Genomic DNA, 144,179 nt, shown 5'->3' with positions numbered 1-144,179 from the left:
CTCATGCAACTCACCTGTGGAAAGTAACAGGTGTGGGCAATATGAAAATCACACCTGATACCAGATAAAAAAGGGAGTTGACCTAATCTTTGAATTATGTGTCTGTGTGTGCCACACTAAGCATGAAGAACAGAAAGAAGAGAAGAGAACTGTCTGAAGACTTGAGAACCAAAATTGTAAAAAAAAAATATCAACAATCTCAGGGTTGCAAGTTTATCTCCAGAGACCTTAATGTTCCCTTGTCCACGGTGCACAACATAATCAAGAAGTTTACAACCCAGGGCACTGTAGCTTGCACGTAGTTGGCAGAAAAAAAATTGATGAAATATTGCAATGCGGAATAGTCCGGATCGTGGATAAGCAGCCCCAATTAAATTACAAAGAAACTCAAGCTGTCCTGCAGGCTCAGAGTAAATCGTGAACTATCCACCGACATTTTAATGAAATGAAACGCTATGGTGTGAAGAATGGGGGAATTTAATGGCAGCTTACAATTCTCCTTCAGCATGTGTAGCTGTAACAGGACACCTGGCTCTGCAGGTGGTTCAGCTACACCAGCTCATATCCAAGCTCACACAAGATTACCTCCTGTGGAGCACAAGCTGTGTAACTGCTTTGTCTAGTCAGAGGGGAATTTCATGAAGAGATTGAAGATGAATATGGTGTCATCGTACATCATAGCCACACACCAGCTAAATTTTTGAGATATCTGGAATGAGTTGAACGCTTTCCAGGGTCTTGATCCATTCTAGCACCCCAGAACTGGGTGCCGAACAATGTCAGGTAGAGAGCCTGTTTTTGGTTTCCAAGTGTAACGGGGGCCCAGCCAGATCCGATAGCGCTAGAACTGTCAGCGACTGACCTTCTGTTGGAAAGTTATATCCTTTATATACAAGTTGACCTGTTGTGGATTCTGTTTTTGGGCTCCCTCTGGTGGTTACAGCTGGTACTGGGTGACTTTGGTGGGTTGCGGTCTCTGGTTTCCACCTGTCCATCAGAGGCTGGGTGTTTCCTATTTAACCTGGCTTTCCTGTCATTCCCTTGCCGGCTATCAATGTATCAGTGTGTCTCTGTTACCTTTGCTACCTGCTCCTAGGCCTTCAAGACAAGCTAAGTCTGGATTTCCCTGTTTCATGTTTGCTTTCATGTTTTTAGTCCAGCTTGCAGATATGTAATTCTCTGCTGCTGGTTGCTCTAGTGGGCTGAAATTACCACTCATGTACCATGAGTTGGCACATGAGTTCAAGTAATTTCAGGATGGTATTTTGAAGGGTTTTAAGCTGACCGCGCAGTTCACCTTTTGTATCCTCTGCTATCTAGCTTAAGCGGGCCTCATTTTGCTGAATCTGTTTTCATAACTACGTTTGTGCCTTCCTCTCATTTCACCGTCATTATATGTGGGGGGCTGCTATTTCTGTGGGAATATTTCTCTGGAGGCAAGATAGGTCTGTGATTCTTCTGATAGGGGTAGCTAGATCTCCGGCTGGCGCGAGACGTCTAGAGTCCCCCCAGGAACGTTCCCCGGCTGCTGTTAGTTGAGTGTTGAGGTTCAGGATCGCGGTCAGCTCAGGTTCCATCACCCTAGAGCTCATCCTGTTTTTGCCCGTGTTATGTGTTTAATTCCCTGCCATTGGGAACATGTCAGTATAGCCGGCCCACAAAGTGTTAATTGTTTGGGCTGAAGCAGGAGAAAAAGAAGTGTTGAAGGGAATTTTTTTTTTTTTTTTTTTTCCCTCAGAGTTTTGCTGCCTAGCCCTTAATTGCTGTCTAGCTGCTTCTTACCTCCTCTTAACCCTTGAATGGCTCTGACCTTAGCTGTTTAACATGGATGTCCAGAGTTTGGCTTCCAGCCTGAATAATCTTGCTGCAAAAGTTCAAAACATACAGGATTTTGTTGTTCACACTCCTATGTCTGAACCTAGAATTCCTATTCCAGAGTTTTTTTCTGGAGATAGATCTACCTTCCTGAATTTCAGGAACAATTGCAAATTGTTTCTTTCTTTGAAATCTCGCTCCTCTGGAGACCCTGCTCAGCAGGTCAAGATTGTAATATCTTTCCTGCGGGGCGACCCTCAGAATTGGGCATTTGCATTGGCACCAGGGGATCCTGCATTGCTCAGTGTGGATGCGTTTTTTCTGGCACTGGGATTGCTCTATGAGGAACCTAACCTGGAGATTCAGGCTGAAAAGGCTTTATTAGCCCTCTCTCAGGGGCATGATGAAGCAGAAGTATATTGTCAAAAATTTCGGAAATGGTTGGTGCTTACACAGTGGAATGAGTGCGCCCTGGCTGCAAACTTCAGAGATGGTCTTTCTGAGGCCATTAAGGATATTATGGTGGGGTTCCCTGCGCCTACAGGTCTGAATGAGTCTATGGCTATGGCCATTCAGATTGATCGGCGTTTACGGGAGCGCAAACCTGTGCACCAGTTGGCGGTGTCTTCTGAACAGGCACCTGAGACTATGCAATGTGATAGAATTCAGTCCAGAAGTGAACGGCAAAATTATAGGCGGAAAAATGGATTGTGTTTTTATGGTGGTGATTCAGCTCATGTTATATCAGCATGCTCTAAACGCACAAAAAAGGTTGATAAATCTTTTGCCATTAGTACTCTGCAGTCTAAGTTCATTTTGTCTGTAACTCTGATTTGTTCACTGTCATCCATTTCCGTCGATGCCTATGTGGATTCGGGCGCTGCCCTGAGTCTTATGGATTGGTCATTTGCCAAACGCTGCGGTTTTAGTCTGGAGCCTCTGGAAGTTCTTATTCCTTTGAAGAGAATTGACTCTACACCATTGGCTATGAATAAACCGCAGTACTGGACACAAGTGACCATGTGCATGACTCCCGTTCATCAGGAGGTGATTCGCTTCCTTGTACTGTATAATTTACATGATGTACTAGTGCTTGGTCTGCCATGGTTACAAACTCATAATCCAGTCCTGGATTGGAAAACAATGTCTGTGTTAAGCTGGGGATGTCAGGGGGTTCATGATGATGCACCTCTGATTTCAATCGCTTCATCTACTCCTTCTGAGGTCCCTGCGTTTTTGTCTGACTATCGGGATGTTTTTGAGGAGCCTAAGCTCAATTCGCTCCCTCCTCATAGGGATTGTGACTGTGCTATAGAATTAATTCCTGGCAGTAAGTTCCCTAAGGGTCGTTTATTTAATCTGTCAGTGCCAGAGCATACTGCTATGCGGAATTATATTAAGGAGTCCTTGGAAAAGGGACATATTCGTCCATCTTCGTCCCCTCTGGGAGCAGGTTTTTTTTTCGTGGCAAAACAAGATGGTTCCCTGAGGCCTTGTATAGATTATCGCCTTCTGAATAAGATTACAGTCAAATATCAGTATCCATTGCCATTATTGACTGATTTGTTTGCTCGCATTAAGGGGGCTAGGTGGTTCACTAAGATAGATCTTCGCGGTGCGTATAATCTTGTGCGGATAAAGCAGGGTGATGAGTGGAAAACCGCATTTAATACGCCTGAGGGCCATTTTGAGTATTTGGTAATGCCTTTTGGACTTTCTAATGCTCCTTCAGTCTTTCAGTCCTTTATGCACAATATTTTCCGTGAATATCTGGATAAGTTTATGATTGTGTATTTGGATGATATTTTGGTGTTTTCTGATGACTGGGAGTCTCATGTTCTACAGGTCAGGAAGGTGTTTCAAGTCCTGCGGGCCAATTCTCTGTTTGTGAAGGGCTCAAAATGTCTCTTCGGAGTCCAGAAGATTTCTTTTTTGGGGTACATTTTTTCTCCTTCTACTATTGAGATGGATCCCGTTAAGGTTCAGGCGATTTGTGACTGGACACAACCTACATCTGTTAAGAGTCTTCAGAAGTTCTTGGGTTTTGCTAATTTTTATCGTCGGTTCATTACTAATTTTTCCAGTGTTGTTAAACCTTTGACTGATTTGACTAAAAAGGGTGCTGATGTTGCTAATTGGTCTCCTACGGCTGTGGAGGCCTTTCAGGAACTTAAGCGCCGGTTTTCTTCTGCTCCTGTGTTATGTCAACCAGATGTTTCACTTCCTTTTCAGGTTGAGGTTGATGCTTCCGAGATTGGAGTGGGGGCGGTTTTGTCACAGAGAAGTTCCGATGGCTCGGTGATGAAGCCATGTGCGTTCTTTTCTAGAAAATTCTCGCCCGCCGAGCGCAATTATGATGTGGGTAATCGGGAGCTTTTGGCCATGAAGTGGGCATTTGAGGAGTGGCGTCATTGGCTTGAGGGTGCTAGACATCGTGTGGTGGTCTTGACTGATCACAAAAATCTGATTTACCTTGAGTCTGCCAGGCGTCTGAATCCTAGACAGGCTCATTGGTCGTTGTTTTTTTCTCGTTTCAATTTTGTGGTTTCATACCTGCCAGGTTCAAAGAATGTGAAGGCAGATGCTCTTTCCAGGAGTTTTGTGCCTGACTCTCCTGGAGACTCTGGGCCTACTGGTATCCTTAGGGATGGGGTAATATTGTCCGCCGTCTCCCCAGACTTGCGACGTGCATTGCAGGAGTTTCAGGCGGATAAACCTGATCGTTGTCCACCAGAAAGACTGTTTGTTCCGGATGATTGGACCAGTAGAGTCATCTCCGAGGTCCATTCTTCTGTGTTGGCTGGTCATCCTGGAATATTTGGTACTAGAGACTTGGTGGCCAGGTCTTTTTGGTGGCCTTCCTTGTCAAGGGATGTGCGCACCTTTGTGCAGTCTTGTGAAGTGTGTGCTCGGGCTAAGCCTTGCTGTTCTCGGGCCAGTGGGTTGTTGTTATCCTTGCCTATCCCGAAGAGGCCTTGGACGCACATTTCCATGGATTTTATTTCAGATCTCCCTGTCTCACAGAAAATGTCCGTTATCTGGGTTGTGTGTGACCGCTTTTCTAAGATGGTTCATTTGGTACCCTTGCCTAAGTTGCCTTCCTCCTCTGAGTTGGTCCCTTTATTTTTTCAGAACGTGGTTTGTTTGCATAGGATTCCGGAGAATATCGTTTCTGACAGGGGATCCCAGTTTGTGTCTAGATTTTGGCGGACGTTTTGTGCTAAGATGGGCATTGATTTGTCTTTCTCGTCTGCATTCCATCCTCAGACGAATGGCCAGACGGAGCGAACTAATCAGACCTTGGAAACTTATTTAAGGTGTTTTGTTTCTGCTGATCAAGATGACTGGGTTGCCTTTTTGCCACTGGCCGAATTTGCCCTTAATAATCGGGCTAGTTCTGCTACTTTGGTTTCTCCTTTCTTTTGTAATTCGGGGTTTCATCCTCGTTTTTCCTCTGGTCAGGTGGAGCCTTCGGATTGTCCTGGAGTGGACGTGGTGGTGGACAGGCTACATCAGATTTGGAATCAGGTGGTGGACAATTTGAAGTTGTCTCAGGAGAAGACTCAGCAGTTTGCTAATCGCCGTCGCCGCGTGGGTCCCCGACTTCTTGTTGGGGATTTGGTGTGGTTGTCTTCTCGTTTTGTCCCTATGAAGGTCTCTTCTCCTAAGTTCAAGCCTCGGTTCATCGGTCCTTATAAGATCTTGGAGATTCTTAACCCTGTATTTTTTCGTTTGGATCTCCCAGCATCGTTTGCTATTCATAATGTGTTCCATCGGTCGTTATTGCGGAGGTATGAGGTGCCCGTTGTTCCTTCGGTTGAGCCTCCTGCTCCGGTGCTGGTGGAGGGAGAATTGGAGTATGTTGTTGAGAAGATCTTGGATTCTCGTGTTTCCAGACGTAAACTCCAGTATTTGGTTAAGTGGAAGGGTTATGGTCAGGAGGATAATTCCTGGGTGGTCGCCTCTGATGTTCATGCTACTGATTTGGTCCGCGCCTTCCATAGAGCTCATCCTGATCGCCCTGGGGGTTCTCGTGAGGGTTCGGTGACCCCTCCTCAAGGGGGGGGTACTGTTCTGGATTCTGTTTTTGGGCTCCCTCTGGTGGTTACAGCTGGTACTGGGTGACTTTGGTGGGTTGCGGTCTCTGGTTTCCACCTGTCCATCAGAGGCTGGGTGTTTCCTATTTAACCTGGCTTTCCTGTCATTCCCTTGCCGGCTATCAATGTATCAGTGTGTCTCTGTTACCTTTGCTACCTGCTCCTAGGCCTTCAAGACAAGCTAAGTCTGGATTTCCCTGTTTCATGTTTGCTTTCATGTTTTTAGTCCAGCTTGCAGATATGTAATTCTCTGCTGCTGGTTGCTCTAGTGGGCTGAAATTACCACTCATGTACCATGAGTTGGCACATGAGTTCAAGTAATTTCAGGATGGTATTTTGAAGGGTTTTAAGCTGACCGCGCAGTTCACCTTTTGTATCCTCTGCTATCTAGCTTAAGCGGGCCTCATTTTGCTGAATCTGTTTTCATAACTACGTTTGTGCCTTCCTCTCATTTCACCGTCATTATATGTGGGGGGCTGCTATTTCTGTGGGAATATTTCTCTGGAGGCAAGATAGGTCTGTGATTCTTCTGATAGGGGTAGCTAGATCTCCGGCTGGCGCGAGACGTCTAGAGTCCCCCCAGGAACGTTCCCCGGCTGCTGTTAGTTGAGTGTTGAGGTTCAGGATCGCGGTCAGCTCAGGTTCCATCACCCTAGAGCTCGTCCTGTTTTTACCCGTGTTATGTGTTTAATTCCCTGCCATTGGGAACATGACATTGACCATGCTGTGTAACTGCTTTGTCCTGTCAGAGGGGAACTTCATAAAGAGATTGAAGATGAATATGGAGTTATCGAACATCTTAGCTACATTCCGACAACATTCTTGAGATCTCTGGAACAAGCCCAATGCCTTTCAAGATCTCAATCCATTCTAGAAGCCCAGGGTGGAGGGATTTGCAGAATGGCAAGTAGAAGCCAGGTAATGAAGCAGTGTTTGGTTTCCAAGTGTAACGGGGGCCTGGCCGGATCGATGGTGCCAGAACTGCTGTTGACTGACCTTCCGTTGGGAAGTTATGATCCTTCATTGGTTTTGGGAGTTTAGCTTCAAACACCCAGGGGAGGGAGATGAGACCCCTCCCTCCCGGGAATGAAAAGGGTGTGACCAACCAAGGGGTTAAATGTTTGTGCAAGGTCATGTGCTCTCTCTCTTTGTCATGCTTGCTGTTCACTTCTAAAGGGGGGACTACTTCATATAACTTGCTGGATGAAAACGGTATCAGCTTGATGCCCTATGCCCCGATGTGGCCCAGCACACATGGTCGAACATCAAACCTGTAATTGACATGATTCATCTGCTTATAACTTTTAAACTATCATCTGTATTTGTATATCTGACCACTGCACTATATACACAATAGTTATACATATACATTGTCTAGTGTGCCTTAAAGGAGATTAAATATATAATTTAATCTTGGGCTGCTCCTTTATCTAGATCAACCAATCCACACGTCCGTGTTCTTGATTCTAATTTTCCATGCTACCCGGGCTGGTTTCTGGTCCTATATAATCCTGTTAACGGACCGGCTCATATCTAACGAGGAACTAGCGGCAGTGCTACTGAGCTGATAAGGTTCTGCTTCACTGGTGCTATCGAAAGGAGCCTCTTAGCCTGTTAGGGTTGTGAGCTAGTGTGGTGCCACATCAGTGACTGCGTGGGCCATATCCTCTCACGCCCCGTGCCTCCCTGACCCCATGATGAAAAACAGTGCCAAGCTGACTTTACAAGTCCCCATGGAGTGCAGAAAGTCGTATTGGTGCAAGTGAGGAGACCGTACAACATGATACCTCTGACTTAATATTGATGTCAGGAGGGGTGGCAAGGTGTGGGTTCGTCACATGCGGTGGGATCTGTATGATCTCTCCAGTGTCATCCTTTACATGTGGTGGCAGCGCAGTAGGATCAAGATAATCATGTGCGAGTGTGGGGCCCATACTCTCAGACACTAAGAAAAAAAAACACAAAAATTGAGCTTGGTTTAAGTTAGTAGACATGCATACTCCCAGAAACTAAAGACTACTAACAGTAGCTTTTTGCCCCTGGAGTTTTAAGATCAGCTCAGCACTAGACAATCCGAATGCAAATACTGTAAAGGTACCTTCACACTAAGCGACTTTGCAGCGAGAACGACGACGATCCGTGACGTTGAAGCGTCCTGGATAGTGATCTCGTTGTGTTTGACACGCAGCAGCGATCTGGATCCCGCTGTGATATCGCTGGTCGGAGCTAGAAGTCCAGAACTTTATTTCGTCGCTGATCACCCGCTGTCCATCGTTGGATCGGCGTGTGTGACGCCGATCCAACGATGTGTTCACTTGTAACCAGGGTAAACATCGGGTTACTAAGCGCAGGGCCGCGCTTAGTAACCCGATATTTACCCTAGTTACCATTGTAAAAGTTAAAAAAAAACAGTACATACTCACATTCTGATGTCTGTCACGTCCCCCGGCGTCCACAGGGTTACGCGCTGCTGCAGAGAGCTTCCTGCACTGACTGTCAGCGCCGGCAGAGCACAGCGGTGACGTCACCGCTGTGCTCTGCTTTAGTACCGGCGCTGACACATTCAGTGCAGGAAGCTCTGAGCAGCAGCGTGTAACCCTGTGGACGCCGGGGGACGTGACAGACATCAGAATGTGAGTATGTACTGTTTTTTTTTTTTTTACTTTTACAATAGTAACCAGGGTAAATATCGGGTTACTAAGCGCGGCCCTGCACTTAGTAACCCAATGTTTACACTGGTTACCCGGGTGCTGCAGGGGGACTTCGGCATTGTTGAAGACAGTTTCAACGATGCCGAAGTCGTTCCCCTGATCGTTGGTCGCTGGAGACAGCTGTCTGTGTGACAGCTCCCCAGCGACCTAAACAGCGACGCTGCAGCGATCGGCTCGTTGTCTATATCGCTGCAGCGTCGCTGAGTGTGACGGTACCTTAAGATGTGTGGGTACATCAGGTTGCAGCTCTGTATCAGTAAAAAAAAGATGGCAAAGATGGCACCAAAGGCAGGGCCAGGGAGATGGCCAATGCTACGGATGGCGGAGAGGAGTTTGAAGATGAGGTTATTCAAACAAAGGGAATGTCTAGCCCAGGCTCGCTAAGGAGCCAGTCGCCGGTGGTCAGTCCTGCAGCTCACCACCTGCCTGTCATCCCAGCCAGGAAGGATTGGATACCCTATTGCAAGCTGCCCTGGTCAGACTCGAGGCTGGAGACAAGGCCACCTATGAGGCCATCATGGCAGCAGCAGAATACCAAGAGGCAGCAGGAGAACATTGCAAGAAAGCTGCAGAACATCAGTGTGAGCGCAAGCACCAGCAACAATTGCTTCAGCTTTAACTTCAGCCGCAGACCCCAGACAGTCACGAGTCCCCTGAGATCCGGGTCCTGAAGCTACAGGCGTAGGACTTCTCCCTGATGGACAAAGGAGGGTCTTTGGACACTTTCTTGTTGGCACTTGAAAAGACTTGCCATCAATACCATATGCCTGAGGACCAGTGGGGTCCTGCAGACAACTGGGCAGATCACAAGCGGGCCCTACTGAGAGCAGTTGACCAATGGACCACGGGATTTGAGCTGATCACCCTCCAGCAGCTGAAGGAGCTCTTTTCAACTGAGCAGTTTTTGTGGACCTGCTCAGAGCAGTATCTCCGTGACCAAAAGCCAAAGTGGGCCTCTGCAGCAGCGACTCTTGCAGACGAGTGCGCCAACAACAGGAATCCAGAGGCCAAGAAACCTGGAGAGGGAATAAGAGGAATTGGGTGCCTGCTGTCCATGCCCCCAAGCCAAAGGAGGCATCTGCCTATGGTTCCATCTCCACGTCAGAGGGTGGGGGAACTCTGTCATCTCTGCAAACAGCCAGGACACTTCAAAGCCATGGGTCCCCAGTGCTTGAAGGGCCAGTCCCTATAACAGAAACCGCCCACTGTTTTGTTTGTGAGAGGGGGTGATGGGAGGTCCCTTGACATCTTTCAGCCCATCACAATATGCCATGCCATGGGACCCTGTAACATCGGCACTGAGATGACTCCAGTGTGGCCTGAGCTAGTGTCCCCACAGTCAGGAGACAGGGCCCGAGGAACTGACAGAAGACATGGCAGTCTCGTCTATTCGGGCCAAGTCCAGTCAGGGGTTTCAGGCGGCATTGGAAACTGACAACAGCCTGATACCTCTCAAGGAGCAGGCGCCACAGCCTCCTCAGACTCAGACCTCGAGCGGATGGTCTGGGACCAAGGATGACAGTCCAGCAGGGTTCACTGCAGGTGTGGCCTAGGGACTGACAGTTAATGGTACCAAATCCATTCAGGGTGGAGTTGTTGCAGATTGCACACTAGATTCTGATGGCTGGACATCTAGACAAAGGCCAGGATAGCCCAGCATTTCTACTGGCCAAGGATGTGGGCCGATGTGGCCAATTACTGCCATTTGTGCAATACTTGTCAGATGGTGGGGAAGGCGTAGTGGCGCCCCAAAGATCCACTGATTACTATGCCCATTATTCAAGAGCCTTTCAGTAGGCTGGCTGTGGAAATGGTTGGTTTGATGGCCACTACCAGCAGCTACGGGACACGCTTCTTACTGACAGCAGTCGACTATGCCACCCAGTACCCAAAACAGTAGCCTTGTCGTCCACCATTCGGGCTGACGAGGTGGCTACTGCCTTACTGGAGAATTTCTCATGAGAGGGTTTTCCCCAAGAAATGCTCACAGACCAGGTACCCAGTTCATGTTGCAGCTGATGGAGTCCCTCTGTAAGCAGATACAGGTGCAATGTCATGGTGACCAGCTCATACTACCCACAGACTAAAGGCCTGTGCAAACGGTTCAATAGCACACTGAAGCAGATGCTTAAGATATTGGTCGACTCCCATGGGTGTGACTGGGAGCCGTATCTCCCACACCTCCTATTTACCTACCGGAAGATTCCACAGGACTCAACGGTATTCTCCCCCTTTGAGCTCCTGTACAGCGATGTGTGCAGGGCCCATAGCTCTGGTGAAAAGGTCTGGGAAGGAGACTTAGCCAAACCTCAAGAGTCGGTCATTGAGTATGTCATGCATTTCCGTGACAAGATTCAGGCCTTGGCGCAGCTGGTGCATGATAATATGACGTCAGTTCAGGCCATCCTGAGGCAATACGACAATGCTTGTGAGAGGACCTACCAGGTGGGTCAAAAGGTGTGTGTTCTGGTCCACATACGCCAAGACAAGATTCAGGTGGCCTGGCAAGGCCTGTACCTTGTGCACCAGCAGCTCAATGCCACAGCACATCTGGTCAACCTGGATCACGTCCAGGGAAGGGAGAAGGCAGAAGGCTATCTATGTGAACATGAAGAATACACATCATGAATGGGAGACCTGCACCCTCCCTGTATGCAACAATCCAGAAGAGGGAGAGGCGAATACCCTCCTGGATATGTTCACCCAGACTAGGGACCATCGAGAATGTGGAGATTTAGAACTAGCTCTTGTCGGACCAACGATCCCAGCTGTGGGCAACACTTCACCCATTCTGGGATTTGTTCAGCAACAAGCCCAAAAGAACAGAGTTGGTCCTCCATCATGTAGACATCGGGGATCACCCCTCAATCCGGCATTCAGCATATCGGGTCTCCCTAGAGGTGCAGCAGCACATGAGCCAAGACATTGATGAGATACTGAAATTGGGGGTCATCTAAACCTCCAGCAGCACTTGGGCCTTGTCGGTACTCCTTGTCCCAGAAAAGGACCGGACAACCCCTTTCTGTGTGGACTACCAGGGGATCAATGCTGTCACGGTCACTGATGCATCCCCCTTACAATGCATCCATGAGTTGCTCAATCAGTTGGCCGGGGCCCAGTACCTGACCATCATGGATCTGAGCTAGGGATATTGGCAGATTCCCCTGACCAGTGAGGCGCAGGAATGCTCTGCCTTTATCACCTCATTCGGACTGTACAAGTTCACATTGATGCCATTCGGTATGAAGAATGCCCCTGTCACTTTTCAGCGGATGGTCAACGCGCAGCTCAACAGACTTGAAGGGTATGCGGCTGCGTACCTGGATGACATTGCCATTTTCAGTCCCACCTGAGAGGATCAGGTAGAGCATCTGGCACAGGTGCTCGGGGAGATCCGCCAGGCAGACTTGACCATTAAGATGGAAAAGTGCCACCAGAGCATGAGTGAGGTCCACTACCTGGGACACCGAGTAGGCGAAGGGGCTCTCAAGCCATAGCCCGGTAATGTGAATGCCATCACATCCTGGCCCACCCCAAGGTCCAAGAAAGAGGTGATGTCCTTCTTGGGAACCTCTGGGTTCTATAGGAAGTTTGTCCCCCACTATAGTAACCTCGTGAAGCCCCTGATAGACCTCACCAAGAAGAAGCTGCCTTCTGCAGTCAATTGGACAAGCGACTGTAAGACAACCTTTGGGCACTGAAGACCGCACTGTCCAGCTTCTACTGCAAGCAGCCGACTTCACACCTCCGTTTGTACTACAGACTGGCGCTAGTGACTTTGGCCTTGGTGCTGTGCTCAGCCAGGTCGACTCTACAGGCCAAAAACACCCCATTTTGTACCTGATCTGGAAGCTAATGCTGAGGGAGGTGGCCTACTCGATAATGGAAAAGGAATGCCTGGCTATTGTGTTGGCCCTGCAGTCTGCAGCCCTACTTGCATGGATGACAATACTCCATGTAAATGGACCACAACCTCCTTAGCTGGTTACATCCAGAATAAATGAGAGGTTGCTATGCTGGAGCCTCGCACTTTGGAGCCACTACTTTGCTTTAGCAAAGCATGGATGGGAGTGTGGGGGAACACTGGAAAGTGGGATGGGGGAATTTAATGGCAGCTTACAATTCTCCTTCAGCTTGTGTAGCTGTAGCAGGACACCTGGCTCAGCAGGTGGTCCAGCTACACCACCTAGTACTCAAGCTCATACAAGATGACCATGCCGCGTAACTGCTTTGTCCTGTCAGAGGGGAATTTCATATAGAGATTTAAGATGAATATGGAGTTATCGAACATCTTAGCTACATTCCAACAACATTCTTGAGATCTCTGGAACAAGCCGAATGCCTTTCAAGATCTCAATCCCTTCTAGAAGCCCAAGGTGGAGAGATTTGCAGAATGGCAAGTAGAAGCCAGGTAATGAAGTTGTATTTGTTTTCCAAGTGTAACAGAGGCCTGGCCGGATCGATGGCGCCAGAACTGCTGTTGACTGACCTTCCGTTGGGAAGTTATGATCCTTCATTGGTTTTGGGAGTTTAACTTCAAACACCCAAGGGAGAGAGATAAGGCCTCTCCCAGGGGCAAAATGGGTGTGACCAACCAAGGGGATAAATGCTTGTGCAATAACATGTGCTCTCTCTTTGTCATGCGTGCTGTTCACTTCTAAAGGAGGGCTACGTTGTGTAAAGTGCTGAAAGGAACTGAATCAGCTGGCAGCCCCATGCGGCCCAGCACACATGGTTGAACATCAAACCGTTAATTGACATGATTCATCTTCATATACCTTTTGTACTATCGCCTGTATTTACATATCTGATCATTGTATATGTATACCCATTGTGTATATAGTGTACTGTCTAGTGTGCTCTTAAGGCAATTAAATATATAATTTAACCTTAGGCTGCTCTTTTATCTCGATCCACGAATCCACACGTCTGTGTTCTCGGTTCTAACTTTCAATGCATGCTACAGTTTCTGGCCCTATATAATTTCCTTAATAGAACGGGCTTATATCTGACAAGGAACTAGTGGCAGTCCTATTGGGCTGATAAGGTTGTGTTTCATTGGTGGTCTGGTGATCCTCTCATTCCCCTTGTCTCCTTGGGCCAGTTTGGACAGGGGGGTGTCTGTAGAAAACTGTGCCGAGCTGACCTTACGCATCCTCAGGGGTTGCAAAACACCGTTTGGTGAAAGTGTGGAAAGCATACCACGTGAGCCCTCTGACTTAATAGTGAACCTGTGAGGTGCAGGTTTATCACATGTAGTGGCAGTGGTGGGATTGTGTTTATCTCTCCGGCATCACCTGCTTTTTGGTAAATCATATCATTCAGCTGTTTACTGAAAACAGACAGAGGCCTACAAAGAAAAGAACAAAGTACCTAAAATTAAATATGGTGGAGGTTCAAATATGTTTTGGGGTTGTTTTGCTGCCTCTGGTGGTGGCTTCTTTGACTGTGTACAAGGCATCGTGAAATCTGAACATTATCAAAGGATTTTGGGTCGCAATGTAGTGCACAGTGTCAGTAAGCTGGGTTTACATCCTAGGTCATAGTCTTCCAGCAGGACAATGACCCCAAACATACTTCAGGAAGCACCCAGAAATGAATGGAAACAAAGCGCTGAAGAGTCCTGAAGTGGCCAGCAATGAGTACAGATCTGAATTCCAATGAACACCTGTGTAGAGATCTTCAAACTGCTGTTGAGAGAAGGCACTCTCAAATATGAGAAACCTGGAGCAGTTTGCAAAAGAAGAGTGGTCCAAAATTCTAGTTGAGTGTTGTAAGAAGCTTTTTGATGGCTATAGGAAAAAAGTTGATTGCAGTTATTTATTCCAAAGGGAGTGTAACAAAATACTAAGTTCAGGGTGCCAACTATTTTGCCCTTTGTTGGGGTTCTGGATGAAATTATGCCCAATTTGCCCCTTTTCTCTGTTTTTTTGTGTTGTTCCAATACACACAAAGGAAAAAAACACGTGTTTAACAAAATGTGTAATTTCAGTAATTTTTCTGGGAGAAATACTTAATTTTCTGGAACAGTTTCAAGGGTGCTAAGGCTTTCTGGCATGACCGTATATATATATATATATATATATATATATATATATATATATATATACAGTGTATATATATATATATATATATATATATATATATATATACAGTATATATATATATATATATATATATATATATATATATATATATAGTAAGAAGTCACTGGTAAAGTGCTGGAGGTGGGATATGTTTCACTATGCCTGATGACGTCAGTGATATAAAACCCAGAGTTTTTGCTCCAGCACACTAAGTGTTGTGAGGGGCTAAGCTATTTTGCATAATGGGCTGGCTTTTATGTGGTCATCCACAGAGCGGGTGGGAGGATGTCCACCTTATCTACACCCCAGGGTGTGGTCTGAGGCTTAGGTAGCTGGCCTCCAAGGGCAGCAATGTTCAGTGTCTGGAGAAGAACACTCCAGAGAAGTTGTTGTGCTGGAACCAACCTGAACTGTGTGTGTTCTGCTAGCAGTGAGCAGGAACCACGCTTTCAGAAGTACCTTGCTTTCTGCTATCATTTGCTTTGTTTACCTGTTTTGTCCAGAGGGCTGTATTTGTTTTACTGTACCTTTATGATGTCCATAATAAACCAAAGGAAGGTCTTAAAGCCGCAGTGTTCCCGTGTCTACCTTCGTCTACAGCGAGTGAGCCATTCTACCAAAATATATACATACGGTATATGTATAGATATACATAATATACTGTATATGTGGAAACGTTTTAACATTTGCATATCGGTAACTGACTATTAATTCTGTGATTTCCATAATTCCATGGCCTTTCCTTCTTGATGTTGCAATTACAACAATGTGTTGAGAAGTGTATTTATATTGTACAAAATTTTTACATGCTCAAATGGGAGTCTGGCCTTAAAAAGATATTCTCATGCTATTAAATTGCTATAGTTAGCTAGACAGCATGAGAATAAGCAACTTTACGAATGACTTGCTTTTTCTATCTGCTTTCATTCTATTGCTGTGAGACCTTTTATCTTACATAGTGTACAGCTTGTCGGTAAGTACAGTATATTGATCATCAAAGCCTGGCTGAGTGTGTGCAGGAGTTACATTTCAGGACTTATCTCCTGAGATCCCAGTCAACTCTCGGCAGCCCAATGATTTCTATACAACAGTTAGCTGCTTACCTCCTTCACCTGCCTTAACGCTCACTGTCAGCTTTTGACCTGTATCAGTTCATATGCTTGTTCAAAGTACTGGTTACTCTATATGCAAATATAGTGATAACTATGTACACTTCAGAACAAGCACAGACCTGAGTGTTTTTCAATAGCAGAATAAGCTGTGCATTAAGATGAAGCTACTGGACCAGAACTCTGACTCAAGGAGGATTGCCTGCCCTCATCCAGAAATAAGAAAGCGAAAGACTATGTAGCCATGTGAAGCAGAACACACAAGTTAAAAATAACCTTTCAATGAATACTCTACTTGGGAGCTTAGAAATACCATAATGATACATTTGCACATGTTGTTGCCCTTCTAGATCTAGGAAAGGTTTTTTTGGTGAGTTTTCCTGGGATTTGGATTGGATAGCCTATCCTTAGGCCATGTGCAGAACAGATATGTAGTCTCACAGCTTAGCCCTCATGCCTAAAAAGTGCAAAGGTACACTAGTAAGATGAGTCTTAGTTGTTCTCAGTATTTTACAGCTTTGACAACAAAATATTCTTAGTTGCAAGCCAACTATTAAATTTTTGCTTTATATTACTGATAATAAGAAAGGAGCTATGTAATAGTCGATCACCAATAAAATGGAGTATGATGCAATACCAGGCACTGCCACACATTCCTTGATGATACTGAGTCAGGGATGAGAGTAAAGTAGCCTTTATGCTTCATTATGCCTCCTCAACCTCAGTTATCCTTCGTAAATTGCAAGAAGAAGCTATTGTCATCTCAGGGAAATCCTTCATAGCTTGGAAAGACTTCTCAATTGGAGACATGTTCAAGGAGACAAGTGGATTTTACACTGCAGTCATTACTCAAGCTTCCTGTCTGTCCAGGCAAAGAGAAAGTGAAAAGAAAAAAGAGAAAAGGCGCTCCAATTGTGTTACCCCCAATATAAGGCACAGCAAGCAAGGGATTGTATATGGTCACCTGCTTCGACTGTGACCCGGCAAAACTCCATACATGTAAGAATGAAAGGGCTGCTTCTCTGACCTCTGACCCACACACGTGGGAAGAAATGTATAGCAATGATTTCGAAATCGGGTCGACTCAGATATTGAAATCTTACACCTGTGGGGAATCAGAGTACATTTTTGGCATCACTTTTTAAGAATTCACCAGGCAGGCATCATTGCACCCTATCCTGACTTCTTTGCTGAATCTGGCCAAAGAATGATGGTAAAAAAGTTAGTGACTTTTTGGACTATTATACGCTTTGTTCTTGGAGTGATTTTTGTTTGCTGGCCACTGCTAGGGAAGGTAATATTAGTCTTGAATTTCCTCAAAATGTACACAATCTGTCTGATTGTGGAGTCCAAACATTTTAGAGGTTTTGTAACCTTTTCTAACAAGATAGGTATCTGTTATGGTTTGGTGACCTTGGAGCCGCATGAAAACTTTCTCTGGAGTCGGTGGAACCTGTACTGACCGCAAATCCTGAACTAACACCGCAACTAGAAGTAGCCGTGGGGCGTGCCTAACAAACCCTAGACACCTCGACACAGCCGGAGGACTAAATACCCCTATAGATGGAAATAGGAATGCTATCTTGCCTCAGAGCAGACCCCCAAAGGATAGGCAGCCCCTCACGAATAATGACTGTGAGTAGGAGAAGAATAGACACACGCAGGTAGAAAACAGGATTTAGCAAAAGAGGCCACTCTAGCTAAATAGGAAAGGATAGGACAGAATACTAAGCGGTCAGTATTAAAACCCTTCCAAAAATATCCACAACAGATAATACAAAAAGTTCCACAATCTAACTAAAGACATGGAATGTATATCTGCCACTCCAGAGAATCCAACAAGACTGAGAAAATACTGACACAATCTAAGCTGGACAAGAAAACACAAAGAATAGCACTGAATTGTGAAGCACACAGAATGTGTGCCACAGGAAAAAAAACCCAGACACTTATCTTTGCTGATTTGGCAGAAAGGCAGGAGGAACCAGGCAGAGGTCCTACACCTCCCCACAACAATTGACAACTGGCAAGGACTAATTAATCCTGCACACCTAAATACCCCAGTCAGAACTGCAATCAGCAGACACACCTGACCAGGACTGCAACCCAGGGACAACTGCATTACCACCTACTACCACCGGAGGGAACCCAAAAGCAGAATTCACAACAGGTATCAACAACTCTTCTGAGAAATCTCAGAACTCTCCTTTATTTGTGCCCTGGTACACTTCCACAAAAAAATGTGTTTTGAAGATCAGACTTTGATAGTTCCCTGTTCTTTACATAAAACAGGTCATCCACACACATCTAGCTGATTGTCATCTTATTTATTGAAAATACCGGGTTCTAAACTTCACTTACAAATTATGTGCTAATCCAAAAGTTTCACATACTTTTGTCAAAGAGGTGTGATATTGGATCATTTTCGAAAATGACAAAGTCTAATGTTTTTGACTGATATGTTTTATTTGGTTCTCTTGTCAGAAACTGTGGAAGAGAACCGAAAAACGAATACTATAACAAAATCAAATTTTAAAAAATGTGAAAAAATATCCACTTTCTAGGCAAGTATAACTTTTTAGCACTACATGAACCCTTTCCTTGTTTGCAGTTATTTTTTATTTCTGAATATTGTCCCCTACATAAATAGATGTTTTTCTATGGACCCATCATCTACAGCTCATGCTGATCACATCCATGTGGGTAATTGCATTTTTATACTGTCAGAACCAACAGGATCAAATAGGACTGGCAGCAGGAAATAAAAGACAATTTGGTGAAAGCGATATATTACAAAATGTCTTTGTTTTCTAGGAGAAATACTAGCTTAAATTGAATGATCGCTTTAAATGTTACTACTATCTTGTTTGCAAGTAGCCTCTCTACGTGCTTGCAGACTAGAATTGTGAAACACCCAATAAAATACAATCTGTTGACTTGTGTAATATGGTAATTACATTGTTAGCATTCTATTTGTTTTTCTTTTAACAAAATTTGAATAATTATGGAGTAAAATGACAACGATTGGACTACAGCAAAGCATACACAATACCTGGTAATGTTAAAAAGGCTGTATCATAAGTAATGGCATTGTAAGTGAGCTATATGGAGAGTACAATGACAATCTGCCATATCTTTTCTTAAGAATGCTGCACTTACACTATCATATTCTATAACTATTTTATCTCAATTCTATGAAAAGTGAAAAAGAAAAAAAAAATCAATTTTCTGGACTAAGGAATATATTACGATCACTTGCAGCACATGAAAAAAATATTCTCATTTTCTTTAGTCAGATGTAGCTGTAATGCCAAACAACAAAGATAGTCTATTACTTCCACATGCAAAGCAGAAATGTTTCAAATTGGTGTATTGACAGTTATGGCTGGTGATGGGCTTACAGGAAAAAAAAGGAAGAAAAGCACTTTATATACATTCAGTGTTGAATTTCTACATTTTGCAATGTGCGCTTGTCATGCAGGATGAGTAAAAACAACACACACATTGAAAATGTCAGTGCCATTCTCGATCTAGTAGCGGCACTTATACATTTTACACATACATTACACTACAGTGAAATGAGACTAAAGGGTTATTCTGAAAATCACAATATTGTCTTATATGAATGTACACATATACAGCTCTGGCAAAAATTATGAGACCACCACATCAAAACCCTGTCATGGGCAGCCCAATCTCCAGACCTGAACCCCATTGAAAACCTCTGGAATGTAATCAAGAGGATGATGGATAGTCACAAGCCATCAAACAAAGAAGAACTGCTTGAATTTGTGTCCCAGGAGCAGTGTGAAGGACTGGTGGAAAGCATGTCAAGACGCATGAAAGCTGTGATTAAAAATCATGGTTATTCCACAAAATATTGAGATAAAACATTAGTATTGTTGATTCTAAATCATCATGAACTTGTTTTCTTTGCATTATTTGAGGTCTGAAAGCACTGATGTTGTTTTTTTCATTTTGACCATTTCTCCTTTTCAGAAAAAAAATACAAAATTTATTGCTTGGAAATTCGGAGACATGTTACCAGAAGTTTATAGAATAAAAGAACAATTTACATTTTACTCAAAAATATACCTATAAAGAGAAAAATCAGACAAACTGAAAATTTTGCAGTGGTCTCTTAATTTTTGCTCGAGCTGTATTTGTTCATTTGTACCAAGTGGACTCACTTTTAAGTCTGCTTGGTTTTGAACCTATTACCCCCCCCCCCCCCGTGTATGACTCTCCAGGCTCCATTTACCCTCCAGTTGCCATTAGAAGTGTCTTGTATCAGTTCTAGTCTTCATAGTCAATGATGTGCAGTACAGTGTTTCTCATGTTGCTTCCTGCCAGCATAGCTGTGGTCTGAGATGTGTCTAGAGCACGCAATGATTAAGGACATAGCTCTGAAACGCGTTTCCGACTTTTAATTTTTGTATGATTTATTCCATGTTGTTTTGATAATTTACAGAAAAAATGCATTTTAACAAGTATTGACTACTTCTGCTGGATCTTATCACTTAGAACAGAACTTTTCCTGTGAAGGATGAGGTCCTGGAGAGAGGCGGATAACCCACATTGCATTGCAGAGCTCATACCAGGAAGCAGCGGTGTGCCTGTAACTAAAAGGAGTTCTGCAAGATGGGGCTGTATCCAGGGGGCAGAAAGAAATGATATACTGCAAGATGGGGCTCTGTACAAAAGGACTGAAAAGAGATATACTACAGGATGAGTCTCTGTGTAGAAGAACTGAAAGGAGAGATACATTGTAGGATGGGGCACTGTATGGAAACACTAAAATGAGAGATATACTGCAGTATAAAGGGACTTAGATTAGTTGAGCTGTGTTTGTTGTCTGCTACTAAAAATCCAGTGATGCAGCAAATGCAGCTCTATTTATGCATACAACATAGGATTTTCTTCTATTAAATGCATCAATAGAGCTGCGTTTTCAGTTTCACAAAACTGATCTGTCAGGAGCAGCCAACAAATGAAGCTCTGCACTGCCGTTGTGGAATAGGGTTGAAGAATTGAGCTTTGCTAGGACCAGCTAATGATGCAAAACCTCACTGACAGCCATACTGATGTAGATGGCAGAAGACAAAAATGGTCAGCATGGTACTGTACAGCAGTAGACAGTGCACAGAAGCATGGCGTACGTTCTACATTTAGATTAGCTTAAACTCAGAGAAGTGAGGCTTATTAGGAGTGAACCAGAGAGGACGGGAGGTGTCCTTATTGCTGAGATGTAAGGTGCTGCTGGGAAATGTAATTTTAGGATATCAGAATAGGACCAGCAATTTATCTATAGGTACAATTTATGCAAATGTATATTAACAATAAATATGCATTTACTGTGCTCTGTAAAAAGTAATGACATTTTGGGAATGACCCTTTAAAGAATTTTCTCATTTTAGAATGTATTGGTGTATTGTTGGGATATGCCATTACTTTGTGATTAGTGAAGATTCTACTTTTTGGATCCTCGTGGATCATAAGACTGTATTATTTTGTCACATATACAGCTTTTACAAACTATAAAACAGTGGTGGTAGTTGGTCAGTTCTTCTGCACCCTTTGTAGGTGTCCAGTCAGCATATTCTTCCCACTCATATTGGGAAGATAAGTCAATTTTTGAATGATAGTTATTTCACTATTTCTTTTATATGTCCTTATTTCCACTGCTTATTAATATTGCATTCTTTTTAGGAGAATTCTTGGATGGCTGGTGGACATCACAAAAATAAACCACAGCCATCTGTCACCTATATTTAGTACTAACTGAAGAGTCCGGCATTGCCCGGGCATAGTAATTAACTGTGGTTAGTTATAACAAATTATGATTATCCTCCATCCCATAGTCCTGTGCCCATATACCCATCATACATAACCTCCATCCCATAGTCCCATGCCCATGTAACCATCATACACATCCTCCATCCCATAGTCCCGTGCCCATATACCATCACACATATCCTCCATCCCATAGTCTCGTGCCCATATACCATCACACATCCTCCATCCCATAGTCCCGTGTCCATATTACCATCATACATATCCTCCATCCCATAGTCCCATGCCCATATTCCCATCATACATATCCTCCATCCCATAGTCCCGTGCCCATATACCCATCACACATCCTCCATCCCATAGTTCCGTGCCCATATACCCATTATGACATCATCTTCGCAATGGCAACCATTTTGACATCATTGTCGCCATGGCAACCTATTATGATATCATTGTCACCATGGCAACCTTTATAACATAACCGCCAGATTGCAACCTATTATTACATCATCGTTGCTATGGCAACCATTATGACATAACCGTCACCATTGCAACCTATTATGACATCATCATCGCCATGGCACCCATTATGACATCATCTTCCCCATGGCAACCTTTATGACATCATCTTCGCCATGGCAGCCATTATGACATCATCATCGATACACACATACATAGACACATACACTAATTTTTAGATATATAGATGTAATTGTCTGACCCAGATTTGGCAAAACTATCTTACCGTACAACTACCCTTTTGCCCATACCAATTGAGTACACTTTGTTGCAGTGGCATAGCTTTTACTCTTTTTTTATCAAAATAGTACCCTGTTATTTACATATACTATTACCATTTATTTACGTATTACAAAATATATGCTCATTTTGTTTTTATCTTAGGTTTAAACATCAGAGACAGTCTTACCGTAAGTTTCCATAAATCTGCCATATCTCTAACATACGTTGACACCAAAAAGGAAATAGCGCATCATACAGAATTTTTTTTCTATGTGTGAGTTACTAGTATTCTACAGTGTGTAGTTTGCATAGTAACCTCCTCAAAGCGAATCTGTCAGCAGATTTTCACCCCCAAACTATTTATATGTGCATGTAGAACTTTCAAAGACACCTCCACCAATACCATTACATGGTCAAGCTGTCCATCAGTTAATGAGAAATCACTATTTGAGTTCATATGTAAATTAGGATTTAGATCTGAAGCCTCTGTCACTCCAGCTCTAATCCCTGCACAGCACTGCCTCCTCCTACTTGGCAGACAACCTATGCTGTGCCAATTCAGATAAAAAAGTGGTCAATCAAGCAGGAAGAGGCAGTGCTAAGTGATGAATAGAGCTGGAGTGACAGAGGGTTCAGATGTACAAATATCTCCATAATGGAGGAATGGACTGGCTATGTAAAGGTATTGTATTCAAACGTGCAACCCCTTGTCTTTTTATCTGTTTTGTTACATTACAACCTGTGTTAAAATAGATTTGCTATCCAACTTGTGTGTGAGGTATCAGCACTAAATAGTCTAAGTTGCTGAAGTGAAGTGAAAAAAATAAATACGAAAATTAAATGTAGGGATCAAATAACTAAAAATTCACATGTGCATATGTATTCACCCCTTTTGCTGTGAAGCCCCTAAAAAATTATTGTGCAAGCAGTTACCTTCATAGGTTACCTGCTTAGTGAAAGGAAGTCCAACTGTGTGCAATCTAAGGCTGGGTTCACACTGCGTTAGTGTGACCCGTTTAACGGACTACGTTACACTGCGGCATAACGCGGTGTAACGTAGTCCATTAACGCCACCATTGAATGCAATGGTGGATGCATCGCTAGCGCACGCCCACAATGGGTGTGCGCTAGCGATGTGCCGTCATTGAGTGACGGACCCTGAGATGCGGGCTGCAGCGTTTCCGGGTCCATCACTGCTAGCGCAGATAGAGCTAGCAGAGCTCTATCTGCGCTAGCGGGATGCAAACGCTGGCACTTGCGCTAGCAGCAGCCCGTTAGCGTATGTGCTGAACGGTCTGCTGCTAACGCAGTGTGAACTTAGCCTAAGTGTTACATGGTCTGTCAGTATATCTCACCTTTTCTGAAAGGCCACAGAGGCTGCAACACCATTAAGCAAGAAGCACCACTAACCAAACAACATCATGGAAACCAAGAAGATGTCCAATGTAGTCAGGGACAAAGTTGTTGAGAAGTACAATTCAGGGTCGGGTTATGAAAAAATATCCAAATCTCTGATGATCCCTCGGAGCACCAGCAAATCCATTATCATCAAATAGAAAGAACATGGTACCACAACAAGCCTGCCAAGAGATGGCTGCCCACCAAAACTCTCAGCCCAGGCAAAGAGGGCATTAAACAGTGAGGCAGCACAGAGATCAAATGTAACCCTGAAAGAGCTGCAGAGTTCTCAAGCAGAGAATGGAGTATCTGTCCATACGACTACAATAAGCTATATATTTAATAAAGGTGGCCTTTATGGAGGAGTGGGCAGAAAAAAATACTTTACCAACACATAAAAATGATAAGGCTCGTTTGAATTTGACAAATAGACATGTGGGAGACTCCCCAAATGTATGGAGGAAGGTGCTGTGGTCAGATGAGATCAAAAGTTAACTTTTTGGCCATCAAGGTAAACACTATGTCTGGCTTCAAATCAGAACAGCTCATCACCACAAGGACACCAAAAGCACAGTGAAACATGGTGGTGGCAGCATCATGCTAAGGGGATATTTTTCGGCAGCAGGGACTGGAAAAAGGTCCAAATTGAGGTGAAGTTGGATGCCGCAAAATACAGGGATATTCTTGAACAAAACCTGTTTCCGTCTATCTGTGATTTGAGACGGACGGAGGTTCACCTTCAAACAAGACAATAACCCAAAACATCCTGCTAAAGCAATACTCTAGTGTGGGAAAAGTGTAAATGTTTTGGAGTGACCTGGTCAAAGCCCAGACCTTAATCCATTTCAGAATCTGTGGTCAGACTTGAAGATTTCTGTTCATCAGAGGAAACCATCTAACTTGAAGGATCTGGAGCAGATTTGCCTTGAGGAATGTGCAAAAATCCCAGTGGCAAGATGTGGACACTCATAGTGACATATCCAAAGTGACTTGCAGTTGTAATTGCTGCAAAAGTAGGCTCTACAAAGTACTGACTTTTTGGAGATGAATAGTTATGCACACTCAAGACTTCAGTTATTTTGTCATATTTGTTGCTTGCTTCACAATAAAACGAATACCAAAATGTTCACATTTTTTAGGCATGTTCTTTACATGAACTGATGCAAACCCTCAAAAAAACAGTGAAATTCCAGGTTGTGAGTTAGCAAAACACAAAAAATGGCATGTGGGTGAATACTTTTGCAAGTCACTGTACACATATGAATAGTTTGGGGAGTGAAATTCTCTGACAGATTCCGTTTAAGGATTTTCTCCAATCAACAGAATAGGAGCTGATCGTTAGTACCATGCAATGACCTTTACACATTGAAAGGAGCTGCGTAGTGTATCTATACCTTTAGTATGTTCCAGAGCGCTGTATGTGACAAGTGCAGCTCTCCTCCTCCTCTCCTGGCGCTCTTATGACCCTAAGTGACAAGAGTGAGGAGCTTCCAGCATGATAAAGTGAGACAAGTCTAAACAGATCATGAGGAGACCCTGTTCCGACATTTTCTGGGGGCGTTTTCTTTTTTCCTCTAAGATACTACCTCCTTATGACGGAGCAATGCCATGCAGAGAATAAATGTCCCCATAGAAGAATCTCTGCTAAAGCTCTTTGGTTAAAGGAGAATTTATTTGATCAACTTCAATGGCCCAAATCTCCGCAATACTATGAAGAAACCAATGTTTAAATCAATTTGTCTACCTTTTTTGCTGATAAATACAGTTTAAAATAAAAAAATATTTTGAAAGGTCTTCTTTGAAGCAGTCAAACATTGTGCTAATACCAAAATGTAATTTTACTCAAAAATAACAAAAAATATTTGCATTGCCCGATTTATGGAATGTTGATAGTCCTTACTAGAGATCGCAGGCTGGATTTTTAAATATCATACGACAGAGGAGTATTGTTAGGATACGTCTGTCTGTGTTTTGTGTACACACTTATAAACATCCAGGGGATAATATTTACTTCTGTAGACCGCCTGTACAATTTTACTGTCACTTTAGTCGAAACATAGGAACATAAGTTGAGTAAATTATTTATTTAAAAGTGAAGATTTTTCTATGGAGTAACTAGAAGAAAATACAACTTTTTTATGATTCCCATATTTATTTGCCTTTATCATTACAACATAGATTGAAAAGAGAAAGACCTTCGTGAAAAACAAACTATTGAAAGAACTGATCACGAAATGTTTGTGCTGACTTATCCTCCACACTTTCAGAAATTCTGTACAGGCCTCTGTTTATAGGAGACAGTCCAGTGACATTGGGAATACTTCTCATACCCTTAATACTTTCCGAATTAGATTTCACAATGCTGACTCGAGGTGACGCATGCACAAAGCTGTAGTTGCAGTCTCTTATGCTTTAGATGTATCTAAAGACCAGTTTTCTTTCTTCTGACTGCTGGGATCCAGTTCTGATTTCTTTCAAAATCAATTCAGATGGAAATATGGAGCATGAATGCAGCCATAAACATGATCCCAATAACACAGGATCTGCATGCACTGGTGATCAGAAGCACACTCCCATGGAATTTAGAGTGGTACTTCTATGTTGTAGCAGACATTCCGCGATGCACTATAACAGATCAGTTGGAAGGGTAATGTCAAGGCCACCCATTTTTATCTTGTTTTGCTCATTCTTATGGTGATTTATGTGCAGTGCCAGCTGTTGGCCAGACATATGTAAGGCACTGCAATTACCACAGTCTCAATTACATATATGCAGGCTTGGACTGGCCCATTGCGTAACAGGGCAATCCCCCGGTGGGCCCCAACCCAGTGTATGGGCAGTGCTTGGCATAATTCACTTGATTCACTCTGTACAAAAAATGTAGCATCTCATCATTCATTAACCAAACTACCCAATGTATTATTGTATAGAGATATAGGTAAATTTGTGAACAAGGGTAGTGTAATATTTGTATGCAGATGAGAAGTGAGCCCCCCAAAGTCAATGTTACTTTTGGGCCCTTGGCACCCCAGTCCGACACTGGGGAAAACTAAGATTGTATAGTAAAAATATGAAATCTATATCGTGACATCATTACTGCTAAAGATAACATAGAAAATGTATCCTATATATCCTAATATAGCCAAAGAAAACGTATGTTATATACAGTAAGCTAGTATTTCCTGAAGATTGTTCACATGTCCATTTGGAAGTTCCAGTTCTCTGTTCAATTTTAGGAAAAGACAAGCAAAAGTTATTCCCCAAATGTATCCTTTTTCTTACCCGTGTAAACAAAACCAGAGGGACAATGTCAAATATTAAGGTCTTATCTGATTTCTGTTTGATGTCAGATTTTAAAATGGAAGGAAAAACACAGTGAATTTTTCTTCTGTTAAAAAAAAAAAATGATATCACAAAATAAACAGATAGATTCCAAAATAATTAAGGGGGCCATTTTGCTTCCATTTGCATCCGTTACCAAACAAGTCCAATTTGGACAATTTCATATGTATGTTCCAAGAACCGGATAGTATAAAATAGACACATGAACAAAGCCTGAAAGGTTTTCAAACAACAGGAAAAGCATAAAAAACATTATTTAGAAGACTAGCTTTCTATTCAAATAAATTGAAACTAAATTATCAATAGCATATATATGCTTGTAGCATATACTGTGTATGGTGTATTTTGCCTCCTATGGAAAATAAACCTTTTAATAGGTGTATATATATTTTATATAACCATATATCTTATTGTACAGTTTGGGAATCACATTAATGGTACAATAGAATCTGTATTTATAATATTTAAATCTATACCAAATAGCATATAACTTCAACTCTATTAAAAAACTAACAAGTCCTATTAGTCCCTGTAATACAAATACGAATACACCTATACAATAATATGTATATAATTATATATCATTTGGACCTAATAATAATACAATTCCTACCATTTTTAGTAACCTTGGCTGTTGGTTTGGCGGAAAAGCTATGTGCAATACAAATTTTATTTGGCATGCAACGACAACATATCGGTCAGGTTTCACTCACTATTGCTGGGCTTATAATGAAGCAAATAATATATCTCTACTATGGTTGCTATCTGCAGATGTATGACTGTCATGAGCTCAGCTTTGAGCACTCTGCACAGCTCAGGACAATGCAGCTTCCCCTTTAATTAGATTCCAAGCTCGGTGCGGAGGAGTCAAGCTCCCCATCGCTGTACTCATTAGGGGCAGTAAGCTCTCACGGTAAGAAGCTCCTCTGTCGGATGGGACCGCGTGTGGCTCCTCACTATGATTTACAGACCCAAACATAATGTAACCAACTACTGTATTTCGGCTATCTCTTACAATTATAAGTTGGTATACTGGGGTCTATGAATTTGCTCATTATCTTGTCTGGTTTATCAATTGGGCTGTGAAGAAGCAGAATCACATTCCTGTGTGCCTCGGTAAAACCACCGGGTTTCCACATATAGTATAGATAAGGCTGGCTATATATGAGAACTGCTTTGATTCTTTTTTCTACGCACCACTTCTTGACTCTTGTGGGGCAATTGCTGTTTTACTCACAAGCATGTATTTTAACAGAAAACCTTTACAGCAGTATCAGTACCCTAATGATGACTTTGTCTTCTATATTTTGCTATTTATAGGATGCGACCTAAGAGAAAGGGGAAATACGGGGGCGCTATCTAACACAGTATTAAAAGCCAAAGATCAGAACGAGTTGACACCATTTTTGCTCACCTTATAGAGTTGTACAGAGAGGCACAACTTTGGAAAAAGCGAATTGCTAGTATGGTTCCTCAATGGTGGCTTGCTGACGGCGTGCTTGCCGTGGACAATCCCGGGGACGGTTCCAGAGAGTAGAGTAGAAGAGGAAGTGAACCAAATCAAGGGTGCTTCCACTTGATGAGAACGAGGATCCACAAGCAAAAAACTGATTATTTTATTGTAAAGAGTCTGACATAGAATATGTCACATTTGACACGTAAAAAATATGTAAAAGTTCTACAAGAAACACAACAAATTTTGGCTATATAGCCTTCATCAGGTGTTTACTCGTGGATCCTTGTTCTCATCAAGTGGAAGCGTCCTTGGCTTGATTCACTTCCTCCTCTTCTATATTTTGTTATTTGGCAAAAAATGGGGGTTAAATCCCACCTGATCAAACATTACTTGCCTATCCTAAGGATATGAGATTTACGTTTGACTTCCAAATACTTTTAAAGGGTATCTAATCTCCTCGCAAGTGATGTTCATCAATTCTTAGGATAGGTCGCCAATATTACATTGGTGTGGGTTTGACACCCAGCACCCCATCGAACAGCTGCTATTAGCTCCAACGGCAAGATTTGTAAATGAAACAGAGCTGCACTAAGAAGCTCAACGTCATGTGTAGGGGCCACTGCCGGATACTGCATGTCAGTTCCTATTTGCTTGAAAAGGAGTTGATCTGCAGGACCACTGCCCACTGAACACAGCTGCACAGTGCTGCTCCATTTCACCTTTACATGCAACCACCACCGGAGCTAACAACTGTTCAGTGGGGGCGCCACCATTGCAGCCGCTAGCAGCTGTTCATGATATGAAGGGTGTTGGACTCCCATTGTCTAATATTGATGACCTAGACTATGGATGTCATCAATGTCATATGACCAGACAACCCTTTCAATAAGGTACATCTGTACAATTGTAGGGACTGGAATAGCTCATTTACATTCGCCATAATAGTTGAACATCAAAAATACCGTTAAGATGGTCTTTTGGTTTTTCACTGGATAGGTGATGGTTGATAGACCAGTGTGTGTCCTGATGCTGGGACCCTCACTAATCCCTAGAACTGGTGAATTCTATTCTATCCTCCGTTCACTTCTAGTCATATGACTGCGGCTATGAAAATCTGAATGGAGAAGATTGTTGTGCAAACACCATGCTGCTCCATTCATTGGGTATAGGATCTAACAATTTTGACCCATCCACCGGATAGGTGATAATTCCTGGGGACTGGATTACTCTTTTCATTTCATATTATTTTATCACAAGCGGATAGATTGAATGCTCAATGTATCTGGCCTGTATTCCTACCTGGATAGCCTAAATTCAGCCGACAGGAATAAAACCAGCAGCAACAGGTAAAACATTTAAGAGCAATTATGATATTTACAGAAAATCACCTTACTAATAATAATAATAATAATAATAATATAATCTTTATTTTTTATATAGCGCTAACATATTCCGCAGCGCTTTACAGACATTACCTTCAGCATGTTTAAAAAGAAATGTACAGTGTGGATTTTGGGAGCGAGAACCACGGCAGTGTCACCGAAGGCCGTAAGAAATCCATCCCGAGTGCAGTGTCTGATTGAAATGTCTTCAGTGTGATAAAAAGGAACGTTCCCCATTAAATGCAGATTGGCAACTATGAACACTGACGTTTATAGACTGGGTTATGATGTCCAGCTAAGAACAAATTGCCCACTGTTTAGAATTTCATATTCTGCTCGGGAAAATGTGAATGTAGGTTCAGTATATTTTCTATATGTCTAATACTCGTTTAAGATTATTGTACTTGTTTTTATTATGTATACCCCTCCTCACATGTAAAGCGCCATGGAATAAATGGCGCTATAACAATAAATAATAATAATAATAATAATAATACTCAGCATTAGCAGCCACATATTTAGCTTATAGTTTCCCTGGCTCATATATAACACTCAGATTCTAAACTAGAAGGCCTAGGAGTCCCCGTTGTTACTTCCAGTTTATTCCACCTTCTTCTTCATGTGATCTTTCTTTTATCACTGCAGAAGGACTACAGCTGGTGGTGCGGCTGGAAGCATTTATGGCACCTTCTGACCCCTCGTCTATTAATCTCTTTGTGGTCCTCCCGTACTTTGGATTCATTAGATTCAAAGCAATCTTCAGTTTTTTCTTTAACTATCACAATTGTATAACTGGATGTGTAATTAAAGGCCACATATTCTCTTAGAACTCTAGATGCTTCACTAATACAAGGTATGTAGTCATAAAATGCTCAGCTACATGTAATATATAAATGTATTTTCTTCTTGTGTATCTCCCCCTAATTTATGCATGTAATACGGTACATGAGCATATTTTAGTACACTAATACTAACAAATATACATGTCAACTGTATTCAGACCAAGAAAATAGGGCAAAATATACAAAAATCTGGTAATTACAAATATTATATACACAACTCCTGAGCTTTGGTGCAGATAAACCAAAGTCAGGAGTGGATGCAGAAAAAAATACTAATTCTGATTTCAGCCTCTAATGACGAATTTTCCCACTGCAGATTTGTTGCAAACATTTTCTAAGACTGAATCAGTGTTACTCATCTAAATGAAGCATCTTGGGCATGTGCATGGATTTCTGCAAGCATTACTCAGAATAACAGGACTGATGCAAAAATGCCTGCAACATATCTGCCATGGAGTGACGTAACCAGCAAAGGCAGGGACTAGGATCTTTAATAATCCGCCCAACCCCCTGTCCCTTTCATCACTACCAGGTTCCCTGGATTTCCACCCACTCTTGTAGCACATACATACACAGAGGATGCAGTGTGGGAAGGTCTGGGGTGACGAGTGGGGGGTGTCACAGAGGATTGCCTTGCCATGATAAGCGGGAGGCTGTCGCAGTGTGTGGCACTGCATGATTACCCAGTGAGTGATTAGCTGCAATTGTTGGCTCCATGTCAGCCTCTAGACCAATAGATCCGCCCCTGCTGTCGCACGTAGACATGCCCTAAGGCTACGATCACATGATCCTACATCTAGATAGTGTGCTGTGTGCCCAGTAGACTGTACACTGACCAGTGGAGGTAATGAGCTAGTACACAAGCGATTTTCAACAGTGTGGGAGGAAAAAATGATAAATTGCACTAGTCTCCGCTATTTTAACTAAATACCACTATTTTTAATTGTTCATATCCCTTGCACCTGTCTCTGATGTGGAAGAGCTGTAGCTTGCGGACGTGACAGGTCCGAAAAACTGGGCCTAACTAAGGCCATGTTCGTATGTTCAGTATTTGTAAGCCAAAACCAGGAGTGGTGACGTGTTTCTGTTATACTTTTCCGCTGATTGTTCCACTCCTGGCTTTGGCTTACAAATATTGAGTGTGTGAACGTGGCCTTAAAACGGTTGTATCATCAGGACTAGCCCTTCTGTAAACGGTAGCCCAGAAACCCAATACGATTAGCATATCAGGGAAAGTTTCATCTAGCAATAAATCTCCTTTGTAGCAGCTGCTGCACAGAAAATGTATCACATGGTACCAGAATGTGAGTCCCACTTACTAAGCCCGTTATCTTCTTGGGCTTACAGGAGATGAGTTCCGAACAGTAGGACAGCCATATGCACTAATAAGATATTCAATGTAGTTGCTGTTTGGATAAGATAAAACGCTTTTTCCTAGACTAGTTGTATTCATTTATTCCTCCAGATAGTAGTCAGGTGATATAAAGGGGTAACCATTAGAGAGGAGCGAATTTGCTTGGGTTCCCTCTCATTCAGCCAGCTATAGAACTTGCCGAATAAGCTGCAGAGGGAACCCGGCTTCCTGGATCGCGCGGCCGATCAGCGACGCAGCTGCATGTGTCCCGGCTGTGTTACCGTCATGACACATGCATGGAGAGCCTGTTTGTTGGGCACCCCATGCATGTGTTGTGACTCTCACACAGCCGGGACACATGCAGCGCCGATCAACTGATCGGCCTGCGCGATCCAGGGAGCCGGGTTCCCTCTGCAGCTTATTTGGCAAGCTCTATAAGAGGGAACCCGAACATATTCACTCAACTTTAGTAACCATTAGTGATGAGTGACAGTACTCGTCGCTCGGGTGACCTCTGAGTATTTGCTAGTGCTCGGAGATTTAATTTTCATTGCAGCAGCTGAATGATTTACATCTATTACCCAGCCTTAGTACTTGTGGGGATTCCCTAGCAACCAGGCAACCCCCACATGTACTCAGGCTGGCTAATAGCTGTAAATCATTCAGCTTCTGCAATGAAAACTACATCTCCGAACACTAACAAATACTCGGAGACCACCCGAGCGTGCTCTGGAAAACCCAAGAAACGAGTATACTCGCTCATCACTAGTAACCATATTATTTCCTTGTTTTGGGTTACATCATTTGCCAATATGAATGATATTGTTTTCCTGTGAAACTATTTTGCAGCATTTTTAATTAGATCACCTCCAAACAGGGGGCAGAAAGGAATTCTGGGAAATCCTGACATGACATTCTAGCTCTAGTGTGTGTAAGATCAGTGCGGTATAGATGCAGTCTCAAACACAGCTTACACAGACGCGGTGCACAAACCATGACTGGGAGGACTTCTAGGAAAATCAAGAGCATCGCATTTCAGCTGTAGACATCAAGGTCAGCTCTGGATGACGATCAGTTTCTTTAGCTTTGCAAAGGGGTGAAAGGGTAGAGGCAAAAGCTGGATGGTGTAATCCTTGTAAGGCACTCCATGTGTTCATACAGAGGGATACAATGTCACATAGCCTTACCTTCCGAACCTATACCCAACACCTTGGCTTGGCACTTGTCTGTATTCCTAGACGTCATACACCAGAGTGGCAGGAGCTTACCATCGATCATTTAATTTGTACGCTTACTACATCTCTATCAGACCCATAATGAACAGTAATGGTATTAGATATAAATGGGCCCTATGGGGTGCTAAATCCCATCAAAAACAAAAAAAAATAATAATCTGTTAATATTAACAATTAAAAAAAAGGCAAGAAAGGAAATTATGTTCTCCAATAATTTGTTTTACCATAAACTCTAATTTTCCTGGAGAAACAAAGAGGTTATCAGTCTGCATACAGTATTCCTCGAAATTTCCTAGACAGAACAAGCTGTGACACTTACTCATTACTTGAAAGAATGGCCTGCCAAGATTTTATTTCCCTACTTGCGCTGTACGTGTTCAGAATAGAAGTCGTGGTGTTACATTTTGGATTTTTTTTTTTATCCTAAGCGCCAGGACCAATGCAGTTGAATTTCAGTCCCTGGCGCCTCCCCTGCAACAGTCCCAGCTCTGGGAAGACTGAGCATCCTCCACATAGGAACACACAATAAAGGCAAAACCAATCAGATTTAAGGGTTCAGTTCCAGCTGATTTTATTTCCTTTAAAAAAAGTTATTTACAGAAGAATATCAACAATCTGACAGGCAGTGAAATAACCATGGTTAGCTGGCATCAAGGTATGCCCCAAATCTTTGTATTGTGGATTGATGGTTAGACAAAAGTATTTTACACGGCATATTGCACAGGATGAATTACAAAAAAAAATGTAAAAAAATCAGGTTAAAAACAGAGCTGCCTGCTCCGGCAGAAGTCCTAGTGCCTGTCATGTATTACATACATAAAACACACAATCTTTTTTTTTGTCTTTTTTTTTGCTTATTATAATAGACTTAAAGTACAAAGATGTTTTCACTTTCTTGTTTTTTTTTTGTCTTTTTTTCATCTTAAAACACAATAGCTAGAAACCTGAATACATATGCTATCATCATGCCCAAAAGAGACTAAAACAATCATAGTTTAGCGACAAGTAGAAAGGATTAAATAGTCAAATACGAGAATGAAAATGCAGTACATAGTGTCGCGAACTCAAATCGGCATTTAGATAGGTCCAGTGGTTTAAACGGCACGGTTTTATTTATTTCTTGTATTATAAAAAAAGTGCAAATATGTGGTCTAGAAGTTAAAGCTACAGGATCCCTTTTTTTATTTTTTTGCTTAGAATGTGCACTGGTTGCTTTAAAGCATTGACTACAGACTTGGCTCGCCTCTAAGGGTAAGAAGAAAAAAAAAGCCTCTGATAATAAGAACAAGTTCTAAGAAAAAAAGAAAAACAAATGTGTGGCTCAATGTTCTACCCCTGCGTTTACCAACTGGAAACAGGCAACTAACATTATTCCTCTCCTCCTTGAAGCATTAACAGTGCCAAACCCAACGTGCTGCCAACTATTCCGCAGAGGAGATGGCGGCACAATAAGAAAAAAAACCCCTCTGAAGTGGAGTTAGAAAGCTATATAAATACTACACAAGATTATTAATACAAAGTTTTTTTTTTTTTTTTTTTTAGTTTTTAACCGATATACAGTGTATGAGGAATACTCTGGAGGTGTGACCCAGTGCACTAGGCTGGAAGGGATGCTGTGACTTTAAGAAGCCTGCAGACTGAAGTGTGTAAACATGGAGTAAGTACAAGGCTGGTGGTAGTTTCTATTATTACTGTTTGGTGGAGATCTCAACCAGCCTCCCTGTTGGTAGCATCGACAGGTCATTCAAAACTGCAATCGAAACCGGTTAAAACACCCCCTTTATAGATTTTTTACAAAAATACACTGAGAAAATAATCAAATGTTTGTTGTCTTTTTTTTTTTCATCTCTTCTGTTTTGTTTTTTTTGTTTTCTTTAAAAGTGTCAAAAGTCTACATTTAAATATAAAAAATTAAAAGTTAAAACTCTAGCCCTTCAGTGAAGGATACATAAAAAATGGTGTAGGGAAGGAAAACAAAAAAAGGAAACAGATAAAAAGGAGAGGTTTGGCCAGTATAAATAGGTCCACATAGAAAATGGGAGCTGAAGTACAGCTACAAGAAAGGGGGCAACACTATGGATCACCAATGAGAAAGGGAACCCAAAAACGAACAGTCTGCCCATGTACAGCTACTGAGAACACACACATACTCTGAGGAGAAGTCATTTGGTCCTGAATCATTAGAGAAGAAGTCCAGCACAGATTTGAGTTGCGTTTGAATCCTTAAAAAAGAGTTAATGAGAAAAAAGCTGGTGATTTTCTTAGGAATCAAACATAGCGCCACCTATCGGCTGTAGATTATCCTAACACTAAAACTGTTCAACAGTCTTACAGAAACCGTAAAGATAGACAGGAGAACATGCTATATTATTAACCCACCAGTGAAATAGCCGACACCATCACGATTCTGAGAAACACACTGTAAAAGAGCCCCCCAGGTACCACATCAATATGTAACAACGTCGCTCCTCCTTGCCAGAGTGTCCTTGTGTCAATGTCCATCTCTCCATGGATGGGGCAGGCACAGCTGGCAGTCCCACAGGTGCCCTCCTTCCTGCGTCCTGAGCTCTCTCCTTGTGCTCCCGTGCCAGGACCGGGCGGCTCACTGCTGCCGCTGCCGCCCCCTAAGTGCCATGCTCCGGCCGGCGCCGGCGGTGCTCCTCTGCGGCCGCGCTCAGTACGTGAACACCAGGTTGGAGATGCTGGACTCCAGCCAGTCCCCGGAGATCATCTCGCTCACCTCCGGCGTGCAGTAGTCCGGGAACTCGAAGTGCGAGCCGGAGCCCGCCTCCAGGTGGAAGTCCAGGTCCCGGTCCAGGGCGGACGAGCTGAGGCTGCTGCCCAGGGACATGCTGGAGAAGCCCGGGCTGGGGTGCAGCTCCAGCAGCTCGTCCTCCAGCTCCTCGTCCGAGGAGGAGGAAGAAGAGGAGGAGGAGGATGCGGAGGAGGAGGGGGAGGACGCCGCCGAAGAGGAGGAGGAGTGAGAGGAGGACGGGGCCGGGGAGGACGCCCTCGGGTAGCCGTCGTGCTCGGCTGGGGAGTCCGGGGAGCTGTGCAGGGAGCCGGCCCCGTCATCGTACAGGCTGAGCGGGTCGCTGGCCTCGCCGGAGCTGCAGCTGAGCGTGGGGCTGGCGGGCACGGCCATGGGGGACGAGCCGGGGGCGCCGAAGATGTAGAGCCGGGGCTTGGGCTTCTTGGGCTCGGGCGGCCGGCTGCCGGCGCTCCGGGACTTGTACAGGGAGTGGTGGGCCAGGATGCCCGGCTGCTCGGAGAAGCCGCGGCCGCCCAGGAGCAGCTTGGAGTGCGGCTTGCTGCACAGCTTGGCGCCGCTGCTGCTGCTCTTCTTCACCGCGGGCTTGGCGGAGCTGCAGCTGCCCGGGGTCCCGCTCCCCGCGCCGGGGCTGCCGCAGCTCTTCTCGCCGGGCTTGGCCGCCCCGGACTTCACCTTCTTCCGGGGCCGGTACTTGTAGTCCGGGTAGTCGGCCATGTGCTTGAGCCGCAGCCGCTCGGCCTCCCGGATGAAGGGGATCTTGTCGCTGTCCGTCAGCAGCTTCCAGCGCTTGCCCAGCCGCTTGGAGATCTCGGCGTTGTGCATGTCCGGGGACTGCTCCATGATCTTCCGCCGCTCGATCTGCGACCACACCATGAACGCGTTCATCGGCCTCTTGATGTGGCCGCTGGGGGTCTTGCACCAGCTCGGGTCGTCAGCTTTGCCCCCGGTGGAGGCAGTGGAGCCCGGGGTGGGGGAAGAGGCCATGTCCAGCTCGATGCCCACCCCGGAGCCCGTGCTCTCTCCCGCCAGCAGCGCCTCCGTGTTCTCCGCGCCGCTGCTCTGCTGCACCATGGTGACGAGGGGGCGTCCCGGCGGCGTGTCCCGGTCACTGGCAGCTCCAGCAGCCGCTGGCCGGCATCGCTCTGTCTTTATGACTTATGAGCCCACTGCTCGGGGTGATTAGTTTGTACGGCTCCAGTCCAGCAGTGGCTAGAATCCCAGGCAGGCGGAGAGGCGTGTGCCCTGAGCGTGAGGAGAGCGGGGGCTACACACACCGCTGCTCGGGAGACATGGGCTCTGGCACAGCAGCCGCCGCTCTCCATACAGCTAACAGCTCTGCTCTAGCAGGCTTCGCGTCCCTTTATCCCTTCCCCGGGCTCTCCGCAGCCAATCGCGGGCTGTTTCTAACGTTTCCTCGTGCCAAACCCCGCCCCCTCACCGCCCATTGGCTGGGAACGCGATGCAATAATAATCACCGCGTGCAATGAGAAGCTCCAGAGCTGACCTCATTCCGATTCACACTGCAAAGTTTCCTGCGAAGCCGGGGAGACAGCCCCACGTCTGGGCGCCACACTGCGTGCACCCACGGGCCGCTCCGGTGCCTCGCTGCGCTACGGAGGGGGCGTGTGTGTGCACGTATATGTACTGCATGGGTCGCCATCCTGCTACACATTACATCACTACCTATATATAGTGCACTGCCTCTGCCTGTACCTGCCCCCGTGTCCAGTATACTGTGTGTGCATATACATAACACAGGCCACTATTCCCACACTAGCCCCGTGTGTATATGCTGGTATGTCCTCTGCTGTGCAGTACAGGGGGGTGTATGTAGAGTCAACGCTTCGGATGTTGTGTAGCGTGCAGTGCAGATGTCGTGTGCAGGAGTGTGTATACACTAGGCATGCTGTAGGGTGTCATGTTGCCAGTTTTTTTTTATAACCTACACACACCCACTGTCTGTCAGACAACACTATCCATGGTATCAGCGTCCTATCCGTGCCTGCACACCGACACTACTGTCCATATGGCACGGGATACTGCCTGTATATACACTGCTCCTACATACACCTGCACCTGTGTGCAAACATGTATCTCCAGCACACACATTGTACACACTGTGCCTTCTGTCCTCTGTGGTAATAATAACACAGGTATTGATACTTGCCCCCCTGCCCTGTAGTAATGTGTCCCCGCCATGTGGTATTCCTTGTGCCCCCTGGGTCCCTGCCCTGTGGTAATCCTTGTGCCCCCTGGGTCCCTATCCTGTGGTATTCCTTGTGCCCCCATGGTCCCTGTCCTGTGGTAATCCTTGTGCCCCCTGGGTCCCTGTCCTGTGGTATTCCTTGTGCCCCCATGGTCCCTGTCCTGTGGTAATCCTTGTGCCCCCTGGGTCCCTGTCCTGTGGTATTCCTTGTGCCCCCATGGTCCCTGTCCTGTGGTAATCCTTGTGCCCCCTGGGTCCCTGTCCTGTGGTATTCCTTGTGCCCCCTGGGTCCCTGCCCTGTGGTAATCCTTGTGCCCCCTGGGTCCCTATCCTATGATAATCCTTGCCCCCCCTGGTCCCTGCCCTGTGGTAATCCTTGTGCCCTCTGGGTCCCTATCCTGTGGTAATCCTTGTGCCCCCTGGGTCCCTGTCCTGTGGTAATCCTTGTGCCCTCTGGGTCCCTATCCTGTGGTAATTCTTGTCCTCCCTGGTTCCTGCCCTGTGGTAATCCTTGTTCCCCTGGGTCCCTGGCCTGTGGTAATCCTTGACCCCCCTGGTCCCTGTCCTGTGATAATTAATCCTTGTCCCCCATGGTCCCTGTCCTGTGGCAGTTCTTGTCCCCCCTGGTCCCTGTCCTGTGGTAATTCTTGTCCCCCCTGGTCTCTGTCCTGTGGTAATCCTTGACCCGCCTGGTCCCTGTTCTGTGGTAATTCTTGTCCCCCCTGGTCTCTGTCCTGTGGTAATCCTTGACCCGCCTGGTCCCTGTCCTGTGGTAATTCTTGTCCCCCTGCCCTCGCACTATCACACAGACGTGCAGGTGTCAGGCTGGGACTATCACGCCGTAGTGCTGCTGAGGAGAGCAGCGCGGCTGACAAGCTTGTGGCATGCAGTCACGCCCCCTCCACATTGAGCCTTCACACACGGCATGTTAACGCACCGCACCGCGCCGCGCTCAGCATGTAAGCACCTTAGCCGGCAGTGACACGGTCACGGTTACGTGTACGGGGCTACATTATAGCCTGGCAGCGGGCACGGCCAGCACACGTGCTGCAAGTGTGAGGCGCCCTCAGGCCAGTGTGAGGAGGAGGGGGCAGGAAGGAGAAGGCGGCAAACAGCGGCAGCAGCACAGGGAGAGCGCAACCGCACAAGGTGACATGGGAGGCGCTTGTGTGGTCTCGTGTAACAGGCGTGGGCGGGGCGAAGGCGGGCAGACCGGCCTTGTTTACACAATAAGGCCACGCCCCCTCCAGGAGCAGGGGGTGTGCGCCGTCTGTCTGGCTGTCTGCGGCGGGGGAGGGGAGGAAAGGCTGCTGCTGCTGAACCCGAGGCGGCTGAGGTCAGCGCACTGATTGCACGGGCTCCTTGTCACTATTATTCAGGGCACGCTGCTCGCTGTCTGGGAGGAGGGCTGACATCACATTAACCCCTGCCGTACCGAAAGCTGCCATGCTGCACCGCGCTCTGCCCCGCAACAAGCCTGTCACATCCCCAAATGTATCCTGGGGGGGGCAGCTACAGAGCCTGGCAACACGACACCCGCCCACCGTGCGGATAGCCTGCGCCCAGCTTCTGCTCGGATACAGCCCTTTATTTGCTGCGCCTGTATCCGGGTGCGGGGCAGGTACCGAAGCAGTGCCACCGGGCCGGTACAGAGGCAGTGCCACCGGGCGGGTACAGAAGCAGTGTCACCGGGCCTGTCCCGAAGCAGTGCCACCGGGCCGGTACCGAAGCAGTGCCACCGGGCCGGCCCAGAAGCAGTGCCACCGGGTCAGTACCGAAGCAGTGTCATCGGGCCCGTACCGAAGCAGTGCCACCGGGCCGGTACAGCGGCAGTGTCACCGGGCGGCCCTCCTGGCCTCCTCTCTGGCGCGGTCACCACGTCCTCACCTCTCGTCCTGCGCTGTCCCGGTCGGGGTGAGGGTTCAGCCGAGGTTGCTGCACGGTGCCGGGTCAGGCTGCGCAGCAGAGGACGCTGGGTGGCAGCGCTGAGCCTCCTCCTCTCCTACCAGCGGCTCATAATACACGGTGTCGTACATCCAGTGCCAGGCGTGTGCCCTGGTAGCTGCTTCCCTCCTGCCAGACATGTGCCAGGCACCCTCGTGGGGCAGGGGCACGGTTGGCTTCCTTACAGCGTGTACGATGGCAAATAGATGGACTTACTTTTTATTATGGACTCACACACCAGTAGGGGGGTGTCTTTTTAAATAATTTTGGAGGGGCCATAAGCAGTGGTGTAACTAGTCTGATGGACCCCCATATATCTATAGCTCCTCCATTCTGGTATGTATACCAATTTATCCTGAGCGCCATACTGGTATATGTCCCTTATTTTGGTGTATATACAGGTCGTTCTCAAAAAATTAGCATTATAGTGTTAAATTTCATTATTTACCATAATGTAATGATTACAATTAAACTTTCATATACTATAGATTCATTATCCACCAACTGAAATTTGTCAGGTCTTTTATTGTTTTAATACTGATGATTTTGGCCTACAACTCCTGATAACCCAAAAAACCTGTCTCAATAAATTAGCATATTTCAACCGTCCAATCAAATAAAAGTGTTTTTTAATAACAAACAAAAAAACCATCAAATAATAATGTTCAGTTATGCACTCAATACTTGGTCGGGAATCCTTTGGCAGAAATGACTGCTTCAATGCGGCGTGGCATGGAGGCAATCAGCCTGTGACACTGCTGAGATGTTATGGAGGCCCAGGATGCTTCAATAGCGGCCTTAAGCTCATCCAGAGTGTTGGGTCTTGCGTCTCTCAACTTTCTCTTCACAATATCCCACAGATTCTCTATGGGGTTCAGGTCAGGAGAGTTGGCAGGCCAATTGAGCACAGTAATACCATGGTCAGTAAACCATTTACCAGTGGTTTTGGCACTGTGAGCAGGTGCCAGGTCGTGCTGAAAAATGAAATCTTCATCTCCATAAAGCATTTCAGCCGATGGAAGCATGAAGTGCTCCAAAATCTCCTGATAGCTAGCTGCATTGACCCTGCCCTTGATGAAACACAGTGGACCAACACCAGCAGCTGACATGGCACCCCACACCATCACTGACTGTGGGTACTTGACACTGGACTTCAGGCATTTTGGCATTTCCTTCTCCCCAGTCTTCCTCCAGACTCTGGCACCTTGATTTCCGAATGACATGCAAAATTTGCTTTCATCAGAAAAAAGTACTTGGGACCACTTAGCAACAGTCCAGTGCTGCTTCTCTGTAGCCCAGGTCAGGCGCTTCTGCCGCTGTTTATGGTTCAAAAGTGGCTTTACCTGGGGAATGCGGCACCTGTAGCCCATTTCCTGCACACGCCTGTGCACGGTGGCTCTGGATGTTTCCACACCAGACTCAGTCCACTGCTTCCTCAGGTTCCGGTCACCTCTTCTCGTTGTACAGCGTTTTCTGCCACATTGTTTCCTTCCAACAGACTTACCATTGAGGTGCCTTGATACAGCACTCTGGGAACAGCCTATTTGTTGAGAAATTTCTTTCTGGGTCTTACCCTCTTGCTTGAGGGTGTCAATGATGGCCTTCTTGACATCTGTCAGGTCGCTAGTCTTACCCATGATGGGGGTTTTGAGTAATGAACCAGGCAGGGAGTTTTTAAAAGCCTCAGGTATCTTTTGCATGTGTTTAGAGTTAATTAGTTGATTCAGAAGATTAGGGTAATAGGTCATTTAGAGAACCTTTTCTTGATATGCTAATTTATTGAGACAGGTTTTTTGGGTTATCAGGAGTTGTATGCCAAAATCATCAGTATTAAAACAATAAAAGACCTGACAAATTTCAGTTGGTGGATAATGAATCTATAGTATATGAAAGTTTAATTGTAATCATTACATTATGGTAAATAATGAAATTTAACACTATATGCTAATTTTTTGAGAAGGACCTGTATTCCCTAACCCATAGTCCTCTTTATTGTATAATGCACCTCCATGTATAATGCACAGCCCATAGTCCTCAAGATAGTATAATGCACCCTCCATATATAATGCACAGCCCATAGTCCTCCAGATAGTATAATGCACAGCCCATAGTCCTCAAGATAGTATAATGCACCCTCCGTATATAATGCACAGCCCATAGTCCTCAAGACAGTATAATGCACCCTCCATATATAATGCACAGCCCATAGTCCTCCAGATAGTATAATGCACAGCCCATAGTCCTCCATATAGTATAATGCACCCTCCATGTATAATGCACAGCCCATAGTCCTCCATATAGTATAATGCACCCTCCATATGTAATGCACAGCCCATAGTCCTCCATATAGTATAATGCACCCTCCATATATAATACACAGCCCATAGTCCTCCATATTGTATAATGAACAGCTCATAGTCCTCCATATTATATAGTGTACCTCCATATATAATGCACAGCTCATAGTCCTCCATATAGTATGATGCACCTCCATGTATAATGCACAGCCCACAGTCCTCCATATTGTATAATGCATCCTCCATATATAATGCACAGCCCATAGTCCTCCATATGGTATAATGTACCTCCATATATAATGCACAGCCCATAGTCCTCCATATGGTATAATGTACCTCCATATATAATGCACAGCCCATAGTCCTCCATATTGTATAATGCACCTCCATATATAATGCGCAGCCCATAGTCCTTCATATTGTATAATGCACCTCCATATATAATGCACAGCCCATAGTCCTTCATATAGTATACAGCACAGCCCATAGTCCTCCATATTGGTATACTGCACCCCATAATCTTCCATATAATAAAATGCACTATCCATAGTCCTCCATATAGTATAATAAACAGCACATATCCTTCATATAGTATAATGCACCCTCCATACATAATGCACAGCCCATAGACCTCCATTCTATGGGTAAGTAATAACCATTTTCTTTTCTGGAGAATAACCCTTCAATGAGATAATACAGTTTGCTTCCAGCATGCACTGCACCCATCAGCACTCTGGGCATCCTGCAATAATGATTGCACAATCCTCTCTCTTTTCTTTTTAGGGGTGACTATAGTGGGCGCCTGACTAAACTGCATGATTCCCAGAGTATGTCAGCCTTAAGGACCATCATTGGAGCACTTGCTAGAATGAAACTTCAGAGCCAATTTGGTACTTAAAGGGACTCTGTCACCCCCTCCAGCCGTTATAAACTAAAAGAGCCACCCTGTGCAGCAGTAATGCTGCATTCTGACAAGGTGGCTCTTTTAGTTATTGGTGCAGTCAAAGCAGAAATAAAGCGTTTTATAATTTCGCATGTCTTTAGTCCTGGAGCCAGGTCTTAACCCCCCTGCTGCACACGCCACACTGCCGTCACTCAAGGCTTCTTCGGCGCCGCCCCCTCCGCGCTGTTTTCAAATCAAATCCGGCGCCTGTGCTGTTTTGTTCTGCCTGGGGCAGGCGCAGTGAACGCTGCCCGTCTGACCTCAGATGCAGTCTCGCAGACTGCGCCTGTGCGGCCACCCAGCTTGTGAATCCCAGCCCCGCACTGTGCATAATGCATAACACGTTCTATCACAGTGATCAAAGTAAACCAATAGGAAAAAATTCCTATTGTTGCCGGGTGCAGGCCGGCAGATCTCGGCGGGCACACTGCACATGCGCCCGCCATTTTGTTCCCGGAAGAAGACGCCATCACAGGGGGATGCAGAAGGATCCACGGACACCAGAGGTACCAGGGGGGATTGGGGGACCTCATTCCTCTCTTCTCTAATGTGTGATCACATCAGAGGAGAGAGAAATTAAATGGGAAATCTGACTTTTTTTTTTTGTGGTCGCCGTTATTAACAGCAATTGCAACACTGCAGTCGGTAAAAACCGACTCGAATCATGTTCTCTGGGGTCTCAGCTACCTCTGGTAGCAGAGACCATGGAGAAATTCTGATGCTGGGGGGGCGCTATACACTTATTAATCAGCGCAGTTAAAAAGCGGCGCTGAGGCATAAGTGCCCTTAACTGCTGCCGTTAAAAGGCGTATCGGCGGTCGTTAAGGGGTTAAAGTGGTTGTCCAATCTTAAACAGAATCTGTTAGTAGGTTCAACCCTCCTAAGCCATCTACAAGAATAAAACATCAGATTGCAGATACCAAGGTGTCATTTTATTCTGCTTCCTATTGCCTGCATGACCATATAGTTGATCCTACTGATAGATTCCCTTTAACCCCTTCCTGACCTTTGACGCCACGTAGGCGTCATGAAAGTCGGTGCCAATCCGACCCATGATGCCTATGTGGCGTCATGGAATGATCGCTTCCCTGCAGATCGGGTGAAAGGGTTAACTCCTATTTTACCCGATCTGCAGGGAGAGGGGGAGTTGTACTTCAGCCCAGGGGGGGTGGCTTTGCCCCCACGTGGCTACGATCGCTCTGATTGGCTGTTGAAAGTGCAACAGCCAATCAGAGCAATTTGCAATATTTCACCTATGAAAATGGTGAAATATTGCAATCCAGCCATGGCCGATGCTGCAATAGCATCTGCCATGGCTGGAAATCATGTTCTGCCCCCCCCACCGCCCCCGATCTCCTCCCCAGTCCTACGTTCTCTCCGGTACCCCCCTCCGTCCCCCTGTCCGCTCCCCCGTGCTCCTGTCCGCTCCCCCGTGCTCCTGTCCGCTCCCCCGGTCCTCCGATCCCCCCCCCCTGTGCTCCGATCCACCCCCCCACCACCCCCTCATACTTACCGAGCCTCCCGAAGTCGGTCCGTCTTCTCCCTGGGCGCCGCCATCTTCCAAAATGGCGGGCGCATGCGCAGTGCGCCCGCCGAATCTGCCGGCCGGCAAAGTACATTTTGATCGCTGTGGTAGGTTCTATCACAGCGATCAAAATAAAAAAATAATAAATAAACCCCCCCCTTTATCACCCCCATAGGTAGGGACAATAATAAAATAAAGAAAATATATATATATTTTTTTTCCACTAGGGTTAGGGTTAGAACTAGGGTTAGAACTAGAACTAGGGGTAGGGTTAGGGTTAGGGGTAGGGTTAGGGTTATGGCATGTGCACACAGTGCGGATTTGGCCGCGGATCCGCAGCGGATCGGCCGCGGATCCGCAGCGGATCTGCAGCGGATTGGCCGCTGCGAATTCGTAGCAGTTTTCCATCAGGTTTACAGTACCATGTACACCTATGGAAAACCAAATCCGCTGTGCCCATGGTGCGGAAAATTCCGTGCAGAAACGCTGCGTTGTATTTTCCGCAGCATGTCAATTCTTTGTGCGGATTCCGCAGCGTTTTACACCTGTTCCTCAATAGGTATCCGCAGGTGAAATCCGCACAAAAAAAACACTGGAAATCCGCTGTAAATCCGCAGGTAAAACGCAGTGCCTTTTACCTGCAGATTTTTCAAAAATCGTGCGGAAAAATCTCACACGAATCCGCAACGTGGGCACATAGCCTTAGGGTTAGGGTTGGAATTAGGGCTAGGGTTGGAAATAGGGTAAAGATTAGGCTTGTGGTTAGGGTTACGGATAGGGTTAGGGGTGTGTTGGGGTTACAGTTGTGGTTAGGGTTGGGATTAGGGTTAGGGTTGGAATTAGGGTTACGGGTGTGTTGGGGTTAGGGTTGTGGTTAGGGGTGTGTTGGGGTTAGGGTTGTGATTAGGGTTATGGCTACAGTTGGGATTAGGATTAGGGGTGTGTTGGGGTTAGTGTTGAAGTTAGAATTGAGGGGTTTCCACTGTTTAGGCACATCAGGGGTCTCCAAACGCAACATGGCGCCACCATTGATTCCAGCCAATCTTGCGTTCAAAAAGTCAAATGGTGCTCCCTCCCTTCTAAGCCCCGACGTGCGCCCAAAAAGTGGTGTACCCCCACATTTGAGGTACCAGCGTACTCAGGACAAACTGGGCAACAACTGTTGGGGTCCAATTTCTCCTGTTACCCTTGCAAAAATAAATTACTTGCTAAAACATAATTTTTGAGGAAAGAACAATTATTTTTTATTTTCACGGCTCTGCGTTATTAACTTCTGTGAAGCACTTGGGGGTTGAAAGTGCTCACCACACATCTAGATAAGTTCCTTTGGGGGTCTAGTTTCCAAAATGGGGTCACTTGTGGGGTGTTTCTACTATTTAGGCACATCAGGGGCTCTGCAAATGCAATGTGACGCCCGCAGACCATTCCATCAAAGTCTGCATTTCAAATGTCACTACTTCCCTTCCGAGCCCTGACGTGTGCCCAAACAGTGGTTTACCCCCACATATGGGGTATCAGCGTACTCACAACAAACTGGGCATCAAATATTGTGGTCCAATTTCTCCTGTTACCCTTGTGAAAATAAAAAATTGCTTGCTAAAACATCTTTTTTGAGGAAAGAAAAATGATTTTTTATTTTCACGGCTCTGCGTTGTAAACTTCTGTGAAGCTCTTGGGGGTTCAAAGTGCTCACCACACATCTAGATAAGTTCCCTTGGGGGTCTAGTTTCCAAAATGGAGTCACTTGTGGGGAGTTCCTACTGTTTAGGCACATCAGGGGCTCTGCAAATGCAACCTGACGCCCGCAGAGCATTCCATCAAAGTCTGCATTTCAAAACGTCACTACTTCCCTTCCAAACCCCGACGTGTGCCAAAACGGTGGTTTACCCCCACATATGGGGTATCAGCGTACTCAGGAGAAACTGGACAACAACTTTTGGGGTCCAATTTCTCCTGTTACCCTTGGGAAAATAAAAAATTGTGGGCTAAAAAATCATTTTTGAGAAAAGAAAAATTATTTTTTATTTTCATGGCTCTGCGTTATAAACTTCTGTGAAGCACTTGGGGGTTCAAAGTGCTCACCACACATCTAGATTAGTTCCTTGGGAGGTCTAGATTCCAAAATGGGGTCACTTGTGCGGGAGCTCCAATGTTTAGGCACACAGGGGCTCTCCAAACACGACATGGTGTCCGCTAATGATTGGAGCTAATTTTCCATTCAAAAAGCCAAATGGCGTGCTTTCCCTTCCGAGCCCTGCGGTGCGCCCAAACAGTGGTTTACCCCCACATATGGGGTATCATCATACTCAGGACAAACTGGACAACAACATTTGGGGTCCAATTTCTCCTATTACCCTTGGGAAAATAAAAAATTCTGGGCTAAAAATCATTTTTGAGGAAAGAAAAATTATTTTTTATTTTGACGGCTCTGCGTTATAAACTTCTGTGAAGCACCTGGGGGTTATAAGTGCTCACTATGCATCTAGATAAGTTCCTTGGGGGGTCTAGTTTCCAAAATGGGGTCACTTGTAGGGGAGCTCCAATGTTTAGGCACACAGGAGCTCTCCAAACGCGACATGGTGTCCTCTAACGATTGGAGCTAATTTTCCATTCAAAAAGTCAAATGGCACGCCTCCCCTTCCGAGCCTTGCCGTGCACCCAAACAGTGGTTTACCCCCACATATGAGGTATCGGCGTACTCAGGAGAAATTGCCCAACAAATTTTAGGATCCATTTTATCCTGTTGCCCATGTGAAAATGAAAGAATTGAGGCTAAAAGAAATTTTGTGTGAAAAAAAAGTACTTTTTCATTTTTGCGGATCAATTTGTGAAGCACCTGAGGGTTTAAAGTGCTCACTATGCCTCTAGATAAGTTCCTTGGGGGGTCTAGTTTCCAAAATGGGGTCACTTGTGGAGGCGCTCCAATGTTTAGGCACACAGGGGCTTTCCAAACGCGACATGGTGTCCGCTAACGATGGAGATAATTTTTCATTCAAAAAGTCAAATGGCGCTCCTTCCCTTCCGAGCCTTACCATGTGCCCAAACAGTGGTTTACCCCCACATGTGAGGTATCGGTGTACTCAGGAAAAATTGCCCAACAAAATTTAGGATCCATTTTATCCTGTTGCCCATGTGAAAATGAAAAAATTGAGGCTAAAATAATTTTTTTGTGAAAAAAAAGTACTTTTTCATTTTTACGGATCAATTTGTGAAGCACCTGAGGGTTTAAAGTGCTCACTATGCTTCTAGATAAGTTCCTTGGGGGGTCTAGTTTCCAAAATGGGGTCACTTGTCGGGGAGCTCCAATGTTTAGGCACACGGGGGCTCTCCAAACGCAACATGGTGTCCGCTAAAGAGTGGAGACAATTTTTCATTGAAAAAGTCAAATGGCGCTCCTTCCCTTCCGAGCCCTGCCGTGCGCCCAAACAGTGGTTTACCCCCACTTATGAGGTATCAGCGTACTCAGGACAAATTGGACAACAACATCCGTGGTCCAGTTTCTCCTTTTACCCTTGGGAAAATAAAAAATTGTTGCTAAAAGATCATTTTTGTGACTAAAAAGTTAAATGTTCATTTTTTACTTCCATGTTGCTTCTGCTGCTGTGAAACACCTGAAGGGTTAATAAACTTCTTGAATGTGGTTTTGAGCACCTTGAGGGGTGCAGTTTTTAGAATGGTGTCACTTTTGGGTATTTTCAGCCATATAGAACCCTCAAACTGACTTCAAATGTGAGGTGGTCCCTAAAAAAAATGGTTTTGTAAATTTTGTTGTAAAAATGAGAAATCACTGGTCAAATTTTAACCCTTATAACTTCCTAGCAAAAAAAAAATTTGTTTCCAAAATTGTGCTGATGTAAAGTAGACATGTGGGAAATGTTATTTATTAACTATTTTGTGTCACATAACTCTCTGGTTTAACAGAATAAAAATTCAAAGTGTGAAAATTGCGAAATTTTCAAAATTTTTGCCAAATTTCCGTTTTTTTCACAAATAAACTCAGAAATTATCGACCTAAATTTACCACTAACATGAAGCCCAATATGTCACGAAAAAACAATCTCAGAATCGCTAGCATCCGTTGAAGCGTTCCTGAGTTATTACCTCATAAAGGGACACTGGTCAGAATTGCAAAAAACGGCAAGGTCATTAAGGCCAAAATAGGCTGGGTCATGAAGGGGTTAAATGCTTGACCAACATAACATAAAAAAACACCCCATAAACTTATCTCCAGACTGGCATCGCTTCTGTGATGTCAAGGGTCAAGTGACCACTGCACTTAATTCGCATCCACTGATCAGCTGGAGCACTAACATTTGTGTCAGACGAAACCATCCATCTGTTAGAGGTATGAAGATGACAGGCTACCAGCGAGCATTGATAGGCTGCAAAACAATGCCACGTGTGTTATGGTTACCCCAATGACCATGGGAAAAAAATGCAAAACGGACTAGCTCTCGGGTGATGGAAACTAAGGTCGACCGTGACCTGAACCTGACCCAACACTTACAGTAGCCGGGGGATGTACCTACGATGCCCTAGACACCACGCGCCAGCCGGAGATCTAACTACCCCTATAAGAGGAATATACAGGCCTGCCTTACCTCCAGTGAGGAACCCCAAAAGATGATAGTAGGCCCCCACAGATATTGACGGTGAGTTCAGAGGAAATGACATACGTAGGATGAACAGCAGATTTAGCACAGTGAGGTCCGCTTACTAGATAGCAGAAGGACAGGAAAGAGTTACTTCACGGTCGACCTAAAAATCACTATTCAAAAACACCATCCAGAAATTACTTTAAACTCCAGTGACAACTCATGCCACTGGAGTAGTAATTTTCTGTCCACAAGAGCTTCCAGCACTGAAGAGTCACATTGCAGATAGCTGGACAAAAATAGCAAAACAAGAAACAAAATTCAACTTAGCTGAACTGGAACTTGAGGCAGGTGAATGCAACAGAATGCTACTAGCACATTGTTGGCCGGCATGTGACTAACAGCCAAGCAGCCTTAAATAGGAAACTCCCCAAGAGGGTGGCGACAGGTAATCAGAGATGGAGGAAGGCACATAAGAGACACTACCATAACAGACCACCGGGGGAGCCCACAAACCGAATTCACAACAGTACCCCCCCCTTAAGGAGGGGGCACCGAACCCTCACCAGAACCACCAGGGCGACCTGGATGAGCACTATGAAATGCACGAACCAAATCGGGAGCATGAACATCGGATGCTGTCACCCAAGAATTATCCTCCTGGCCATAACCTTTCCACTTAACCAGATACTGAAGTTTCCGTCTGGAAACACGGGAGTCCAAGATCTTTTCCACCACATACTCCAATTCACCCTCAACCAACACAGGAGCAGGTGGATCAGCAGAAGGAACAACCGGTACCTCATACCTCCGCAATAATGACCGATGGAAAACATTATGGATATTAAAAGATGCTGGGAGGTCCAAACGAAAGGACACAGGATTAAGAACCTCCAGAATCCTATAAGGGCCGATAAACCGAGGCTTAAACTTAGGAGACGAGACCTTCATAGGAACAAATCGAGAAGACAGCCACACCAGGTCCCCAACACAAAGACGAAGACCAATACGCCGATGACGATTAGTGAACTGTTGAGTCTTCTCCTGGGACAACTTCAGATTGTCCACAACCTGTCCCCAAATCTGATGCATCCTATCAACCACAGCATCCACTCCAGGACAATCCGAAGACTCCAATTGACCGGACGAAAACCGAGGGTGAAACCCTGAATTACAAAAAAATGGAGAAACCAAAGTGGCAGAACTAGCCCGATTGTTAAGGGCAAACTCTGCCAATGGCAAAAAGTCAAGCCAATCATCCTGATCAGCGGACACAAAACACCTCAAGTAAGTCTCCAAGGTCTGATTAGTACGCTCAGTCTGGCCATTAGTCTGAGGATGGAATGCAGACGAAAAAGACAAATCGATACCCATCCTGGCACAGAACGTCCGCCAAAATCTAGACACAAACTGAGTACCCCTGTCAGACACTATATTCTCAGGAATACCATGCAAACGCACCACATTCTGAAAAAATAGAGGAACCAACTCAGAGGAGGAGGGCAATTTGGGTAAAGGTACCAAATGAACCATCTTGGAAAAACGGTCACAAATCACCCAGATGACAGACATCCTACGAGAAACCGGAAGGTCAGAAATAAAGTCCATAGAGATGTGCGTCCAAGGCCTCTTAGGAATAGGCAAGGGCAACAACAACCCACTGGCCCTAGAACAGCAGGGCTTGGCCCGAGCACAAACATCACAAGACTGCACAAACATGCGCACATCTCGAGACAAAGAAGGCCACCAGAAGGACCTAGACACCAAATCCCTGGTGCCAAAAATTCCAGGATGACCTGTCAACGCGGAAGAATGAACCTCCGAGATAACTCTACTGGTCCAATCATCAGGGACAAACAGTCTACCAGGCGGACAGCGATCAGGCCTATCCACCTGAAACTCCTGCAAAGAACGCCGCAGGTCTGGGGAGACAGCTGACAATATCACCCCATCCTTCAGGATGCCGGTAGGTTCGGAATCACCAGGCGAGTCAGGCTCAAAACTCCTAGAGAGGGCATCCGCCCTCACATTCTTGGACCCAGGCAGATATGACACCACAAAGTTAAATCGGGAGAAAAACAACGACCAGCGCGCCTGTCTAGGATTCAGACGCCTGGCCGACTCAAGATAAATTAGATTCTTGTGGTCAGTGAGGACCACCACCTGGTGTCTAGCACCCTCAAGCCAATGACGCCACTCCTCAAACGCCCACTTCATGGCCAGAAGTTCCCGATTTCCCACATCATAATTTCGCTCAGCGGGCGAAAACTTTCGGGAGAAAAACGCACATGGTCTCATTACTGAGCAGTCAGGATCTTTCTGCGACAAAACTGCACCTGCTCCGATCTCCGAAGCATCCACCTCAACCTGGAACGGAAGTAACACATCAGGTTGGCGCAACACAGGAGCGGAAGAAAAGCGGCGCTTAAGCTCTTGAAAGGCCTCCACAGCCGCAGAGGACCAATTAGCAACATCAGCACCCTTTTTGGTCAAATCAGTCAAAGGTTTAGCAATGGCAGAAAAACCCGCTATAAATTGGCGATAGAAATTAGCAAAACCCAAGAACTTTTGCAGACTCTTCAAAGAAGTAGGTTGCATCCAATCACAAATAGCCTGGACCTTGACAGGGTCCATCTCCATAGATGAAGGGGAAAAAATATATCCCAAAAAGGAAATTCTCTGAACTCCAAAACTACACTTTGAGCCCTTTACAAAAAGAGAATTAGCTCGCAAAACCTGAAAAACTCTCCTGACCTGTTGAACGTGAGATTCCCAGTCCTCCGAAAAAACAAGAATATCATCCAAATACACAATCATAAACTTATCCAGATATTCACGGAAAATATCGTGCATAAAGGACTGAAAAACGGAAGGGGCATTTGCGAGACCGAAAGGCATTACCAAATACTCAAAATGGCCTTCAGGCGTATTAAATGCGGTCTTCCACTCATCCCCCTGCTTAATCCGCACCAAATTATACGCACCACGTAGATCGATCTTAGTGAACCACTTAGCCCCCTTTATACGAGCAAACAGATCAGTCAGTAAAGGTAACGGGTACTGGTATTTAACTGTAATCTTATTCAAAAGTCGATAGTCGATACAAGGTCTCAATGAACCATCCTTTTTACCTACAAAGAAAAATCCTGCCCCTAGTGGAGACAACGAGGGGCGAATATGACCCTTTTCCAAGGATTCTCTGATATACTCCCGCATAGCAGTATGTTCAGGTACAGACAAATTAAACAAGCGACCCTTAGGAAACTTACTACCGGGGATCAATTCAATAGCGCAGTCACACTCTCTGTGGGGAGGGAGAGAATCAACTTTAGGCTCTTGAAAGACATCATAAAAATCTGACAGAAATGCTGGGATCTCAGAGGGAGTAGATGAAGAAATAGGAACCAAAGGTGCATCCCCATGAATACCCCGACATCCCCAGCTCAACACAGACATAGATTTCCAGTCCAAGACGGGATTATGAATCTGTAACCATGGTAATCCAAGCACTAAGACATCATGTAGGTTATATAATACAAGGAAACGAATAATCTCCTGATGGTCTGGGGTAAGACGCATAGTCACTTGTGTCCAATATTGTGGTTTATTGCTAGCCAAAGGTGTAGAATCAATACCCTTCAGGGGAATAGAAACTTCCAACGGCTCCAAATCAAACCCACAACACTTGGCAAAGGACCAATCCATGAGACTCAGAGCGGCGCCAGAATCCACATAAGCATTCACAGTCACAGATGATAAGGTACAAATCAATGTCACGGACAAAAGAAATTTTGACTGCAAGGTACCTGTAGAAAAAGATTTATCAACCTTTTTTATACGTTTAGAGCATGCTGATATAACATGAGCTGGATCTCCACAGTAGAAGCACAATCCATTTTTGCGCCTGTAATTTTGACGTTCGCCTCTAGACAAAACACGATCGCATTGCATATGCTCCAATGCCTTTTCAGAGGTCACCGCCAAATGGTGCACAGGTCTTTGCTCAGAAGACACCGCCATATGGTGCACAGGTTTTTGCTCAGAAGATACCGCCATATGGTGCACAGATTCTTCCTCAGAAGACCCCGCCATACGGTGCACAGATTTGCGCTCCCGCAAACGCCGATCAATCTGGATAGCCAATTTCATGGCATCATTCAGACCTGTAGGCACAGGGAACCCCACCATGACATCCTTCACGGCATCAGAGAGACCTTCTCTGAAATTAGCTGCTAAAGCGCACTCATTCCATTTAGTAAGCACCGACCATTTACGGAATTTCTGGCAATATATCTCAGCTTCATCTTGTCCTTGGGAAAGAGCTATCAAGGCTTTCTCAGCCAAAATCTCTAAATTAGGTTCTTCATAAAGCAACCCCAAAGCCTGAAAAAACGCATCTACATTTAACAACGCAGGATCCCCTGGCGATAATGCAAATGCCCAACTTTGTGGGTCGCCGCGCAGTAGAGAGATAACAATTTTAACTTGTTGAGTCTGATCACCAGCAGAGTGAGATCTCAGAGACAAAAACAATCTGCAATTTTCTCTGAAACTCAAAAACCGGGATCTGTCTCCGGTAAAGTATTCAGGCAGAGGAATCTTAGGTTCAGACATTGGAGCACGTATAACAAAATCTTGTAGGTTCTGTACTTTTGTCGCAAGGTTATTCAAACCCGCAACTAAACTCTGTGGATCCATGTTTCAGATGGGTGTAACCCAAGCATTCAGAGGTTAAGAGGAGAGGAGAAAAAAAAAGGCTGAAGACTGCAGTTTAAGCAAGGAATACAAATGATCAAACTAAGGTGCACTTTCAAACACAGAAAAAAAAAACCTTTTCTTCTCCTTCCTACTTTAGTGCATATTTTAACACATAGATTTTTTATGGGCCGGCCAAACTGTTATGGTTACCCCAATGACCATGGGAAAAAAATGCAAAACGGACTAGCTCTCGGGTGATGGAAACTAAGGTCGACCGTGACCTGAACCTGACCCAACACTTACAGTAGCCGGGGGATGTACCTACGATGCCCTAGACACCACGCGCCAGCCGGAGATCTAACTACCCCTATAAGAGGAATATACAGGCCTGCCTTACCTCCAGTGAGGAACCCCAAAAGATGATAGTAGGCCCCCACAGATATTGACGGTGAGTTCAGAGGAAAAGACATACGTAGGATGAACAGCAGATTTAGCACAGTGAGGTCCGCTTACTAGATAGCAGAAGGACAGGAAAGAGTTACTTCACGGTCGACCTAAAAATCACTATTCAAAAACACCATCCAGAAATTACTTTAAACTCCAGTGACAACTCATGCCACTGGAGTAGTAATTTTCTGTCCACAAGAGCTTCCAGCACTGAAGAGTCACATTGCAGATAGCTGGACAAAAATAGCAAAACAAGAAACAAAATTCAACTTAGCTGAACTGGAACTTGAGGCAGGTGAATGCAACAGAATGCTACTAGCACATTGTTGGCCGGCATGTGACTAACAGCCAAGCAGCCTTAAATAGGAAACTCCCCAAGAGGGTGGCGACAGGTAATCAGAGATGGAGGAAGGCACATAAGAGACACTACCATAACAGACCACCGGGGGAGCCCACAAACCGAATTCACAACACACGTGATTGTCAGGAATCGCACCTGTCTGGGAGGTAAGTATAAGATGTTTTATGTTATGTGGGGCACTTAAGCATTTAACCCCTTAACTACCGCCGATACACCTTTTAACAGCGGCAATTAAGGGTACTTAAACCACAGCGCCGCTTTTTAATGGCGCTAAGGTTTAAGTGTATAGCGCCCACCTGAGTCGGAATTTCTCTGGGGTCTCAGCTCCCGGGAAGTAGCTGAGACCCCAGAGAACATGATTTGGGTCGATTTTTACTGACCCGTTGTTGCGATCGCCGTTATTAATGGTATAACGATGACCGCAAAAAAAAGTATGATTTTCCATTTAATTTCTGTCTCCTGATGTGATCGCACATCAGAGGAGAGAGAAATATTGTCCCTCGATCACCCCCCAGTACCTCTAGTGTCCAGGCATCCCACCATTAAGTCCCCCAGGCCGCAGGCGTCTTTTTCCTGGAGAAAATGGATGGCGCATGCACAGTGCGCCTGCCGAGATCTGCCAGCCGGCACCCTGCAACAATAGGACATTTTTCCTATTGGTTCATTTTGATCACTGTGATAGACCCTATCACAGTGATCAAAATAAAAAAAGTAAATAAAACCCCCCTTTATCACCTCCTTAGTTAGGGTAAAAAATTATATATATTTCCATTTTTCCATTAGGGTTAGAGTTGGGCTAAAGTGAGTTGGGCTAAAGTGAATTGGGATAAGGGTTAGGGGTGTGTTAGGGTTAGATTTGTGGTTAGGGCTAGGGGTGTGTTGGGGTTAGAGTTGGGATTAGGGTTAGGGGTGTGTTGGGGTTAGGTTCCTGGTTATGGTTAGAGTTAGGATTAGGAGTGTGTTGGTTATGGTTGTTAGGGTTGGGATTAGGGCTAGGGGTGTGTTGGGGTTAGGGTTATGGGTAGTTGGGATTAGGGTTAGGGCTGTGTTTGGGTTATGGTTAGGGTTGAGATAAGGGTTAGGGGTGTGTTGGGATTATGGTTAGGGGTGTGTTGGGGATAGGGTTGGAGTTAGAATTGGTGGGTTTCCATTGTTTGGGTATATCAGGGGTCTCCAAACGCAACATGGTGCCACCATTGATTCTAGCCAATTTTGCGTTCAAAACGTCAAACGGTGTTCCCTCCCTTCTGAGCCCTGCCATGCACCCAAACAGTGGTTTACCTCCACATATGGGGTAACAGCATACTCAGGACAAATTGCACAACAACTTTGGGGGTCTAATTTCTCCTGTTACCCTTTGGAAAATAAAAATTTGGGGGCGAAAATATTGTGGAAAAAATATGATTTTTTATTTTCATGGCTCTACGTTATAAACTTCTGTGAAGCATTTAGGGGTCCAAAGTGCTCACCACACATCTAGATAAGTTCCTTGGGGGGTCTAGTTTCCAAAATGGTGTGACTTGTGGAGGGCTTTCACTGTTACGGCACATCAGGTGCTCTCCGAGCACGACATGGCGTCCAATCTCAATTCCAGCCAATTTTGCGTTGAAAAAGTCAAACGGCGCTCCTTCCCTTCCTAGTTCTGCCATGCGCCCAAACATTGGTTTACCCCCACATATGGGGTATCGGTGTATTCAGGAGAAATTGCACAACAACTTTTGTGGTTCATTTTCTCTTTTTACCCTTGTGAAAATAAAAACAATGGTTCTGAAGTAAAATGTTCTTGAAAAACATTCTAAAAATCCACTTTAAAATGGAACCCGCCACGTCTTCGCAGTAGCTGCTATCAGTGTACACAATGAGATTCTATAGCTGGTATTGCACAGGCGCCAGTGGCGCCATCTTGCTAGAGAAGAAAAAAAAAATCCTCCAAGATTGTGCCGCCTGCGCAGTAGCAGCTCTCGGCGATCGCAGACAGCGCAGGTGCCACGGCTGGCATACGACCCTCTAATTGCACCTTACACTGCAAGCAAGTGCCCGCAGTGTTCACTACTGAATGATTCGGTGCATGTAATGAAGGGCAGAGTCAGCTTTGGGTAGAGTCACACTCTGCCCTTTTGTCCCACCAACAATGACGGCAGTGTATGTATATGCCCCATATAAATAACGATGCATCAGTACACTATGACTAATACATGAACTGGATTGCTGGAATATTGCTGGAAAATGGTAAAAACATAGAGGCACTTACTCATCCAACCACATCAAGGTGTACCTTTTTAAGATAGATGGTTCCTAGCCACAAAATGTCTTACCTCTCAATGGGCGAAAACAGCCTCATGTGAATGGGGAGTGATGGGTGTATAATGGAGGGGGCCACACCCCAATATGTACTACATAAAAAAGAATAAATAGGACCCGCACACCTTTAAAAGTATTAATATAATGTACGGCCACACAAATGTGCTATGTGGGCAATATAGTAACTTAAACATCAGCACACTGCGACTAATCAATGGAAGTTACATGAACAACGTAGTGCAGCCCATCGTACTTTTGGAGTCCCAATCTCCTGTGTAAAAGCTTTGAAAAGATGCAAAATTTAGGTGCAACTGAGAGCTGCGCTTAATTCTTGCAACATCTGGCATCTACACTCCAGGTTCTCCCAGCAACGCCAAAATGGGCAGAGCTGGTCAGGATGGGGGCGTGGTGACCACTGCTCAAATTCATGGCATGAGGCAGTGCTTGTTAATCCACCAATTTTACTCCAGCAGGGGCTGGGATAGCATGTGGCGAGGCCAGACTCATCCTGTGCTGATTCATGAAGAGGTGCACAGGCCCAAAGACTCTGTTTATATGTTGGTGCTACATTTGTTAGTCTTTTGTCTCGTTGAACAGTCTTGTTCATACAGAAAGAGTAGAAATAAAGGCGTGTATAAATAGTGAGTTCACAAATTGCGATGGTCTTGCTTAAATTGCAATAGAAATAGGAATTTGACCCGAATGTCTAGACCCATCCTTAAGGCTGTGTTCACATATTGCAGCCAAGGTAGGGTTTTTTCTTTTGCCACAACAGCAACCAAAACCGCACCGTGTGCAGAATTAAATTTTTTTTAAATCATGTAAAAAATGTTTCTATTTTATCACAATTGCAGCAAAAAGTTGCACCACAGCTGCAATATTTAAAAGCCAGAAATTTATGGCAATATGCCTTTCGGTTTGTTTTTTGCAAAAGTGTAATTTAAAGTTTGCAACAAGCCACCTGGGAGTCACACCAAACATGTGGAAAAAGGTGCTCTTGTCAGATGAAACCAAACTCGAACTTTTTGGCAACAATGTCAAACGATATGCTTGGCAACACAGCTCATCACCCTGAACGTGTGTGTCAAAAATGGTGGTGGCAGCATCATGGTTTGGTCCTGTTTTTCTTCAGCAGGGACAGGAAAGATGGTTAAAATTGATGGGAAGATGGATGGAGCCAAATACAGGACCATTTTTGAAGAAAACCTGTTGGAGTCTGCAAAAGACCTGAGACTGGGACGGAGATTTGTCTTCCAACAAGACAATGATCCCAAACATAAAGCAAAACCTACAATGGAATGGTTCGCAAATAAACATATCCAGGTGTTAGAATGGCCAAGTCAAAGTCCAGACCTCAATCCAATCGAGAATCTGTGGAAAGAGCTGAAAACTGCTGTTCACAAACGATCTCCATCAAACCTCACTGAGCTCAAGCTGTTTGCCTAGGAAGAATGGGCAAGAATTTCAGTCTCTCGATGTACAAAACTGATAGAGACATACCCCAAGCGACTTGCAGTTGTAATCGCAGCAAAAGGTGGGGCAACAAAGTATTAAAGGGAACCTATCACCCCGTTTTTTTCGGTATGAGATAAAAATACTGTTAAATAGGGCCTGAGCTGTGCATTACAATAGTGTAGTTTGTGGACCCCGATTCCCCACCTATGCTGCCGAAATACGTTACCAAAGTAGTCATTTTCGCCTGTCAATCAGGCTGGTCAGGTCGGATGGGCGTGGCTTCTTCCCCCAGATATTGCGTAGTTTTCCGTTGGTGGCGTAGTGGTGTGCGCATGTCCAACGTCCCCAATCCTGCACGGGGGGGTGAAAATAGCAGCGATGTCCGTTATTCCATTGGTGGTCGGTGGGCGCGGCCATCTTCCTTTGGCCGCGCGTGCGCAGAAGCGGCGCTCTGCTGGCCGCGGCTTCAGGAAAATGGCCGCCGCGATCTCCATCTGCGCACGCGCGGCATCCCGCGGCCATTTTCCTGAAGCCGCGGCCAGCAGAGCGCCGCTTCTGCGCACGCGCGGCCAAAGGAAGATGGCCGCGCCCACCGACCACCAATGGAATAACGGACATCGCTGCTATTTTCACCCCCCCGTGCAGGATTGGGGACGTTGGACATTCGCACACCACTACGCCACCAACGGAAAACTACGCAATATCTGGGGGAAGAAGCCACGCCCATCCGACCTGACCAGCCTGATTGACAGGCGAAAATGACTACTTTGGTAACGTATTTCGGCAGCATAGGTGGGGAATCGGGGTCCACAAACTACACTATTGTAATGCACAGCTCAGGCCATATTTAACAGTATTTTTATCTCATACCGAAAAAAACGGGGTGATAGGTTCCCTTTAAGTTAAAGGGGCCAAATAATATTGCACGCCCCACTTTTCAGTTTTTGATGTTCCACAAAATAACCAATACATTTCGTTCAACTTCACAATTGTGTTCGTTCCACTTGTTGTTGGTTCTTCACCAAAAATTTACATTTGGTATCTTTATGTTTAAAGTATGATATGTGGGAAAAGGTTGAAAAGTTACAGGGAGCCGAGTACTTTTGCACGGCACTGTATATATATTTATATATATCAATAAAAAGGTTATAAGTTGTGTTTTGGGTAATACTATTTTTCAGATTTACACTAAATGAATGTTTGTAAGTACTTGGTTGAGATATTTCATATGCAGAACCTATGTAATTTTTTAGTTCATTGTTAATTTGAGAATCTTGTGATTTGTGACCAATCAATGCAATACCGTGCATATGGCCTTGCTTGGTTGCAAAAATGCCGTAAACAATAGACAGCTTTTAATAAACGATAGAAACTGTTATTGACTTTGAACTCAACTACCTATGAATCTGCTACTGTTTGTTTAGCATAGATCATGATGTGTACAACTAGGGTGCACTGTCACTTAACAGGTGTTTGAACATATGGTTGTACAGTCATATCAGATGTGAACTCTGTCAACTAGACAATAACAAAAATTTCCCAATATGCTACGTACCTTATTATCCTATTGATAAATTACAGACAGAACTATTTTACATATGCCTTATACATTTTTGAATTACATCTTTTAAAAACTGCACCCCATATGGTTTCCTCCCTGATGTACATGTTATTGTAGTTGTATTGTGTTCCCCATTTCTTCAGCCAGTGCTTTTATTATGCCCACAGCAAAGGTAGATTTTATATAGGCAAAGCTATGGCAATGGTTTATAATTACACATTTTGCTAGAACTTTTGCTTGGAATTTAAAGGGGTTGTCCACTACCAGGACAACCAATTCTTGATCAAAGTGGTTGGACCCGATAGCATAATAAAGTCTATATCCACCTCACATGCCGACACTGTTCCCTTGGTGTCGACAATGGTCCCCGGTGTCAACACTACCTCTCCCCGGGGCTCATGTGCTGTTGTTGTGACATGTGACGCCGGTGCCCAATCAGCACTGGTGTCACTTTTTCTGCCTTTGGACAAATCGAACATGAAGAGGAAGTCAGGGCTGAAGCTGATCCCTGTCTTCCCCTTCCATTTAGTTTGTCTGAATGTGGGGACAGTGACGCCCGCACTGATTGGGCACCGGTGTCACAAGTCACTACACTGCACGGGAGCCCTGGGGAGAGCGAGTGCCGGCACCGCCGAAACTAAGGCTACTTTCACACTAGTCCGTCGGTACGGGCAGTCGCAAACCGTCGGCCCAATGTACCGACGGATAGTGTGTTAATTAAGCACAACGGGGGCAGCGGATGCAGTTTTTCAACGCATCCGCTGCCCCATTGTAATGTCTGGGGAGGAGGGGGCGGAGTTCCAGCCGTGCATGCGCGGTCGGAAATGGCGGACACGACGCACAAAAAAACGTTACATGTAACTTTTTTTGTGCCGACGGTCCGCCAAAACGCGACGCATCCATCGCACGACAGATGCGATGTGTGACCATACATCGCAATGCGTCGCTAATGCAAGCCTATGGAGAAAAAACGCATCCAGCAGACAACTTTGCAGGATGCGTTTTTTCTCCAAAACGACACATTGCGACGTACAGCAAACAACGCTAGTGTGAAAGTAGCCTAAGCCAGCAGGGGAGGCGAGTATAAGCTTTATTATGTTATAAGCTTTATGTTAAGTTGTCCAAGTAGTGGACAACTTCTTTAAACCTTTGCACTAAAAATGTTGAAACGCATCCTATTAATCAGCAGCATTTTTGGAGAATGTTCTAAATTCTTCACAGATTTTCTTTCACTCCATGTAGATTGAGCCTTTTAAAATGACATCAACATTTATTTTACTATGAACTGATATAAATTTTGGTATCGAAAAGGTATATGGCACTCCAAGGTGTGAAAAAAAGAATGTAACGCTTTATTTGAAGTACAGTCCAAAAAATAACGTTTCGGTCTTAAAAGTCAGACCTCCATCAGATTGATTGCTATCCTATGGACACAGCTAAATCTAGCTCTGTGTTAGGAACTGGTGTCGCGTGCATCGCAATCTGTATGTGGACCACAACAAACAGATGTGTGAATCCAGCATAACTTTGCTCATCTGGCTTCAAGTCTCGCATGAAATTTCTCTATCCTGCTTTAAAATAATTACCGTAGGTAAATTCAGACATCATATTTTTTGATCTGCATAGTTGATCACAAGGTATTCACAGAACCTGAAAGCCAGGTGCCCACGATCCGGAAGTAGCAGCCCTTTAGACACACTGTATGTTCTCTGCATTCAAAGTGCTGCCGTCTATTGAACGCAGGTGAATCCACATGTGTTCATTGAACCGTGCGGATTCACCGCGTTCAATACAGTGTATGGGTGAAATTGACATGCGGTCTGGAAAGACGCGCCGCATGTCCGTCTCTGCGGGTGAGCAGTGGGTGTCACTGGACAGATAGTGCACATGGGATTTCTTGAAATTGCATCCACTATGCTGTAACATCTAGCCTCTGCGGATTTGAAGCTGCATAAATACACAGCGTCAAACCCGCAGCAATTACTGATTGTGGGCACATGCCTTAAATATCAGGCAGTGCTTCAATAGGATGCAGTTATATATCCCACAAAAACAATGCTCACATTATAGTTGACATGTCCACTATATGGTTAACTTCTCGTTAAATGTGTGATCAAGATACTTAAAGCTGGCTCTTCTTCCACTGGAGGAAAACAAATCTGTTCCAAATCTAGTTGTAAAATAGCAGTTAGTGTTAGAAAACAGATATGTTCTGTTTGTGCAATATCGTTATATTTAATGGAAATGGCGAAAAGGCAATGTGATACATACTTTTATAGCCTGCATATTCACCATTGTGTTCACTATTATGGCTTTGTCCCCTGGGGATGAGTGCTGGGTCACGGTGAAAACTGAAACATTGAAAACTAAAACCAGTAGAAACCAATCTGGTGTTTTCTCTTTTTGAGAAAATAACAATATTGCATGCTGTCAGGATCAAAGCACCTGTTGATGGTTTCAGGTTTTTGCTTGTTTCTACAGGGTAAGGAGGAGATAGGCCAGATGGCAGGTGGGAGAGTGAGCAAGCAGAGAGCTTTCACAGTGGTTGCCCGAGGCACATGCTGCAACAAGAGAGTTTCAAAGCTATGCCTGACTTAGCTATTACTGAAGATGAATGTGATCAAAGATCGGTTCATTTCTCCCTCTTTATTAGTTTAATTTACTTATTGCTTTTACAAACTTTAACTTTGTAGCCACATGTGTATAAACCACATCAATATCATTATTTATCTTTAAAAGAAACATTCCATGTGAAAGGGTTTGGAGGTTTTATACAGGTGCTTAGACAAGATATTTTTAATTAGTGCTTACAGGGGTTGTCCACTACTATACAACTCCTTATAAATGCTCCCAGATTGCTGCATAAACTATAAAATAAATGTATAATTGCCTTAGACCGGTGCCGCTCCTCTGCTCTGAGCCCTGTCACCCCACCAGCTTTGTGACATAATCAGTGTTATGTAATTACTACAGACAATCCGTGGCCGCTGACTGGCTGCAGCCTACACAATTCTGATAGAGAAGAAGATAAGGTTCTTCCATTGATGGAATTGAGGATGCTGTGTTATTCACCTCTCCTGGATCCAGCACCAGGCTACCTGTCTTGCTCTGGCCACGGCCAGCTTTCTCTGCTCTTCTGCATGTCAGACGGATTGGTAACTCATCGCACTCCCGTGACATCATGCTCCCTTATAATTCGGCACAGAACGCTGCTTGAGTATTCAGGTAGATGGTGTTCGCTGCTACCTCAGACTGCTTTCCAATCACAATGTAAACTATTCAGGAAAGGGAAATTGTGACCGGTGAAAAATGTTTTTTTGGCCTGCTTTAGGCAACATTTTATCTAATGATTTATATATGGTCTGCAGTAAAATGATAGTAATATACAACATTGATGAGCCTGTACTTTTCCCACATTTGAAGCTTACTCCGGTGTGGACCCCAAGACTATCCTGGATAGCAAGGGTTGGTGAGGTCAGTCCCACCCCCACTAGTACTGTGAGTTTATATTACCATTTGATCATATATACGGTACATATTCAGTTCGGTATATCATTATTATTGGTCTTTTCTCTTCTTAAGTGTTGTCCAGTCCATGTTTCTTTTTTTCATGTATATTGTGATTAGCAAATCCTGTGTTATCAGCTGTGTATAGATGTGTTATGCTATGTGCAGACGTTGAATGTTTTGTCAGTATTTTACATCAGTATTTGAAAACCAAAACCAGGAGTGGGACAGTCAAAGGAAAAGTATATTAGAAACACATCACCACTTCTGTATTTATCACCCACTCCTGGTTTTGGCTTACAAATACTGCAGTAAAAGAAACTCATCAAATGGGCAACATGTGCATGGGGCCTTAAGGTACCGTTACACAAAACGATTTACCAACGATCACGACCAGCGATACGACCTGGCCGTGATCGTTGGTAAGTCGTTGTGTGGTCGCTGGAGAGCTGTCACACAGACAGCTCTCCAGCGACCAACGATGCCGAGGTCCCCGGGTAACCAGGGTAAACATCGGGTTACTAAGTGCGGCCCTGCGCTTAGTAACCCGATGTTTACCCTGGTTACAAGCGAACGCATCGCTGGATCGGTGTCACACACACCGATCCAGCGATGACAGCAGGAGATCCAGCGACGAAATAAAGTTCCAAACGATCTGCTACGACGTACGATTCTCAGCAGGGTCCCTGATCGCTGCTGCGTGTCAGACACAGCGATATCGTATGGATATCGCTGGAACGTCACGGATTGTACCGTCGTAGCGACAAAAGTGCCACTGTGAGACGGTACCCTTACTGACATTGTAATCCTGGCCCTGCTGATAAGGAGCCCTCCTGAAAATTCTTCCTAAGGGTGCTTTAACATTGCGTTTTGGTATCCGTTCAGTGGCCCCATCACAGTTTATGTCCGAACCCCAGCAAAATGGGATTTGGATGTATGCACCGAGGGTGCCATAGACTACAGTATAATGGTGCCGACAGCGAACATGCGCTCTGCCGTTTATCATTTTCAGGAGTATACGCCTACTGGAGGCAGGCGCTCCAATGTAGTAGACTGTATCTGGATGTCCACCTCCAGTAGGCGTACACGCCTGAAAATGATGCACAGCAGAGTGCACGTTCGTTCTGTCAGCATCATTATAGTCTATGGTCCTGCGTGCGCAAATATGTCTGAATCCCATTTTGCGGGAGATTCAGAAGTAAGCCCAAAGGGGCCACTGAATGGTGTCAAAACACAATGTGAAAGCACCCTAAAGAACAGGAAATACAAGTCTAATAAAGGCCCAAGTAAGCCATTGTGAAAACTGCAAGATTAATATTTTTTTTTTTTTTTTTTAGGAAACCGTTAAATTAAGAAAAAAATTACAAAAAGTGTATAAAAAAAACACAAAAACCTTATTTAAAGGGAATCTGTCACTAGGTTTTTTTTCTACCTAATCAGAGAGCAGCGTAATATAGGAAAAGAGACTCTGATTCCAACAATTTATCACTTAGTTTATTGGGTGCAGCAGTTATGACACTGTCAGAGTTCTTAGATGTAGCATGAAGCAGAGCCGAGAAGCTAACTCTGCCCACTCCACAACTTTCTGTTTATAATGTCTGTTGATAGTAAGCAGCTTATCAGAGGAGCATGCGTGGTTGGTCTAGCAGGCGCAAGTCCTAGTCCTAGCAATGATAATGTTCTGGTGATAAAATCTTCATTGTACGTTAACAGCACACAGCCTGTTAACTGTTAACATAAGTTACACGTCGCTGAATTCAGTGTCTTAACCCCTGCATCATCCTGTCCTAAGATTACATAGCAAAAACCTGTTGACAGATTCCTTTTAAACAACATGTGATTTTCTGATAGTTTCCCTTTAAGGCTGCTAGCAGGAAGCTCATACCAAGACTCATGGGTCCATTGAAAATGACTGAGTAAATCAATGCAATCACTTTCTCCTTAAAACTGCCCCCTACTTTTAAAGTTCCTTATCACTGCCCCCTACTTTTAAAGTTCCTTATCGCTTTCATGTTTCTCTACTTCTTCCGTTGGTCCTCAACAGATTTTGTTTTACAGCAATCAAGTCTTTTCTGTCTCCACATAAGATCCCAGTATGAATTATGAAATGAATAAGATATTGGATTGCAAGAGTTTACGGGAAGTTTCCCTAATTAACAGATTGTAAAGCAAACAGTCCTGAAGAGAGAAATTGGGGTTCTGAAAAGACCACTAATGCCCAGGCTTGCTGGACAAATTTCACACTAATCGTCTATCTTTTCTGTTGGACCAGACTATGATGGACTCTAAATTCAGGGAAAGTTGTTACCTCTTCCAGATCCAGGCTCTAAGACCACCTCCTGCTGTGGTCAGCTGCAAGCCTGGTTAACATGATAGCCCTATATGTTCCTGTGACATCACACTCTCCAGCTTTATAGACCATCTCCGGCAGCAGGATGACTGATTCACATAGCTAGTATTCACTGCTGCAGATTGCTTCCAAAGTTCTGCCTCATGACAAACCCAGCTCTGTTACATTGGTGGGTAAATCCGCGAATCTGCAGTCAGCTCTGCGTAAGGGTATGTTTCCACGGTCCGGAATGGCAGCGCTTTGGACGCAGCAGATCCCCGCTCCGTATAAAGCGCTGCCGGCATTTTTGTATGCGCAGTGATTCCGCAATGTGTTCATTGAACACATGCGGAATCACCGCATCCTATACATAGACTGTGTAAGCGTCTCCACAAGATAAATAGACATGCTGCGGTCTATAAAGACGCGCCACATGTGTCTTTGAGTGCATAGTGGAGATGGGGTTTTATAAAATCCCCTCCACTATGCTGTAACATCTGCACGCTGTGGCTGTTCGCAGCGTCCAATCCGCCGCGTTTCCTGACTGTGGAAACATAGCCTTATACTCCATGACAAACTCGGCTCTGCTATCACTGACTCAACTTTGCCAGACCGCTGCCAGCTCTGCACTGGACTCTGGAAAAACTCATGGCTGCCATAGACTCTATGACAAAATCAGCTTTACTATTTCTCTGATTCAACTATACTAGTTTCTCACTGACGAGTCTCGCTACTCTCATTTTCTCTATTTTTCTTCTGCCGTTATATCTGGATCTTCCTGCTGTACCGTCATTCTCAACTCTGAGGCTCCACCTCAACACGTGAGATCTAGCATGCTGCAGCCAATCATCTGACGCCAACTGTTAGCAGCAGTCACGTGACATTGTCATGAGACGGGCATTGAACACAGGGCTCAAGCACAGTAGTGACACTGGTCTGGGAAGTATGTATGCAGCACTCTGTAGCCATTCATAAGGGCGGTCCAGTGGTGGACAACGCCTTTATTGCAGATTGATCTATAATATAATATAAATATATATATATCAGTAAAATAGATTGTAAGGCACACTTTTGTCACAGGTTCCATTTTATTTGAAACCTACTAAATATATTGAAATAAAGCAATACTTAGGTCACTCAAATACATATAAGCTGATAAACAAGGCAGATAGACCAAGTTCTTACATTTAAAAGTTAGAAAAGAGCTACTGAAGATATGTCACACGTAGCGGACGGGAGCTTCCTCAGGGTACAGTGTACCAGAAAAAAAATGGAGCGCCCTGTTCTGGAGAGCAGTACAAAACAAAACTGTACTGTAAAGAGCGGCTCTAGACAGCCAATCAGTACATTCACTTCAGCCATAAGGATGAGGTCAAACCGCGCAGCTGAAACTCTGCCCACAGCCAGTTGCCAATGGCACGATTTTTTAAAAAATGAAATTGTAGAACCATTGGACACTGCGGAGGCGACTATCTGATGACCATTTTATGTTGATGAAAATATTGTATCTTGAGGCCAATTTAATTTGGGAGACCACTATATAGCATTAAGGGCATGCACAGTGGGCAGAGTTTTGGCGCAAGCAGCCAGGCGCAGTGACGTTACTTGTGGGGATAGCACTGGTCTCTGCGTGCCAAGTATTCGTCTCAAAATGTGTACTGACAGTGCACTCTGTTGCCGTTACTTCTGATCAGAGCACACTGTTATTGTGCACAATTGCACAGTGACAAGAATCTACAAGGCATCTGTCGGAATTGACAACCGATGCATGCGTAGTAGAACAGGGACCACCGCAGCCCCTGAAACAGACATCACTGATGATGCCTCGATTCAGGGAGGGGGCAGAAGCCGCCCCAGTGACCTCAGCCTCTGCCCCTGATGACGCCTTGTCAGGGGTGTAACTACAACAGGTGCAGGGGTTGCAATCACACCTGGGTCCTGGAGCCTAGGGGGCCCTAAAAGTCCCTTTGGCCTATAGAAAAAGACTATTGCTATTAAAGACTTAAAATATTTAAAATATTTGGGGGCCCCGATGGAGCTTTCGCATCGGGGCCCATGAGTTTCAAGTTACACCACTGCGCCTTGTATAATCCCAGGATGCAGTGAGAATCTCAACAGAAGTGTCATCAAAGAGGGAGTAGTAAAAATAATAAAGCAGTTACTTTACTTAGGGAAGGATAGGGAATATTTAACTAAAGTATATTAGAGCAGAGATTAGATTATGGAATTACATAGATGGACAGGTCAATAGCGGGCAGTATTCCCCTAATCTATTCCCACTGCTACTTAGTATTTGTTGTTGTTTTTTTTTTATTTCGCCATTTGGTTCCCAAGATTTGGGCCTTTTTATTTAGTGCCAATTTTTACTCTTTTTCAAGGCGGCCTGGCTCACAGGGTTCTCTGGGGGAGGGTGGGGTTTAGGCATCGACGCTTATTACCCTGTAAGCCACAAGACCAAAAGAATTAGCACTAAATAAAAAGACCCATGTCTCTGGAAGTGTATGGTGGATTAAACAAGTGGAATACCCAGGGGAGCAGGGGAATAAAATAACAGTAAAAATTTCACACTATTGACCTGGTGACATTTCCTTTTTAAAGGGTATAAGCAAGCATACAGACCACCCTATGAGCCATAGGAACATAGAGACCACCCTATGAGCCATAGAATACTGTAGGGTCCAGTCCAACATAGGAGCATAGAGACCACGAGACATAGGAGCAAAAGGACTACCATATGAGCCACAGAATAGGGACCAACCTATGAGCCATAGAATAGGGACCACCACTAGAGCCATAGGTGCATAGGGACTACCCTACGAGCCAGAGACCACCCTATGAGCCATAGGAGCATAGGGACCACCCTATGAGCCATAGACCACCCTATGAGCCACAGAGACCATGTTATGAGCCATAGAGACCATCCTATGAGCCACAGAGACCACCCTGAGCCATAGACCACCCTATGAGCCACAGAGACCACGTTATGAGCCACAGAGACCACGTTATGAGCCCTAGACACCGGTCCCATCTCTGCTCATGCCCTTACGCTGTCACTGACCAGCTGTACTGGCGTTCTGACTTATAACGGGGTTCACTGACAAGTCTGCCATTTTGGCGTGGGCAGCGGCGACCATAGGCCAGTACCGGCGGCCCTGCGTTCTCCTGAGACCAAAACTACTGTTATTTCACCACTTCTTTCTTTTTGGAAACCTACCAGATTTCTTACTTTCTGTAAATATACGAAAACGTCATAGATGTAACACAAAGTGTGAGCTCGGTAGATGAGATCCATAGTTCTTAATAACAATATGCACTTCTGCCGAGGTTGTGGAACTACTAGTACCAGCATGATGACTGTGCACAGAGCGGAGCACCAGCACATGTCTGCGCACAGCTGCTGCGGCTCCCGCCTTGTCTGCTCTGCGTGTGGAAGCTGCAGACGTCTCCCCTTTGCAGGCATAGCGCTGCCACGCGACGGTTGCCATGGAGAAGGCGAGGCGGCATGTGGTGACGTCACACTACAGAGCGCGGGAGAATTTGGCGGCCAGTGTAGCGCGCTGTCAGCAGTAGCCGCCTGGTGAGCGCTCACCTCAGCTGCTTGGTGAGGAGATTAGTGCAGTCACCTGAGGTGGGAATGAGAGCTGAACACATACAGCACAGGCTGTGCCCGGTCCATGAGGGAGGCTCAGCTGTGTCCCGGCTGGGGGTCCCGTGCTGGAGCAGATAATTGCGCAGTGCCTCTTACCTCACATTTGGGCACTAAGCCTAAGTGCCAGATACAGAGATGAAACTGTAGTTTGTGTTATAAACAGTTATGGAGGCTTCATACGAGTAATTAAGAATGGCATGTATAACGCCATAGTTCAGGCTTACCAAAGACTGAGTGAACGGTGACATGTGGTCAGTGTAAAAGATCACCCCACTCCTGAGAAAATGTTTAGTTGCGCTCTATAGACAATGGTAGCCTGACTGCAGTAACATTCTGGCGAAGTGCACGGAGCTGGTAAGATGCATCATGTCCCTTTACAAGTGAATTTGGCACCTCCTATTCCTGCACGCCCCGCATTACTAGTGATGGGTGAACCTGTGGATGTTTAGGTCTGGCAGGTTCGTCCGAACAAATAAAAAACGCTTGGTACGAGTACCAGAACGGTCCCGGACCCCGATCAGTTGTTTGTCACGCTATCCTCTGTATGACAGCATGAGAAACAAAGGTTGTGATCGGCGATAAGATCATTGCTGCCGGTCAGTGAGCTGCAGTTCCAACGCTGTCATGTGACAGCGTGAATCAGCAGCTGTGACCGGCTGTAAAAAATTTTACAGCCAGTCATAGGCATCAGCTGTTGAGAGAGTACTACTGTTAACCTACGCCTGCTGCTAACAACAGCGAGAGCAGGTGACGCTGATGGGAGTATTAACCTGCACTATAAATAAAAAATTAAGTGGAGTCTCTTCTATTTTTGATAACTAGCAGAGGCAAAACTGACAGCTGCGGGTTGCAACCCTCAGCCGTCTGCTTTGTCATGGCTGGTTATCAAACAGTACGGTCCCCATCCATTTTTTTTAGACGATTTAAATAAATAATTTAAAAAAATTGGTGTGGGGTTCCCCCATTTTTGACAGCCAGCCAAGCGAAAGCAGAGAGCTGGGGGCTCGTATTCTCAAGCTGGTAAAGAGGCCATGGTTAGTGGCCCACCCCAGCCTAAAAATAGCAGCCCGCAGCCATCCTAGAAAAGGCGCATGGAGACCCCTCTATTCTTGATAACCAGCCATGATGAAGCTGCCAGCTGTCAGTTTTGCCTGCGCTGTTATCAAAACCCCCATTTTTTAAATTTACTTTATCAGCGACCGAAGGCGTAGGCTGATGGGAGTAGTACTCAACAGCTGACGAGTGTGACCGGAGGTAACCTTTTTACTGCTGGTCACAGCTGCTTGCTTACAGCTGTTATCTGACAGCGTGGGAACTGCATCTGTCTGATCGACGGTAATGATCTTAGGGCCGATCAGAGCCTCAGGTGTTTCTCACGCTGTCGTATAGATGACAGCGTGGGAAACACGATGATATGTGTGTGCCAAACCCAAACAGTAACACGGACTTCCTGAGAAGTCTGTTCGGGTTCACCCATTGCTACTTATTACAACTGGCATAAGAAGCACTTTAGACCTCATTCAGACGTCTGTGTTTCCCATAGGTATACAATACGGGATTTCTTGGAGGTACCGAAGTCTGGCAAAAAATTGTAACATATGTTTTCGGTCCAGTTAGTTGATGCCATCTCTGCACGCTGTTGAAAAATAGTTTTTTTTCTATCATGCACAAGAATACAACAATAAAAACAATGTCTTACTAAAGTCGTGGTCAGGTGACAATATGTGTAATCTTCAAGATTTTGCCTGAAGTCTTTCAGGCTTTACTTGTGTTTTGTCATCCATATGCCATGTGTGTATCTGTATTTAACTTTTGTGTAACATCCATGCATCATCATCGTATTTTTACATCGATATATTAAAATGTGTGTGTTCACATACGGTTTCCATGATTAGTAATAGCAATGTATTCGTAAATGTTGGATACAGTACAGATGTTCAGTATGGGATCCAATTTTTTACTGTTTTGTGTACCAGTAACTTGACTGGGCAAATCTCATCTATTATATGGAAGGAACCTGAGGTGAGGGGTCACATTGCATAAAACTGTGACAGAAGACACTCGCCACCAAATTCTCCCACGTTTGGTCGTGTGACGCCACCGCACGCTGCTGAGCGTCTCTATAGAAACCATTCATGGAAAGAGTCCTAAGTGTTGATATGGCTGCCACAGAGCTCTGATCTAAAAATTCTTAAGTCTGTGAGCTTTCATAAAGAAACAGAAGGATTTCCATAAGCCTACATCCACAGAATATCTGTGGTTAGTTCTCCATGATCTTTGGTATAACCTCCTTGCCGAGCTCCTTCAAAAACGGCTTGCAAGTTTACTTGAGAGAATTGATGCCATTTTGAATGCATGACCTGTTCATTCACTTTGCATTTTGTTAATTGATAAACTGTAAACACTTCTATTTTTTAAAACATTCTCATGTTGAAGCATTTTTTCCATACGCTCAAAATAATTAGTGTGTGTGCATGTTTGGTCCGACATACTCTTTCACCAATTAAACAGAATAGTAAGAATAATTGTGACTGATCCCAATCATGTGAAGATGCATTGTTTATTTGAGTAGGCAGAACACCAGGAGGAGAATTCAGATTAGTGAGGCTTAAGGTACCTTCACACGAAACGACTTTGTAACGATATCGCTAGCGATCCGTGACGTTGCAGCGTCCTGGCTAGCGATATCGTTTAGTTTGACACGCAGCAGCGATCAGGATCCTGCTGTGATGTCGCTGGTCGCTGAATAAAGTTCAGAACTTTATTTGGTCGTCCGATCGCCGTGTATCGTTGTGTTTGACAGCAAAAGCAACGATACCAGCGATATTTTACACTGGTAACCAGGGTAAACATCGGGTTACTAAGCGCAGGGCCGCGCTTAGTAACCCGATGTTTACCCTGGTTACCAGTGTAAAATGTAAAAAAAACCAACAGTACATACTTACATTCGCGTCCCCTGCCGTCTGCTTCCCACACTGACTGAGCGCCGCAAAGTGAAAGTGAAAGCACAGCACAGCGGTGACGTCACCGCTGTGCCCTGCTACTGCCGGCGCTCAGTCAGTCAGTCAGTGCAGGAAGCGGACGCCGGGGGACGCGAATGTAAGTATGTACTGTTTGTTTTTTTTACATTTTACGCTGGTAACCAGGGTAAACATCGGGTTACTAAACGCGGCCCTGCGCTTAGCAACCCGATGTTTACCCTGGTTACCCGGGGACCTCGGCATCGTTGGTCGCTGGAGAGCGGTCTGTGTGACAGCTCTCCAGCGATCAAACAGCGACGCTGCAGCGATCGGCATCGTTGTCGCTATCGCTGCAGCGTCGTTTCGTGTGAAGGTACCTTTAGGCTGTGTGCACACGTAGCAGATTTTTTGTGATTTTTTCGCGGTTTTTCGCTATAAAAACGCTATAAAACCGCAAAAAAAACGCTAACATTAAGCATCCTATGTAACATTGCAATCCGCATTTTTTGTGCACATGCTGCAACTTTTTCCTGAGCAGAATCGCAATCCAGAAAAAAACGCAGCATGTTCATTAACCCCCTTAAGCCCCGAGGGTGGTTTGCACGTCAATGACCGGGCCAATTTTTACAATTCTGACCACTGTCCCTTTATGAGGTTATAACTCTGGAACGCTTTAACGGATCTTGGCGATTCTGACATTGTTTTCTCGTGACATATTCTACTTCATGTTAGTGGTAAAATTTATTCGATATAACTTGCGTTTATTTGTAAAAAAAAATGGAAATTTGACGAAAACTTTGAAAATTTTGCAATTTTCCAACTTTGAATTTTTATGCCCTTAAATCACAGAAATATGTCACACAAAATACTTAATAAGTAACATTTCCCACATGTCTACTTTACATCAGCACAATTTTGGAACCAACATTTTTTTTTCTTAGGGAGTTATAAGGGTTAAAAGTTGACCAGAAATTTCTCATTTTTACAACACCATTTTTTTTTAGGGACCACATCACATTTGAAGTCATTTTGAGGGGTCTATATGATAGAAAATACCCAAGGGTGACAACATTCTAAAAAATGCACCCCTCAAGGTGCTCAAAACCACATTCAAGAAGTTTATTAACCCTTCAGGTGTTTCACAGGAATTTTTGGAATGTTTAAATAAAAATGAACATTTAACTTTTTTTCACACAAAATTTATTTCAGCTCCAATTTGTTTTATTTTACCAAGGGTAACAGGAGAAAATGGACCCCCAAAGTTGTTGTACAATTTGTCCTGAGTACGCTGATACCCCATATGTGGGGGTAAACCGCTGTTTGGGTGCATGGCAGAGCTCGGAAGGAAAGGAGCGCCATTTGACTTTTCAATGCAAAATTGACTGGAATTGAGATGGGACACCATGTTGCGTTTGGAGAGCCCCTGATGTGCCTAAACATTGAAACCACCCACAAGTGACACCATTTTAGAAAGTAGACCCCCTAAGGAACTTATCTAGATGTGTGGTGAGCACTTTGACCCACCAAGTGCTTCACAGAAGTTTATAATGCAGAGCCGTAAAAATAAAAAATCATATTTTTTTCACAAAAATGATCTTTTCGCCCCCAATTTTTTATTTTCCCAAAGGTTAGAGAAAAAATTGGACCACAAAAAATGTTGTGCAATTTGTCCTGAGTACGCTGATACCCCATATGTGGGTGTAAACCATTGTTTGGGCGCATGGCAGAGCTTGGAAGGGAAGGAGCGCCATTTTACTTTTTAATGCAAAATTGACTGGAATTGAGATGGGACGCCATGTTGCGTTTGGAGAGCCCCTGATGTGCCTAAACATTGAAACCCCCTACAAGTGACACCATTTTGGAAAGTAGACCCCCTAAGGAACTTATCTAGGTGTGTGGTGAGCACTTTGACCCACCAAGTGCTTCACAGAAGTTTATAATGCAGAGCCGTAAAAATAAAAAATCATATTGTTTCACAAAAATGATCTTTTCGCCCCCAATTTTTTATTTTCCCAAGGGTAAGAGAAGAAATTGGACCCCAAAAACTGTTGTGCAATTTGTCCTGAGTACGCTGATACCCCATATGTGGGTGTAAACCATTGTTTGGGCGCATGGCAGAGCTTGGAAGGGAAGGAGCGCCATTTGACTTTTCAATGCAAAATTGACTGGAATTGAGATGGGACGCCATGTTGCGTTTGGAGAGCCCCTGATGTGCCTAAACATTGAAACCCCCCACAAGTGACACCATTTTGAAAAGTAGACCCCCTAAGTAACTTATCTAGATGTGTTTTGAGAGCTTTGAACCACCAAGTGTTTCACTACAGATTATAACGCAGAGCCGTGAAAATAAAAATTCTTTTTTTTTCACAAAAATGATTTTTTAGCCCCCAGTTTTGTATTTTCACAAGGGTAACAGGATAAATTAGACCCCAAAAGTTGTTGTCCAATTTGTCCTGAGTACGCTGATACCCCATATGTGGGGGGGAACCACTGTTTGCGCGCATGACAGAGCTCGGAAGGGAAGGAGCGCCATTTGGAATGCAGACTTAAATGGATTGGTCTGCAGGCGTCACGTTGCATTTGCAGAGCCCCTGATGTACCCAAACAGTACAAACCCCCCACAAGTGACCCCATATTGGAAACTAGACCTCCCAAGGAACTTATCTAGATGTGTTGTGAGAACTTTGAACCCCCAAGTGTTTCACTACAGTTTACAACGCAGAGCCGTGAAAATAAAACATCTTTTTGTTTTCCACAAAAATGATTTTTAGCCCTCCAAATTTTTATTTTCCCAAGGGTAACAAGAGAACTTGGACCCCAGAAGTTGTTGTTCAATGTGTCCTGAGTACGCTGATAACCCATATGTTGGGGTAAACCCCTTTTTGGGCACACGGGAGAGCTCGGAAGGGAAGGAGCACTGTTTTACTTTTTCAACGCAGAATTGGCTGGAATTGAGATCAAATGCCATGTTGCGTTTGGAGAGCCCCTGATGTGCCTGAACAGTGGAAACTCCCTAATTCTACCTGAAACCCTAACCCAAACACACCCCTAACCCTAATCCCAACGGTAACCCTAACCACACCCCTAGCCCTGACACACCCATAATTCTAATCCCAACCCTAATCCCAACCGTAAATGTAATCCAAACCCTAACCCTAACTTTAGCCCCAACCCTAACCCTAACTTTAGCCCCAACCCTAACCCTAACTTTACCTCCAACCCTAGCCCTAACCCTAACTTTAGCCCCAACCCTAGCCCTAACCCTAGCCCTAATGGGAAAATGGAAATAAATACATTTTTTAAATTTTATTATTTTTCCCTAACTAAGGGGGTGATGAAGGGGGGTTTGATTTACTTTTATAGCGTTTTTTATATTGGATTTTTATGATTGGCAGCTGTCACACACTAAAAGACGCTTTTTATAGCAAAAAAGTTTTTGCGTCTCCACATTTTGAGACCTATAATTTTTCCACATTTTGGTCCACAGAGTCATGTGAGGTCTTGTTTTTTGCGGGACGAGTTGACGTTTTTATTGGTAACATTTTCGGACACGTGACCGTTTTTGATCACTTTTTATTCCGATTTTTGTGAGGCAGAATGACCAAAAACCAGCTATTCATGAATTTCTTTTGGGAGAGGCGTTTATACCGTTCCGTGTTTGGTAAAATTGATAAAGCAGTTTTATTCGACGGGTCAGTACGATTACAGCGATACCTCATTTATATCATTTTTTTATGTTTTGGCGCTTTTATACGATAAAAACTATTTTATAGAAAAAATAATTATTTTGGTATCGCTTTATTCTCAGGACTATAACTTTTTTATTTTTTTGCTGATGATTCTGTATGGCAGCTCGTTTTTTGCGGTACAAGATGACGTTTTCAGCGGTACCATGGTTATTTATATCTGTCTTTTTGATCGCGTGTTATTCCACTTTTTGTTCGGCGGTATGGTAATAAAGCGTTGTTTTTTGCCTCGTTTTTTTTTTTTTCTTACGGTGTTTACTGAAGGGGTTAACTATTGGGGCAGTTTTATAGGTTGGGTCGTTACGGACGCGGCGATACCAAATATGTGTACTTTTACTGTTTTGTTTTTTTTATTTAGATAAAGAAATGTATTTATGGGAATAATATTTTTTTATTATTATTTATTTAGGATTTTTTTTTTTTTTTTTTTTACACATGTGGAAAAAATTTTTTTTTACTTTTTCACTTTGTCCCAGGGGGGGACATCACAGATCGATGATCTGATAGTGTGCACAGCACTCTATCAGATCACCGATCTCACTGACAGGGCTGCAGGCTTACCAGCGTCTGCACTGAGCAGGCACTCGGTAAGCCACCTCCTTCCCTGCAGGACCCGGATGCCGCGGCCATCTTGGATCCGGGACCTGCAGCGAGGAAGGAGGTAGGAGACCCTCGGAGCAACGCGATCACATCGCGTTGCTCCAGGGGTCTCAGGGAAGCCCGCAGAGAGCCCCCTCCCTGCGCAATGCTTCCCTATACCGCCGGTACACTGCGATCATGTTTGATCGCGGTGTGCCGGGGGTTAATGTGCCGGGGGCGGTCCGTGACCGCTCCTGGCACATAGTGTCAGATGTCAGCTGCGATAGGCAGCTGACACCCGTCCGCGATCGGCCGCGCTCCCCCCGTGAGCGCGGCCGATCACGTATGACGTACTATCCCATCACTGGGAATTAAGTCCCAGGTCACCTTGACGGGATAGTACGTCAGATGGGATTAAGGGGTTAAAATTGCGGAATCGCGGCGATTCTGCACACATAGGAATGCATTGATCTGCTTACTTCCCGCACGGGGCTGTGCACACCATGCGGGAAGTAAGCAGATCAAGTGCGGTTGGTACCCAGGGTGGAGGAGAGGAGACTCTCTTCCACGGACTGGGCACCATATAAGTGGTAAAAAAAAAAGAATTAAAATAAAAAATAGCGATATACTCACCTTCTGGCGGCCCGACCTTCTCAGAGGCTTCCGTGCTGTGTGTGAAGGACCTGCGATGACGTCGCGATCACATGACCGCGATGACGTCACGGTCACGTGACCGCTACGTCAATGGAAGGTCCTGAACACACAGCATTAGGAACGGATGCCGCTGAGGTCTGCAGGTGAGTATAACCTTTTTTTTTATTTTATTATTTTTAACATTCTATCTTTTACTATATATGCTGCATAGGCTGCATCTATAGTAAAAAGTTGGTCACACTTGTCAAACACTATGTTTGACAAGTGTGACCAACCTGTCAAACAGTTTTCCAAGCGATGCTACAGATCACTTGGAAAACGCTAGCACTCTGCAAGCTAATTATGCTTGCAAAACGCTAGTTTTCTGCGGGTATATGCATGCAAATTCTGCATGCGATATACCCGCTGCAGGAGGCGCAGAATTGCCGCGGAAATTTCCGCGGCAATTCTGCTACGTGTGAACTCAGCCTCACTGTACAAATTCTGTATATGATAGTGGCTTCGCTAACGTAAACAATGTGGAGCTCCGGCCCAAACGTCTTGCTAGAAGACCCGGACCTCTGGTAACCGCCGTATTGAAGTGTATCAGCATTAAAATGATACCAATACAGTTTAATCCTGTGATGAACTAGGGAGCCACAATTTCTCTGCCTTATTATTTTCCATTTTGTAGGCCACAGGCTGCTGTGTACCTCCATCTTACAAGACCACAGTGTCCCGGAGCAAAGCGGCTACATCATGCTGTTTTGAGGTACTATGTGGACATCATACTTTGCTGGGCTGGGGGCACTGTGGTTGTTATGGATCTGCAACACAGGACTAAGGTAGAAGGGGGAAAACTGACCCTGCACTATGACTAGGCTGAAACCCTACGATAGAGTGGGTGACCCATTCCTTGCGAATAGACCCACCGACGATCCTAGGGTAATCTCAAGAGAAGACCTATAGATAAGGGGAAGGGGTTTTCGAAAAGAACTAAGGACTGGGTACAAAAACGGGTCACCTCCTAGTAGAAAACACAGAGAAGGATGCAGAAACCAATAGAAAACAGAAACTGAGGTTAGCAGAACAAGAGGTACCAGCACTGCATAAATAGCACACACAGAACACAAAGAAAAGCACCAAGCTAGAGCTCAAGCAGATTAACACTGTTGTCCAGCAAGGAATGGGAGGCAGGTGCTGGTTAATTAAGAGTGATACAAACACCTGACCCAAGACAAACCCATCACCAGAGGAAAAAGACCAGCAGCCAGAACTCCACAAGACAATGGCGGATAGTCACAAACTAAACAGATTCTTACAGTACCTCCCCTTTAATGAGGATCCCCCGGATCCTCTAGGCTGAGCCTTATTCGGAAATCTGTGAAAAGCCTTAATTAACCTTGAGGCTGAGACGTCCACAGCTTTCACCCAGGAATTGTCCTCGGGACCGAAACCGGACACAAGATACTGTAACCCCCCCTCTATGCCACCTGGAATCAAGAATGCGTGAAATCTCAAACTCGCCGTCATCAGTTGGAGGAGCAGACGGCATAGCCACCTTATCTGGCGTGTAAACCTTCTTCAGCAAAGATACATGAAAAGCTGAATTAATTTTCCAGGATGAAGGAATGTCTAATCTCACTGCTGCCGAGTTGACAATGTGAAGCACTTTGAAAGGTCCTACAAACTTCGGCCCAACTTTTTAGAAGGGATCTTCAAACGCAGATTCCAGGACGACAAACAAACCATGTCCCCAACAACAAACCTCGCCTACATTCTTCTCTTGTCAAAATTTTTTTTAGACCTCCTATTAGCCTGTTCAAGATTATGGCACACATTGGTCCAAACCCTTTCCAAATTTTCAGAAAAAATCTCGTCAGGCACCGTCGCCCCAATCCTAGAAAAAGGACCGAAAGATGGATTCTTCCCAGTACAACAAAAGAAAGGAGAACACCCAGCCAAAGAAGACGTATGATTATTGAGAGCAAACTCAGCTAGTGGTAGATATTCCGACCACATCTCCTGATTGTCCGCTGCAAAACATCTCAAAAACTGCTCAATGTCCTGGTTCTTCCTCTCGGTTTGTCCATTGGACTGCGGATGATAGCCCAACAAAAATGGCAAATGAACCTTAAGTCTCACAAAAGGCACACCAAAAGCGAGCCACAAACTGTGGTCCCCTATCGGAGACAATGTCCGTGGGAACACCATGGAGTCTGACAATCTCTCACAAATGCCCTGGCAAGTGTCTTAGCGCAGGGTAATTTATTGAACGGGACCAGATGACACATCTTAATAAACTGGTCCACAATGACCTAAATGACAGAAAAATCCTCAGAGACCGGCAGGTCATTGATAAAATCCATTGCAAGATGCGTCCATGGAGAACTAGGAACCTCTAACGGGCAAAGCAACCCTGCCGCCGGAGCATGAGAAGCCTTAGACCTAGCGCACACGGTACACTGACGCACCCACTTGACAATTTCTCTTAGCCACCCGGGCCACCAGAAACACCGACTGATCAACTTTCTTGTTTCGGCAATCTCTGGATGACCAGCCAAACAAGACTCATGACATTCCATAAACAAAGCTCTCCTCAGGGCTTTAGTTACAAATAATTTCCCATATGGAGTGTTAGTTGGTGCCGCATCCTGGGCTTTAAGCATGCTATTTTCCAACTCAGAACCTAATGCTGCTGCCACCACCACCCCTCTCTGTAGAATAGATTCTTACTTTTCAGTATTAACCGCTGGGGAGAAACTTCGAGACAAATCATCAGCTTTAACATTTTTTGTCCCAGGAATATATGTCACAGAGAAATGGAACAGGGCAAAAAACAATGCCCACCTAGCTTGATGGGCATTCAAACATTTAATAGCATCCAGGTAGATCAGGTTCTTATGATCAGTAAAGACTTGTATAAGATGTCTAGCGCCCTCCAAAAAATGTCACCAATGCTCAAACGCAAGCTTAGTAGCCAGCAATTCTCGGTTCCCAACATCGTAGTTGAGTTCCGCCTCTGAAGATTTTTTTAGAAAAGCACAGGGATGCATCTCATCCTCCCCCTCCTGGGACAGAACAGCCCCCACTCCTACTGATGAGGCATCCACATCTACCAGACAGGGCTTAGTCTCATCTGTCTGGATCAAAACAGGAGCAGAGCTAAACCTCTCCTTGAGATGCTCAAAAGCCTTAACAGCCTCAGGGGACCATTGGACAGTATTGGAACCCTTCTTAGTAAGATCAATAAGGGGTTTTGTGATAACAGAAAAATTCTTTATGAATTTTCTATAATAATTAGCAAACCCCAAAAATCTCTGAATCGACTTAAATATGCAAATTGCCTCTTCTGAGAAAAAGAGGACTTAACTCTATAGTGCCACCTGTTGGAAGTAGCGATCCTACAAGTCACAATCAACCCTTTAACGAGTCGTGCAATATGACTTAGGATAAAAGCCAAATCAGTATCTCAATTCGCACACACATGTTGTTTCGGGCTGTTGGCCCTCGTCAGTGCGAAGCATGAGAACTGATTTGGCTAGGTGAGAGGCTCTGGACTGGGGTCTAAGGGGTAACGTTTCTCCTTATGGAGAGTGACATACCAGCTGGCTTGTCAAGGTAAGGAGGCTTATTCGCCGTGCAATGCTCCTCTGGGAAATTAAATATGCAAATTGTCTCTTCTGAGAAAAAGAGGACTTAACTCTATAGCGCCACCTGTTGGAAGTAGCGATCCTACAAGTGAATCAACTTAAAGCATTCAGGTCTAGGCCACTCCAATACAGCCTGAACCTTCACCGGGTCCATCTCAAAACCATCACTGGAAACAAAGTATCCCAAAAAACTAATTTTTTGTACCGCAAACTTGCATTTCTTCAGTTTAGCAAAGAGTGTGTTTTCTCTCAGAATCTGCAGAACCTCACAGACTCTCTGCCAATGCGACTCCAGATCAGGCGAATAGATCAAAATTTCATCCAAATAAACGATCACACTCCTACCGATCAATGGCCTCAGGATGTCGATAATTAAATTTTAAAAGAATGCCTGAGCGTTTGTAAGGCCGAAAGGCATAACTAGACACCCAAAATGACATTCCGGGGTTTTAAAGGCTGTCTTCCATTCATCGCCTTCTTTAACCCGCAGCAAATGATATGCCCCACGGAGATCGATCTTAGAGAACCACTTGGCTCCAACTAATTGGTTAAACAAATCCAGAATTAGCAGCAAGGGGTAAGGATTGCGCACAGTGATCTTATTAATCTCCCTGAAATCCAGACATGGCCTAAGACCCCCATCTTTTTTTTGACAAAAAAGAACCCCACTGCCACAGGGGACTTAGAGGGTCTTATATGACCTGCAGCAAGACTAGTCTGCAAGTATTCATTTAAGGCCTCCCTCTTGGGAATCGTCAGATTAAATAAACGACTCTTAGGGAGGGTAGCAACTAGGACGAACTCAATAGTGCAATCGTAATCTCTATGAGGTGGGAGAGCTTGTGACTCCACTTCTGAAAATACTTTCCAGAATTCCTGAATAGCTTCAGGTAGCTCATTTTTCACAACAGCAGCAATGTGTACATCACAACATTTCTCATAACACTCCTGACCCCAGGATCTTATCGTACTTGACGACCAGTACAGTACAGGATTGTGCATTTTTAACCAGAGTAACCCCAGGACAACTGGAAAAGGCAATTTATCAAGTACAAATAAATCTAAAGATTCCTGGTGTTCCATATTCACAGTGAGTGGAAACCCGGTGACCTTTCAAGAAACGCACCCATGCTCTAGAGGAGTGTTATCAATCGCTTCTACAGGAAAAGGGCATGATAAAGGTGCAGAATCAATCTTATACTTGTCGAGAAATTGTTGATCAATCAAATTAAGTGCAGAACCACAGTCCACCATCACTTGAAAATCAATCGAATGACCATGACAGGTAGAACTACAAGAAAAAGAAACTCCTGCCGACCGTAAAAATGCAATGCGAAAGGGAAGGTTATTCTGATTGACCTTCTTTTTTCTCTTTTCCTTGTCTATGCGTCCTTCACATTGCTTAATAAAATGGTCAGCCTTACCACAATAAAGGCATAGCCCTTCAGAGAATCTTCTCTGCTTTTCCTGGGAACGAGAGGACATCGCCCCAAGTTGCATCGGCTCCCCACAGTCAACGGAGCTCTTCAGCAAAATTGAAACCTTCTCATTCTGTCTACTTTTTAATCTTCTATCCACCTGGATAGCTAGTTGCGTAGCAGCCTTAAGCGTAGCAGGTGCAGGATATGCAATGAGCAAATCTTTAACCCTGTCATTCAAACCTGCTAAAAACTGACTCTTGAGTGCTGGGTCATTCCAGCTGACCTCTGCAGACCATCGTCTGAACTGGGTACAATATCTCTCGGCGTCGCCAGAAACCTATTTCAGCCGCCTGAGTTCTGCCTCGGCTGTAGTGACCCGATCAAGATCATCATATAATACCCCCATAGCAGAAAAAAATGCTTCTACTGACATCAAACAAGGGTCATCTGGACGCAATGAAAATGCCCAACCTTGCGACTCACCTCGCAATAACTACATAATAATCCCCACACGCTGTAATTCAGACCCTGAAGACCTGGGTCTAAGCCGAAAATAAAGTAAACATGCATTTTTAACCCCTTCCTGACCTGTGACGCAGCATATGTGTCATGGTCGTATCGCGCTCCTGCAGTTCGGGTGAAAGAGTTAACTGTAATTTCACCCGCCCTGCAGGGACAGGGAGCGTGGTACTTGAGCCCAGGGGGGTGGCTTCGCCCCCTTTTGGCTACGATCGCTCTGATTGGCTGTTGAAAGTGACATTTCACGTTCAATCAGAGCAATCGTAATATTTCACCAATGAAAATTGGTGAAATATTACAATCCAGCCATGGCCGATGCTGCAATATCATCAGCCATGGCTGGAGACCACGATCTGCCACCGATCCACCACCCCGTCCTCCATCCTGTCCTCTGCTGTTCTACGCTCCCCTCCGTCCTCCTGTGCACTCCCCCCGCAGTCCGATCTCACCCCCCATAGTCCGATCCCACCCCCGCATACTTACCGAGCTCTGGTTTCTGTCTGTCTTCTCCATGGGTGCCGCCATCTTCCAAAATGCTGGCCTGCACCTCCAGTTACATTTTGATCGCATTTTGAGGTTCTATCACAGCGATCAAAATAAAAAAATTATAAATAAACCCCCCTTTATCACCCCCATATGTAGGGTACATAGTAAAATAAAGAAAATATATTTACTTTTATTTTTCCACTAGGGTTAGGGTTAGAACTAGGGTTAGGGTTAGAACTAGGGTTAGGGTTGCAATTAGGTTTAGAATTAGGGTTAGGGTTGCAATTATAAGGGTTAGGGTTGCAATGAGGGGTAGGGTTAGGGGTAGAATTAGGGTTAGGGTTGCAGTTAGGGTTAGAATTAGAGTTAGGGTTGCAGTTAGGGTTAGAATTAGAGTTAGAATTAGGCTATGTGCACACGGTGCGGATTTGGCCGCTGCAGATTCGTAGCAGTTTTCCATCACATTTACAGTACCATGTAAACCTATGGAAAACAAAGTCCGCTGTGCCCATGGTGCGGAAAATACAGCGCGGAAACGCTGCGTTGTATTTTCTGCAGCATGTCAATTCTTTGTGCGGATTCTGCAGCGTTTTACACCTGTTCCTCAATAGTAATCTGCAGGTGAAATCCGCACAAAAAACACTGGAAATCTGCGGTAAATCCGCAGGTAAAACGCAGTGTGCTTTACCTACGGATTTTTCAAAAACTGCGGAAAAATCCATACGAATCCGCAACGTGGGCACATAGCCATAGGCTTAGGGTTGGAATTAGAGTTAGGGTTGGAATTATGGTTAGGGTTGGAATTAGGATTAAGATTAGGGTTAGGGGTGTGTTGGGGTAAGGGTTAGGCTTGTAGTTAGGGTTGGGTTAGGGGTGTGTTGGGGTTAAGGTTGTGGTTAGGGTTGGGATTAGGGTTAGGTGTGTGTTGTGGTTAGGGGTGTGTTGGGATTAGGGTTATGGCTAGTGTTGGGATTATGGTAGGGGTGTGTTGGGGTTAGTGTTGGAGTTAGAGTCGAGGGGTTTCCACTGTTTAGGCACATCAGGGGTCTCCAGACGCGACATGGCGCCACCATTGATTCCACCCAATCTTGCGTTCAAAAAGTCAAATGGTGCTCACTCCCTCCCGAGCGCTGACGTGCGCCCAAACAGTGGTTTACCCAAAGATATGGGGCACAAGCGTACTCAAGAAAAATTTCACAACAACGTTGGGGGTCTAATTTCTCCTGTTCTCCTTGAGAAAATAAAAAAAATGGGGGCTAAAAACTTATTTTTGTGAGGAAAAAAATGATTTTTTATTTTCACGGCTCTGCGTTATAAATTTCTGTGAAGCACTTGGGGGTTTAAAGTGCTCACCACACATCTAGATAAGTTCCTTGGGGTGTCTAGTTTCCAAGATGGGGTCACTTGTGGGGGGTTTCTACTGTTTAGGCACATCAGGAGCAAACGCAACGTGACGCCTGCTGACCATTCCATCAAATTCTGCATTCCAAAACGTCGCTACTTCCCTTCCGAGCCCTGACGTGTGCTCAAACAGTGGTTTCCCCCCACATATAGGGTATCAGCGTACTCAGGACAAACTGGACAACAACTTTTGGGGTCCAATTTCTCCTGTTACTCTTGTGAAAATAAAAAATTGCGGGCTAAAATATAATTTTTGAGGAAAGAAAAATGATTTTTTATTTTCACTGCTCTGCGTTATAAACTTCTGTGAAGCACTTGGGGGTTCAAAATGCTTATCGCACATCTAGATTAGTTCCTTGGGAGGTCTAGTTTCCAAAATGGGGTCACTTGTGGGGGAGCTCCAATGTTTAGGCTCCAAACACGACATGGTGTCCGCTAACAATTGGAGCTAATTTTTCATTCAAAATTCAAATGGCGCTACTTCCCTTCCGAGCCTTTGCGTGTGCCCATATAGTGGTTTACCCGCACATGTGAGACATATAGACCCCTCAAACTAACTTCAAATGTGAGGTTGTCCCTAAAAAAAATGGTTTTGTAAATTTTGTTGTAAAAATGAGAAATTGCTGGTCAAATTTAACCCTTATAATTTCCTAGCAAAATAAAAAAATGCCCTTCCCAGCCTAAAAATATAAGCCCGGAGCAGCCCCAGAATTGGTGCATCGCATGAGATGCAGGAATTCTGGCACTTGGCCCTTGTGCGGTGGCAATCGGAGTAATAGTTTTGGGGTTGTTGCCAGCTTTATAATGTCTGCTGCCATCAAGTCCAGGGGTTAGTAATGGAGAGGTGCTGTCATGATCCAGACCGGGTGTTGAGTCCTGTCTTCCCTTTTCCCGGTCTGATCATGTCAGGGGTTAACTTTTCTCAGCCTCAGTCTGGTCTCAGGTTTGCTATTTAGCCCCGCTGTGTGCTGCAGATCATGTCAGTTATAGTTTCTGCCTAGTACTGCTGTAAGCTGACTCTGATTGCTCCGATTTGTCCTGCTGTGTTTGCTGTCTGAACCCGTCTCTGTTTTCCCGACTTGACTCAGAGTTTCCCTTTAGTGTGCAGACTCCCTGGTTTGACTTGACGTGTTGACTTGGCGTGACCTGTTTCTGTCATTTGTCTTTTGGCTTATCAGCTCCTGACTGTTACTGACCCCCTGGCTTGTCTCTGACCTCAAGTTTGCTTTTTCCTTTGGTACTTCGCTAAGTCTAGGATTTGTCCTTGCTTGTTTTGACTCTTCTGCCACCTGTGGTAGCCTCAATGTTGCACTGCAGGTAAGCTCTGTTAGGTGCAGACCTGCTTCCTCTCTACTGCCATCTAGTGAAGCCTGTACCTACCTGCATAGCAGCAACATGACTGGTGCCATATCAGACACCCCCATTTCTAACCCCGTAGTCAAAATAAATAAAACAAACACACAGCAAAAATAGTTCATGGTTATCTGGCCCTTCCCTGCCTGATAATATAAGCCCGCAGCTGTCTGCTTTCCCTTAGCTGTTTATTAAAAAATTTTGGGGCCCCACTTATTTTTTTTTATTATTTATTTAATAGGTTTATTAAGGCTAAACACATATTAATGCCACATGAAAGGCACTAAAGGGTGCTAGTTTATTTTATGTAGAGGGCTTGTGTCATTAAATTCCTACATGACATCTATCTCTTCTATTCTATTCTGATGGTTCTGTGATTTTCCTGTGCTAGATTGTTAAAATGTTGGGTTTCTTTTGAGATGTGTTTGAGATGTGTACATAAAAATCGCACCTCACAAGCATGGTCTGTGTGCCATGTGATTTTTTTTTTTTCTTGCACCCATTGACTTGCATTGGCGAGTGTGATCCGATTCTCGCAGACAGATAATTGCGATTTTTTATTTTTCCTCAGTCCGACTTGACCAGAGTAAAACTCGCAGATGAGCACTGGCTCATTTACTAACATGCAATGTGATGTTTTCTCGCATTGCACTCGTATGATTTATATGCTCGTATGAGTGAGCCCTTAGTACATGACTCATGGACATCTGACTAAGGCCTTATTTGCTATTTTCTGGAATGTAAGCAAAGGGTCATGAGACCTCATTTTGCCAATATATGGTGGTCCCATAGTTGTTGATTTCTGCTTCAACGATACACACCACTCTTCTTATTGATGTGATGTATTCTCTTAAGTCAGCTGAATTACAGGCTTTAGTTTAAAATGTCACAAAAATATTAATTTTTCAAGCACATCCAATCACAACTATAACTCAGAATTGTTTGTGCTCCAGCAGACAGTTATCGTGGTGTTGCTTACATACTGATATAGAGTCAGACTGTACTGGCAGGTCCTCTCATGTCTGGATTATTATGAGAAATAAAGTAGTACAGAACATCCTAATCATGCAGGCCCGGTGATCAACATAATGTTCACTGCTGATGTACTGGTGTGTTAGTTAATGGTATTCAGCTACTAAGTAGTATATGAAAAGGCTTTATACTTTACAATACTGAATAAAAAACAGATTGCAGTTGTGTTAAAGGACATTTTATCACTGTTTTAATAAACTGTGGTTGGCACAGATTTTTTTTTTAAAGAACCGTTTGAAGTTGACAAGGTCGACGTTACCTTTATAGAGAATCAGTTTGCACAGTCCTACAGCACAATTGTTTATACGGCCAAAGTAATTAGGTGATTTAGCCATTTGTTTAAAGGTAATCTGTCAGAGCAATCCAACCTCCCAAACTATTTATATGGTCATGTTGCTTTCTGATGTCAAACATACATTTACTGATGCACTGTATTGCTCCATGACTGAAAAATCGCTTTTCTAATTCATATGCAAATGAGGCAAAGTCCTATGGGAATATCAAAGCACTTCCCAATCTTCTGCCACTCTGGCTCTATTCTCCATTCAGTGCACCTTCCTCTGCCTGAGAGCTCACTGGCTTGACCAGACATTCAGTTAACTGTCAGCCAAACAGAGGAAGGTTGGACTGGGCTTTGAATACACCTGGGAAGACAAAGGCTTGGAAAGTGCTCTCATCACAGCTTGAGCACTTAAGCCTAATTTGCATAAACAATATAATATCTGTTTTTTTTCCAGTAGGGAAGAAACAGATTACATAGTTAAGGGTATGAATTACATTATCTGTCAGAGAGCAACATAGCCATAAAAAACGCTTGGTGGGTTGGATTGTTCTGACATCCCACCTTAAATATATGGCTCATTAGAACATTTGCAGTGATGATTACTTTCCTATGACTTCTTCAATCTTGCACACAGTAGAAACCAGAATTTGTATACACTATACAGTGGGGGAAATAATTATTTGATCCCTTGCTGATTTTGTAAGTTTTGCTCACTGACAAAGACATGAACAACCTGTAATTTTAAGGGTAGGTTAATTTTAACATTGAGAGATAGCATATCAAAAATAAAGTCCAGAAAATCACATTGTATAAACTATACGAATTTATTTGCATTTTGCAGTGAGAAATAAGTATTTGATCCCCTACCAACCATTAAGAGTTCTGGCTCCTAGAGAACAGTTAGACACTCCTAATCAACTACCTGCATTAAAGACAGTGGTCTTACATAGTCACCTTTATAAAAGACTCCTGTCCACAGACTCAATTAATCAGTCAGACTCTAACTTCTACAACATGGGCAAGACCAAATTATAAGGATGCCAAGGGACAAGATCATAGACCTACATAGAGCTGGAATAGGCTACAAAACCATAAGTAAGATGCTGGGTGAGAAGGAGACAACTGTTGGTGCAATAGTAAGAAAATGGAAGAAATACAAAATGACTATCAATCGACATCGATCTGGGGCACCATGCAGAATCTCACCTTGTATCCTTGATCATGAAGATGGTGAGAGGTCAGCCAAAAACTAATTAATAACTAAGAATAATAATACTTAATAGTTAAAAATTGTGGTAATTTACTTTCCTTCTCCTACTTGGTTTTTTTCCCCATCCTCTACTCTCCGGTGTATTCCTCTGTTATATGTGAGTGACTATTTGTATGTCTGGTATTTTTCCATTGCCTTGTTCGTCTGGTTGGTGTATAGCAGTGCACAGCTGCTCCCCTCTTCCCTGGGTTGGGAAAGGGAACAGGCGGAGGGTGGATTCAGTAGATAAGGCAACGTACATGGCCCTAGCATCTTCACCTTCAGAATTAACCCGGGCAACAGGGTGAGGTAGGGACAGGGAAGGATCCCCTGGTCCCGGGTTACTCAACATCCGAGTCATAACAGTAACCATGAGATTGTTGATATTTTTCAACAATTTTATTTCTCAAGTCCTCAGACAGTTCTTTTCTGCTCTTTGTTCTACATGCTTAGTGTGGCACACACAGGTTTCATGTGGGATTTTCATATTACCCACACATGTTATTTGCCACAGGTGAGTTTGAACGAGAATCACATGCTTGAAACAAAGTTCTTTACCCACATTTTTGGAAAGCTGCCAACATTTTTGTCTGGCCCATGTTTTGGGTTTTGTGTGAAATTATGTCCAATTTGCCTTTTTTCTTTTCGTGTTTGGCCAATACGCACAAAGGAATTCCCCAAATATGTTTAATTGAAATCATTTTCTTGGAGAAATACTTCATTTTCTCGAACAATTTCTAACACTTTCGGCTATGACTGTATTTTTAAAAAACTTCTTTTTCCATAGGGGAAAAAGGCCTAAGGCTGAGCTTCACATGAGTACCAACTAGTGATGAGCAAATACAATCGGCACTATTCGTTACTCGCACAAATAGTACTGTATTTGGGCTGTTCGTTACTTGGCGAGTAATTAGGTATTCGCCTTGGTATTTGCAGCCAATAAATATGCTGGGCTGGCTTGCCAATCACAGTAATGCCGTTGCCATCTTTGGTGTGGCATTACTGTGATTGGCTGGCCTTCCAGTGTCATAGGAGATATTTTACCCTTTAACGACGAGAGGTATTTTTGTTTATGCACATGTGGAAAAAAGGGGAATCCAGCTCCAAGAGATAAAATCACTTAACTTTAATAGTATTCATTTAAAATAGAAATAGGCTATGAGACATACAAAAACCGGATATAAAGGGGGGCGTGGTTATGTAATCCAGGAGAGAGGATGCACCTCGTGGGAGCTCCGGTCACCCTGATCCTTATCCTGCCATAAATTCCCCTGACTCACCGACTGCACCGGCTGGAACGGTGCCTTTGGGACCTCAGGAGACCGGCGATCCCCTTAAACGGCAGTTTTGGAGTCCTGGGATGTCGGGCGTTGAGGCGGCCTGGACGCGCGGCAGAATCCCTGAGCTGCGGCGGCCATCTTTGAGCACGCGCTCCAACGAGCAGGACACAGCGCCGGCGGTTACCGAAGCCGGGTGCATTCCCCTGGGAGCGGCAGATACCTGCACTGAAGCGGGAGCGCTGTGGAACACTAAAGCACAGGTGCTGGGTCTGGAGCGGTCGCCGGTACCTGGGGGGACAGCAGCCATCACTGCAGCGCGCACTCCAGCAGTAAGGAGAGCGGCGCTTTACAGCATAACTGCGGTACAGCTCAGGAGGTGAGCAAATACCTGAGTTAATAGAGGGGTGGTGCGGTGTGTGCCCTGGAAGATTGGGCCCTGCACCCCCTTACCAGACAAACTCCTGTTGGTACCATAACTCTGGAGGGATTAACCCCCCCCTCCCTGCTATTCTGCCTGTGGGGGCTGTGGGCTGCTCTAAGGCGCAGTGCCTGGGTGAATTCTCAGTTGCTGCTTCTATAAATATCTGACAATCCTTTTACCTGACCGGTAGCCTTCCCGGGATTTACTCCAGTGTTTAACTCTGCTGGGTCTGCTGTTGGGGAATAGACCAGCTATAACTATGTGTGGTCCCTCTGTGGGGTCCTTCTGTTGATCGCCATGCAGCATTCCAAAGGAGCGGGGGCTGCCGACAAATTAAAGAAATATGCCAGAGAAGATGCCTCTGATAATGTACGCACCCTCAGAAATAATCCCACGCAGAACCAACGCAAAAATCATCCTTCTGACAGTAATGAGGAGGGAGAACAAGACGAACTGACTCTTAAACAAGCGTCTGAGCAATTGATGCAGGCTATATCCCTCACTAGATCTTCTCTTACGGAAAAAATAGAAGACGTACACACTGAAGGGGATCGTTTGCGACATGATATGCAAGCTATGAGAGGGCGCATCTCGGAGGTTGAAACAAGAGTGTCTCAGATAGAGGACACCATTACCCCTATGGAAGCTAAGCTGTCAAAGGCTGCCGGCTCTGTGAATGTCTGGAAGCAAAAAGTAGATGACCTGGAAAACAGATTGCGCTGTAATAACATTCGAATTATTGGCCTGCCGGAGTTCTCGGAGGGTCAGCAACCTGAGCAATTTCTGGAGGATTGGCTTAAAACCTCCCTGGGAGATGGATTCTCCTCAACATTTTCTGTGGAGAGGGCCCATAGGGTTCCAACGAGGCCTCTTCCCCCCGGAACTCCACCCCGGCCCTTTTTGGTGCGTCTCCTCAATTGCAGAGACAGAGATGCGATACTTCGCTTGGCGAGGCAGAAGGGCCCTATTAAATTCAATAACACCACTATATCAATTTTCCCGGATTTCTCCATGGAGCTCCAAAAACAGCGAGTTCGATTTATGGAAGTTAAGAAGCAGCTCAGGGATAAAAACATCATTTATTCCATGCTTTATCCAGCTCGGCTCCGCATTGTCCATGAAGGCTCTTCCTTGTTCTTTACAGATCCGGCAGAGGTAGCCGAATGGTTGCGGACACATAAGGTGTCTAGTGTGCCGGACTCCTAAGCAGTTCTCCTTATCTAATGGCAACACAAATTGGAGCTCTCCGTATAGGTGCGGAGCTTATCAACAATACCGGACGCTGATTCCAGTGAGGGTATCCCCTTTTCTATCTGACTGTAGGAGTATAGGATTATACTCCTCCACTGTTCAAGCTCTGTTTTGTTTGAGTTTTTACACCAGTTTTGATTGTTTGATATGTTCGTTAGTCGCCATTGATAATTCTGTACTCTGTGTGATGTCCCTGATCCCTGCTCAGGTTATGGTGTATATTATTCCTTTTCCTAAGTGTGGATATGGGGTCTGAGATTATATGCATGACGTGGAATATACGGGGTATTGAGACTCCCTGAAAGAAAATCAAGGTATTTTCACAGATTAAACGGTATCATCCCCATGTTGTAGCACTTGTAGAGACACATCTGACCAGAGACACAGCTAAATGTACACAAAAGCCGTGGGTGCAATGGTCCCTTCACGCATTTCATACCAGTTATTCAAGAGGGGTCTCTGCTGATACACAGGAGTGTTAGATGGGAGGCCAGGGAGGCACGACGAGATCCCGAGGGTCGCTTTGATTTTGTGCACGCCTTTATTAACACGCGGGAATACGTGATATTATGTGTCTATAACCCACCCCCGGCTAATATATCGGTTCTCCTTATGGCAATGGGTTTCTCCCTAAATTATCCTGATGCTAGTGTTATTTGTATGGGAGATTTTAACTTAGTCATGGATAATTCCATAGATAGATTGAGACTAGATGATGAGATATCTGGGGGCCCTCCTCCTCAATCCCCCTCTCAATTGGCACTGTTTATGAGTGGTAGCGAATGGCTGGACCTGTGGAGAACACGTCACCCTGAGATAAGGGAATACACCTGCCACTCATCAACTAGGCGGTCTCTATCTCGTATAGACTACATATTTGGATCTAGTGACCTGGCATTATGGGTGGATAGTGTTGAGCTTGGCAATAGGGGGATATCGGACCACAGTCCAGTTATTCTTAAATTTAAATACGGTCAGTCAAATAATAATATACCCTGGAAATTGAACTCCTTCTGGTTGAAATTAATAGACTCTAGTAATAGAACGGTTGATCAGCTGAACTGCTTCATCTCTACCCATCCAGACCCCTCAAATTTTAGTCTGTTTTGGGATACACGGCAGCACGGTGGCGCAGTGGTTAGCACAGCAGCCTTGCAGCGCTGGAGTCCTGGGTTCAAACCCCACCAAGGACAACATCTGCAAAGAGTTTGTATGTTCTCTCCGTGTTTGCGTGGGTTTCCTCCGGGTACTCCGGTTTCCTCCCACATTCCAAAGACATACTGATAGGGAACCTAGATTGTGAGCCCCAACGGGGACAGCGATGATAATGTGTGCAACCTGTAAAGCGCTGCGGAACATGTTAGCTATATAAAAATAAAGATTATTATTATTATACTCTAAAAGGATATCTGTCTGTCCTCCACAATTTCTTATATTAAAAGGATGACGGCAAGGGAGGATGATGAGATGGAGCGACGGCTGAGTGACTCGGAGGCCGCCTATGGAACTAATCAAACCAGTGGCAACAGGGTGGAATGGCTTACTTCCCAAAGGTTATATACTCAACATATAGACACTAAATCAAAACGCAAATTATTCTTTACCCGTCAATCCTATTTCGAATTGGGGAATCAGGCCAGCACACTTCTGGCTTTTTTAGTACACCAACATAACACCTCTAATACAGTACTACAGATCCGGGCACTTGATGGTTCATTGGTATCCTCTACTGAGGAAATTCTCCAGTGTTTTCATGATTATTATAAATCATTATACAAATCTGGTAGTGGTCTTGGTATACCTGAATGTGTAGATTATTTATCGGACATAACGTTCCCCTCACTGAGTCCAACTCAGCAAGGCTTTATGGAGGCCGCGTTTACTCTGGAGGAAGTAGAACAAGCTATAATGGACATGGCTACCGGGAAGGCCCCTGGACCCGACGGGTTTCCTGTTGGGTTATATAGAAAATATCGAGGTCATCTGGCACCACTTTTACTGAAGGTACTCCGGAGTATATGGGAGGGAGAATCCATGCCTGAAACATTTTACGATGCAAATATTATTGTACTTAAAAAGGAGGGGAAAGATCCTTTGGAATGTGGATCGTATCGCCCCATATCATTGGTGAACGTAGATTACAAAATCTTCACCAAAATATTGGCTACTAGACTAAATACGATCATATTACACCTCATACACTCAGATCAAGTCGGCTTTATGCCTGGGAAAAGTACTTCTATCAATATCAGGCGGGTCCGATCGGTGATTCAATATAGCTCTCTAGAGTCGGATAATAATTGGGCACTGGCATCGCTAGACACTGCCAAGGCGTTTGATTCTCTTGAGTGGCCCATCCTCTCTGCATGTCTACAGAAATACGGTTTTGGGGATACATTTTTTAGAGGGATAGACACTATATAGGAATCCCAAGGCGCGTGTAATTGTGAATAACTCCATCTCTGATTCTTTTACCTTGCATAGGGGAACCCGTCAGGGATGTCCTCTGTCCCCGGCTCTCTTTGCCCTTGCGATAGAGGCTTTGGCAATATGCATAAGGTCCTCCACGGATATTAAGGGAATAGATATTGCGGACCGTGTGGATACCATTGGTCTTTACGCCGATGACATGATAATATTTATGGATAAAATAGAAGAGACACTACCACAAGTAATAGCGACCATAGATAAATTTAGTAAATTCTCCGGTCTTTATATAAATTGGGATGAATCTGCCCTGATGCCTCTGTCTCATGCTCCGATGCCCTGTCTCGAGACTCTCTCGTCGCTACCTGTAGTCTCCAATTTCAAATATCTAGGTATCCATATGTCTCAATATAGTCGGCTAGACCTACAACTTAACATTTATCCACTACTGGATTTGGTCAAATCTAAATTTATAACCTGGAGCAAACTCCCCCTCTCTGTTGCAGGCCGCATTAATCTAATTAAAATGATATTGCTTCCCAAACTTAATTATTGCTTTCAACATAGTGCTGTGGCAATGCCCAAGTCATTCTTTGCGAATTTAAACTCCTTAATCACATCCTTTATATGGGGGAAGACCAGGCCCAAACTTAAGCTATCTACTCTACAGAGACCGAAAAAGGGGGGGTGGGGCGGCCCTACCAGACTTTTATCTGTACTACCTTGCCGGGCAAGCTAAGGCGATAAACAAATGGATGCCCAATAACTCCCTACCTAATTCTGAGAGTCATTTAATTCATTCTGCCCGGATTGATTGTCCACTGGGATTCTTGGAAATGGAGAAAGTTAGTGCTTATCGTCTGCTACCTCTACTCCGACTGGCAAGATTAATATGGAGACAAATTAAAAGAGTTATTAAATTTGTAGATATAATAGCCGAAATGCCGTTGTGGAATAATAGTTGTTTCCCAGAACTACTAAATCACCCATGTTCTGATTTTTGGATCTCATGTGGTGTTCTTTCGGTAGGCGATGTACATGACCAGGGGGTTTTTGTATTCTTCGAACAACTACAGAATACTTACAACATCCTGAGATCTCAATTTTTCCATTATTTACAGCTAAGGTCAGCTTTCCAATCGCACATACGAAATGTGGGTACAGGTCGAGCGATCTCATCTTTACCTTTGATAGGCATCCTCAACTCACAGGGTCCTCAAGGACTCATTTCCTCTTTATATACATATTTATTATCCGTGGGAGATGGGACTACCATCAATTCTATCAAAAGGAAGTGGGAGGGACTTCTTCCCGATGTACTGGGAGAGGAATGGGAAGATATTCTAGAATCTCCAACTAAAGTTTCTCCTTCAGTTAATAACAGGATGACCCAGCTATATATTATATATCAGACCTATTTGACCCCGACACGACTCTTTAAAATGGGCCGCCTCCACTCGTCAGATTGCTTACGGTGTCATACGCGTGATGCAGATTTTTTCCATATGATTTGGAGGTGCCCAGTAGTTCTTCATTACTGGAAAGAGGTCACGACATTACTAACGTCTTTATTGTCGATCCCTGTCCCACTCGAGCCTTTAACCTGCTTATTCGGGGTGTGGGATACGGAGACCTGGGATCATTATACTGGGATCTTTCTTCGAGAGATGCTCTTTTTGGCACGGAAGGTACTGGCGTTAAGGTGGATGGGTGGCTCTCCCCCGTCTCTTAGAGTTTGGACTGATCTGGTGAATTCGATTATCCCGTATGAAAGAACACTGTACCAAAATAGAGGATGTCCAGGTAAATTCGAAAAGATTTGGGGTAGATGGAATTCTTTTTATCATACTCTATAGTCTACACTGACTAGACACTTACACAGGAAGGTGGGCTTGTGGTTTTTGGGGGCATCACTTACAGAGCAGGATTTAAGTTTGTTTTTCCTTTCGGCGAATTACTACTGATGGTTAAAGTTGTTAAGGTTGTATAATAGGTATTTTATAAGGTACTAATGATATAACATGCACAGTTTATTACCCCTGTAAACTTTGGATATGATGATACTTTGCAATTATTTGTATTCCATGGTATAATTGATAATGATAAATGCAAATATGTGCAATGTTTGTTTTATTCTGGAATTAATAAACGAATTAAAAAAAAAACTGATATAAAGGAAGGAGAGTGCCTGTGTAAACTGTACGCGTTTCGAACACACAAGTGCTCTTAGTCTCAGTATTTTTGTTTATGCATTTTCTTTTTTGCTCTCCTTCTTCCCAGAGCCATAACTTTTTAAATTTTTTGGTCAAAATGGCCATGTGAGGGCTTGTTTTTGCGGGACAAGTTGTACGTTTGAACGACAACATTGGTTTTAACATATCATGTACTGGAAAGCGGGGAAAAAATTCAGAGTGTTGTGAAATTGCAAAACAAGTGCAGTCCCACAGTTGTTTTGTTTTTTTACCATGTTCACTAAATGCTAAAGTGACCTGCCATTATCATCATCCAGGTCATTCCGAGTTCATAAAAACCAAACATGTATAGGATGTTTTTTATTTAAGTGGTAAAAAAAAATTCCAAAGTTTGTTAAAAAAAATAAAAAAATTGTGCCATTTTCCGGTACCTGTAGCATATCCAATTTCTCTAGTCACCTTCCACAACAGCAGCATCAGAGGATGTCTCCCCGCCCTAATGGGGGTCAGGAAACACACAAGAGGTTAAATCCCCTCCAGTGTTTTTCCTGTCCCCTATGGGGCGTAAAGCAGTTCCTGATGGTGCTGCCGTGGCCGGCGATCTGGAGCACTCCACTTTACCTTCCCAATGCATGGCAGTCAAGGTCGGGGGCTCCGCTCTCCTCCGGTGGCTGCTCCCGTCTCCACAATCCTCATGTGACTTGAGACCCCCTTTCCCACCCCTCCTGTGCCTTCTCAGGGGGTAAAGCGGGGTGGGGATGTGCGGCTGGGGTCCTCTTGTAGCTCCCCGGCATCCTCCTCCCCTCATGCCTGCTGATTTCGGAGTGCTTGTTTTTTGTGGGGCAAGTTGTACTTTTGAACAACATCATTGGTTTTAGCATGTCGTGTACTAGAAACCGGGAAAAAAATTCCAAGTTCTGTGAAATTGCAAAAAAAGTGCAATCCCACACTTGTTTTTTGTTTGGCTGTTTTGCTAAGTTCACTAAATGCTAAAACTGACCTGCCATTTTGATTCTCCAGGCCATTATGAGTTCATAGACACCAAACATGTCTAGGTTATGTTTTACCTAAGTGGTAAAAAAAAAAAAAAATTGCTTAATTTTCCAATACCTGTAGCGTCTCCATTTTTCGTGATCTGGGGTCAGGGGAGGGCTTATTTTATGCATGCCGAGCTGACGTTTTTAATGATACCAGATTAGTGCAGATACGTTCTTTTGATCGCCCGTTATTACATTTTAATGCAATGTCATGGCGACCAAAAAAACGTAGTTCTGGAATTTCGATTTCTTTTCTCGCTACGTCATTTAGCGATGAGGTTAATCCTTTTTTTATTGATAGATCGGGCGGTCTAGAATCGGTTTGATTTTTTTTTTTTTTATTGTTTTATTTTGAATGGGGCGAAAGGGGGGTGATTTAAACTTTTATATTTTTTTTTATTTTTTTCATATTTTTTAAAACATTTTTTTTTACTTTTGCCATGCTTCAATAGCCTCCATGGGAGGCTAAAAGCTGGCACAACTCGATCGGCTCTGCTACATAGGAGCAATCCTCAGATCGCCCCTATGTAGTTGATTTTCTGCATTGCTATGAGCGCCGACCACAGGGTGGCGCTCACAGCAATCCGGCATCAATGACCATAGAGGTCTCAAAGAGACCTCTGGTTGTTATGCCAACGCATGGCTGACCCCGATCATGTGACCGGGGTCGGCGATGCGCTCATTTCCGGCCCGATGGCCGGAAGCGGCAGTTAAATGCCGCTGTCAACGTTTGACAGCGGCATTTAACTAGTTAATAGCGGTGGGTGAATCGCGATTCCACCCGCCGCTATTGCGGGCACATGTCAACTGTTGAAACAGCTGACATGCCCTGGCTTTGATGCGGGCTCACCACCGGAGCCCACATCAAAGCAGGGGATCTGACCTCCGCCATACTAGTACGGTGGAGGTCGGTAAGGGGTTAATAGATGCCAAGATTTAAGAGATACCCAAATTAGGATTGGTTGCCATTCATACTTGTCCCTAGACGTGCATTAAATAATGCAACTGATTGCACTTGCCCTAGTTTAGACAGATAAATTATTAACTGTGTATTGTGCAGTGATTAAATGGTATGTGTGTTACAAAGGAATCACCTATATGCAAGTTATATATCCCTATTGAGACCAATGGGCAAACGCACACAATAATGTACCTCTAATATAATCAGGTTCAGCTGCCATATCTTAATATGTATACTTACCTTGTAATGTCTTCACATCTTGTTCCATCCAGATGTGTCCGGATCCCAGAGTTCCAAGCCGTGGAAGTTCACCGACCTCCATATTGGAACATCCAAGTGATGGGTGTCTCAGTATGGAAACTGCTGGTGGTAGCAGCCTCTTGCGTGGTACCACCAGCGGAACACCGTCGCACCACACACACACTGTATACGCCGTACGCACCACACAAACACACACTGTATATGCCATACGCACCACATTTTAAAAATTGTGTCTCGCCGTGTACGGAGCATGCCACATCTCCTTGGCAGGGGAGGAAGCAAAAGACAATACTGACATTACAGCAGGGGATCAAAGAGGATTCATTTTGTGAGGTAAGATATTTCACTGACTTTTTAAACAATATTTTACTTCACAAAATGTATCTGCGATCTCCTGCTGTAATGTCAGTGTTGTCTTCCGCTTCCTCCCATGCCCAGGAGCTGTATGTTCTGTACACAGTCAGACACAGACAATTTTCAAAATGAACATATGAAAGAGGACACACGGGGGAGACAGATCAAATGAGAGAACACATGAGGGAAGAAGACAGCAAAGTGGTGGAGAGAGAGAGCACACAAGGAGGAGAGCACATAGGGTACACAGGTCAAAGAAGAGATGACATGAGTGGAGAAGACAGCAGATGGGGGAGAGAGACAGAGCACAGAGGTGAGACAGCTCAAACGGAACAGCACATGAGGGGAGAACACAGGAAGGAGAAAGACAGCAGACAAGGGGGATAGCACATGGGGTAGACAGATCAAAGAAGAGATCACAGACTGGAGAAGTCAGCACATGGGGAAAGAGAGAGTGGATAGGTGGGTGAGCACATAGGGGGAGAGATTCTCAAAGCTGCAAATCCTGCCCCCATCATGACATTACCGCCCTCCCGATGCAAGAGCATCGGGCATCCATCTAGTATAGTTATATGTAACAAACGGATGCCAGTTTTTTCAAACCTTTGCTACCTGTGGTTGTTACCACTAGTTGTCCGCAGTAGTTAATAAAAGGGCAATGTTCAGTATATGTCCAGTATAGTCAACATATACGGTTGTAATATTGTACCATTTGTTGGTATAGGCAACCTTAACGGTTAATGGTACTATCCAATCAATATACTCCTATTACAAGGTAGTACCTGATGTTTCATCCTAGAGCCCAAGAGTATTTGGATTAGAGTCTCATCCTTGCTCCCAGTACAACGGTGCCCTGGCCCGCAGCCTCCCATCCGACAGATGGTGCCTGAAGAGGGAACTGTTGAGCAAGCAAGCTGTGAGTATATTCTGCTCTTAGAGCGCGGTGTAGCATGATGTCACTTTTCTAGTATGGATCGCAGTGCAGGCTAAACTTCTGACCAATCCGTTTCAGCCATTATATATAGTTAGGTCCATATATATTTGGACAGAGACATTTTTCTAATTTTGGTTATAGACATTACCACAATGAATTTTAAACAAAGCAATTCAGATGCAGTTGAAGTTCAGACTTTCAGCTTTCATTTAAGGGTATCCACATTAAAATTGGATGAAGGGTTTAGGAGTTTCAGCTTCTTAACATGTGCCACCCTGTTTTTAAAGGGACCAAAAGTAATTGTACAGATTAAATAATTTTAAATAAAATGTTCATTTTTAGTAGTTGGTTGAAAACCCTTTGTTGGCAATGACTGCCTGAAGTCTTGAACTCATGGACATCACCAGACGCTGTGTTTCCTCCTTTTTGATGCTCTGCCAGGCCTTCATTGCGGTGGTTTTCAGTTGCTGTTTGTTTATGGGCCTTTCTGTCTGAAGTTTAGTCTTTAACAAGTGAAATGCATGCTCAATTGGGTTGAGATCAGGTGACTGACTTGGCCATTAAAGAAAATTCCACTTCTTTGCTTTAATAAACTCTTGGGTTGCTTTGGCTTTATGTTTTGGATCATTGTCCATCTGTAGTATGAAACGACGACCAATCAGTTTTGCTGCATTTGGCTGGATCTGAGCACACAGTATGGCTCTGAATACCTCAGAATTCATTCCGCTGCTTCTTTCCTGTGTTACATCATCAATAAACACTAGTGATCCAGTGCCACTGGCAGCCATGCATGCCCAAGCCATCACACTGCCTTCGCCGTGTTTTACAGATAATGTGGTATGCTTTGGATCATGAGCTGTACCACGCCTTCACCATACTTTTCTCTTTCCATCATTCTGGTAGAGGTTGATCTTGGTTTCATCTGTCCAAAGAATGTTCTTCCAGAACTGTGCTGGCTTTTTTATATGTTTTTCAGCAAAGTCCAGTCTAGCCTTTTTATTCTTGATGCTTATGAGTGGCTTGCACCGTGCAGTGAACCCTCTGTATTTACTGTCATGCAGTCTTCTCTTTATGGTAGATTTGGATATTGATACGCCTACCTCCTAGAGAGTGTTGTTCACTTGGTTGGCTGTTGTGAAGGGGTTTCTCTTCACCATGGAGATTATTCTACGATCATCCACCACTGTTATCTTCCTTGGGTGCCCAGGTCTTTTTGCATTGATGAGTTCACCAGTGCTTTCTTTCTTTCTCAGGATGTACCAAACTGTAGATTTTGCCACTCCTAATATTGTAGCAATTTCTCGGATGGGTTTTTTCTGTTTTCGCAGCTTAAGGATGGCTTGTTTCACCTGCATGGAGAGCTCCTTTGACCGCATGTTTACTTCACAGCAAAACCTTCCAAATGCAAGCACCACACCTCAAATCAACTCCAGGCCTTTTATCTGCTTAATTGAGAATGACATAACGAAGGGATTGCCCACACCTGTCCATGAAATAGCCTTGGAGTCAATTGTCCAATTACTTTTGGTTCCTTTATAAACAGGGTGGCACATGTTAAGGAGCTGAAACTCCTAAACCCTTCATCCAATTTTAATGTGGATACCCTCAAATGAAAGCTGAAAGTCTGAACTTCATCTGCATCTGAATAGTTTTGTTTAAAATTCATTGTGGTAATGTCTATAACCAACATTAGAAAAATGTCTCTGTCCAAATATATATGGACCTAACTGTAGCTCCAGCAGTATGACAACACCTGTATGTGCTCTGGTTATTAAAGGGAACCTGTCACCCCGTTTTTTTGGTATGAGATAAAAATAGTTAAATAGGGCCTGAGCTGTGCATTACAACAGTGTATTTTGTGGACCCCGATTCCCCACCTATGCTGCCGAAATACGTTATTCCATTGGTGGTCGATGGGCGCGGCCATCTTGCTTTGGCCGCGCGTGCGCAGAAGCGGCGCTCTGCTGGCCGCGGCTTCAGGAAAATGGCCGCGGGCATCCGCGCGTGCGCAGATGGCTATCGCGGCGGCCATTTTCGTGAAGCCGAGATGCGAACTCTGCTTCACGAAAATGGCCGCCGCGATAGCCATCTGCGCACGCGCAGATGCCCGCGGCCATTTTCCTGAAGCCGCGGCCAGCAGAGCGCCGCTTCTGCGCACGCGCGGCCAAAGCAAGATGGCCGCGCCCACCGACCACCAATGGAATAACGGACATCGCTGCTATTTTCACACCCCTGTGCAGGATTCGGGACCTTGGACATGCGCACACCACTACGCCACCAACGGAAAACTACGCAAGATCTGGGGGAAGACACCATGCCCATCTGACCAGACCAGCCTGATTGACAGGCGAAAACGACTACTTTGGTAACGTATTTCGGCAGCATAGGTGGGGAATCGGGGTCCACAAACTACACTATTGTAATGCACAGCTCAGGCCCTATTTAACAGTATTTTTATCTCATACCGAAAAAACGAGGTGACAGGTTCCCTTTAAGTTTTTGTTGTAATGCAAATAGATCAATTTTACTATTTAACTCCTTAGGTTTCAAAGTGTTTACTGGTTATTCAAAAATCCATTGGCTCTTAACCCTTGACATATGTTTAATGTAATTGTCCTCTCGCCAACATTCTTGTACCTTTTGTATTCTCCATATTTGTGTACCATTAGATGAGTCCCCGTGTTGGTCAGCATAATGTTTTGATAAGGGCAGGTCTTGGGATTTCTTTTTTATATTGTGCAAATGTTCACCTATTCATTTTATCATGGGGCATTTTGCCCTGCCTACATATCTTTTATTGCATGTACATACTGTACAGTACAAGTAGTGCTGTATGTAGTGTAGTCCCAAATAATAACTTTATCATCTCCTTTATTAAATTCCTTTCTTTTTTGGGGACGCAGTTGGCGACCACCTTTACATTTATTGCACGGGTAAAAGTCAGCTGATTGGGAATAATGTATCATTCCTTATATTTATGAGGGGTTCCTGTACTGTTGTAGAAATTTCAATTTTCAAATTTCCAATATTTCTAGCTTTTCTATAAATAAATTTAGGGTAGGCTGGTAGATATTCAACTGTAATTTTATCTTCTCACAATGTATTCCAGTGTTTTGAGACAATCTAGCTCAATATTTTTGAGTTGGCATTTTACTGCAAGATTATAGGTATATCCTCTTTGTTTATTTCTTCTCCTTGTTTATGTTGGAAGTCTCTTAACCCCTTAGTGACAGAGCCAATTTGGTACTTAATGACCGAGCCAATTTTTACAATTCTGACCAGTGTCACTTTATGAGGTTATAACTCTGGAACGCTTTATCGGATCCCGCTGATTCTGAGATTGTTTTTTCGTGACATGTTGTACTTCAAGTTAGTGGTAACATTTCTTCGATATTACTTGCGATTATTTATGAAAAAAATGGAAATATGGCGAAAATTTTTAAAATTTTGCAATTTTCAAACTTTGTATTTTTATGCCCTTAAATCAGAGAGATATGTCACAAAAAATAGTTAATAAATAACATTTCTCACATGTCTACTTTACATCAGCACAATTTTGGAAACAATTTTTTTTTTTGTTAGGGAGTTATAAGGGTTAAAAGTTGACCAGCAATTTCTCATTTTTACAACACCATGTTTTTTTTAGGGACCACATCACCTTTGAAGTGATTTTGAGGGGTCTATATGATAGAAAATAACCAAGTGTGACACCATTCTAAAAACTGCACCCCTCAAGCTGCTCAAAACCACATTCAAGAAGTTTATTAACCCTTTACGTACTTCACAGGAACTAAAACAATGTGGAAGAAAAAAATTAACATTTTACTTTTTTTTGCAAACATTTTACTTCAGAACCATTTTTTTTAATTTTCACAAGTGTAAAAACAGAAATTTAACCACAAATTTTGTTGTGCAATTTTTCCTGAGTACGCCGATACCCCATATGTGGAGGTAAACCACTGTTTGGGCGCACCGCAGAGCTTGGAAGTGAAGGAGCACCGTTTGACTGTTTCAATGCAGAATTGGCTGGAATTGAGATCGGACGCCATGTCGCGTTTGGAGAGCCCCTAATGTGCCTAAACAGTGGAAACCCCCCACAAGTGACACCATTTTGGAAACTAGACCCCCCAAGGAACTTATCTAGATGTGTGGTGAGCACTTTGAACCCCCAAGTGCTTCACAGAAGTTTATAACGTAGAGCCGTGAAAATAAAAAATCGCATTTGTTTTCACAAAAATGATTTTTTCGCCCACAAATTCTTATTTTCACAAGGGTAACAGGAGAAATTAGACCACAAAAGTTGTTGTGCAATTTCTCCTGAGTACGTCGATACCCCATATGTGGAGGTAAACCACTGTTTGGGCGCACCGCAGAGCTTGGAAGTGAAGGAGCACCGTTTGACTTTTTCAATGCAGAATTGGCTGGAATTGAGATCGGATGCCATGTCGCGTTTGGAGAGTCCCTGATGTGCCTAAACAGTGGAAACCCCCCACAAGTGATACCATTTTGGAAACTAGACCCCCCAAGGAACTTATCTAGATGTGTGGTGAGCACTTTGAACCCCCAAGTGCTTCACAGAAGTTTATAACGTAGAGCCGTGAAAATAAAAAATCTCATTTTTTCTACAAAAATGATCTTTTTGCCCCCAAATTTTTATTTTCACAAGGGTAACGGGAGAAATTAGACCACAAAAGTTGTTGTGCAATTTCTCCTGAGTACGTCGATACCCCATATATGGGGGTAAACCACTGTTTGGGCGCACCGCAGAGCTTGGAAGTGAAGGAGCACCGTTTGACTTTTTCAATGCAGAATTGGCTGGAATTGAGATCGGATGCCATGTCGCGTTTGGAGAGTCCCTGATGTGCCTAAACAGTGGAAACCCCCCACAAGTGATACCATTTTGGAAACTAGACCCCCCAAGGAACTTATCTAGATGTGTGGTGAGCACTTTGAACCCCCAAGTGCTTCACAGAAGTTTATAACGTAGAGCCGTGAAAATAAAAAATCTCATTTTTTCTACAAAAATGATCTTTTTGCCCCCAAATTTTTATTTTCACAAGGGTAACAGGAGAAATTAGACCACAAAAGTTGTTTTGCAATTTCTCCTGAGTACGTCGATACCCCATATATGGGGGTAAACCACTGTTTGGGCGCACCGCAGAGCTTGGAAGAGAAGGAGTGTCGTTTTACTTTTTCAATGTAGAATTGGCTGGAATTGAGATCGGACGCCATGTCACATTTGGAGAGCCGCTGATGTGCCTAAACAGTAGAGACCCCCCACATATGACACCATTTTGGAAACTAGACCCCTTAAGGAACTTATCTAGATGTGTGGTGAGCACTTTAAACCCCCAGGTGCTTCACAGAAGTTTATAACGTAGAGCCGTGAAAATAAAAAAATCGCATTTTTTCTACAAAAATGATCTTTTTGCCTCCAAATTTTTATTTTACCAAGGGTAACAGGAGAAAATGGACCCCAGAAGCTGTTGTACAATTTGTCTTGAGTACGCCGACACCCCATATGTGGGGGTAAACCACTGTTTGGGCGCATGGCTGAGCTCGGAAGCAAAGGAGCGCCATTTGACTTTTCAATGCAAAATTGACTGGAATTGAGATCGGACGCCATGTCGCGTTTGGAGAGCCCCTGATGTGCCTAAACAGCAGAAACCCCCCAAAAGTGACCCCATTTTGGAAACTAGACCCCCCATGGAACTTATCTAGATGTGTAGTGAGAACTTTGAATGCCCAAGTGCATCACAGAAGTTTATAATGCAGAGTCGTGAAAATAAAAAATATATATTTTTTAACAATAAAGATTTTTTAGCCCCCAAGTTTTTATTTTCACAAGGGTAACAAGAGAAATTGGACCCCAAAAGTTGTTGTCCAATTTGTCCTGAGTATGCTGGTACCCCATATGTGGGGGTAAACCACTGTTTGGGCGCATGGCAGAGCTCGGAAGGGAAGGAGTGCCATTTTGGAATGCAGACTTTGATAGAATTGTCTGCGGGCGTTATGTTGCCTTTGCAGACCCCTAATGTACCTAAACAGTAGAAACCCCCAACAAGTGACCCCATTTTGGAAAATAGACCCCCCAAGGAACTTATCTAGATATGTGGTGAGAACTTTGAATGCCCAAGTGCTTCACAGAAGTTTATAATGCAGAGTAGTGAAAATAAAAAATATTTTTTTTCCCACAAAAAAGATTTTTTTAGCCCCCAAATTTTTATTTTCACAAGGGTAACAAGAGAAATTGGACCCCAAAAGTTGTTGTCCAATTTGTCCTGAGTATGCTGGTACCCCATATGTGGGGGTAAACCACTGTTTGGGCGCACGGCAGAGCTCGGAAGGGAAGGAGCGCCATTTTGCAATGCAGACTTTGATAGAATTGTCTGCGGGCGTTATGTTGCGTTTGCAGACCCCTAATGTACCTAAACAGTAGAAACCCCCACAAGTGACCAAATTTTGGAAACTAGACCCCCTAAGGAACTTATCTAGATATGTGGTGAGAACTTTGAAAGCTCAAGTGCTTCACAGAAATTTATAATGCAGAGTAGTGAAAATAAAAAAATATATTTTTTTCCAACAAAAAAGATTTTTAGCCCTCAAGTTTTTATTTTCACAAGGGTAACAGGAGAAATTGGACCCCAAAAGTTGTTGTCCAATTTATCCCGAGTACGCTGATCCCCCATATGTGGGGGTAAACCACTGTTTGGGCGCACGGCAGAGCTCAGAAGGGAGGGAGTACCATTTGACTTTTTTAGCGCAAAATTGGCTGTCGTGTTTGGAGACCCCCTGATGTACCTAAACAGTGGAAACCCCCCAATTCTAACTCCAACCCTAACCCCAACACAGCCCTAACCCTAATCTCAACCCGATCCATAATCCTAATCACAACCCTAACGATAATCACAACCCTAACCCCAAAACAGCCCTAATCTCAACCCTAACCATAACCCTAATCAAAACCCTAAATCCAACACACCCCTAACCCTAATCCCAACCGACGCAAGTGTGAAAGAAGCCTTAGGCTACTTTCAGACATAGCGCATTTTTGAGCGCTATTTTGCGGGCGCTTTTCAAAAATGTGCAATGTCATTTTCGTCTGCCGGCAAAGTGAATGAGAAATTCACTTTGCCGTTCAGACACACCGCAAAAAAACGCGGCGCTTTTGTCTGCAAACACGCCGGCGTATAAAGAATTGACATGTCAATTCTTTACGCAGCGGCGTGTCTGCGTATCCCCCTAGGGCCCCATATTACCTTCCACACACAGCGCCTTTGTCCTGGGTGTCGGCGTCTTTGTACGGAGGGGTTGACACCCAGGACCGGACGTGACGTCGGACAGGAAGAGGGAAGCCCCCGCCCCCCAGTGAAGCAGCATGGAGTCCTTCTGTGTGTGTGTGTGTGCGTGTGTGTGCGTGTGTGTGCGTGTGTGTGTCCCCATGCGACGCTAGTGCCACCATTGTGCTAAGTCGCCGTATGGGACTACTACTCCCATCCGGTATTAGGATGGGAGAGTTGTCCCTGTGTCCGGCGACTTAGCACAATTGTAAAGTTACACAAAACACCTACACACAATACACATACATGACACACAGTACATACAACATATAACAGAGTATATACTCACCAACAGCACACTGGTAGGCGAAGCCTTCGATCCTCCAGGAAAAAATCCAAAAATAATAAACCAAATTCATACTCCCTGTCCGCAGAATCCATAAAACGAGTGTCCCACGCCGATCGGCTGCTCTCCGGCGATACACTGCCAGGAGCGAAGCTCCTAGCAGTGTATCGCGTACTGTTCCGGAGTTCAATGTCTCCGGCGTCTCGGTTAACAGCAGTACAGCTGCGTTGAACTTTCCCACGCAGCACTGCCGTTAAGCGAGAGTGCCGGGGTCAATGACCGCCGGTAAACTCGCTCGCGCATGCGCAATGACACACCGACAGGAACTATGGCTCCTGTCAGTGTGTTGCTGCAGCCGTGGAGAGCAGACATATCTCTGGATGTGTCTGTTCTCCATGGAAAATCTTGATACGTGGCACTTAAATATGTGGCAATTAAATACGTGACACGTGGCACTTATACGTGATACGTGTCACTTAAATACGTGGCACTGAAATACGTGATACGTGGCACTTTGATACGTGGCACGTGTCTCTTAAATACGTGGCACGTGAAACTGAAAGATGTGGCACGTGGCACTTTGATACGTGGCACGTGGCACTTTGATACGTGGCACGTGGCACTGAAATATGTGGCACGTGGCACTTTGATACGTGGCACGTGGCACTTTGATACGTGGCACGTGGCACTTTGATACGTGGCACTGAAATGTGTGGCACGTGGCACTTTGATACGTGGCACGTGGCACTTAAATACGTGGCACGTGGCACTGAAATATGTGGCACGTGGCACTTTGATACGTGGCACGTGTCTCTTAAATACGTGGCACGTGGCACTGAAAGATGTGGCACGTGGCACTTTGATACGTGGCACGTGGCACTTTGATACGTGGCACGTGGCACTGAAATATGTGGCACGTGGCACTTTGATACGTGGCACGTGGCACTTTGATACGTGGCACTTTGATACGTGGCACGTGGCACTTTGATACGTGGCACGTGGCACTTTGATACGTGGCACTGAAATATGTGGCACGTGGCACTTTGATACGTGGCACGTGTCACTTAAATACGTGGCACGTGGCACTGAAATATGTGGGACACGTTGCACAAAAAAGTTACATGTAGTTTTTTTTGTGTCGACGGTCCGCCGAAGCACGACGCATCCGTCGCACGACGGATGCGACATGTGGCAATCCGTCGCAATGCGTCGCTAATGCAAGCCAATGGAGAAAAAACGCATCCTGCAAGCACTTTTGCAGGATGCGTTTTTTCTCCAACGACGCATTGCGACGGAAGCCAAAAAACGCTAGTGTGAAAGTAGCCTAACCCTAGCCCTAACCCTAACCCTAAATTTAGCCCCAACCCTAACCCTAACCCTAACCCTAACTCTAACTCTAACCCTAACCCTAACCCTAACCCTAATTTTAGCCCCAACTTGTCTTCTCCTGCCGGCCGGCAGATGGCAGCAGATGGCGGGCGCACTGCGCATGCGCCCGCCATGATGAAAAAGCCGGCTGGCAGGAGAAGACAGAAGAGGACCCAGGGACCCCGGGTGAGTATGATAGGGTCCCCGAATCCCCCTATTTCTCTGTCCTCTGATGTGCGATCACATCAGAGGACAGAGAAATAACTGATCGCTTTTTTTTTTTTTTTTTTTTTTGCGGTCGCCGGTAAACTGTTAATTACCGGCGATCGCAAAGCAGGGGTCGGTGCAAATCGACCCCGATCATGTTCTTTGGGGTCTCGGCTACCCCCGGCAGCCGAGACCCCAAAGAACATCCGGGTGCCGGGCGGCGGGCGCACTGCGCGTGCGCCCGCCATTTTTTCCCGGAAAAAAGATGGCGGCGCCCATGGGGAGACACGAGGAGCACCGGGGGAGGTAGGTAAGTATTGGGGGGCTATTGGGGGCCATCGGGGACCACATTTCTCTGTCCTCCGATGTGCGATCACATCGGAGGACAGAGAAATTAAACGGCAAATCGCGTTTTTTTTTTTTTTGTTGCGACCGCCGGTAAACGGTTAATTACCGGCGATCGCAACTCGGGGGTCGGTAAAAACCCCCCGAATCATGTTCTCTGGGGTCTCGGCTACCCTCGGCAACCGAGACCCCAGAGAAAATCCGACTCTGGGGGGCGCTATTCACTTTTTCCACAGCGCCGTTAATTAACGGCGCTGTGGTTTAAGTACCCTTAGCGGCCGCCGTTAAAATGCGTATCGGCGGTCGTTAAGGGGTTAAAAGGTCCGACCGTGGAAGAATTTTGATGTTTGATTAGACATCTTATATAAACACTGGGTCATAACCCTTCTCACTAAATTTCTTAGTTAGATCCTGAGCCTCAATATCATATCAAGTTTCCCAACCAGTGGTCATTTACTGTATATACTCGAGTATAAGCTGAGATTTTCAGCCCATTTTTTTAGGCTAAAAGTGCCCCTCTACTCGAGTCATTGTCCCAGGGGTCGGCGGGGGAGCGGCGGCTGTCACATCATACTCACCTCATGGAGCAGTCCCTGCTTCTCAGATTGTCTCTGATGCAGGCAGCTTGTTCCTGTGTTCAGCGGTCACGTGGTATCCCTCATTAAAGTAATGAATATGGAAGCGACTCCACTCCCATAGGGGTGGAGCGCATATTCATTACTTTAATGAGAGTTACCATGTGAGCGGTGAACACAGGAACAAGCTGCTGACGCCAGAGACCATTGCATCAGTGAAGCAGGGACCGCGCCAGGAGGGGGTGAGTATGACGGGGGAGGGTGAGCCATGCAATATTCACCTGTCCCAGTTCCACCGTCAGGCTCCGTCTTCCGTGTCCTCTGGCTGTGACAGAGGGTCAGAGGGTGCGATAACGTGGTTAGTGCGCGCCCTCTGCCTGAAGTCGCTGCAGAGACCCGGAAGACACAGCGCCGTGCGGCGGTGGAACAGGGACAGGTGAATATCGCAAGTGCCGGGGGCCTGAGAGACGAGAAGTGAGTATGTCATTTTTTTTTTTTATCGTAGCAACAGCATTTGAGGCATAATATGCTATGGAGCATCTTATGGGGCCATCAACCTTTGTGCAGCATTATATGGGGCATAATCTATGGAGCATCTTATGAGGCCATCAAGCTTTATGCAGCATTATATGGGGCATAATATTCTATGGAGCATTTTATGGGGCCATCATTAACCTTTTATGCATCATTATATAGGGCATATTTTAATATGGAGCATGTTATGAGGCCCATCATGAACTTTATGGAGCATTATATGGTAGCATCTTAAGGGGTGCACGCGTGTGGGGTCAGGCACACGCATTCCTGCAGCAAAGCATTACGCAGCTAAGCATAAAGACGCCGCAGTTATTTCAACGGCTGGGAATTAATATCCATCTCTCTTCATACAGGTACAAACATTTCTACTCGCTGTTATCTGCTGCCTACCATCCTGCAACCTTCCCCTTTAATGGTACAAACATCTCTACTTGCTGTTATCTGCTGCCTACCATCCTGCAACCTTCCCCTTTAACCCCTTCATGACCCAGCCTATTTTGGCCTTAATGACCTTGCCGTTTTTTGCAATTCTGACCAGTGTCCCTTTATGAGGTAATAACTCAGGAACGCTTCAACGGATCCTAGCGATTCTGAGATTGTTTTTTCGTGACATATTGGGCTTCATGTTAGTGGTAAATTTAGGTCGATAATTTTTGAGTTTATTTGTGAAAAAAACGGAAATGTGGCAAAAAATTTGAAAATTTCGCAATTTTCACATTTTGAATTTTTATTCTGTTAAACCAGAGAGTTATGTGACACAAAATAGTTAATAAATAACGTTTCCCACATGTCTACTTTACATCAGCACAATTTTGGAAACAATTTTTTTTTTTGCTAGGAAGTTATAAGGGTTAAAATTTGACCAGTGATTTCTCATTTTTACAACAAAATTTACAAAACCATTTTTTTTAGGGACCACCTCACATTTGAAGTCATTTTGAGGGTTCTATATGGCTGAAAATACCCAAAAGTGACACCATTCTAAAAACTGCACCCCTCAAGGTGCTCAAAACCACATTCAAGAAGTTTATTAACCCTTCAGGTGTTTCACAGCAGCAGAAGCAACATGGAAGTAAAAAATGAACATTTAACTTTTTAGTCACAAAAATGATCTTTTAGCAACAATTTTTTTATTTTCCCAAGGGTAAAAGGAGAAACTGGACCAGGGACGTTGTTGTCCAATTTGTCCTGAGTACGCTGATACCTCATATGTGGGGGTAAACCACTGTTTGGGCGCACGGCAGGGCTCGGAAGGGAAGGAGCGCCATTTGACTTTTTTAATGAAAAATTGGCTCCAATCTTTAGCGGACACCATGTCGCGTTTGGAGAGCCCCCGTGTGCCTAAACATTGGAGCTCCCCCACAAGTGACCACATTTTGGAAACTAGACCCCCCAAGGAACTTATCTAGAAGCATAGTGAGCACTTTAAACCCCCAGGTGCTTCACAAATTGATCCGTAAAAATGAAAAAGTACTTTTTTTTCACAAAAAAATTATTTTAGCCTCAATTTTTTCATTTTCACATGGGCAACAGGATAAAATGGATCCTAAATTTTGTTGGGCAATTTCTCCTGAGTACACCAATACCTCACATGTGGGGGTAAACCACTGTTTGGGCACATGGTAAGGCTCGGAAGAGAAGGAGCGCCATTTGACTTTTTGAATGGAAAATTATCTCCATCGTTAGCGGACACCATGTCGCGTTTGGAAAGCTCCTGTGTGCCTAAACATTGGAGCTCCTCCACAAGTGACCCCATTTTGGAAACTAGACCCCCCAAGGAACTCATCCAGAGGCATAGTGAGCACTTTAAACCCCCAGGTGCTTCACAAATTGATCCGCAAAAATGAAAAAGTACTTTTTTTTCACACAAAATTTCTTTTAGCCTCAATTCTTTCATTTTCACATGGGCAACAGGATAAAATGGATCCTAAAATTTGTTGAGCAATTTCTCCTGAGTATGCCGATACCTCATATGTGGGGGTAAACCACTGTTTGGGTGCACGGCAAGGCTCGGAAGGGGAGGCGTGCCATTTGACTTTTTGAATGGAAAATTAGCTCCAATCGTTAGCGGACACCATGTCGCGTTTGGAGAGCCCCTGTGTGCCTAAACATTGGAGCTCCCCTACAAGTGACCCCATTTTGGAAACTAGACACCGCAAGAAACTTATCTAGATGCATAGTGAGCACTTATAACCCCCAGGTGCTTCACAGAAGTTTATAACGCAGAGCCGTGAAAATAAAAAAATAATTTTTCTTTCCTCAAAAATGATTTTTAGCCCAGAATTTTTTATTTTCCCAAGGGTAATAGGAGAAATTGGACCCCAAATGTTTTTGTCCAGTTTGTTCTGAGTACGATGATACCCCATATGTGGGGGTAAACCACTGTTTGGGCGCACGGCAGGGCTCGGAAGGGAAGGCACGCCATTTGGCTTTTTGAATGGAAAATTAGCTCCAATCATTAGCGGACACCATGTCGCGTTTGGAGAGCCCCTGTGTGCCTAAACATTGGAGCTCCCGCACAAGTGACCCCATTTTGGAAACTAGACCTCCCAAGGAACTAATCTAGATGTGTGGTGAGCACTTTGAACCCCCAAGTGCTTCACAGAAGTTTATAACGCAGAGCCATGAAAATAAAAAATAATTTTTCTTTTCTCAAAAATGATTTTTTAGCCCACAATTTTTTATTTTCCCAAGGGTAACAGGAGAAATTGGACCCCAAAAGTTGTTGTCCAGTTTCTCCTGAGTACGCTGATACCCCATATGTGGGGGTAAACCACTGTTTTGGCACACGTCAGGGTTCGGAAGGGAAGTAGTGACGTTTTGAAATGCAGACTTTGATGGAATGCTCTGCGGGCGTCAGGTTGCGTTTGCAGAGCCCCTGATGTGCCTAAACAGTAGGAACTCCCCACAATTGACTCCATTTTGGAAACTAGACCCCCAAGGGAACTTATCTAGATGTGTAGTGAGCACTTTGAACCCCCAAGTGCTTCACAGAAGTTTATAACGCAGAGCCGTGAAAATAAAAAATGTGTTTCCTTTCCTCAAAAATATTTTTTTAGCCCAGAATGTTTTTATTTTTGCAAGAGTAACAGGAGAAATTGGACCCCAAAAGTTGTTGTCCAGTTTCTCCTGAGTACGCTGATACCCCATATGTGGGGGTAAACCACTGTTTTGGCACACGTCGGGGTTCGGAAGGGAAGTAGTGACGTTTTGAAATGCAGACTTTGATGGAATGCTCTGCGGGCGTCAGGTTGCGTTTGCAGAGCCCCTGATATGCCTAAACAGTAGAAACCCCCCACAAGTGACCCCATTTTGGAAACTAGACCCCCCAAGGAACTTATCTAGATGTGTGGTGAGCACGTTCAACCCCCAAGTGCTTCACAGAAGTTTACAACGCAGAGCCGTGAAAATAAAAAATCATTTTTCTTTCCTCAAAAAAGATGATTTAGCAAGCAATTTTTTATTTTCACAAGGGTAACAGGAGAATTTGGACCCCAATATTTGTTGCCCAGTTTGTTGTGAGTACGCTGATACCCCATATGTGGGGGTAAACCACTGTTTTGGCACACGTCGGGGTTCGGAAGGGAAGTAGTGACGTTTTGAAATGCAGACTTTGATGGAATGCTCTGCGGGCGTCAGGTTGCGTTTGCAGAGCCCCTGATATGCCTAAACAGTAGAAACCCCCCACAAGTGACCCCATTTTGGAAACTAGACCCCCCAAGGAACTTATCTAGATGTGTGGTGAGCACGTTCAACCCCCAAGTGCTTCACAGAAGTTTACAACGCAGAGCCGTGAAAATAAAAAATCATTTTTCTTTCCTCAAAAAAGATGTTTTAGCAAGCAATTTTTTATTTTCACAAGGGTAACAGGAGAATTTGGACCCCAATATTTGTTGCCCAGTTTGTTGTGAGTACGCTGATACCCCATATGTGGGGGTAAACCACTGTTTGGGCACACGTCAGGGCTCGGAAGGGAAGTAGTGACATTTGAAATGCAGACTTTGATGGAATGGTCTGCGGGCGTCACATTGCATTTGCAGAGCCCCTGATGTACCTAAACAGTAGAAACACCCCACAAGTGACCCCATTTTGGAAACTAGACCCCCGAAGGAACTTATCTAGATGTGTGGTGAGCACTTTCAACCCCCAAGTGCTTCACAGAAGTTTATAACGCAGAGCTGTGAAAATAAAAAATAATTGTTCTTTCCTCAAAAATTATGTTTTAGCAAATAATTTTTTATTTTTGCAAGGGTAACAGGAGAAATTAGACCCCAGCAGTTGTTGCCCAGTTTGTCCTGAGTACGCTGGTACCCCAAATGTGGGGGTAAACCACTGTTTGGGCGCACGTCGGGGCTTGGAAGGGCGGGAGCACCATTTGACTTTTTGAACGCAAGATTGGCTGGAATCAATGGTGGCGCCATGTTGCGTTTGGAGACCCCTGATGTGCCTAAACAGTGGAAACCCCTCAATTCTAACTTCAACACTAACCCCAACACACCCCTAATCCTAATCCCAACTGTAGCCATAACCCTAATCACAACCTTAACCCCAACACACCCCTAACCACAACCCTAACCGCAACACACCCGTAACCCTAATTCCAACCCTAATCCTAACCCTAATCCCAACCGTAACCCTAATCCCAACCCTAACCACAACTGTAACCCCAACACACCCCTAACCCTATCCGTAACCCTAACCACAAGCCTAATCTTAACCCTATTTCAAACCCTAGCCCTAATTCCAACCCTAACTCTAATTCCAACCCTAACCCTAAGGCTATGTGCCCACGTTGCGGATTCGTGTGAGATTTTTCCTCATGATTTTTGAAAAATCTGCAGGTAAAAGGCACTGCGTTTTACCTGCGGATTTACAGCAGATTTCCAGTGTTTTTTTGTGCAGATTTCACCTGCGGATTCCTATTGAGGAACAGGTGTAAAACGCTGCGGAATCCGCACAAAGAATTGACATGCTGCGGAAAATACAACGCAGCGTTTCTGCACGGAATTTTCCGCACCATGGGCACAGCGGATTTGGTTTTCCTTAGGTGTACATGGTACTGTAAACCTGATGGAAAACTGCTTCGAATTCGCAGCGGCCAATCCGCTGCGGATCCGCGGCCAATCCGCTGCCAATCCGCTGCGGATCCGCGGCCAATCCGCTGCCAATCCGCTGCGGATCCGCGGCGGATCCGCGGCCGATCCGCTGCGGATCCGCGGCCGATCCGCTGCGGATCCGCGGCGGATCCGCTGCGGATCCGCGGCGGATCCGCTGCGGATCCGCTGCCGATCCGCTGCGGATCCGCTGCCGATCCGCTGCGGATCCGCTGCCGATCCGCTGCGGATCCGCTGCCGATCCGCTGCGGATCCGCGGCCGATCCGCTGCGGATCCGCGGCCGATCCGCTGCCGATCCGCTGCGGATCCGCGGCCGATCCGCTGCGGATCCGCTGCCGATCCGCTGCGGATCCGCTGCCGATCCGCTGCGGATCCGCTGCCGATCCGCTGCGGATCCGCTGCCGATCCGCTGCGGATCCGCTGCCGATCCGCTGCGGATCCGCTGCCGATCCGCTGCGGATCCCCTGCCGATCCGCTGCGGATCCGCGGCCGATCCGCGGCAGATCCGCGGCCGATCCGCTGCCGATCCGCTGCGGATCCGCGGCCGATCCGCTGCGGATCCGCTGCCGATCCGCTGCGGATCCGCTGCCGATCCGCTGCGGATCCGCTGCCGATCCGCTGCGGATCCGCTGCCGATCCGCTGCGGATCCGCGGCCGATCCGCTGCGGATCCGCGGCCGATCCGCTGCCGATCCGCTGCGGATCCGCGGCCGATCCGCTGCGGATCCGCGGCCGATCCGCTCTGTGTGCACATGCCATAACCCTACCCCTAACCCTACCCGTAACCCTAACCCTACCCCTAACCCTACCCCTAGTTCTAACCCTAGTTCTAACCCTAACCCTAGTGGAAAAAGAAAAAAAAATATTTTCTTTATTTTATTATTGTCCCTACCTATGGGGGTGATAAAGGGGGGGGTTTATTTATTATTTTTTTATTTTGATCGCTGTGATAGAACCTACCACAGCGATCAAAATGTACCTCTAATGAATCTGCCGGCCGGCGGGCGCACTGAGCATGTGCCCGCCATTTTGGAAGATGGCGGCGCCCATGATGGAGGCGGACGGGGACCGGGAGCCTCGGTAAGTATAAGGGGGGGGAGATCGGGGCACGGGGGGGGGCGTCGGAGCACGGGGGGGTGACATAGGAGCAGGGGGGGAGCGGGCAGGAGGACGGGGGAGCGGACAGCAGGACGGGGGAGCCGGCAGGCGGACGGAGGGGACCGGACCCTATAACGGAGCACTGGGGGGGCGATCGGTGGGGTGGGGGGGGGTCACATTAGTGTTTCCAGCCATGGCCGATGATATTGCAGCATCGGCCATGGCTGGATTGTAATATTTCACCAGTTTTTTAGGTGAAATATTACAAATCGCTCTGATTGGCAGTTTCACTTTCAACAGCCAATCAGAGCGATCGTAGCCACGGGGGGGGTGAAGCCACCCCCCCTGGGCTGAAGCACCACTCCCCCTCTCCCTGCAGATCGGGTAAAATAGGAGTTAACCCCTTCACCCGATCTGCAGGGACGCGATCATTCCATGACGCCACATAGGCGTCATGGGTCGGATTGGCACGGGTTTTCATGACGCCTATGTGGCGTCATGGGTCGGGAAGGGGTTAATGGTACAAAAATCTCTACTCGCTGCTATCTGTTGCCTACCATCCTGCAACCTTCCCCTTTAATGGTACAAACATCTCTACTCGCTGTTATCTGCTGCCTACCATCCTGCAACCTTCCCCTTTAATGGTACAAACATCTCTACTCGCTGTTATCTGCTGCCTACCATCCTGCAACCTTCCCCTTTAATGATCTTCCTTACCTGACCTATTTATCGCAATCAATGACATCATGCTTTCCCCCGTACCGGAAGTCCGCTGCCTCGGAGTAACCTTCGACTCTGCCCTGTCCTTCAAACCGCACATCCAAGCTCTTTCCACCTCCTGTCGCCGCCAGCTCAAAAATATCTCCAGAATCCGTCCTTTTCTCAACCGTCAATCTACTAAAATGCTTGCGCATGCCCTCATCATCTCCCGCCTTGACTACTGCAACATCCTTTTCTGCGGCCTCCCTGCTAACACCCTTGCACCTCTCCAGTCCATCCTTAACTCTGCTGCCTGACTAATTCATCTCTCTCCTCGCTACTCCTCTGCTTCCCCCCTCTGCAAATCTCTTCACTGGCTCCCATTCCCTCAGCGTATCCAGTTCAAATTACTAATACTGACCTACAAAGCCATCCATAACCTGTCTCCTCCATATATCTCTGAACTAATCTCCCGATATCTTCCCTCACGTAATCTCCGATCCTCCCAAGACCTCCTTCTCTCCTCCACACTTATTCGCTCCTCACCCAACCGCCTCCAAGACTTCTCCCGAATATCCCCCATCCTCTGGAATTCTTTGCCCCAATACTTCCGACTATCAACCACATTCGGATCCTTCAGACGGAACCTGAAAACCCATCTCTTCAGGAAAGCCTACAGCATGCACTGACCCCGCTGCCTCCTCATCACTACCGAAGCTACAGCCTCGCAAACACAGAGCTCCTGCAACCCTCAACCTACTGTCTCCTTCCCCATAATCCTGTAGAATGTAAGCCCGCAAGGGCAGGGTTCTTGCCCCTCTGTATCAGTCTGTCATTGTTAGTTTGTTTACTGTAAGTGATATCTGAAACTTGTATGTAACCCCTTCTCATGTACAACACCATGGAATCAATGGTGCTATATAAATAAATAATAAATAATATGGGGCGTATTTTGTATGGAGCATCTTATGGGGCCCATCATGAACTTTATGGAGCATTATATGAGGCTCCTAATTCAATATGGATATTCAAAAACACTTAACCTACTGATGTCTCAATCAATTTTACTTTTATTGGTATCTATTTTTATATTTGAAATTTACCAGTAGCTGCTGCATTTCCACCCTAGGCTTATACTCTAATCAGTAAGTTTTCCCAGTTTTTGTGGCAAAATTAGGGGTCTCGGCTTATACTCAATACTTATACTCGGGCGGCTTATACTCAAGTATATACAGTAATTACTTTGTAGACAGACGCATGTGCACAGGCTGATCAGCAATAGATCATTTTCTGTCCATATATTTCCATTGTTTACACAGACAATGTGTAGTGTAAATAAGTGTTAAACCATTTTAAGGGTATGTGTCCATGGGCCGGATTACATCCGGATTAGCTGCGGATTGAACGCTGCATACAGCCGCAGCGTTCAACCCGCAGCGTCCAGATGCTACAGCATAGTGGACGGGATTTTATGAAATCCCGTCTCCACTATGCGTGCGAACACGTATTCGGCGGCCCTGCGTTTACAGACATGCGGCGCGTCTTTTTAGAACTCAGCATGTCTGTTTACCTTGCGGCGATGCTCCGTCGCCGCAAGGTAAATAACATGGTCCTATGTATAGGGTGAGGAGAACACATCCGGAATCACCACGTGTACAGAAGGGGGTGGCTTTTGGGCGGAGCGGGTTTTCCCACCTTCAATCCGGACAGTGGACATGCACCCTAAGTGTCCAGGACAATATTCTGATGGAACAGTATCATTTAACTTGCAATTCTTTTTGTCTGAGAATTTGTTGCAGTATTTGGAAAGCATCTGATCAATAAGTGGTAGCTTATCTGAGCTCTGCGTTTATGACTATTGAGAGAACACCCTTTAAGAATTGTCTTTTAACCCCTTCACGACAGCCGATACACCTTTTAACGGTGGCAGTTAAGGGTACTTAAACCACAACGCCGTTAATTAATGGCGCTGTGGAAAAAGTGTATAGCGCCCCCCAGAGTCGGAATTTCTCTGGGGTCTCGGTGGCAGGCGCATGCACAGTGCTCCCGCCGGCCGGCACCCGGAAGATCTTTGGGGTTTCGGCTGCCGGGGTTAGCAGAGACCCCAAAGAACATGATCGGGGTCGGTTTTTACCGACCCCTGTTTTGTAATCACCGGTAAATAATCGTTTACCGATGACCACAAAAAGAAAAAAAAAGCGGCGTGCCATTCTCTGTCCTCTGATGTGATTGCACATCAGAGGACAGAAATAGGGTGATTCGGGGACCCTATTATGCTTATTGGTGTCTCTGGGTCCTCCTCCGTCCCCTCCTGGCCGCCGGCTTCTTCCTCCGGGAAGAAAATGGTGGGCGCATGCGCAGTGCACCCGCCATGATGTGCCGGCCGGCAGAGGAAGATTCTTCCTCTTGTTTTATTTTGGTCACTGTGAAATCCTATCACAGTGATCAAAATAAAAAAAAATAGTAAATAACCCCCCCTTATCACCCCCTTAGTTAGGAAAAAATGATAAAATATTTTTTTTTATGTATTTCTATTTTCCAATTAGGGTTAGGGTTAGGGTTAGGGCTAAAGTTAGGGTTGGGGCTAAAGTTAGGGTTAGGGCTAGGGTTAGGGTTGGTGCTAAAGTTGGAGTTAGGGTTGGGGCTAAAGTTAGGGCTAGGGTTGGGGCTAAAGTTAGGGTTAGGGTTGAGGCTAAAGTTAGGGTTAGGGTTGAGATTAGGGTTGGGATTAGGGTTTAAATTAGGGTTAGGGTTGGTATTAGGGTTAAGGTTGGCATTAGGGTTACGTTTGGGATTAGGGTTAGGTTTGGGGTTAGGGTTAGGTTTGAGGTTAGGGTTGAGATTATGATTAGGGGTATGTTGGGCTTAGGGATTTGATTAGGGTTAGGGTTGGGATTAGGGTTAGGGGTGTTTTGGCATTAGGGTTGTGATTAGGGTTATGGTTAGGGTTGGGATTAGGGTTAGGGGTGTTTTGGGGTTAGGGTTTTGATTAGGGTTTTGCATTGGGTTGGGATTAGCATTAGGGGTGCGTTGGGGTTACGGCTGGAGTTAGACTTGGGGGTTTCTACTGTTTAGGTACATCAGGGGGTTTCCAAACGCGACAGCCAATTTTGCGTTCAAAAAGTCAATTGGTGCTCCCTGCCTTCTGAGCTCTGCCGTGCGCCCAAACAGTGGTTTACCCCCACATATGGGGTATCAGCGTACTCAGGACTGATTTGATAACATCTTTTGGGATCCAGTTTCTCCTGTTACCCTTGTGAAAATAAAAAAAATTGGGGGCTAAAAAATCATTTTTGTGGGGAAAAAAATTATTTCTTATTTTCATGGCTCTGCGTCAAACTTCTGTGAAGCACTTGGGCGTTCAAAATGCTCACCACATATCCAGATAAGTTCCTTTGGGGGGTCTAGTTTCCAAAATAGGGTCACTTGTAGGGGTTTCTACTGTTTAGGTACATCAGGGGCTCTGAAAATGCAACCATTCCATCAAAGTCTGCATTTTAAACCGTTACTACTTCCCTTCCGAGCCCCAAACAGTGGTCCCCCCCACATATGGGGTATCAGCGTACTCAGGACAAACTGGACAACAAATTTTGGGTCCAATTTCTCCTGATACCCTTGACAAAATAAAAAATTGTGAACTAAAATATCATTTTTGAGGAAAAAAAAAGGATTTTTTATTTTCACGGCTCTGCGTTATACATTTCTGTGAAGCACTTGGTGGTTCAAAGTGCTCACCACACATCTAGATAAGTTCCTTAATGGGTTTACTGTCCAAATGGGGTCACTTGTGGGGGGTTTCCACTGTTTAGGCACATCAGGGGCTCTCCAAATGCGACATGGCGTCCGATCTCAATTCCAGCCAATTCTGCATTGAAAAAGTCAAACGGAACTCCTTTTCTTCCAAGCTCTGCCGTGCGCGCAAACAGCGGTTTACCCCCACATATGGGGTATCGACGTACTCAGGAGAAATTGCACAACAACATTCATGGTCTAATTTCTCCTTTTACCCTTGTGAAAATAAGAATTTGTCGGCGAAAAGATCATTTTTGTGTAAAAAATGTGATTTTTTTATTTTCACGGCTCTACGTTATAAACTTCTGTGAAGCACTTGGGGGTTCAAAGTGCTCACTACACATCTAGATAAGTTCCTTAAGGGGTCTAGTTTTTTTTTACTGTTTAGGCACATCAGGGGCTCTCCAAAGGCGACATGGCGTCCGATCTCAATTCCAGCCAATTCTGCATTGAAAAAGTCAAACGGCGCTCCTTCTCTTCCAAGCCCTGCCGTGCGCCCAAACAGTGGTTTACCCACACATGTTATGGAAATTTGGTTTGGGATGAATTTATCCCCCGTGTGTGCTGCGGCCGCTCCCAATTAGACTGAGTATTTTGAGCGCTCAAGAATGAGACTGCACAATATTGTGTCAATAACATTCCACCAATACTGCCGATTTATTGTACATACATAGTTTTATAATTGCGTATAGAAAGGAGTGGTTAGGGGTGGTTAGTTAATTACCATATTGTCTAGCTCCTCTGTTATTGGCTATCTAAATGTATATGGAATATTGTGATTAATGCACATATGAATGCTGATTAAGCAACTAAAATTGAGCTCTCTGCATCTTTCTGCATCTAGGACAGAGTTGAGACATCTGATCAGCACTTAATACATCTGGCGTTGTTCCGCTTTTGCATGGAAAACCCCCATACAGTCTGTCTGGCTTATATCAGTCCATGTCAGCCATTTTAAGCCATTGATTATAATGTATATATTAGCTGTGAGTATACGAGTATATATGATTATAGAGGAGTATACATGCAAGTGAGATCTACATGATATATATATCACACATATGGGGTATTGACATATTCAGGAGAAATTGCACAACATATTTTGTGGTTCATTTTCTCTTTTTACACTTTTGAAAATAAAAAAATTGGTTCTGAAGTAAAATGTTTGCAAAAAAAAAGTTAAATGTTCATTTTTTCCTTCCACATTGTTTCAGTTGCTATGAAGCACATCAAGGGTTAATAAACTTTTTAGATGTGGTTTTGAGCACCTTAAGGGGTGTAGTTTTTAGAATGGTGTCAAGTTTGTGTATTTTCAGCCATATAGACCCCTCAAAGTGACTTTAAATGTGAGATGGTCCCTAAAAAAATGGTTTTGTAAATTTTGTTGTAAAAATGGGAAATCGCTGGTCAACTTTTAACCCTTATAACTTCCTAACAAAAAAAATGTTTCCAAAATTGTGCTGATATAAAGTAGACATGTGGGAAATGTTATTTATTAACTATTTTGTATGACATATCTCTCTGATTTAGGGGCATAAAAATTCAACGTTTGAAAATTGCAAAATTTTAAAAATGTTCGCCATATTTCTGTTTTTTTCATAAATAATCGCAAGTAATATCGAAGAAATGTTACCACTAACATGAAGTACAATATGTCACGAAAAAGCAATCTCAGAATCAGCGGGATCCGTTAAAGCGTTCCAGAGTTATAACCTCATAAAGTGACAGTGGTATCATTCAAGAAAAACATGATTTTCATGCAGGACAATGCTCCATCACATGCCTCCAACTACTCCACAGCATGGCTGGCCAGTAAAGGTCTCAAGAAAAAATAATGACATGGCCCCCTTGTTCATCTGATCTGAAACCCATAAAGAATCTGTGGTCCCTCATAAAATGTGAGATCTACAGGGAGGGAAAACAGTACACCTCTCGGAACAGTGTCTGGGAGGCTGTGGTGGCTGCTGCATGCAATGTTGATCACAAACAGATCAAGCAACTGACAATCTATTGATGGAAGGCTGTTGAGTGTCATCATAAAGAAAGGTGGCTATATGGGTCACTAATTTTTGGGAGTTTTGTTTTTGCATGTCAGAAATGTTTATTTGTAAATTTTGTGCAGTTATATTGGTTTACCTGGTGAAAATAAACAAGTGAGATGGGAATATATTTGGTTTTTATTAAGTTGCCTAATAACTCTGCACAGTAATAGTTACCTGCACAAACAGATATCCTCCTAAGATAGCCAAATCTAAAAAAAAGCCACTCCAACTTCCAAAAATATTAAGTTTTGATATTTATGAGTCTTTTGGGTTGATTGAGAACATACCATATTTTTCCGACCATAAGAGGCACTTTTTTCCTCCAAATTTGGAAGGAAAGTGTGGGTGCGTCTTATGGTAGGGATGTAGCATGTGGGGAGGGGGGGCAGCAGCAAGTGGGATCACACTGTTATCCCACTTCAGGAGGCAGAAAAATGTCCCCCGCTGCCCGGAATTAGCGCTGGGGAAACCACATGGTCCCGATGATTAAGTGCAGTGAATATGTCAGGGAGAGACTAGGTGAGCGAGAGCTAATAACCCAGGCCCCTGCAGTTTCCCTCAGACTAGGGAAATCCTGACTGTCCAGGCCTCGAACCTCACCCTGTCTCCTGAGCTCAGTCCTAGGCTGAAACCTCCGCCCACCACCCAGTGAAGATGTTATTCCCCAATACCCACAGTTAGCACAGACAAGGATAAAGGAAAATATACACCACGCCGCAGTCACTCAGGAATACACTATAAATGTGCAGGGCAAAATAAATACAAATATAGGAAGGAGTAAATAAGACAAAGGAAAATACACCACCAGCAACGAATCTCCAACCACCAGCTCTCCTCTCACCAGACCGAGATAACAACGCACAAGACAGAAGCTATAATCGGCGACGCCCAAAGATCAGGAGAACTATTTAAAGGCAGTGGGCATGGCCCAGCTTCCAATCCAAGGATTAGGTAAATTAACCCCGGAACAGCTAGATAAAATCTAGCAGACGCCAATGAGCCAATAGTGATCAAAAGCGGAATTACCGCTGTCTGTCGGACGACCTGGTCTGAACAGCGTCCGACATGACAGAATATTCATTAGCTGCTTCCCCGCCCACCTATCAGCTGAGTGGTGAGCAGGGAGCAGCAAATGAATACTGCACTTAAGCAGTGACACACATGGTTTTCCCAGCGCTGGATTCCTGCAGCAGCTGGGGAGATCTGTGTGTCCGGGTGAGGAGGAGGCAGCAGCAGCAGGGGCCAGAGAGAGGAGATTGCTGCATACCTGCCTGGGCTGGATGCTGAGTGCTGTGCACAAGGAGGACCTGTGTGATGTCAGAAGTGGGCGGGCTGGAGCATCACATGGCAGCTCAGAGCCCTCCCTCTTCTTGACATCATCACAGGTCCTTCAGACTCCCCACTAGAATCTGCTGGCTTCCTCTTATGTCCTGTGCTGTGGAAAGGCAACAAGAGGGAGGGCTCTGTGTGTGCAGTCATGGGATGCTTTTACCTCACCACAGTGGCTGGCTGGCTGCCACAATTAAGAGGTTAGTCTTTACAAAACACAATAAAGCACTCTGCCACTCCTTTGGTGAACTATAACTCCCAGCATGTCATAGGATCTGCAGGACATGCTGGGAGTTACAGTTCTCCCATGGGATTTTAAAGCAGCACTCCAGTGTTATTTTGCAGTGCTGGAGTGGTGCTTTCAATATAAGCCCTATGCCCCCATTCTTATACTCACCCTCCAGCGTCTTCATATAGTCCTTTACAGACACCACACTGGTCCCGCAGCTTCCAACATAATAGCATACTATTATATATAATAACACCATATATAATAGTATGTTAGCTATGTTATTAAATATTTTACCACATTTTTTTGCTTCAAATATTTTTTTCCCTATTTTCCACCTCTAAAACCTGGGTGCGCCTTATAGTCCGAAAAATACGGTAGTTGTTGATCAATAATAAAAATAATCCTCTAAAATACAACTTGCCTAGTAATTCTGCACACAGTGTATTATTCATGTAACCCCTTAGTAACAGAGCCATTTTGGTACTTAATGACCAAGCCAATTTTTACAATTCTGACCACTGTCACTTTGTGAAGTTATAGCTCTGGAACACTTCAATGTAGCCCACTGATTCTGAGATTTTTTTTGTGACATATTCTACTTTACGTTAGTGGTAAAATGTCTTCGATATAACTTGCGTTTATTTATGAAAAAACAGAAATATGGCAAAAAAAATTTAAATTTTGAAATTTTAAAACTTTTAATTTTTGTAAATCAGAGAGAGATGTCACACAAAATAGTTAATAAATAACATTTCCCACAAGTCTACTTTACATCAGCACAATTTTGGAAACATAATTTTTTTGTTAGGATGTTATAAGGGTTAAAAGTTGACCAGCGATTTCTCATTTTTCCAAAAAAATTTACAAAACCATTTTTTTTAGGGACCACCTTACATTTGAAGTGAGTTTGGGGGGTCAATATAACAGAAAATAACCCAAAGTGACACCAATGTAAAAACTGCTCCCCTCAAGGTGCGCAAAACCACATTCAAGAAGTTTATTAACCCTTCAAGTGCTTCACAAGAACTAAAGCAATGTGGAAGGAAAAAATGAACATTTTACTTTTTTTTACAAAAAATTTACTTTGGAACCAATTTTTTTTATTTTCACAAGGGTATCTGGAGAAAATGGACCACAAAATCTGTTGTGTAATTTCTCCTGAGTATGCCAATACCCCATATGTGAGGGAACGCCACTGTTTGGGCACATGGCAGGGCTCAGAAGGGAGGGAGCACAGTTTGACTTTTTGAACTCAAAATTGGCTGGAATCAATGGTTGTGTCACGTCGCATTTGGAGACCCCCTGATGTACCTAAACAGTGGAACCCCTCCAATTCTAACTTCAACCCAAACCCTAATCTCAACCCTAACCATAACCCTAACCGCAACCCTAATCCCAACACACCCCTAATCCTAAACCTAACCATAACCCTAACAACAAACCTAACCCCAACACACCCCTAATCCCAACCCTAACCCTAGCCCAACCCTAACTTTAGCCCAACTCTAACCCTAATGGAGAAATGAAAATAAATCCTTTTTTTAATTTTATTATTTTTCCCTAACTAAAGGGGTGGTAAAGGTCGGTTTTGTTTACTTTTTTTTATTTTGATCACTGTGATTGGATCTATCACAGTGATTAAAATGAACCAATAGGAAAATATTCCTATTGTTGCCGGATGCTGGCCAGCAGATCTCGGCGGGCGCACTCCGCATGTGCCCGCCGTTTCCTTTCCAGAAGAAGATGCCGGGGCGCGGGGGACTTCATGAGGGGATGCAAGGACACTGGATGTACTGGGGGGAGATTGGTAGACTCCATTTCTCTCTCCTCTGATGTGCGATCACATCAGAGGAGAGAGAAATTAAATGGGAAATCTGACTTTTGTTTTGTGGTCGCCATTATTCTGCTAATAACGGCGATTGCAACACTGGGGTCAGTAAAAACCGATCCGAATCATGTTCTCTGGGGTCTCGGCTACCGGGGGTAGAGAACCAGAGAAATTCCGACTCTGGGGGGGACGCTACACACTTATTTCTCAGCGCCGTTAAAAAGCAGTGCGAGGCATAAGTACCCTTAACTGCCGCCGTTAATAGGCGTATTGGCGGTTGTTAAGTGGTTAACTAAGCAAATATATATTTAGTATGGTTGAAAAAAGACATCTATCAAGTTCAACTGAGGGATAACTTGATAATTGACATACGTTTATGTTTAAAGGTGGGTGAATCAATACAGTATATGTGACTAGTATTTATCATGAAAATGTAATTCATTGACATTCTATCATGTACTACAGACTACATTTTTGCAGAGGTAGTTTTGTGGAAGACTTAATTAAAATAAAACAACTGTTCAGATATTTGAAGAATCCAGACCTTTATACACATTAGAGGGAAGTTTTCTGATCCCATCAAAATCTGCAGGTTTGGACAACTCTTATCTAATATGTCGGAGGACTTCACGGCTCTTCCCTTCCAGATGATATTTTGAGATATAAGGATCCAGCCTGTTCATTTTCCATGCCCATCCTTTTATTTGACATTGATATACATATCTGCCAAAAGTCAAACTGAGCATTCCTGTTTATGAGGGAGTCAGGAGAGATAGCCATCAGCCGAGCAGATACTTAACATCTATGGTGAGTTTTACATATGAAAACTGATGAATTTGTTAAAGGTGATGTCCGGGACTAAAATATTGATCCACATGTATTGATGTATCCACAGATATCAGTTGATTGGTGGTGCTGCTGATGGGATCCCCTCTGACTTCATGTCAATGAGATAAGTCATCTATAATTTAATCCCAGAAAACCCTTTTTCGTTATTTTTTTCCCACTTTTTGACCAGATATTGTTTAAAACATTTGAACAAATTTTTGATGGAATCAAAGTTTCCAAGCTGACAAGTACACAGCTGACAACAAGTCTAAAATCACTGGGTCTATAATGAAATGGAGCTTATTTTGGCATTAAAAATCACAAAAACGTGTACCATTTTTGTGTTGTGGCATTCTGAAACAAACAATTTTTCATTTCTTTACTAACACATATATGAGGACTTGTTTTTCTGAAATGAGTATTATTTTTGAATGGCAGGGTTTTAGGCCAAATATAGCTTATTAACTCCAGACAGGATGATGGCACAGGATGCCTATCCTGTCACATCCTGTTGCTATAGGCTTGCATTGTATAAAAAAAAATAGGACAGACTGAGGCAGTCTCTGTTTGTCCTAATACAAAAAGACCCCAAACTGAATAAATTTTTTTACATGATCATTTTCACACTGCATTTTTTTCCTCTAAATACAAATGGTTGGAAAGCTTTCAATATATACACTTTACAGTAGAATTCCTTGGAACACTACACATCCTGACTATTTTGAGTACATTCTTTTCACATTTACAGAAAGTCTGCTAAGTACTAGTTATTTATATTTTAGTGCATAAAGAAGCAGTAAACATACATTTATCAGAAAATTAAATAAAACTTCTCTACACCAAGATTTATTAACCTGTTCACGACCTATGACGTATCCTCTTTGATATGGGCTCCGGCATCTCATCCGTATGGGAGGAAAATGGGGGTGCATGTTATAATTCCAAGGTAGCTTTCCGGGGGGCAACTGCGCTGGAACTGGGTCCCAAGAGTCGATGGCGGTAGGAGTGGGGTGATGCTGTGGGCCCCTGGCTGGAAGGAGGAGGTGTCTGGGCGGTTCAAGGCTACGGGCCAATGCCTTTCATAACATGACGGTGGTGAGCGGAGTCCCCTTCACATTAATTTGCCCGCGGTGAACTTTGGTAAAATAGCCACCAGAGGTGTCACATGTGTAGATTCAGATCTCGAGAGATGCAGGGTTGCGTCATTGCAGCACTCCTGCCGCCGCCGACCTCCTACAGCAGCGACCCTGCCTCCTGGGTCCCCGCTTCACTGCAGCTGCCTCCCCCTGGTAAGCTACCTTAAAATCGGACTATAAGACGCACCACCATTTTATTTAAACATTTTTTTATCCTAGTTTCCTCCCCAAAATTTGAAGTGCATCCTTTGGTCCGGTGCTTCTTACAGTCTGAAAAATACGGTATGTAACTACTTTTTTTGTAATTTTTATTTATTAATCCCTTCATCCTAAAGCCTGTTTTTACCATCCTTACTAGGCCAATTTTCTCAATTCTGACCAGTGTCATTTTATGAGGTAATGACTCTGGAACGCTTCAACGGATCCCACCGATACTGGGACTGTTTTCTCGTGACATATTGTACTGCATGATAGTGGTAAAAATTTGTTTAATATTTTTTGCGTTCATTTGTTAAAATATCGGAAATTTGGTGAAAATGTAGCATTTTCATTTTTATGCCGTTAAACCAGAATTATGTCACACGAAATGGTTAACACATAACAATTTTTTCAACATAATTTTTTTTGTTAGGAAGTTAGTATTGTTAAAAGTTGACCAGTAAGTTCTCATTTTTCCAATAAAATTAACAAAAGCATTTTTTCAGAGACCATATCACATTTGAAGTGGCTGAGGGGTTTATATGACAGAAAATACCCAAAAGTGACACCATTCTAAAAACTGCACCCCTCAAGGTGCTCAAACCACTTTCAAGACGTTTATTAAACCCTGAGGTGCTTTCCAGGAGTTGAAGCGATCTGGAATGAAAAAATAAACATTTAACTTTTTTCACAAAAAAGCTTTCTTTTTTATTTTCACAAGGGTAACAGGAGAAAATGGACCCCAAAATTGAGTACATCGATACCTCATATGTGGGGGAAAAACACTGTTTGGGAGCACGTCAGGACTCAAAAAGAAAGGAGCACAGTTTGACTGTTTGAACGCAAAATTGGCTGTAATCGAGAACGGACACCATATTGCGTTTGGAGAGCTCCCGATGTGCCAAATCAATGGAAACCCCCCACTAGTGACCCAATTTTGGAAACTAGACCCCTTAAGGAACTTATCTTGATGTGTGGGGAGCACCTTGAAACCCCAGTTGCTTCACAGAAATTTATAACGTTGAGCCACAAAAATGAAAAAAAATCATTTTTTTTTCATCAAAAATGTTTTTTTGTCCCCAATTTTTTATTTTCATTAGGATAACAGGAGAATGTGGACCCCAAAAATTGTTCAATTTCCCCTGAGTATGCCGATACCCGATATGTGGAAATCTACTGTTTGGGTGCACGGTAGGGCTCAGAAGGGAAGGCATATGACGGTTTGGAGGCTAGTTTTTGATTGAATGGTAATTTTCTCCACAAGTGACCCCATTTTGGAAACTAAACCGTTCAAGGAATTATCTAAAGGCATAGTTATAGTAATGATAATAATGCTGTTGATTTTACTGGTGTGTGAATTCATAATGTGGTATGTGTAAGTTGTGCGGAGTACATCAGAAAAGTGTGTTGTGTCAAAAGGGGGAAAAATTGTATTAATTTGTGGATATGTGGTGTGCATTGAAGCATTCCTTAATACAAAGGACAAGTTTCTCAGGGAAGGTTTCACAATAGTAAATTGTGTCTTTTCGGATTTCCCACTTGGAGCATACTCTGCACCTTTTTTGCGATCTTCCCTTCTTCGTTGCTCGGGGAACCTCTGCTGAAAAATGTTGACCTGGTACGATACGGGCACCATCAGTTTCAGAATTACTAGGACCCTCACCTTCCTGAGTGCCAAACATAAGGGCCTTGATAACTACCTCCTGAAACTGAAAGAAAGTCCCCATATTGTCTGCAGATCAAAAACAGTACAAAAGCATTTTACAGTGCCATCTGTACAATTTGCAAAGCCAATTTTTTCTACCATTCTTACCAAATTTCTACATGGCACTGTATGGTTTGAGGACCTGATCTGAAAGATCTACATCCCCCATGTACTTATTATAATCCAAGATACAATCTGACTTTGGGACTTGTGTTGTGTTACCTCGGACAGTGACATAGGAGCTGTTGCCACATATGTGGTGCTCAAGATAAGGACATCCCTCTTGTCCTTATACTTGACCACTAGCATGTTGTCACCTTCCTCAGCAGTGGCCCAATTAGCAGCTTAAGGAGGCCTTTCTGATTTTTTTTTGCATGGTGCTGCATTCAACTCTGTCTATGACAGAGAGGGTCTTGAAGAGTGGGATGCTGATGTAAACTTGATCTGTGTAGAGTTGGTAACCCTTATCCAGCAGTGTTTGCAGCAATTCCCACAAAATTTTCCCACTCATCCCCAGGACAGTGGGGCTTTCAGGGGAGTCAATCTGGGTGTCCTTCCCTTCGCATACCCTAAATCTGTGGGTGTACCCAGAGGTACTCTCGCACAGCTTGTACAGTTTAATTCTGGTCCTGCCCTCTTACTGTGCAGGTATTGTCAGAATTTTAGCCTCCCTTTGAAATGAACCAGAGATTCATCTGTACAGATGTCCCTTTGAGGGTTATATGCCTTCTGCTGAAGTATTCAACTACTGGCCGAATTTTATATAGGATATCAAAATTAGGATTGTTTCGGGGAGGACATTGCTCATTATCATTATAAAGCAAACATTTTTGGATGTCTTCAAATCGTGTCTTTGTCATGGCCATACGGAATACCGCTGTACTGTACAGTATATCAGTTTTCTAGTATTACCAAAGCTCTGGTTTTCTGACAATGCCCATATGTAGCAAAATGCCCCAAAATGTCATAATTTCTGCTGCATTTACATAGGTCCATCTGGCATCTGATGACGTGGGATTTTGGGTGAAAAAATAATGGGCATACAAATTTGCCAGGGCCACCATGAGATTTATTATTTCCTCGCTGAAAAACATTTTGAAAAAGTCAATTTCAGCGAGGCCAGTGGTGTCAAATTGGATTCCTGAGCTGCCAGTGAAATACGGACTGAGAATTTTCAGGATCCTAGGGTGCCTTACTGGGGGTCACTCCTCACTAGATGTGGAGGAGGGAGAGAAATAGCAGAATGTGGTGTATTTCTCACTGCCTGAAGCCATGTCTGAGGCAAGGAAAGCATATGTGTTGTGAATTCCGTTCTCGGGCTCCCTCCTGTGCTCATGAGTACTGTGTGAGTTTGTTCTTGGGCTCCCTCTGGTGGCCTTTAGCGATATGCCTGGGCTCAGCTGCTTCATTTCCTTCTATGCTGGGCCTATTTAACTCACCTGAACCTTCATTTGTTGCCTGCTGTCGGTGTATTCAGTCCTGTTTCTGAGAGCTCCTGAATATTCCTTGTGACCAGTCTCCTGCTGGAGAAGTTAAGTTTGTTTGTTCATTTTGCTAATTATTTCCTTGAAGACGTTTCTCTGTATATGATGAGTTCTGTCCAGCTTGCTTGTATGTGATTTTTCGCTTGCTGGTTAGTTCTGGGGTGCAGAGTGCGCCCCTCACATCGTGAGTCGGTGTGGGGGTTCTTGTATTCTCTGCGTGGTTTATTTTTGATAGTTTTGTACTGACCGCACAGACTCCTATCTATTTTCAGTCTATCTAGTGTTAGCGGGCCTCATTTGCTGAACCTGTTTCATTTCTATGTTTGTCTTTTCCCCTTAACTCACCGTTATTATTTGTGGGGGGCTGACTATAACTTTGCGGTTATTTCTCTGAGGCAAGTGAGGTCTTTGCTTTCTCTCTAGGGGTAGTCAGTTTCTCAGGCTGTGAACGAGGCGTCTAGGATTTTAGGAACGCTCCACAGCTGCCTTTAGTGTTTTTGGATAGGATCAGGATTGCGGTCAGTATAGCTTCCACATCCCCAGAACTTGTCCTATATTCTGGTCATATGTGTCAGGTCAGTTTTGAGATTCTACCACCGGATCATAACAGTACAGCAGGCCACAAAGTGTTAATGCAGCAGAAGAGGGAGAAGAGAAATCCTGAAGTCATTTTTTTTTTCCTCTGCACTGTGTTTAGTTTCTCTCCTCCCCTTAATCTCTGGGTGGTTCTGAACTCAGCTGCAGATATGGACATTCAGAGTCTGTCTTCTAGTGTGGATCATCTCACTGCAAGGGTAAAGGGTATTCAGGATTATGTAGTCCGCAGTCCTATGTCAGAGCCTAAAATACCAATTCCTGAGCTGTTTTCCGGAGATAGATCTAGGTTTTTGAACTTTAAGAATAATTGTAAGTTATTCCTTTCTCTGAGACCTCGCTCCTCTGGTGATTCTGTTCAGCAAGTTAAAATTGTTATTTCTTTGTTACGTGGTGACCCTCAAGATTGGGCATTCTCTCTGGCGCCAAGAAATCCTGCATTGCTAAATGTGGATGCGTTTTTTCTGGTGCTTGGAGTGCTTTATGAGGAACCTAATCTGGTAGACCAAGCAGAGAAGGTTTTGCTGGCTCTCTCTCAGGGTCAAAATGAAGCAGAGGTTTACTGTCAGAAGTTTAGGAAGTGGTCTGTGCTCACTCAATGGAATGAGTGCGCCCTGGTGGCGATTTTTTAGAAAGGGTCTTTCGGAAGCCCTTAAAGATGTTATGGTGGGGTTCCCCACGCCTGTGGGTCTGAATGAGTCTATGTCTTTGGCCATTCAGATAGATCGGCATCTGCGGGAGCGCAAACCTGTGCACCATCTGGCGGTATTTTCTGAGCAGAAACCTGAGCCTATGCAATGCGACAGGATTTTGACCAGAGTTGAACGGCAAAACCACAGACGTCAGAATGGGTTGTGCTTTTACTGTGGTGATTCTACTCATGTTATCTCAGAGTGTTCTAAGCGCACAAAAAGGTTCGCCAAGTCTGTCACCATTGGTACTGTACAACCTAAATTCATTTTGTCTGTTACTTTGATTTGCTCTCTGTCATCCTACTCAGTTATGGCTTTTGTGGATTCAGGTGCCACCCTGAATTTGATGGATTTGTCATTTGCCAGGCGCTGTGGTTTTATCTTGGAGCCTTTACAGTTCCCTATCCCACTAAAGGGAATTGATGCTACGCCATTGGCCAAGAATAAACCTCACCTCAGTACTGGACCCAAGTGACCATGTGCATGGCTCCTGCACATCAGGAGGTGATTCGCTTTCTTGTGCTACATAATTTGCATGATGTTGTCGTGTTGGGTCTGCCATGGCTGCAGGCTCATAATCCAGTCCTGGATTGGAAAGCTATGTCTGTGTTAAGTTGGGTTTGCCAGGGAATTCATGGCGATGCTCCTTTGGTGTCAATTGCTTCTTCTACTCCTTCTGAAGTCCCTGAATTTTTGTCGGACTACCAGCATGTATTTGATGAGCCCAAATCTAGTGCTCTACCTCCTCATAGGGATTGTGATTGTGCTATAAATCTGATTCCTGGTAGTAAGTTCCCTAAGGGACGACTTTTTAATTTATCTGTACCAGAACATGCCGCTATGCAGAGTTATATAAAGGAGTACTTGGAGAAGGGGCATATTCGCCCGTCCTCGTCCCCTTTAGGTGCGGGGTTCTTTTTTGTGGCCAAGAAGGATGGTTCTCTGAGACCCTGTATAGATTATCACCTTCTAAATAACATCACGGTCAAAGTTCAGTACCCCTTGCCACTGTTGTCCGATCTGTTTGCCTGGATTAAGGGGGCCAGTTGGTTCACCAAGATAGATCTTCGAGGAGCGTATAATCTTGTGCGCATAAAGCAGGGCGATAAATGGAAAACAGCATTTAATACGCCCGAAGGCCATTTTGAGTACTTGGTGATGCCTTTTGGGCTTTCTAATGCCCCCTCTGTGTTTCAGTCCTTCATGCATGACATCTTCCGTGAGTATCTGGATAGATTTATGATTGTGTACCTGGATGATATTTTGGTCTTTTCTGATGATTGGGAGTCTCATGTGAAGCAGGTCAGGATGGTATTTCAGGTCCTGCGTGCCAATGCCTTGTTTGTGAAGGGCTCTAAATGTCTCTTCGGAGTCCAGAAGGTTTCCTTTTTGGGCTTTATTTTTTCTCCTTCTATTGAGATGGATCCAGTCAAGGTCCAGGCTATTTATGACTGGACTCAACCTACATCTATGAAGAGTCTTCAGAAGTTCTTGGGTTTTGCTAATTTTTACCGTCGCTTCATCACTAATTTTTCTAGTGTGGTTAAGCCTTTGACGGATTTGACCAAGAAGGGTTCTGATGTGACGAATTGGTCTCCTGCGGCCGTGGAGGCCTTTCAGGAGCTGAAACGTCGATTTTCTTCAGCTCCTGTCTTGCGCCAGCCCGATGTCTCTCTTCCCTTTCAGGTCGAGGTTGATGCTTCTGAGATTGGAGCAGGGGCTGTCTTGTCGCAGAGAAGCTCTGATGGCTCTGTGATGAGACCATGTGCTTTCTTTTCAAGAAAGTTTTCGCCTGCCGAGCGGAATTATGATGTTGGTAATCGTGAGTTGTTGGCAATGAAGTGGGCATTTGATGAGTGGCGACATTGGCTTGAGGGAGCCAAGCATCGTGTGGTGGTCTTGACGGATCACAAGAATTTGACTTATCTCGAGTCTGCCAAACGGTTGAATCCGAGACAGGCTCGATGGTCGCTGTTTTTCTCTCGTTTCAATTTCGTGGTTTCATATCTTCCGGGTTCGAAAAACGTGAAGGCTGATGCCCTTTCTAGGAGTTTTGTACCTGACTCCCCGGAAGTTTCTGAACCGACTGGTGTCCTCAAAGAGGGGGTGATTTTGTCTGCCATCTCTCCTGATCTGCGACGGGTGTTGCAAGAGTTTCAGGCCAATAGACCTGACCGTTGTCCACCGGAGAGACTGTTTGTCCCGGACAGATGGACCAGTAGAGTTATTTCCGAGGTTCATTCTTCGATGTTGGCAGGTCATCCTGGGATTTTTGGTACCAGGGATTTGGTGGCGAGGTCCTCTTGGTGGCCTTCCTTGTCGCGGGATGTGCGTTCCTTTGTGCAGTCCTGTGGGATTTGTGCTCGGGCCAAGCCTTGCTGTTCTCGTGCCAGTGGATTGCTTTTGCCTTTGCCTGTCCCGAAGAGGCCTTGGACGCATATTTCCATGGATTTTATTTTGGATCTTCCTGTCTCTCAGAGGATGTCTGTCATCTGGGTGGTTTGTGATCGTTTTTCTAAAATTGTCCATTTGGTACCTTTGCCTAAGCTGCCTTCCTCCTCCGATTTGGTGCCACTGTTTTTTCAGAATGTGGTTCGTTTACATGGTATTCCGGAGAACATTGTGTCTGACAGAGGATCCCAGTTTGTGTCCAGATTTTGGCGGTCCTTTTGTGCTAAGATGGGCATTGAATTGTCTTTTTCGTCGGCCTTCCATCCTCAGACAAATGGCCAAACCGAACGAACTAATCAGACCTTGGAAACTTATTTGAGATGTTTTGTTTCTGCTGATCAGGATGATTGGGTGACTTTTTTGCCATTGGCTGAGTTTGCCCTCAATAATCGGGCTAGTTCTGCTACTTTGGTTTCACCTTTCTTTTGCAATTCTGGTTTTCATCCTCGTTTTTCCTTGGGTCAGGTTGAACCCTCTGACTGTCCTGGGGTGGATTCTGTGGTGGATAGGTTGCAGCAGATTTGGAATCATGTGGTGGACAATTTGACGTTGTCCCAAGAGAAGGCTCAGCGCTTTGCTAACCGCCATCGCTGTGTGGGTCCCCGACTTCGTGAGGGGGATTTGGTGTGGTTGCCTTCTCGTTATGTCCCGATGAAGGTTTCCTCTCCTAAGTTCAAGCCTCGTTTCATCGGTCCTTATAAGATTTTGGAAATCCTCAACCCTGTGTCATTTTGTTTGGAACTCCCAACATCGTTTGCCATCCATAATGTGTTCCATAGGTCATTGTTGCGGAGATATGTGGTGCCTGTGGTCCCTTCTGTTGATCCTCCTGCTCCTGTCTTGGTCGAGGGAGAGTTGAAGTATGTGGTGGAGAAGATCTTGGATTCTCGTATTTCGAGACGGAAGCTTCAGTACTTAGTTAAATGGAAGTGCTATGGTCAGGAGGATAATTCCTGGGTTGTCGCCTCCGATGTCCATGCGGCCGATTTGGTTCGTGCCTTTCATTCGGCTCGTCCTGATCGGCCTGGGAGCTCTGGTGAGGGTTCGGTGACCCCTCCTCAAGGGGGGGGTACTGTTGTGAATTCCGTTCTCGGGCTCCCTCCTGTGGTCATGAGTGGTACTGTGTGAATTTGTTCTTGGGCTCCCTCTGGTGGCCTTTAGCGATATGGCTGGGCTCAGCTGCTTCATTTCCTTCTATGCTGGGCCTATTTAACTCACCTGGACCTTCATTTGTTGCCTGCTGTCGGTGTATTCAGTCCTGTTTCTGAGAGCTCCTGAATATTCCTTGTGACCAGTCTCCTGCTGGAGAAGTTAAGTTTGTTTGTTCATTTTGCTAATTATTTCCTTGAAGACGTTTCTCTGTATATGATGAGTTCAGTCCAGCTTGCTTGTATGTGATTTTTCGCTTGCTGGTTAGTTCTGGGGTGCAGAGTGCGCCCCTCACATCGTGAGTCGGTGTGGGGGTTCTTGTATTCTCTGCGTGGTTTATTTTTGATAGTTTTGTACTGACCGCACAGACTCCTATCTATTTTCAGTCTATCTAGTGTTAGCGGGCCTCATTTGCTGAACCTGTTTCATTTCTACGTTTGTCTTTTCCCCTTAACTCACCGTTATTATTTGTGGGGGGCTGACTATAACTTTGGGGTTATTTCTCTGAGGCAAGTGAGGTCTTTGCTTTCTCTCTAGGGGTAGTCAGTTTCTCAGGCTGTGAACGAGGCGTCTAGGATTTTAGGAACGCTCCACAGCTGCCTTTAGTGTTTTTGGATAGGATCAGGATTGCGGTCAGTATAGCTTCCACATCCCCAGAACTTGTCCTATATTCTGGCCATATGTGTCAGGTCAGTTTTGAGATCCTATCACCGGATCATAACACATATGCCTCTTTTGACGAATGGGCCATTTTAATTTTATTCTTTAAAACACTGGGAATGTGTGTGTATGTGGTGCTTTTACACATGTGGAGATTGTGTGAAGGGTACTACTTATTGTAAAGAGGAAAATTTAAAAGAAACACTTATAAGAAAATAATTAGAAGAAAAATCAGATGTAAAAAAAAGTTTGAATAAACAAATTACAGTGACATTCTCTACACTAATACCCTATCTATAAAGTTACTTGGTGCTGTTCGACTATTCGGACATCAGTAACACTGCAATGTACGCTCCACTAATGCACTAGCTAAAAATTTCCCCGGCGCGGACTATTCTTTTTTTTTTGTTTTTCAAAGGAAAACCTGACATCAATAACACTCTCCTAATGCACTAGTTAAAACTTAACTCAGCACTAACTTTTTTTTTCAAAAGAAAAACGGACGCCTGTAACACTGCAATGTACGTTCCCCTAATGCAATAGCTAAGAAATTACATGGAGATGACAATTCTTTTTTTTCACAAAAGAAAAACCTTCCTCGCTACCCATAAGGCTAGTTTGTACTAACCATAATTTATTTCTCTAAAAGAAAATCGGACGTCACTAACACTTCAACATTGGCTACTCTAATATGCTACCTCCCCAACACTGCTACTCTGTACTACTATTTTTTTTAATAAAAGGAAATCAATCGGTCATTACTTACGGTACTCTGCTACGTCCACTACCCTAATGCGCTACCTCCCTAGTCTCTACTATCTAATAGACCTGACAGAATAACAAATCGGAAGGTCATCAGGCATCTTGGAAATATCAACCACAATATTGTACAGTTTCACTTGTCTTTCGCTAGGGGGACTTGTCAGGGAGTCACAAAAACACTGAACTTTAGGAAGGCAAAGTTTGACCAGCTTAGAGATGCCCTTAATCTGGTTGACTGGGACAATGTCCTCAGAAAGAAGAATACAAATAATAAGTGGGAAATGTAAGCGGTTCATACATTGTGGGAATAAAAGGACAAGAAATAGGAAAAACCCAATGTGGCTAAACAAAGAAGCAAGAGGGGCAATTGACAGTAAAAATAAAGCATTTAAACTACTAAAGCAGGAAGGCACGATTGAAGCTCTGAAAAACTATAGGGAGAAAAATACTTTATCTAAAAAACTAATTAAAGTTGCCAAAAAGGAAACAGAGAAGCACATTGCTACGGAGAGTAAAAATAATCCCAAACTGTTCTTCAACTATATCAATAGTTAAAGAATCACAAGTGAAAGTGTAGGCCCCTTAAAAAATTGTGCGGAAAGAATGGTTGAAGATGACGAGGAAAAAGCTAATATATTAAACACCTTATTCCCCACAGTATTCACAATAGAAAATTAAATGCTAGGTGAAATGCTGAGAGACAAAGAAGAGAGGTGCGAAATCGGCTAAATAAGCTTAAAATAGATAAATCTCCAGACATGGCATACACCCACGAGTACTAAGAGAACTAAGTAATGTAATAGACAAGCCATTATTTCTTATAGTTAGGGACTTTATAGCGATGGGGTCTGTTCCACAGGACTGGCTCATAGCAAATGTGGTACCAATATTCACAAAGGGCTCTAAAAATGAACCTGGAAATTATAGGCCAGTAAGTCTAAGCTCTATTGTTGGTAAAATATTTGAAGGGTTTCTGAGGGATGTTGTTCTGGAATATCTCAATGAGAATAACTGCTTAACTCCATATCAGCATAGGTTTATGAGGAATCGCTCCTGTCAAACCAATCTAATCAGTTTTTATGAAGAGGTAAGCTATAGACTGGACCAAGGTGAGTCATTGGATGTGGTATATCTTTATTTTTCCAAAGCGTTTGATAGCTTGCCACACAAGAGGTTGGTACACAAAATGAGAATGCTGGGTCTGGGGGAAAATGTGTGTAAATGGGTAAGTAACTGGCTTAGTGATAGAAAGCAGAGGGTGGTTATAAATGGTATATTCTCTAACTGGGTCTCTGTGTTGGGACCTATTCTCTTCAACATATTTATTAACGATCTGGTAGAAGGTTTACACAGTAAAATATCGATATTTGCAGATGATACAAAACTATGCAACGCAGTCAATACAAGAGAAGATGGTATTCTTCTACAAATGGATCTGGGTAGGTTGGAAACTTGGGCAGATGTGGTATAACAATGATAAATGTAAGGTTATACACATGGGAAGAAGGAATCAATATCACCATTACACACTGAACGGGAAACCACTGGCTACATCTGACATGGAGAAGGACTTGGGCATCCTAGTTAATGATAAACTTACCTGGAGCAGCCAGTGCTAGGCAGTGGCTGCCAAGGCAAACATGATCATGGGGTGCATTAAAAGAGGTCTGGATACACACAATGAGAGCATTATACTGCCTCTGTACAAATCCCTGGTTAGACCACACATGGAGTACTGTGTACAGTTTTGGACACCGGTGCTCAGGAAGGATATAATGGAACTAGAGCGAGTACAAAGGAGGGCAACAAAATTAATAAAGGGGATGGGGGAACTACAATACCCAGAGATACTAGCAAAATTAGGATTATTTAGTCTAGAAAAAAGACGACCGAGGGGCGATCTAATAACCATGTATAAGTATATAAGGGGACAATACAAATATCAAAACCTTATTATGAAATAGTAGGGTCTTAATTAGTGATGAGTGAATATACTCATTACTCGAGATTTCCTGAGCAAGCTCGGGTGTCCTATGAGTATTTTTTAGTGCTCGGAGATTTAGTTTTCATCGCCGCAGCTGAATGATTTACATCTGTTAGCCAGCATAAGTACATGTGGGGGTTGCCTGGTTGCTAGGGAATCCCCACATGTAATCAAGCTGGCTAAGAGATGTAAATCATTCAGCTGAGGTGATGAAAACGAAATCTCCGAGCACTAAAAAATACTCGGAGGTCACCCGATCGTGCTCGGGAAATCTCGAGTAACAAGTATATTCGCTCATCACTAGTCTTAATCTTAATTACACACCAGAAAACCATATACCTCTAAAAATTAAACTTTATTGAAAATAATGAAAAAAGGAAAAATCAAACAATATTTGTAGTTGTCAAAAAAGGTGCACAAAATTTGAAATGAGAAAAGGGGGTTTGAATAACTTTAACTAGGGCTAAACTCTCCCTAGGTTAGCCCTATATTCACCCTTCCTACCAGTGGAGGTTGGCACCCTAATTAGTTTACGTAATGGTGCTCCCGCTCAACTTCGCATTTTGTGTGTGTGTTCATATCCCCATGTGTGGTGAGTATCCCATGTCGGGGCCCCACCTTAGCAACTGTACGGTATATAATCTTTGGCGCCATCGCTCATTCTTTAAGTCCCCCTTGTTCACATCTGGCAGCTGTCAATTTGCCTCCAACACTTTTCCTTTCACTTTTTCCCCATTATGTAGATAGGGGCAAAATTGTTTGGTGAATTGGAAAGCGCGGGGTTAAAATTTTGCCTCACAACATAGCCTATGACGCTCTTGGGGTCCAGACGTGTGACTGTGCAAAATTTTGTGGCTGCAGCTGCGATGGTGCAGATGCCAATCCCGGACATACATACACACACACACACACACATTCAGCTTTATATATTAGATATACACACAAAAAACACGTACAAAAATTGGACAGTAATACCCAATTGAAAATTATCTCGTAGTAGATCTCAGGAGAGGTACTGCAAAAAATCGTAGAATCACGTAAGTACTCTGTTTAAATGTTAGGGCAAAAAATCTGTAGTCACATTAGTGATCTTTTTAGGCTACAGTTCAGATAATAGGAAATATAATTCAGATAATAATTTGATCAGATAGATACAGTGCCTTGCGAAAGTATTCGGCTCCCTGGAACTTTTCAACCTTTTCCCACATATCATGCTTCAAACATAAAGATACCAAATGTAAATTTTTGGTGAAGAATCAACAACAAGTGGAACACAATTGTGAAGTTGAATGAAATGTATTGGTTATTTAAAATTTTGGTGGAAATTTAAAAACTGAAAAGTGGGGCTTGCAATATTATTCGGCCCTTTTAACTTAATGCTTTGTTGCGCCACCTTTTGCTGCGATTACAGCTGCAAGTCGCTTGGGGTATGTCTCTCTCAGTTTTGTAGATCGAGAGACTGAAATTCTTGCTCATTCTTCCTTGGCAAACAGCTCGAGCTCAGTGAGGTTTGATGGAGATCCTTTGTGAACAGCAGTTTTCAGCTCTTCAGATTCTCAATTGGATTGAGGTCTGGACTTTGACTTGGCCATTCTAACACCTGGATATGTTTATTTGTGAACCATTCCATTGTAGATGTTGTTTTATGTTTGGGATCATTGTCTTGTTGGAAGACAAATCTCCGTCCCAGTCTCAGGTCTTTTGCAGCCTCCAACAGGTTTTCTTCAAGAATGGTCCTGTATTTGGCTCCATCCATCTTCCCATCAATTTTAAGCATCTTCCCTGTCCCTGCTGAAGAAAAGCAGGCCCAAACCATGATGCTGCCATGACCATGTTTGACAGTGGGGATGGTGTGTTCAGGGTGATGAGCTGTGTTGCCTTTATGCCAAACATATCGTTTGGCATTGTTGCCAAAAAGTTCAATTTTGGCTTCATCTGACCAGAGCTCCTTCTTCCACATGTTTGGTGTGTCTCCCAGGTGGCTTGTTGCAAATGTTAAATGACACTTTTTATGGATGTCTTTGAGAAATGGCTTTCTTCTTGCCACTTCCATAAAGGCCAGATTTGTGCAGTGTATGACTGATTGTTGTCCTATGGACAGATTGTCTCACCTCAGCTGTAGATCTGTGCAGTTCATCCAGAGTGATCATGGGCCTCTTAGCTGCATCTCTGATGTTTAAAGTTTTGGAAATCATTTTGTATCCAAATCCAGTTTTAAACTTCTCCACAACAGTATCACCTGCCTGTTGTGTTTCTTGGTCTTCATGATGCTCTCTGTGCTTCAAACAGAACCCTGAGACTTCAGGCTCTGCCTTCAACAGGGCAGACAAAGTATGCCTGCTCCGGAGCCACAGCATGAAGACAAGAAGAGGCCGTCATCGTAAGAAGATGGGAGGCCCCGGACCAGACCGCGACGCCCATCGGACCGGACCGCAGTGGGAACGCCCCTGGGTGAGTATAATCTAACCACTTTTTCTCATCTTTCAGGATACATCGGGGGCTTATCTACAACATTACAGAATGCTGTAGATAAGCCCCTGATGCTGGTGGGCTTAGCTCACCTTCGATTTTGGGGGTGACAGGTTCCCTTTAATGTAAACAAGTATTGCATATGAAAACCAACATTATAAAGTGCAGGATTCTCACTGAAGCTATTCTAAATGCTTTTTTTTTCGCAATAGTAGCAGGCCCCAATGTGGAAATGGCCAGTACAGTAGCTAGGGATATAAAATTAGAAATTACAAAGTACTACTTTTAGCAAAGGAAATGTTAAAAAATAAAATCATTAAAATATTATTTTACTTTGTAGTCAGGAAACTGTAGTGCAGTGGCAGCTCTCAGCTGTCCTTCAATACACTATTGCAGTAGTTCCAGGAAATGAAGTAACTTCATTTGAAGACTCAAAAATATATACTTTTTTGACCAAACAGTAAAAAAATTAATAACTAAACCCAAACAAAAAAAACGCACTCATGTTGTTGCAATCAACTTGCATTGAAGTCTATGGTAAATGAGTTGTGTACTAGTTGTGATTAGTAACAGAAAATCCAACACATTTGGAAACAGTTGCATCTGTGAGTCTCATGAGGTCGCAGGTTGCAATGTGACATCATAGGAAACTATTAGATGCGATGGCACTAATATCACTATGTAGCCTTAGCCTTATCATGTGTCTATTTTAACATCAGCATTATTTTTAAAAAGTTTTTATTTTCACTTTTCCAGAACCTATTTTGTTAGGAATTCATTTATATTTGTTATATTCATTATATATGTTGGCGCTATAGAAATAAAATTATTATTATTTGATGTCAGCTTGAGAGTATATACTTTTCACCCCTCAAAGTATTAAAACCTCA

General features: G+C 44.4%; 1 protein-coding gene and 1 long non-coding RNA gene across 2 annotated transcripts; one reads left to right on the top strand and one right to left on the bottom strand.

Moving 5' to 3' along the window:
- Positions 1-33,902: 33,902 nt before the first annotated feature.
- On the bottom strand, positions 33,903-37,486 carry SOX4 (SRY-box transcription factor 4). Its single transcript, XM_077269964.1, has one exon. The coding sequence runs from the start codon at positions 37,203-37,205 to the stop codon at positions 36,036-36,038; it is 1,170 nt and encodes a 389-aa protein (XP_077126079.1). The 5' UTR covers positions 37,206-37,486; the 3' UTR covers positions 33,903-36,035.
- A 32,325-nt stretch (positions 37,487-69,811) lies between these two features.
- On the top strand, positions 69,812-129,320 carry LOC143781176 (uncharacterized). Its single transcript, XR_013216604.1, has 4 exons — positions 69,812-69,904; positions 100,251-100,367; positions 127,770-127,984; positions 128,073-129,320. It is a non-coding gene; the product is annotated as an uncharacterized LOC143781176 (long non-coding RNA).
- Positions 129,321-144,179: the final 14,859 nt, after the last annotated feature.

The sequence above is a fragment of the Ranitomeya variabilis genome, chromosome 6, assembly GCF_051348905.1.
Source record: "Ranitomeya variabilis isolate aRanVar5 chromosome 6, aRanVar5.hap1, whole genome shotgun sequence".
In the NCBI taxonomy this organism is placed as follows: Eukaryota; Metazoa; Chordata; class Amphibia; order Anura; family Dendrobatidae; genus Ranitomeya; species Ranitomeya variabilis.
The sequence above is the reverse complement of the archived record's forward strand: the minus strand, read 5'-3'. Positions and strand labels throughout refer to the sequence as shown.

What these genes read in the sequence shown, in the direction of transcription:
- SOX4 (XM_077269964.1), bottom strand. Translation starts at nt 37,205, where the DNA reads ATGGTGCAGCAGAGCAGCGGCGCGGAGAACACGGAGGCGCTGCTGGCG.